Source organism: Leptodactylus fuscus, chromosome 1 (assembly GCF_031893055.1).
Source record: "Leptodactylus fuscus isolate aLepFus1 chromosome 1, aLepFus1.hap2, whole genome shotgun sequence".
NCBI classification, from domain to species: Eukaryota; Metazoa; Chordata; class Amphibia; order Anura; family Leptodactylidae; genus Leptodactylus; species Leptodactylus fuscus.
The window spans coordinates 167,981,755-168,125,933 of NC_134265.1; the positions used below are offsets into that span (position 1 = coordinate 167,981,755).

At 42.7% G+C, this 144,179-nt stretch overlaps 2 protein-coding genes across 2 annotated transcripts; one reads left to right on the forward strand and one right to left on the reverse strand.

Moving 5' to 3' along the window:
• Nucleotides 1-5,127: 5,127 nt before the first annotated feature.
• IFT74 (intraflagellar transport 74) lies at nt 5,128-112,120 on the reverse strand. Its single transcript, XM_075279479.1, has 20 exons — nt 112,085-112,120; nt 110,670-110,797; nt 107,759-107,894; nt 105,477-105,525; nt 89,440-89,538; nt 88,618-88,678; nt 85,801-85,860; nt 82,665-82,726; nt 50,979-51,117; nt 42,860-42,922; nt 38,694-38,837; nt 36,848-36,888; nt 35,799-35,878; nt 19,254-19,307; nt 16,420-16,517; nt 16,067-16,193; nt 10,603-10,766; nt 7,720-7,845; nt 6,846-6,906; nt 5,128-5,463 (listed from the first exon to the last, which is right to left on the reverse strand). Exons 2-20 carry the CDS (start codon nt 110,790-110,792, stop codon nt 5,348-5,350), a joined length of 1,803 nt encoding a protein of 600 aa, XP_075135580.1. The 5' UTR covers nt 110,793-110,797; nt 112,085-112,120; the 3' UTR covers nt 5,128-5,347.
• LRRC19 (leucine rich repeat containing 19) lies at nt 52,590-80,524 on the forward strand. The gene is made up of 5 exons (XM_075279652.1): nt 52,590-52,692; nt 58,781-58,858; nt 70,078-70,597; nt 72,764-72,967; nt 78,367-80,524. Exons 2-5 carry the CDS (start codon nt 58,790-58,792, stop codon nt 78,672-78,674), a joined length of 1,101 nt encoding a protein of 366 aa, XP_075135753.1. The 5' UTR covers nt 52,590-52,692; nt 58,781-58,789; the 3' UTR covers nt 78,675-80,524.
• Nucleotides 112,121-144,179: the final 32,059 nt, after the last annotated feature.

The window sequence follows — 144,179 nt, forward strand, 5'->3', positions numbered from 1 at the left end:
CCCGTTACTAGCATGGTGTACCTAATAAAGTGGCCGGTGAGTGTATATACTAGAGGGAGGACCCGGCTTCGCACGGGTATATTACATTTTATGTTTGTGTAGTGGCCCCATAAGAATTGTCCAATTTTGCACTGGTGTATTTTGTATGTTGTTTGTGTGTATGTCCATAAGCGTCATGTGATTATGTGTATCTCATTTTGGATGTCAGTGAAAAACCTGTGATCAGTTGTTATGGATACCTGGAGTAAAGCTGTATCTAATCCTTCCCCGTGTAGTACTGTGTTTAGATGCAAGTATCCAATCCTTGTTGGTGTGGTACTGTGTGCAGATGCACATATCTAATCCTCCCCGTGTGGTATTGTGTGAAGAGGCGCGTATCTAATCCTCCAGTAAGTGAAACTGTGTGCAGACGCGCATATCTAATGACTCTGGCGTGCGGTACTGTGTGCAGATGCGCGTATCTAATCCTCCCCTGTGTGGTATTGTGTGAAGAGGCGCGTATCTAATCCTACGGCATGTGGAACTGTGTGTAGACGTGGGTATCTAATCCTACGGCATGTGGTACTGTGTGCAGACGTGCGTATCTAATCCTACGGAATTTGGTACTGTGTGCAGACGCACTTATCTTATCCTCTGGCGTGTGGTACTGTGTGCAGACGCACGTATTTAATCCTCCCCTGTGTGGTATTGTGTGAAGAGGCGCGTATCTAATCCTATGGCGTGTGGAACTGTGTGTAGACACGTGTATCTAATCCTACGGCATGTGGTACTGTGTGTAGACGCGCGTATCTAATCCTACGGCATGTGGTACTGTGTGCAGACGCGTGTATCTAATCCTATGGCGTGTACAACTGTGTGAAGACACGTGTATCTAATCCTCCCCTGTGTGGTATTGTGTGAAGAGGCGCGTATCTAATCCTATGGCGTGTGGAACTGTGTGTAGAGGCGTGTATCCAATCCCCCGGCATGTGGTACTGTGTGCAGATGCGCATATCTAATCCTATGGCATGTGGTACTGTGTGTAGACACGCGTATCTATTCCTCCCCCGTGTGGTACCGTGTGTAAACACGCGTATCTAATCCTCCCCTGTGTGATACTGTGTGCTGAGACGCGTATCTAATTCTCTGGCTTGTGGTACTGTGTGCAGAGACACGTATCTAATCCTCCCCTGTGTGGTATTGTGTGAAGAGGCACGTATCTAATCCTACGGCGTGTGGAACTGTGTGTAGATACGTGTATCTAATGCTTCGGCATGTGGAACCGTGTGCAGGCGCACGTATCTAATCCTATGGCATGTGGTACTGTGTGTAGACGCACGTATCTAATCCTACGGCATGTGGTACTGTGTGCAGACGCGTGTATCTAATCCTATGGCGTGTACAACTGTGTGAAGACACGTGTATCTAATCCTCCCCTGTGTGGTATTGTGTGAAGAGGCGCATATCAAATCCTACGGCGTGTGGAACTGTGTGTAGAGGCGTGTATCCAATCCCCCGGCATGTGGTACTGTGTGCAGATGCGCATATCTAATCCTATGGCATGTGGTACTGTGTGTAGATGTGCATATCTAATCCTCCCCCGTGTGGTACTGTGTGTAAACACGCGTATCTAATCCTCCCGTGTGATACTGTGTGCTGAGACGTGTATCTAATTCTCTGGCTTGTGGTACTGTGTGCAGAGACACGTATCTAATCCTCCAAAGTGTGGTATTGTGTGAAGAGGCGCGTATCTAATCCTTTGGCGTGTGGAACTATGTGTAGACACGCGTATCTAATCCTACTGCATGTGGTACTGTCTGCAGACGAGTGTATCTACTCCTATGGCGTTTACAACTGTGTGCAGACGCGCGTATCTAATCCTCTGGAATGTGGAACTGTGTGTAGACGCGTGTATCTAATCCTACGGTATGTGGTACTCTGTGCAGACGCGTGTATCTAATCCTATGGCATGTACAAATGTGTGCAGACGCACGTATCTAATGCTCTGGAGTGTGGAACTGTGTGTAGACGCCTGTATCTAATCCTTCGGCATGTGGAACCGTGTGCAGACGCGTGTATCAAATCCTTCAGTGTGTGGAACTGTGTGCAGAAATGCGTATTTAATCCTCTGGTGTGTGGGATTGTGTGGAGACCCGTGTATCTAATCTTCTGGCGTGTGATACTGTGTGCTGATCTGTGTATCTAATCCTCTGGCGTGTGGAACTGTGTGTAGACGCCTGTATCTAATGCTTCGGCATGTGGAACCGTGTGCAGGCGCACGTATCTAATCCTATGGCATGTGGTACTGTGTGCAGAAGTGCGTATTTAATCCTCTGGTGTGTGGGACTGTGTGCAGACCCGTGTATCTAATCCTATGGTGTGTACAACTGTGTGAAGACACGTGTATCTAATCCTCCCTTGTATGGTATTGTGTGAAGAGGCGCGTATCTAATCCTACGGCGTGTGGAACTGTGTGTAGATGCGTGTATCTAATCCCCCGGCATGTGGTACTGCGTGCAGATGCGCGTATCTAATCCTATGGCATGTGGTACTGTGTGTAGACGCACGTATCTAATCCTCCCCCGTGTTGTACTGTGTGCAGACGTGCATATCTAATCCTTTGGCGTGTGGAACTATGTGTAGACGCGCGTATCTAATCCTACTGCATGTGGTACTGTGTGCAGACGCATGTATCTAATCCTATGGCATGTGGTACAACTGTGTACAACTGTGTGCAGATGCGCGTATCTAATCCTCTGGAATGTGGAACTGTGTGCAGACGTGCAGATCTAATCCTCTGGAATGTGGAACTGTGTGCAGACGCGTGTATCTAATCCTATGGCGTGTACAAATGTGCGCAGCTGCACGTATCTAATCCTCTGGAGTGTGGAACTGTGTGTAGACGCCTGTATCTAATCCTTTGGCATGTGAAACCGTGTGCAAATGCATGTATCAAATCCTTCAGTGTGTGGAACTGTGTGCAGAAATGCGTATTTAATCCTCTGGTGTGTGGGACTGTGTGCAGACCCGTGTATCTAATCCTCTGGCATGTGATACTGTGTGCTGATCTGTGTATCTAATCCTCTGATGCGTGTATCTCAGTTTGGATATCAGTGTTGTATTGTGCATGTGGAGTGACCGTGTGTATTGCAGTTGGAATATGAGTGAAAGACTTGCAGGTTTGTATTGGCTAAGGGGGGGGGCACTGTATTTGGAATGCTGTATCTCAGCAACGGTACGTCCGAGCGAGTTGGAGTCTCGTCTTAAACCTTCCCGGATACCTGAAGTATCTCTGTACCAAATTTGGTGAAGATCGGTCCAGTCGTTTGGTTCGCATTAGAGTACAGACAGACAGACAGACAAGAATTCATTTTTATAAGATAGGGAGATATATATATATATATATATATATATATATATATATCATCTGAATGTGCATGTAATAGACTAAAATGACAGAAGTGGGAATATCATTGTCTGTATCATTCAAAAATGGGGCATATCAGAAAGCAGTAAACAATGAAAAGGGTGCCCCTTTTAGTTGTTTATAGTTTACAATAAGTAACCCTTGATCCAAAAGTGTGTTCATATCAGAAAGCAGACATGATCACCATAACCACAATGTTCAGCTGTCACTTTTCCAGAGAAGAATATCACACACCACAAAGTGCCAAACGGATTACACCCACCCTAAATTATTGTTACATCTGTAAAAGCACGGCATTTGGCAGACATTTCGGAGATGTGGCAGGCATGTAGTTAATGTGATACCTCAACATGCTATTATCTGGCCCTCCCTTTGTATTACAGCTCCTGTTCCTGAAACACTCTGCTTCCAGCGAGGAACTATCCCTGCCTTGTCCACTCCTTTTCCTGCAATACGCCCTTTTGGTTGGAGATGAAACCCCGTCATACCTCACAACATCTACACCTAGCAAGTTTCATGCCAATTCAACCCATCCTATGACTTCTTGCTGACAACACATTATCATTACTTTATAGAACGGCACATGGTCATGTATAAAGGCGGAAGGGCTCTTCTAATACGCTGTTCATATAAAACCTTTACCTTGGGGAGTAGTTTGTGGAATCAGCATTCAGGAAGACACTTTAGCTTCAGGCATGATGTTGCAAATGGGATCAGATTTGACAAGGAATTGATCTCCTATAGCCCTGCTGTGAATATAGGTATTTTAGATACACCTCTACAGATTGAAGATTAAAAACATTTTTTGATGACTGGATGAAGTAAATATTCCTAGAATATCTTTCCAGTTCTGTTATTCCAAATGATTCTCTTCTTGTATGATAATGCCAATAACGCAACCAGCCAACCTGGTTACATTTATCATGTACATGCATCAAAACATCCTTTATTACTCTCATACTACATAAAAGCTCAGTGTTGTTCATGAGTGAGTAACAGCAAAGTGAGAACTCCTCTGGGAGCTGTAAAGACATCAGTGTATGTTGTCACCCAGCTTTCCAACAAAAAGAATGAAAAGCCGTTTATTTTAACTTGACAGCAGAAGAGAAAACAGGTACTCTTTTTTTAGCATAAAAACTGTGCTGAAAAAGTCAGCTTATACTTGAGTATATACGGTATTATAAAGGAATAAATAATATACGGTAAAACAAATGAAGGCATTAGAGATTTTATACAAGCACAAAATGCAAAAGCCTTGTAAACACTGTGTCCTTAGTAAACGAGTTGTCCAAGGCATCATATTAGTTACCTTTCCTATGAACAAGCTATCAATATTAAGTTTAGTGTACAGGTCGAACACTTGGGAACATTACCAAGGCCGGCTCCAGGTTTTTATGGGCCCTTGGGTGACAGAGCCTCAGTGGGACTCTTGTGGAGGAGGCGGGAGTCGGGACACTGCGCGCCGCTGCGGGGGAGCGGACGAAGCGAGTGACGAGCCTACTTTTATGTTGACTCCGCCCATTCTCATTCATTATTCATGTGCTCTCACTCCACTCACATAGTTGTAGGCCTGATGTGCCTACAAATGCAGAAGCCGGACCGTAGCTCTGTGGGCCCCGGCACTTGCACGACTATGCCGTGCGCTGATGCCGGCCCTGAACATTACAACTTCTACATAACAGACATGATGTTCCATAAAATCTCACACTTTCAACCAGAAATTAAAATAACTTACATTTATTTTTTTTTGGCTTACAATGATATGGTTTGTTAACTTTGCAAACATACTAATAAATCAGATAATTTGTATAAAAAGCTTTAAATACACGACAAGTGTGCATATGCTTTGTAAACTGTGAGTGTTCAATTGGATTCTTAAGGAAAAGAGACAGTAAGTATCCAGCCAATATGCTGATACTGCAGGAAGGAAAAACTAGAAGTTCAGTTCCTGGAGTTCTGCAGAGTATCTATTAGTGTTTTATTATACTCTGCTATCTGTTTAGTTACATTCTTCATCACTTGCTTGTAGTCACTCTCTTGGCTCTTTGAAGCTATGACTGCATAGATAGATCAAGGATAAATTTATACTAAATAGACCTGCTATGTGTTCAAGTCCCAAATATGCAACATTATAATAGGCATCTGCATATAGAGTACTATCCATTTATCTCGGTGTGTATATACAGTATATAAATAAATATATATATTTATTTAGAAAGAGAGAGAGAGAGGTATGATACTATTTCATTATACCTTATATAACATTCAGGAGGGGCAGTTTCCATCATATATACCTAATATAATGTTAAAATGTAGGTAGATATATTGTTTTGACATGAATTTTCTTTCTTAATTTTGTTTGTTGTATTATGACAAGATCTTGCCAGACATCCATATATTCTATAACCAGGGAAAATGAATCAGTCTGTGTTAGACAGAGGTTCCTCAGGCCAACCAAATAAAATGATTTTGAGGGCCTACCCCAACAACACCAACCTAGGAAATAGACTATAGTACCTTCCAAATGTGGGTGTCTTCTATTGATCCTATGATACAATGATGGCCCAGTCCAACACTGACTGTACTATACAGAAAAAGCTTTTGTATTATATATCACTGATTGTATAGGCAAAGGACAGCAAAACAATAAAAAAAGGCAAGAACTTATTTACTTTATTACTAAACTAGTCTACTAAACAGTCTGTAAAGTGGCTACTATCTACCCAGGGGTGCTTCTTCCATAAGGTGACCTGAAGAGATGGCCTCAGATGGCGTCTCATGGAATATACTGTGGGGGTGGCATAAGAAAGGAGTCATATACAATGGAGGAGGGGTAAAAAATGTGGGGTCATATACTGTGGGGAGGGGGAAAAAAAGGCTGTCATTTATGCTGTGAGGAGGCAAAAAGGGTGTTATATGCCATGTGTTTGTGTTGGAGGGGGAAAAAGGGGGTCATATACTGTGGGGAGCCAGAAAAGGGGGTCATGAAACATGTTGTGGGTCAAAAAAATGGTCCCATTGTAGTTGGTCAAAAAAAAAAGGAGTTGTATATCGTGTGGGGGGTAAAAAAAAAGGGGGTGTTATAATATGTTGGGGCCAAATAAAGGGATTTTTTGATCTGCCAATGGAGGGCTTGTGTTAATTAGGGGGGCCCCGTCAAAACCAAAGACAGTTTTTTTTTTATAGTTCGCCTCAGGCAGCAGAGCAACTAGGTTTGCCTCTGCTTCTACCATCCGATTTTTATATTACTTACCTCTGACGCTAAGTTCCCACTAGTGTTGGAGTTTCTGTTCTTAAAAAGCAGTTAGATTTTAATGGGGTCCGCCGGATTTCCGTACGAAATCGGCAGAGAGACAAGGACTTTTCTCTCTACATTTTTCAAGTTGGAATGGAATGGAATCACTGCCCTAGTGTTATGTTTCCAAAAGACAAAGGATACATTCTTTCATCACAAAGTTGTTTTGCTCATGTTGTTGCCATTTTCTTTCCAGGTTTGTGAGCTGTGAATACAAAACAAAAAGAAAAATCACATGTAAGGGCTCGTTCACACGTGGGCAAAGGGGCGGATTTTGACAGCGGATTTCGCTTCAAAATCCGCCCCTTTACAATGGTGGTCTATGCAGACTGCCGGGCTTCTTTTTTCCGCTAGCGGCGGGCTGCTGCTAGCGGAGAAAAGAAGCGACATGTCCTATCTTCAGGCGGAAACCGTGGCGCGCTGGGCCATCCACTGGTTTATAAGTTATCCCCTATCAAGTGCCCAGATAGGTTAAAACCCATTTAACCCTTACATGATGCAAACATTTTTCATTTTTGTTTTTTAGTTCCCACATTCCAAAAGGCATAACTTCTCATTCTTCCATTTACATAGTCATACGAGGGCTAGATTTTTGTGTGGCAAGTTGTACTTCAAAATGGTACGATATATTATTCTGTATAATGTACTGATAAGCGGGTAAAAAATCAGAATGAGGTGTAATTAAAAAAGAAATAAAAAATGCAGTACCGCCATTCTCTTAATGGTTCTTAGTGATCCTAAATTTAAGGGTGTTAGAAGCCCAAACACAATGTACTGAATGCCATACGTCATTGATCCTTGCTGTGCCCCTGGTGAATTTGCCATTTTTATTTTTAAAATCCATTCATTTGTTCAAAAGATATGGCCCTTGGAAGATTATAGTGGGCAGTAACCATATTTTAGATGACCCCCAATCCAAATCAATATCAATCCAATCCAAATCAACCTGGAATTCCATAAGTAAATGGAGTATAAAGAGTTAAACAGGGACAAGTCATCTATGTGTACGTTCACCTACTTGAGAGTGAGTCTCATTTTCTTGCAGTTGGGATTTCAGTTTTTCATTCTCTGAATTGAGCTGTGTCATTGTCTTCTTAAAAGTGTCTCTGCGTTTGGTTAAAATGATTTTATCTTCTTGGAGTTTCTGATAAAATAAGAAAAAAATCTTAATTTACAAGGTATTAAGCTTTAAGAGAAAAGCTTTAATGTATTCTATCAATGTATTGCCATCATCTTGTCACTACCTGCATTACACATTCCCTTATAATCTCACACAATCTCATTTTCCATTTTCTTCCATTGGATTAAAGAAGCACTCCAGGCACAACACTATTTCCCATCCCTTAACCCCTCGCTTGACTGTCTGTCATTCTTCAGGCTTCTGCCCTCACATCCATATAATCCAGCTTCTTCTCACTCTGGAGCAGACCATCTTGCCTTTTATTTATTTTCCCCTATCAGTATGTTTCCGGGGAGGCAGTGGAATTACCCTTTTCTTTACATATATTCCCAAATTACTCAAGAGACCAAAAATATACAGTCAGGGAAGCTGTAATGTGATCTCCATTATAGACATGTGACACACACAGTCTTATATAACCCCTGATTCCCCCCAGCGGTGTCCATAATGCTGGTCACTTAGTTGCCAGCTGAATACTCGTTCCCCTTGCAGATACACCTTCCAACCCCTCCAAACATTTGCACATACATAATGTGTTTTTTTTAGGGAGCTAGGAATAAGAGTTTGTCAGACACCTCTATCAGCAGTTTATCTTTCTTGAGAACAAAAAGACTGGGAATGTCAAACATCTGCTTTTAGGGTAGACTCTACAATATGCATTTAATCATACAATATGTAGAGCCAACTTTAAGGTGTTTCCTGGGCTTTTGATGTTGATTAATTATCATTAAGATAGTTATCAGATCAGTGGGGTCCAATGTGTAGCACACCCACCTGATGAACAGGCATTCAGCAACTGACAGAACTATACAGTGAACAGAGCTGGAAGCAGATAGCTCCATCCACTGTGTAGTGAATCAAGTGAATGAAGAGAACAGGTGACTGTGAAGGTTTAGAGTCACCTGGCAAGCTATTTTACAGGGGTTTTAAAATTGATGACCTATCCATCATATGTGATCTGTCAAGGTCTGACACCGGAGTCCCACACAGATCAGCTGTTCTAGGAGCAAGCTGACATATTTGCTTTAAAAGGATATTCCCATCTTAAAGGGGCTCTATCATTGGGAAAAGTCATGTTTATCTAAGCACATACTTCCATAGCCTTTAGAAAGGCTATTCCATATCTACCTTTTCTATGTAAATCACCTCAGTGGCTTTTTAATGAGCCCGTTTTTATTCACATGCTAATTAGCCTCCACCGTGCACTCCGGAAGTGTCTGTAAGCACCGTCTGCTATGTGTTTGAGAGCAGAGAGATGAGCCATCATCATCATCAGCCTCTCTGTTCTCACACACATAGAGAATAGCAGACGGTGCTCACAGACACTTCCGGATTGCCCGGTGGAGGCTAATTAGCATATTGATAAAAACAGCTCATTCAAAAACTACTGAGGTGATTTACATAAAAAAGGTAGGTGTGGAATGGCCTTTCTAAAGGCTATGCAAGGATGTGTTTAGCTAAAAATCACTTTTAAGAATTTATGACACACGTACAAGATATGCCATAGGTACCAGATAGGTGTCAATCCCATCCTTATGAACCTCACATATCAGGAGAACAGTGATCCATTGACCCATGTTTGCCATTTGCTGCATTCTACGTATGATTAAGTAAAGAGTACTTATGCACAGCCTTTTCTAGTCAGATCAATGGGTGTTAAAAGGTTTAGCCTAAATATTAGTAAAAATTTAGGCAAAAATATTGATGATGATTAAATGGGGCATCAGTCTGACTGGAGATATATTCACAGTCAGCTGGGGCCGAGTTTGAATCTTGATTCCCTCTGTATAGATCAAGGATCAGATTATTATTATAAAGGTTGTCTGTTTTGGACAATGATTTTTTTTTTTTGCTAGAACAGTCCTTTTCAATGGCAGATCAGATAACCCCTGTAAGGACCTCTTCCACTTTATTTGTAAAAGTATTTAAAAAAATTTGGATATAAAATATGATTTCAGTATTTCCATGCCAAATTACTGTTCTCAGATTAGTGTTATACATCAGCTGATAGACTGGTTGCAAAATACATGATGTTTGACAAACCTATATAAAGATCTCTATGCTTTTCATCCCTACCAACTAGTCTGTTAAGCAATTTCTACAGCAACCAATAATTTGGTGGAAAATTTTGACAGCTTGGATGTCAGTCTGAACTCCAAATACACACAAAGAAATAGTGTGTAGCACTGGGAATAATTCTAGCATAAAAAAATCCCCCCCAAAATAACTATGTCGCATCCGTCCTAAAATATAGAGTAGAATTTGTGCATGAAACTTCCTGGGAATCATACTGTTGCCCTCTGTCAGAGTATGCCCGGAACTCTATCAATACTAAATGCAATAGAAATTAGAAATAAATAAAGAAATCTTCTATATGTCTTCCAGGAGAGACATGTCTAATCTTCTTGTGGACCATGCGTAGACTGTAGAAGACTTCTTTTAATTCATGGTTTGTCACTTGTGCAGGGGTCACTGTGTAGTGAGGAGGAGTAGGTAAGGTGTATCCATCACATACTGAATGGTGTGACTCTCATGCTCACCAATGGCAGAAAAGTGGTGACATATCAAACTATAAGTAATTTTAGCCTTGTAATATACAAGATAGATATGTATCCCAAAGGCAAACTGGGGTGTAGGTGTAGCAGTGCAGATAAGCTTTAGCACCACATATTCTTTATCCTGATCCAACAAATCTGACGCAGAACACACATTAACAGTTACCTTTTTCTTTTCTTCTGCTGAGGCCCTGAGGGCATCCAAGTCGCTGTATGTTTTTAATCCTTCAGACATTTGTTGGATTTTTTCCTTCAGGGTTGCCATCTCGCTGTTTATCTTGGATTCCAGCTGCTCCACTTTCTGAAGATCCTGTTGTAGACGCTGGCTCTCTAAGAGAACACATACGTAATTTAAGCTTTGTAAACTGGACTTTATGTGCAATGTAGGACAATGACTGAAAAGATATTTCTCCTCTCATGAATGCCATTTTACATGTGTTTCATAGATATAAGCGTTCTTTAAGGCTAAGGCCCTACGTAGCGAGCCGCAGATTGGCACGGGACCGGGTGTTGGACCCCAACCAATCACTGTTTCGTTCACTGAAAGCCGAATACCATGCATATGGCCGGAATCCGTTCTGTTCCTATTCAAGTGAACAGGTGCAGAGCTGCAGTTCCCAGTGTCACCACTACATATGGACAGGAAACTGCAAGTAGGGTATGGAGCTCCGTACATTAAAAAAATATATAAAAAAACCCAAAAGTTCTAAACCTCCTTTCTCTAGAATACATAAAAAGGTAGACAACTACTTTGATACACAGACATTAGGTATCCCTGTGTCCGAAAATGCCTGGTCTACTTATAAAATATTTTTCCTGTACGATGAACGTCAAAATCAAAAGCGCCAAACCGCTGGGTTTTTTCACTGTTTGGCTCCCGATTTAAATAAAAGATGATGTAAGCAATAGACATTCCCCAAAATGGTGTAACTAAATCTGACCCCGCCAGATTGTCCATGCAAAACCCCCCCAAAAAAACGGTTTCCAGGCGGAGAGGCCACATACGGACACCGAAGGTTTGCTTTAAAACCCATTGGAATGAATGGGTTGTAAAGCAGACCGCCGGCAAGTCATTGCCTGTCCAGTTTCTCCAAGGTTTAGGACGGAAACCCCGGGACGGACAGCGACAGTAGTGTGAACCCTCCTTTACAGAAAAGATGGTTCGGGACTGGAAAGCCAATAAAAAGGCATTAAAGAGTATCCCAAGGAGTAAGTATGCATTAAGAAGAGGTACCCCACAGAAGATGGGTAGTTTTATACGGCAAGTATATCCCAAACTCTATACTTTAAATAGAAAAGTTGGGGGGTCATCTTATACGCCGGAAAATACGGTACATAACTATCTTTAATATGTTTTGGTAAATAGCTAAAATACCAAAACTTGTGTCACTGTCCAAATACTTCTGGATCTAACTGTATCATTTTATAGAATTATTAGATTCACCAATAAAAGTCTACTGTCAGTTTTAGGGTGTTGTCCCAGTCAAACTATAATAAAAAGCCACAAAAAAGAACAAAACTAAAGAAACAAACCAACAAGCAGACAAAATACACCAGCAAGGAATGTTGAAAAGAACTTCAGGCATCACAAGCTTGTACTCCACTCCACTCAAAATACGTTGGAACCTTGCCCTATTCTTTTATTACTACTAACAATAAGAACATGTTTTCCCTGACAAGATTTAGAAATCACTATACTGTATGTGTGTTATAATTTATTTTAATCTAACAGGGTTAGCAAAGAAGTTGCCACTAAAGAATAAAAGATAAATAATAACTGTAGTCAGGAAGAGGATACAGGCCGGTTCCTTTAGATATGCTGAGAAGTGGCAGAAGGTATGTACAAAGCAATCCAGCCTGAGACCAAACTTCTTGACCCTAGAAAAAACATCTGAGGAACAATAGCATTAGTGAAATTGTTTACTCTGGGCAGCTTCCTCTTTCTTCTGTGGGGTTGCTGATTTTTTTTTTTTTCTTTTACCGGCATGCCATTAAAAGATGTTTAGATCACATTTCATCTTGGCTACACTCTCTGGATCCCAATCTATTTGTTAGGCTGTAAGCACACTCCACTGCTATGAGTGCATGCTACAGAATGGGACACCAATTTATCTAAACTGTCCAGATTTTATAGCAAGCGAAATGATAGGTCAGCCTACAACTACTCACAATAATCTTTCCCTCGCTCAGAAAAAAGAAACACCATCTCTGTTGTATTGGAGTCTTTTGAGTTTATACTTTACATGCGTGGCAATGTTGCACACTATTACAGAGCTTTGTTGCAGCGGTTCAGGACCTCTACCTTATAAACAGGTAACATAGCAAGATATAGTAAGGGATGGAATTAGCTCACGCTACTTGGTCTTTAGCAATAATTATAAGTTACAGCTTTGGTTAGATTAACTGCTATTCCATTGTAATTTTTTTTTTTTTTTTTACAACACTACATCTTGGCATAGAAATACGGCAATTGTTGGATTTTCTGCTCTTGCTAACCATTTCATTCTGCTGCAGAGAGAATACGGTACATATTGAACTTGCTACACTGGCCTGCTTTCTACAGGAATTAAAAGAATCCGGAGATATACATCCAGGTTCAGTGCTAAGCTTAAAGGGGTTCTATCACTGGGAAAAGTCATTTTTAACTAATCACATCCTTGCATAAGCTTTAGAAAGGCTATTCCACACCTACCTTTAGTATGTAGATTGCCTAAGTGGTTTCTGAATAAGTCTGTTGTTATTCATATGCTAATGAGCTTCCAGCCAGCACAGGAAGTTCCCAGCAGCACTCGTCCCTCCTCTTATCTCCTATGTGTGTGTGCTAACAGGAATCTGAGTCATCATCATCATCAGCAGCCTCCCATAGGAAACAATAGCAAAGGGGTGCACAATGTATTGTGCACCAGTCTAATTAGCATATGAATAAAATGGACTTATTCACAAACCACTGAGGCAATCTACATGCTAAGGATTAAAGGGGTTGCCCTGGAATAACACATCCTCTGTAGAGGCCCGGGGTAGGTTTAACATAAAAAAAAAAAAAATACTCACCTGTCCCCACCATTCTAATGGCACAACAGCAAACTTGGCCGCATGCCATACCTCGAAAGCCCTGCAACTCATGTAACTCAGCGGCCTCAGCAGTCACTGGAAAGGAACCAGTGACGTATGTGATTGACTTCACCATTCCACTTCCATTGACCACAGTGGTCACGTGGGGCACAAGGCTTCCGAGTTCAAGGTGTGGCACATGACCAAACAGACTGCGATGGCGGTCACTGAAGCACCGAGGACAGGTGAGTATGTTTTTTAAATTATTTTATTTAACACCTGCCCCAACACTCCCAGAGTTTGTCCGATTTCTGGACAAACCCATGAAGAATAAAGTCCCATTGTAGACACAGTATAATGTCCCATAGTGGCCCCTCCACACAGTATAAAATCCCATAGTGTCCCCTACGGATTTCATTACAAATTTTCCAAAAATTTCAGGTTTGTCCAAACTCAAAATTTTGGGGTTTGCTGACCCCAGTGAACAATTATTATGCTCTGAGGTCTCTTCAATCTTCACATTATAATGAGCGGAGGTCTAGGAAATGTGAGCAAACTTTTAAAAAAAACAGTGTAACTCACATCTCCTGGGCTCCAGTGCCGGTCTTCTGGCCTCCTGAATGATACCAGAGACATGTGGGTTATGTCGCTGTTGTGAAGCAGAATGATGCCAAAAGAGGCCTCAGGAGTCACTGATGTCACTCAGTAGAGGCGTGTAACCAAGTTTGTTATGTTTAATCATCCCACCCTGGGCTTCCGCTTGTTATACTTTGGGATTTGAAGAGACCCTAGAAGTATAATAATAGCAGTTCCATTTCGGCCCTGGTCTTATAACATTCTACTGACATTTTTGTGGAAAGAGTTGTATAACTGATAAGGAATGTGAGTGTATTTTCATACAGAAGAAACAAATTATTCTCTTAATATATGACTTAATACAGTGTCTCTAAAGGAGGCCATATTTTATGCTGGCAGATGTTGTAGGAAATAAGGATGGCTCACTTGGATTTCTACTGCCCAATCTTTTATTCTCAGGAAAGAAAATGCTTGCAGTGGAGTATCAGGACACATGTACTGCTCAGCTGATTGAGAATGCATGTGAATGGCAAATCAGCGGAATTCAGCTGGTGGCTGATTTAGCGTTTGGCAGACAGGTATATATTTTGACGCATACATGCGCATAGGCCATTTATATAGGCTTATCATGTCTCCCCTTAAACACGTTTTCTCAAGACAAATTTATCTCCTTTAGGCTAAGGCCACACAGAAAAAAACGCGGCAGGAACATATTGCGGCTCTTCCCGCAGTGCTTTAAACTGAAAGTTCGCTGAGTTTTCCTCCGTGGACTTTCTGTTACAAATACAAATGGGGAAGCCGCTGGCATTTCCTTAGATATAATTGACATGCTGCAATTTCCAAAACCGCGCTGGTTTTGGAAATCGCAGCGTGTCTGCACTGCGGTTTTTACCACAAAGTGGGCATGGGATTTGCAAGAATCCCATCCACTTTGCAGTTACTGTAAAACTCCTCAATTTTTTCTGCAGCATTTCCGCCACAGGCAATTCGCTGCATTTCCGGCCCGTGAGGGCCCGGCCTCAATCTCCTCTTATAACTGAGGTTTTCCATGCCCCTTATCACTTTTGTGGCTCTCCGTTGAACCTTTTTGAACTCTAGGACATCCTTTGTAATGAACTTGTGCCCAGAACTGAACTGCATATTCCTGATGGGGCTGCATCAATAATTTTTAAAGTGGTAATATTACATCCCTTTTCTGCGAGTCCATACCCCTTTTTAATACATGACAATATCCTTCTAGCCTTAGAAGCAGCTGATTGACATTGCATGCTGTTTTTTTATCTATGATCTATAAGTACACCCAGGGTCTTCTCCACCAGTGACTCTCCCAGCTTTTCTACCCCTAGGATATATGTTGCATGAAGATTAATCAGATGCATAACTTTACATTTATCCACATTGAAGCTCATTTCCCATGTGGATGTCCAAACACTCAGTCTGTCCAAGTCTGCTTGTAACCTACATACATTCTCTATAAACTGCACTGTACTACTTAGCTTGCTGTTATTTACAAAAATAGAAATAATACTAATATGTTGACAGCACATACAATTTCACATATTCTTCCGAGAACCTCTTAAAATATATGGTGAAATATCACGAAAAACCAAGAAAAAACCAGAAATTTTTGTATTGGAACAGCATTCCGCAAGTAAAAGTTCGCCTTTAAATCTCTCAGAAATCTTCAATTACTTTAATAAAGGGGTTATCCCATCAGTGATAATGATCCTCTATCCTGCCTGTGGCTAAGGGACCAGTCTTGTAGCTCTCTGCCTACATGCCTAAATGAAGTGAAACAAACATACATGTTCATCATTTCATTTAAGCAGACAACCACAAGACTCTTCCTTCTCTATATCAGTGGGGATTATAGAGCTTGGACAGGGTATCAAGGTAAGTGTCAGTAGTGAGACTACCTCTTTAAGCTTGATTTAACATATTGATCATAATAAAGCACATAATATCTGAAAAAAACTTGCTGTGGATGGATGTTTGTGTCTTACCAGATGTCAAATTCTTTGCAGTGCTCTGAGATTTGTGCATTTCAGTTTCCTTAAAAGTAAGGTCCTCCTGCATAATTTTGAGGTCTTGAGAGGTAACTGACGAGATTTGTTTCATTCGGTTTATATTCTGTATAAGATTAAAACGGTGCCAACATCAATACAGTTTCATAGGGAAACAGAAACATTATATAGGAAACCATGAAAACCAAATTGATAGTACATGTCCTATTTGTAATGTCACGCACTTACTATATGAAGAAATGTCTGCATTGTGGTGCCAGAGTACAGGCATGATAAGACAGCTCTACATAACAAAGGATATCCTTGTGTCCTGACAACTGCTGAAGACTCACCCTGCTTGAATGTTCCAGTAGAGTGACAATATTTGCTTCTATCTCCGACTTCTGCTCCATCTCTTGATTCTTATTTTCTTCAAAAGTGGAAAGAAATCCTAAAAGCATAACCACAAAACTGTGAGCGGAGAATCTAAAAGCATAGTGACATTAAAACAGACATAGGAATAACATTCTATTTACTTGATCGTGCTCATAACCAGTAAAGGACAATCAAGTCAATACAGTAGAATTAATAGGGATTTCTTTACATCGATCAAGAGAAAATCGTTTCCAAGTGACCTCCGATATGGTTACTATAACACAGCAAGATCATTACAGCAAACTGGATTGAGAAGTCACAAATGGAAATTTCCTACAGAGAAGGTGTCTCAGGTGATTTTAATATACTGGGTCAAAGTACTGAGAGCTAGAAGAAGATAACACTATAAAGTACTCTAGGGCCAGGATCCTGAAAAATGCCAGACCGGGACTCAAGACATCTGCAACAACTTTCATTTGAGTTCTCCGCTAGTTACTTATAGAGTAACTACTTTATTCATAAATCCACAGCTCAGGTAAACAAAACAAACTTGCCTATTTCTTCACTTATTTGCCTCTTTCTGTCACTGATCAAATCTGTACAACCCCTTTATTGAGAGAAGTGCAATAAAGCTACTCTTTAATAAAACTCACACAACATATTACAGTAGTCCTGTGATTTCATGTGTAAATATAACAAGCAAAATATAGGAGCACACCCAAAGAAATTAATCTATTTTATTAAACCAAATATTAAAACCACTGAAGGTCAGAGGTTCCTCGGATGCCAAAATAGGGTTTAATAAAATATATGAATTTTTTGGGGTATGTTCCGATATTTAGTGTTTTGGATTGTTACATCTGAATTTGGTCTTTGTTTGACAGATATAGAGTACTTACTCATAGAACAGGAGGATACCTGTCCCAATAGGACGTCTAATAAAAATTAAAAACAATTGTATTCGTTTCCATTTAAAAACTGTTGACCTAACCTAAATATAATGTGAAACAAAAACAAAAATCCCTAAACCCCCTGCAATAATAGCGCAGCTGCCAATTAGATTCCTGAGGGAGTAGGAATAGTAACCCTATGACTGCCGATAACACTATTATGCAATCAAACTGTGTATCCTTTTAAGATGGTACGGGACGTAGAGGGTTAAAGACACTATTTAGTGCCCATGTAATAGATACTACCAGCTATTTCTAAACATTCCTCTGCTGTCAGTCTTAATCCATTTCATTTCCCCGGCGAAACCCACCACAGACACCTCTTAGGTTCCCCCTCACATATAGATTCTACCACTATACCAACTAACGCGTTTCAATGTTCCCTGTATATGGAAACATATCATCAGAGGCAGTACTAACGATCGAACCTAGCTAGCTCTTATTTGCTATAATACTAGCTGGTCTGTTCCATTCAATCGTGAACCAGGAGCTCAGTTTATCAACCTAGCAGTATCCTAGGTTCTAGGCGATATTAACATGGAGTTTCTATTATTTCCCATTTCTTAAATCGCAACTCCCCGCTGGCATTATTGTACAGCCCACAGGGAAACAAATTTTTAAATGGAAACAAATAAAATAGTTTTTAATTTTTATTAGACGTCCTATTGGGACAGGTATCCTCCTGTTCTATGAGTAAATATCGTTCATTATATAGGATTATTGGGAACAAATTTATTAACAGATATAGAGTACCCCAGATATTATTTAGCCTAGTCTGTCTTTTCACATTCTCGTTACTTTGGTGTAGGACATAAATAGAGAAATATTGACCTGTACTGTACTGTGCTGTATGTAAACCCTCAAATGTAAAGCTCCATGGAATTAATGGTGCTATATTAATTAATAATAGTCAATTGAGCCATTCACAGGTCACTGTTCTTTTACATTAAACAGCTCCTAAATTGATATTAAACTAGTGACATAGTGATAGTGTAATGAATCATACCTGTACTTTGTCATTTCATGCCCACAATACTGAGAATCCTATCTTTTATTGTTTATTTTGTCCAATACAGCAAGGGTGGGAGTGGGTGCCTTGCCTCCCCTTAGGGTGATAGATGGTGCTTGGTCCTAGGAATCCATGCCCTTAGAGCTTCGACACCTCATTTACATAAAGAATATAAAATAGGATTCTCAGAATTGCAGGAATAAAACTACAAGTCACAGGTATAAAACGTAGTTTTCCTCAGTGACTGAGAATTATAGAATACCCAATCTGAAGAACTCGGACGCCCAGACGCTATTATAAAGTTCTTGCCTTCAAACGCTTATTATTTATGGAAAAGCAAAGCCATATTTTAGCAATTCTGAACATCCCCTTCAACTTTTGTGAAGTTTTTAAAAAAAGAAGTTTTAAAATTGATAAAAACTCTTCAATAATAGAATGACAAATGATTGCAGTCCTGACTTTTGGAATAATTCTAGTGAGTGCTATTTTGCCAGTTTAAGGATTTAAGCAGATAGGAAAAGCAGCTAGTGGATGTGAAACTCTCAGGAAACAAAGAAACTTAAATTTCCTGGCAAACTATTTCTTCCTTTTGAAGGAATCTCAACTCTCAGCGGAAGACATATAGGTAAACAAGTATATTGTTAGCGAGACAAAGTTTGACATAATACTCTTATTTTCTAAAGAAGCTTCCTATTTCTAATGTAATAAATCATGTCTAATGGAAAAACAAAAAAACAAAACAAAACCCAGCATGGAAATATACTGTACAGAATTTTGTAGGCAACTATTTTATTTTATACCATGTAAGCATTAACAAATACTATATATACTTGTATCTCAAACTTTCACTTACTGTCCATGCTCTCTTCTCGCTTTTTTAGCTCTTTGTACTTTTGCTTCTTCTCACCTAGAATAAATAAAAATAAATGAATATGTGTTAATGAGTAAAAAATATGAAAGTTGGCAGAACTTACTATTTCAGTCGAAATACATTGGATGATAGGTACGCTGCAATTTCCATTAACATGGTGCTCTGCCTAGAAAACGTCCATAGAACTCCATATAGCACACAGAAACACAAGCAACAAGAAAGCTGCACTCACGAATCTGTAGTGGTTCCTTTCATCTTTATTGTAGACTCTTAGCAAGACTTACATAGTGGTATGTCAGCTACAGCCAGTGGCAACAGCAGTTTTGCATTTACACGCCTTTTCTGGCTCAAGTCATCAGTCTGTATGTTTCTGCATGTTTCCCTTAAAATTCTGCGTGCGTTGCACATAATGACGTAACGGTGATGGACGGTGAGATCATGTTATGTGTAATGTCGTGTTCATGGCAATGCATCAAGATACCCACACAATACACTTGGTGCCGCAAGCTAAAGCATAGTGGCAGAAGAGGGTCCGTGTGATGCGTGACATCATCACCATGGCAACCGATAGAAAACTTAATACAATCTTATTAAAAACAATTATAAAGTTACAACTTTTCTTATTTTTTGTAGAAACTCATATCATTGCGGTCATTAAAATCTCAGATCTTAAGGCATTAGTCTCCATAATCCATTTAGCTTCTCTCTTTTAGGTCAATCCTTCCCCATATTTCCATTTCAAGGCCCAAAAAGCAGAGAGCACTACAATGACCATTATGGACACATTCAAAAAGCCTCAGACTGCCTACACCAGTGGAAATACATCTAAAATGTTCCCTCACTCTAACATATAAGCAGAGGATAGTCTTCCCTATGCAATAACGTTTACACGAGCATAGATTAAGATTTGCAGTAACTGCTGTACTGTCCTACCCACCATCATACCAGCAACTTGGATAAGGATCCATGGATTCAAACAGTTCATACCAACTTATGCCCAACATATCAAATATCAAGACTTATCAACAAGGCAAGATTTTTCTAGTGTTCAACAAAGCAGCTTTGTTGAGCCTGTAAGAACTATAATCTTCACTTTTTGTTTGAGGTTGACAGGAGCTAAAATCCAGCTTAAGGTGCTCATACACATTAGACTAAAGTAATGCATGTAGCTTTAAGCACTTGCATATTTTAAGCCACTTACTTGTGATCACCATCTAATATTTAATGTGCATCTTGTCCTTCATGGACAGAAGCCATCCTATGCATTTTGCAACACATTTTAACCCTTGATTGTCATTATTAAAATTGAACTATTTTTATACAACTGTGCACTCAAATTGAGTTACTTTTAGGTAGAAACTCTATAAAGAGAGCATTATACATTTAAACCCCATGTTCTAGTCAGATCAATTTCCTGTCCAGTCATGTACTTGGTCTGATAAACAACTTTGCTCAGATAACTACATGCAGATGCCACCATGTGACTAGCTTATTAAATAGCTCCATTAGAAGGGTTGCCCCACTTGAACAACCCCCTTTAGATGTGCAGCTGTAGATCTGTAGGTATACTGGTGCTAGCATTCTTGCTCTTGAATGCAATGATCAACAAAGACTGTGCCAAATACTTCAGAGTGGGAGAGACACATTGCAGAACTATGAACCAAGCCTTGCAAACATCTCCACCAGGGTGAGTTTGTCAAACTTGTGTGACTTCAGGGCACTGTGTGGAGTCAACTAAAGAGGTTGGCAAGGATATATATATATACAGTTAGGGCCAGAAATATTTGGACAGTGACACAATTTTCGCGAGTTGGGCTCTGCATGCCACCACATTGGTTTTGAAATGAAACCTCTACAACAGAATTCAAGTGCAGATTGTAACGTTTAATTTGAAGGGTTGAACAAAAATATCTGATAGAAAATGTAGGAATTGTACACATTTCTTTACAAACACTCCACATTTTAGGAGCTCAAAAGTAATTGGACAAATAAACATAACCCAAACAAAATATTTTTATTTTCAATATTTTGTTGCGAATCCTGTGGAGGCAATCACTGCCTTAAGTCTGGAACCCATGGACATCACCAAACGCTGGGTTTCCTCCTTCTTAATGCTTTGCCAGGCCTTTACAGCCGCAGCCTTCAGGTCTTGCTTGTTTGTGGGTCTTTCCGCCTTAAGTCTGGATTTGTGCAAGTGAAATGCATGCTCAATTGGGTTAAGATCTGGTGATTGACTTGGCCATTGCAGAATGTTCCACTTTTTTGCACTCATGAACTCCTGGGTAGCTTTGGCTGTATGCTTGGGGTCATTGTCCATATGTACTATGAAGCGCCGTCCGATCAACTTGGCAGCATTTGGCTGAATCTGGGCTGAAAGTATATCCCGATACACTTCAGAATTCATCCGGCTACTCTTGTCTGCTGTTATGTCATCAATAAACACAAGTGACCCAGTGCCATTGAAAGCCATGCATGCCCATGCCATCACTTTGCCTCCACCATGTTTTACAGAGGATGTGGTGTGCCTTGGATCATGTGCCGTTCCCTTTCTTCTCCAAACTTTTTTCTTCCCATCATTCTGGTACAGGTTGATCTTTGTCTCATCTGTCCATAGAATACTTTTCCAGAACTGAGCTGGCTTCTTGAGGTGTTTTTCAGCAAATTTAACTCTGGCCTGTCTATTTTTGGAATTGATGAATGGTTTGCATCTAGATGTGAACCCTTTGTATTTACTTTCATGGAGTCTTCTCTTTACTGTTGACTTAGAGACAGATACACCTACTTCACTGAGAGTGTTCTGGACTTCAGTTGATGTTGTGAACGGGTTCTTCTTGACCAAAGAAAGTATGTGGCGATCATCCACCACTGTTGTCATCCGTGGATGCCCAGGCCTTTTTGAGTTCCCAAGCTCACCAGTCAATTACTTTTTTCTTAGAATGTACCCGACTGTTGATTTTGCTACTCCAAGCATGTCTGCTATCTCTCTGATGGATTTTTTCTTTTTTTTCAGCCTCAGGATGTTCTGCTTCACCTCAATTGAGAGTTCCTTTGACCGCATGTTGTCTGGTCACAGCAACAGCTTCCAAATGCAAAACCACACACCTGGAATCAACCCCAGACCTTTTAACTACTTCATTGATTACAGGTTTACGAGGGAGACGCCTTCAGAGTTAATTGCAGCCCTTAGAGTCCATTGTCCAATTACTTTTGGTCCCTTGAAAAAGAGGAGGCTATGCATTACAGAGCTATGATTCCTAAACCCTTTCTCCGATTTGGATGTGGAAACTCTCATATTGCAGCTGGGAGTGTGCACTTTCAGCCCATATTATATATATAATTGTATTTCTGAACATGTTTTAGTAAACAGCTAAAATAACAAAACTTGTGTCACTGTCCAAATATTTCTGGCCCTAACTGTATATATTTTTTATATTAGGCTGCACCGCTGTTTTCTTGTGGCTAAAGTCCTCACCGCCTGTGACATCCCAGGTCCCTTTCCTCAAGCTGTTTGGTCTCGGCAGCAAGACTGGAATGTGTTGGGAGACACCGGAGACAGGTATGTTTTTTTTCCCACCTCCCCCAGTCTAATGTGTATCTATATATATACAGTCCTATGAAAAAGTTTGGGCACCCCTATTAATCTTAATCATTTTTAGTTCTAAATATTTTGGTATTTGCAACAGCCATTTCAGTTTGATATATCTAATAACTGATGGACACAGTAATATTTCAGGATTGAAATGAGGTTTATTGTACTAACAGAAAATGCGCAATATGCATTAAACCAAAATTTGACCGGTGCAAAAGTATGGGCACCTCAACAGAAAAGTGACATTAATATTTAGTACATCCTCCTTTTGCAAAGATAACAGCCTCTAGTCGCTTCCTGTAGCTTTTAATCAGATCCTGGATCCTGGATAAAGGTATTTTGGACAAACAATTCAAGTTCAGTTAAGTTAGATGGTCGCCGAGCATGGACAGCCCGCTTCAAATCATCCCACAGATGTTCAATGATATTCAGGTCTGGGGACTGGGATGGCCATTCCAGAACATTGTAATTGTTCCTCTGCATGAATGCCTGAGGATTTGGAGCGGTGTTTTGGATCATTGTCTTGCTGAAATATTCATCCCCGGAGTAACTTCAACTTCGTCACTGATTCTTGAACATTATTCTCAAGAATCTGCTGATACTGAGTGGAATCCATGCGACCCTCAACTTTAACAAGATTCCCGATGCCGGCATTGGCCACACAGCCCCAAAGCATGATGGAACCTCCACCAAATTTTACAGTGGGTAGCATGTGTTTTTCTTGGAATGCTGTTTCTTTTTGGACGCCATGCATAACGCCTTTTTTTTTATAACCAAACAACTCAATTTTTGTTTCCAAAATGAAGCTGCCTTGTCCAAATGTGCTTTTTCATACCTCAGGCAACTCTATTTGTGGCGTACGTGCAGAAACAGCTTCTTTCTCATCACTCTCCCATACAGCTTCTATTTGTGCAAAGTGCGCTGTATAGTTGACCGATGCACAGTGACACCATCTGCAGCAAGATGATGCTGCAGCTCTTTGGAGGTGGTCTGTGGATTGTCCTTGACTGTTCTCACCATTCTTCTTCTCTGCCTTTCTGATATTTTTCTTGGCCTGCCACTTCTGGGCTTAACAAGAACTGTCCCTGTGGTCTTCCATTTCCTTACTATGTTCCTCACAGTGGAAACTGACAGGTTAAATCTCTGAGACAACGTTTTGTATCCTTCCGCTGAACAACTATGTTGAACAATCTTTGTTTTCAGATCATTTGAGAGTTATTTTGAGTAGCCCATGATGCCACTCTTCAGAGGAGATTCAAATAGTAGAACAACTTGCAATTGGCCACCTTAAATACCTTTTCTCATGATTGGATACACCTGGCTATGAAGTTCAAAGCTCACTGAGGTTACAAAACCAATTTTGTGCTTCAGTAAGTCAGTAAAAAGTAGTTAGGAGTATTCAAATCAATAAAATGATAAGGGTGCTCATACTTTTGCACCGGTCAAATTTTGGTTTAATGCATATTGCGCATTTTCTGTTAGTACAATAAACCTCATTTCAATCCTGAAATATTACTGTGTCCATCAGTTATTAGATATATCAAACTGAAATGGCTGTTGCAAACACCAAAATATTTAGAACTAAAAATGATTAAGATTAATAGGGGTGCCCAAACTTTTTCATAGGACTGTATATATATATATATATATATATATATATATATATCTACCTACTACTCCTATCCTACATATATATATATATATATATATATATATATATATATATATATATATATTATATATTATATTATTATTTATTTATTTATATTATTACTCAACAAGAAAAATGAAAAATAATAAAAACCCGGGATATCTATAGAGCGCTACTGTGTGACAATAAAACAGAAGCCAATTGCATGCAAAAATAAAACCAAATTATTGAGTCTTTATTGATTCCAATTGACAGTAGAAAAATAGGCAAAAATGTAAACTACGCGTTTCAACGCCGAACGGGCGTCTTCCTCAGGCCAAGATGTCCTGAACTGTCAGAGCATGGGAATCAGCTGATTCCCATGCTCTGACATCTGACAGTTCAGGACATCTTGGCCTAAGGAAGACGCCCGTTCGGCGTTGAAACGCGTAGCCTACATTTTTGCCTATTTTTTTTTACTGTCAATTGGAATCAATAAAGACTCAATAATTTGGTTTTATTTTTGCATGCAATTGGCTTCTGTTTTATTGTCACACAGTAGCGCTCTATAGATATCCCGGGTTTTTATTATTTTTTATTTTTCTTGTTCACTAACCTCCACCACCTCACTGGTTGGTGTCCGGGTAAGAGCTGCAACTGTTTATTTTCAGCCCCCTTCTAGGGTTTTCTATATACGGGCGCCAGGTAACTTTTTTTCTTCTTGTGGATATTATTACTCAATCACACAAAAACGGCTGAACGGATTTGGATGAAATTTGGCACATAGATAGTTTGTAACCTCGATTAACACATAGGATACTTTTTATCCAGGCTTCACGACTGTTATGAATTTATGCTCACATACTATATTACACTGCTCTTGCTGCCAGGATTATCAGTTAATTGCGCTTTGCTGATAAAGCCTGATCTCTCAATGTAAACACACAGCTAACCCTGAGTCCATTTTGTATGCACATTTGCATATTATCTGATCTGCTCCAGGCAGTGTGCTGACACACTGGATGGGAACACCGCTATAATCCAAATTGGCATTTTGCCAATTTTAAACATGCCAGGAAAAAGAAAATTAATTTGTCGCGAAATTCTAAAACAAAGAGAGCTATGAAGGCAGCCAGAAGTCAGAGTTCTCCTCAAGCGGAGCTAAGGGGGATCATCAACACCAACAACACACTCATTATATGGCGTAGCAGCGAGCTCCTGAGATACCGGAACAATCGCAGGGACGGTGCAAGGAACAAGTTCAGCGGTAGGCCAGCCTGAGAGCTGCCAAAATGCTGGACCAAGCGGATCATCGATGCTAACAACACGCTCATTATATGGAATCCCAGCAAGCTGCTGAGATACTGGAGCAAACACGGGCACAGCGCGAGGAAAGAGTTCAGCGGCAGGCCAGCTTGACAGGTGCTGAAACGCAGGAGTCGGCGGATCATCAATGCCAACAACACGCTGATTATACGGTGTCCCAGCCAGTTGCTGAGGTGCTGGAACAATCACAGGCACAACGTGAGGAACAAGTTCAGCAGCAGGACAGCTTGAGTGTTGCTGAAAGGCTGGAGCAGGCAAACCATCAACAGCAGCAATTTGTTGAATACAGGCGGAACAACAACGCCAACAACGCGCAGACGAAGTTGCGGGCAGAGGCCTGTATATATATATATATATATATATATATATATATATATATATATATATATACAGTACAGACCAAAAGTTTGGACACACCTTCTCATTCAAAGAGTTTTCTGTATTTTCATGACTATGACAATTGTAGATTCACACTGAAGGCATCAAAACTATGAATTAACACATGTGGAATTATATACTTAACAAAAAAGTGAGAAACAACTGAAAATCTGTCTTACATTCTAGGTTCTTCAAAGTAGCCACCTTTTGCTTTGATTACTGCTTTGCACACTCTTGGCATTCTCTTGATGAAGTTCAAGAGATAGTCACCTGAAATGGTCTTCCAACAGTCTTGAAGGAGTTCCCAGAGATGCTTAGCACTTGTTAGCCCTTTTGCCTTCACTCTGTGGTCCATCTCACCCCAAACCATCTCGATTGGGTTCAGGTCTGGTGACTGTGGAGGCCAGGTCATCTGGCATAGCACCCCATCACTCTCCTTCTTGGTCAAATAGCCCTTACACCGCCTAGAGGTGTGTTTGGGGCCATTGTCCTGTTGAAAAATAAATGATGGTCCAACTAAACGCAAACCGGATGGAATAGCATGCCGCTGTAAGATCCTGGGGTAGCCATGCTGGTTCAGTATGCCTTCAATTTTGAATAAATCCCCAACAGTGTCACCAGCAAAGCACCCCCACACCTCCTCCATGCTTCATGGTGGGAACCAGGCATGTAGAGTCCATCCGTTCACCTTTTCTGCGTTGCACAAAGAGACGGTGATTGGAACCAAAGATCTCAAATTTGGACTCATCAGACCAAAGCACACATTTCCACTTGTCTAATGTCCATTCCTTGTATTCTTTAGCCCAAACAAGTCTCTTCTGCTTGTTGCCTGTCCTTAGCAGTGGTTTTCTAGCAGCTATTTTACCATGAAGGCTGCACAAAGTCTCCTCTTAATAGTTGTTGTAGAGATGTGTCTGCTGCTAGAACTCTGTGTGGCATTGACCTGGTCTCTAATCTGAACTGCTGTTAATCTGCGATTTCTGAGGCTGGTGACTCGAATTAACTTATCCTCCGCAGCAGAGGTGACTCTTGGTCTTCCTTTCCTGTGGCGGTCCTCATGTGAGCCAGTTTCTTTGTATCTTTCAAAGTTTTCCCAATTTTTGGACTGACTGACCTTCATTTCTTTTTTTTTTGAACTGTAATTTTTATTGAAAATTTTTGTATATAGAACAAACAAAAGAATCAAATAAAACTCAAACATCTAACAATCAGGCAGAAGAAACATATACAAAAAAGTATAAGAAATGGGGGAGAGGGGAGGAGAGGGGAGGAGGAGGAGGGAGGAAGGAGTCAAAAGCCTTGAAGGATACAATAAGAATCCCAGGAGGACCAAACAGCCTGAAAGGCGTCCAGAGTAAGATTCAAGGATGCAGTGAGGAATTCCATGCTACGCACGGACTTCATCCTAGCTATAAAATCAGAGTCTAGGGGGGGGGGGGGGCAGCGCGGCTTCCAGTGGAGGGCTATAAGAGTTTTAGCGGCTGTGCAAAGATAAAGGAACAACTTTGATGTATTTTTGCCCAAGTGCATAGGGGGGAGGTCAAGCAAATATACTAGGGGATCTAATGGAACACCCTGAAGGAAAAGGGTGTCAGTAATGGACTGTACAGCAGACCAAAAGGGGCGGATACACGAACAATCACAAAAGATATGATACAATGACCCAACCTCCGTCTGGCATCGCCACCAGTGAGGAGAGATGTTAGGGTTCAAGGAGTGCAGCAGGGCCGGGGTATGGTACCAGTGCATCAGGAGTTTGTACTGGGTTTTACGATAAGAAATACAGGTGGAAGAGCTAGCTGCACGGGACCAAATAATCTGCCACTGACCGGGTGAGATCTGCCTATCCAGGGCCCCAGACCACTTATCCATATACCTGTGGGAGACAAAAAGACGCCCCTCCGGGGAGGAAAGTAGCCTGTATATAAACTAAAGCCCCCACAATGCTCTGAAAGCTTCAGGCTGTTAGGACATGCTAGTGGTGTCCTAACCAATGGAGAGCCACAGGTTAGATACCAAAGCTATGCAGAATGGGAAGGTCTATTTTATGTACTGCAATGGCTCTCAGTGTAACAATGGAAGTGATTTCACAACTACCCAATGGTCTGCTGATAAGCCACATCTGAATGTGCCAGCAGGTAACCAACTGTGATGCACAGCTACATTATAGTGGATGGAATTTAGATAAGTTACATTTAGATTTTGGGTAAAAAACAAACAAACAAAAAAAAAAACAGCACTAATTGACTTTTTTCTGTAGGTTTCAATCCTGTAGCAATGCAGCGAAATTTACCTGCAGATTTCAACCAAAGGGTAAAAGCCATGTGGGGCCCACATAGAAATATGCAAAAAGAACTGACAACAAATACTGTTGAATTTTTCTGCAGACATTTAGCAGCATTTTCGTGGTATTGGGTCTTAGCCTTATATGGATTGACACCTGGCAGTAAAAAGCACCCATCAAGGATATAGCAAGTCAATTGGTGCTCCTTTAATGGGCCAGAATGTCCCTTAGAAACTCTGCATCAATGAATAAGATCTGCTTACATGTATGGCATTATTATTAGTAAAATGCGCTGTCATTAAACAAGCCATTACACATTTATTCCACTAGTATGTTTCCACTGTAAATATTACACTGATCTCTCTTTGCCTACCAAGGTATTCCACCCATTTCTTTTGTATGTCTGGTGCTTGTTATCTGAATGTGATTAGAGACAAGTCTGAAGCTCCATAAAATGAGACTGTTTACCTTCCTCTTAGTTTCGGTCAGGAAGTACAAGCTGTCAATTTGCTCCCACTTTGACTAAACCTTTCCTAGTTTATCACAAAACAACTTCCTTTCACAGAGGATGATTCTGATTGATTATTTCCATCTCATACCATCAGTACATTGGAAAAAATAAAAAAAATTAAAAAAGACAACGAAAATTGGCCGTTTAATAGATATGCTTTAAAATTACTGGAATAGATACCAGCAAAAATATGTGCTTAAGATTACCAAACAACTAATCTAAGGATTAAAAGGATGAATAAGGGTTAACACAAGTGGTGGAAAGAACATGAATATTAATAAATTAGTCTAGTTATTTATTTTGGCTCTAAATATACGTAACCGATTAAAGTTAATTTAGCAATATTCAGGTCATCCACTTCTTTTCTATCTGCGATCCCTCCTTATTGTGCTTGGATCAGGCGGTCTAGCTCTCCGTGTATCATCATCACAGCAACATTTTTGCCTTTCACCAATGTCAGCTGAGTAGCTAAAGACGACTTTCCCAAGCTTCTAATGTTGGCAAGACCCCTAGTCAAGATACCGTGACAGCCTCCAGGTGCTGTAAGCTGGTAAAGTGGGTCGGGAACACATGCAGACTGCACCTATTCAACTAAAAGCAGCGGAGTTGCAATTCTCTATTACTGCTATGTAAACATGGCTACAGAGTCCAGACTCCATACATTGCCCATCTACTTCCCCAGCTTTCAGTGCACGGAGGCTGTTGAAACAACTAAACAGCGCACAGACAGAGGAAGGTTGTGTATATTACACGCAATAAAAAGAACGCATGCAAAATATGTGCTGGAACTATGTTTCCTGGTGTGGAGGAAATAATACATAGTACACGGTTTTCTCATATATCATGGACTTTTATCAAACAATCTAAACTGATGTCAACATCATATAGTCAGAAATAAGTTTCATTTAAAGGAATAAAGTTAGACTTTCATCAAGATCTCTCAGGAATCCTACAGTTAGGCTATGATCACTGGCTGCCTTAGAGAATCCATGACAGATTCTGACAAAATAGAACACAGCCTGCTGTAATCTTGTTGGTAAAATACTGGCTTCCTTGACAGACCCTATTAAAATGAATGGACTGGGCCATATGCAACACATCAGGGATCCTATAATGGAACAGGATAAAGGAAATAACCAACACAGATGCAAACAGATGTTGCTGTACCCTAATATGTTTCCTTATTATTTATTACTTCATAAGGTTTCTGATTTTCAGTAAAGTAATACTACTAGAACAAGAACATGCTGAAAAGGCACTTTAAAGATATAGGACTGCATCCGCATCCTCTTTCCTTAATTTTGTGAATAAAACAATAAGATATTCCAGTGGGACACACAGAATTGATTTCCTTGCAGCTGTAGGATGTCTTACTGGCTTCCCTTCTAGCCATGTAGAAATTAAGCAATCTCCCTTTTCCTCGTTTTATGAAAAAAAAAAATAAAAAAAAAATTCTACTACATTTTTCTACTGATGTCTTGTCTGGCACACGCTTCCTATTGTTTACTAGGAATACTTCTATTATGAAGGAAATCAGTAAAACTGTATGTACTTTTCTGATTTCTTTTCTAACATAAGTATTCACAGTAATTCAAGGTATATTGGTGTGTACACTGCAAACATGCTGTATCATGGTGACATGAGAATATACACTGCCACTTAGTTGGTGAACAGCAAAATAAGAGTTGTTCATTTGGGGTTTAAGCAATAATTTTCAATCTTTTATAGGGCTAACATCATTTTTATTCAGGCCAGTTTCATTAGTTTGTTTTTTAGCAGTTTTCTTTGGCACCACAATTCAAAAGCAATGGCTGATTTTAGGGAAAACTTGAAATTTCTTAATAATTTTGTCAGTTTCAAGTTATTTCAGTGACCATTGTGGGTTTTCTCTCTTTCATGGACAGGTACCAACAAAATTGTTCATGTGCACAAATACGCCGTTCATTCTTTACAGATTAAAGAAAGCGTGCCTGTGTCTAAATACACTTAGAGAGAATGACTACCTAGAGTCGGAGTCAGCAACCTTTTTTGTCTATAGTGCCGATTTTGAAAAGAAAATCAAATATAATTCTAAGGGTGTCGGCCCACTATATGAAAGTCATATAACACACACCATAACTTTAGTTAGGCGATTATACTTCAATTAGAATGTGATCCTTGTCCCTAACCTTTTTTTTTTTTCTCTTAAGCAAAATTATTCCTTTTTAGTAGATATGAATTTTGGATGAACATGGGGTTAAGAGTAGTGTAGCTTCAAAATAGAAAATTAGGGTCCGCACTCTGTGAGTTCTTCATTTAAAACATAGATTTTAATCTATTAATTTAAGAACAGTAGACAAAAAAACATACAAAAAGTGAAAAAAGTCAGAAGAAAAAACAACAAAAAAGTGATTTAAAATCGCTCATAGCTGACGCGTTTCAGGACTTCTCCTGTCCCTTCCTCATAGCAAATAGGATTAAGAGTAGTGTGTGGAAAACCTGCTTTATGGGGGCCTGAGGATGCCCCTCAAACAGCCTAGTATTTTTCTTGAAGAAATCTAAGCAAATCTTTCCAGCCTTATTAAAATGAATGAAGGCAAGTTTAGCTGCCATATCATACTTTGCACAGACAGTTGCTATCCTCTGACTATGGTACTGGCCTGGACACTAGGGTATCATGGCATATGCTCACCCCCAGTGCATCCTCCCATCTAACTGTATTTCCATGGTCTATTAGAAAGAGTGCCACCTGGAGCAGCAGAAAGTCCTGTAGCAGGTAGATATGCCTTGGGTAACAGTTCCTAGGGTTGCTTATCCCTGGGCTAGTGACATAAACTACCGTTCAAAAGTTTAGCATCACTTAGAAATGTCCTTATTTTTTAAAGAAAAGCAGTTTTTTTCAATGAAGATAACATTAAATGAATCAGAAATACACTCTATACATTGTTAATGTGGTAAATGACTTTTCTAGCTCCAAACGTCTGGTTTTTAATGCAATATCTACATAGGTGTATAGAGGCCCATTTCCAGCAACCATCACGCCAGTGTTCTAAGGTACATTGTGTTTGCTAACTGTGTAAGAAGGCTAATGGATGTTTAGAAGACCCTTGTGCAAGTATGTTAGCACAGCTGAAAACAGTTTTGCTGGTTAGAGAAGCTATAAAACTGACCTTCCTTTGAGCTAGTTGAGAATCTGGAGCATTACATTTGTTGGTTCAATGAAACTCTCAAAATGGCCAGAAAAAGAGAATTTTCATGTGAAACTCCACAGTCTATTCTTGTTCTTAGGGGGCGTTCACACTACCGTCGGTGTCCGACAGGTAGTGTCCGCTCAAAATCTGGCACGGACATTAGGAGCGGACACTAGCTGTGCCCGTGACACCTGTCATTCATTTAAATGGCGATCGGGTGCGTTCTTTTGCACTCCGTGCCCTTCCTTCCCTGTCCGCATGTAAAGATGTCCGACTTCTCAAGTGGACAGAAAAACCCGACATGTAGGGTTTTTCTGTCCGCTTGAGAAGTTGGACATCTTTACATCCATTACCTGACCATCCAACGGCTTACATTTCATACAAAACTCCAGGAAAGGAAAAAAACATGTGTATAACAAAACATGTGTAGTTGGAATAATACGGCCATGACTGTATATTAGCAATCACAGACTGCAGGCTGTCATACTCAGCACACCATAGTCCAGTAATAACTAGAAGCTGCCATGAAGTGAGCCGAGTCTTTGATGCAGGAAGGGCAGGTGTTTCATAAATGACACTTTCAGCTTCACTTTTTTTTTTGTACTACTGTGTAGAGAGGTGCGTTGTGAACATTTTTGAAATATACTTTATTAACCTATTTTACTTAGTATAAAACAGGCTCTAAAATTCTCCCTACCATCTCTCTATCTACGAATTGCCTCCTCCTCCAACTGCACCCCAGTGATCAGCTGTAGCTTGTGTAGAAACTTGCAGCACTACCAATGGGGAAACTAAGAATTACACAATGCCCATTCACATCAATTTGTTGCCTGTGTAATGGAAGACAAGTCAAGTGCTCCAGATCAAGTGATACTCTTTGTAACCATTCTCCACTCTGAACAAGATGAGGATCAAGGACTCTAATTCCCTAAAAGGATACATGAATATGGACATTGTAAATCTAGTCAACCTCTTTCCTGCTGAAAACAGAACAGTGTATATATTTTTAACGTCATGCGTTCTAGGGATAAGCAACCTCATTCTACTCTAGAAAAGTAGCTTCATTTTGTGGTCAATGTTTTTGTGACTGAGATTTTAACACAAAATAGAGTCTTACCTTCTATAATATAATCCAGACAGAAAACAGAAGCAATAGAAACAAAAAACATAAAGAAATAGGAGGGAGAAATAAGAAAAAAAAAATCATAAATAATGTATGCAAAAAGAATTGGAACAGAGGGAGCTAAAAGATCAAGGGAGATTTAGCCAAAAGAATCTCATGAGTTATCCTAGGTACATTCATTCTGGACCACCATGGATTTCTGCAATGTATGGGCTCTATAGCCAGATTTCCTATAGATATCCATATATACTCTTGTTTAAAGCTTTCTGAGATAACGCAAAGCCCAGACGAGGTAAAGTTTCTTTAAGGAGACAAATTAATGAAATATTTATTGGAAAGTTACAAATAACACAGCTTACTAAACTTCCTGTGTATATCACAAGGGCCACAGATGAATAAGTATGATTAACTCAGTAAAATGTCTGCAGGCAAATTTCAATTTCTCTTTGAGGGGTTAAAAAAAGCACTCTGGCAATTTTCTATGGATACGTACTGCTAACTCATCAGCAATATTGTTTGGGATTTTTTTTCATTCATTTTGATACTTTTCCTTAAGGGTGGCTGCCCAATAATCATTAATCTTACTACTAGTGTAGAACTTGCTCTCCCTGGAACAGGATTCTAGTCGTCCCTGGGTGGCTGGCTACTTGTGAACTACAGGATTACATTCACATCTATTTAGTCCCCTTCAAAAACTCGCAGGCACCTCTCCTCAAAGTTGCCGAAAGTGCTCCTGAAGATATAATCCAAGCACTTATCAAGAGGGAACAGTCAGTAATTTAGTAGATAAGCTTATTTGTGGATTCCTACAGCTGTCATAGCAGGCAGTTGGATGAAGATGAAGGCACAGACAGCATTGGAATAAGGAATTAAGACTAGTGAGTAGTAGGGTGTATCCAGGTGTTAGAGCCAATAAGCCAAACACAAGGGCCACATGAGGTATTCAAAGCAGAGGAATAGTGAGAAACAGGCCCAGGTCAAGATCCTTTAGAACAACTGGAGTCAGAAAATTAATCCAAAGTGCTAAGCAATAGGCAGGTCCAGGAACACAAAATATCAAACACTTACTGAACAGAAAAGCTAGGTAATATAATAAACCTGATGGCCACATGACTGGAAATAGCCAATGGGAAGGCTAGCTGCAACAGCGCACAGAAGACATCACTGACTGAAGCAGGAGAGTGTTGTCACAAATCTAAGGCTAACAGGAAAACACACTTAAGATGCTTGCAGGATCATGACAGTCAATACATAGAAAATGTATAGCTACAATGCAATGCAGCAAGAAAACCTATGAATCACATGTAGAAGGCAGAGGAAAGCAGTGGGAATACACTGGAATCTCAGCATACAGCACTGATGGGTAACAGGGAAAGGCAGTGTGAAGCAGGAGAAATTCATAACTTTCTTATCATCCTTGGAAGCATTTCATGGGAATACACAGAAGATTATGGTATTAGGGGATTTTAATAACTAACAGGACACAAGTCACGTATTACTGAGCTTTTTTTTACAGGCTGACTTTAGACAGGACTCAGAGTAGTGCATGTGCATTGTGATAAGACCCTGTCCCTCCCCTTCTGAAGAGCCAGAATACATAAGTTTGGTGCCACACAATATATGGGGATGTAGCTATAGCCACATCCACTCCTTAGACCGGTGATGCTTTGACTTCTCATTAAGTGAAACACCAATTAATTTCAGCTTTACATCATTACTGGCCATGCGGTAACAGAAGAACTCTGTGGCCAGTAATAATATACAGCTGAAATAGATATATGTTTTACTTACTGGAAGTGAAAGCACTGGAAGCTGGGGACTGGATACATCTACAACCGCATCAAGGTAAAGTGTATGGCACAACCCCAATAGAAAATTAAAACCGAAGGGCTGCACATGAGACTGCAACTGGGAATTCAAGACCGCTCATATTGGTCACATGAACTAAAACAGGCATAAACAAAAGACTTACATTATTCTTTAATAACATATGCTGCAAAAAATGCAAGCGCACTCCATGTATCATGCACACGATAGTGAGAAACGGACGTCACATGGCCATTTTTTTTCCGACACGTTCCTTTCAGTGGGGCTATTCACATGTTTAACAGAGCCTCTAAAAATAGGGCATGTCCTATTCTTCTTTAGTTTGACTTGAGAAGCATCAGAGAAGCATCAGATCTCCCTTTATATGAAGACATTTACATGGCATACGACTGCTTTCATTCTAATGGCACCCATGTAATTACGATACAATATTTTATGATAATACAATATAGGGCTGTTATATTTATTATTTCATACATTCATTCACAATTCAAATAATGTTAAGCTTATTTATTTATTAATTTCCCCTGGTATCCATCCTCAGACAATTACCCCAACTGCTTTGTCAGCGGTCCATATGGTCAAAAAGGGCCATTTTTTTACCATATGGACCGCTGACAGAGCAGTTTAGTACTTCTACAAGATACGTAGTAGCTATATTTCTAGAAGATAACCTCAAATAAAAGTACCTTGGTGCTCTTCCAAATCCATATCCAGCCTTCCAAGTTCCTCATTGAGTTGCTTAGTCTTTTCTTTTATATCAGTTAACCTGTTGATAAGCAAAAATCAGATTGTAGCCTAATATTATTTTAGCAGTATGGAGGTCTTTAATCCTGTCACACTGCCGCACTGCTGGTGTGATGATCTGGGGAGCTAACGCATACAACAGCACACCACTAGCAATGATATGAGGGATACTAACAGCTCAGCAATATGTGCCAGATATCCTGCAGCCACATGCATTACCTCTCATGGCAGGGCTTCCAACTGAAATTTGTAAGCAAGATCATGCTCGCCCACACTGCAAGGATTTCTAAGATTGCAACACTTCCTTGGCCTGCCTGCTTGCCAGATTTATCAGAAATCAAGCATTCATGGGACCAGCTTGGAAGCCAACTTTGAAAATTTAGAAGTGTGATGGATCTTCAGACCCAGCTGCAACTGCTAAGGGCGAATATGCTGAAGGATACCATAAGGAACCAGTATGACTCCTTACCCAACTATATCCAATTTTGTATCCAGGCTTGCGATGGCCTAACAGGGTAGTATAACCTCCTTCAGTTGTACCGTTTTTCCTAATAAACGTATTGTATGGTAGCTTTGCAGCCTGGGCTCACGGACATCGGTGAATGGGGCAGAGAAGGTATGAGCAGCAAATTGTAGTCATCCATGCCATTTAATCATGGCCCCGCTACTTGCTCACAGTCGTGGGCATGTACCCTAAATGACTGCAACTGATTACTACCTAAAGCTATATAAAATTAATTCATCAGCTAAAACATTTGCTCTATATAAACATAAAGCCATAATCTCATGTAATTGGATCTATTCTTATCTGGAAATTGAGATCATGGTACATCCCATTACAATAAGGTTACAAGCAGTCTGGGAGTCTCTCCAGATCTGTCACTGCAGCGACATCATTCACAGCGATCTGCACTGTTCAGTTGTTTCACGGAGACATTACTTATTGTCCTGAAACAATTCCAATCTAACATAATACTAAAAACATACTTACTGTCGCTCCATACTAGCAATTTCTTGATTATCTTCTTTCACCTATTAAAATATTCAGAATAAATTGTTACATTAAGTCACACTAACATACATTAAGCCATAATGCATTAGTGCAGCTGATTAATGCGCCCGTGTGACTTCTTTTTTCAGATCACACTCAGTCAGCACTGGCAATAACAAGATAGCTGCAAAAAGCCTTGTTGGAATATTTAGAAACCCAGGAATGTGATATTCCCCCACTACACAGCATAGAGAATCCTTAGTAGTCAATATACCTGCCTTTAACATGATAGCAGAAATGTGGCCCATATCTCTAAGGCTCTGTTCACATCTTATCAATTCAACAGATCTAGCAATAACCCTCCATTGGGGTGTCAGCATGGTCTTTTACTTTATTTTTTATTTTAACATTGTGGACAACAGACTGTATGGTTATATAGTGGCATGGATCAGATACTTCTGTCAGAGGTGTATGTTGGGGAATACTAACATCCTCCAAAGTAAGGCTTTCTTCATATCTCATTAGAGTCTACTGTACCAGAGAGAGTTAAAAAGTGTTTTTTTCTCTACCCCAGTCTAATGGCTGGGAGTAGAAGAATGGAACCACTACATCATACTCAAATTTACTTTTATGCATTATGTTTTGTGTCACACTTCCGCTATGACGACTGAGAAATTGCTCTGAACAGACACTGTATCAGCAGAAGCTTGCAATTACATGTGATGTCCTGCAATCTGTAATCTAAGAAAACAGGCAGAACAATCACTTGATGGCTCAGCTAAGTATATTATAGCAATGTATATTTAGACAAGTAATGTTATACACTACACACTGATTTTAGCAAGTTAGAGTTAGATCTCACAAACAGCAAGGCTTAAAGAAACACTCCAGCAAAATGTGTATTCTCTGGCCTCTTAGAAAGGTACAGGATGTCAATTTTGGTGAAGGTAATCTTCTTACTAATAATGGTATTTAAGAGTAATCCACTCCCTTCTGGTCCTAACTATGTCATGTGACCAACTGACACATAGTATGTGCTTCATGTGAGTCTCACAAGAGTAAATGGTGAACATGACTTCCTGTCCACACATAAGTGTGGCTTCCTGGGAAAAGGTTGTGGCTTCACAGAGAATAGACAGGGCTTAAGTTGCAACACCGTGAGCCACAAAATGCGACAGGGTTTGGTGCATTTCCTGGGATACGCGAAGGAAACTATTAGGAGGTGTTCAAATAGATTAGACAGTCTAATAATGTGAGAGAGTCTAACATTCAGCATTAGACACTTTAATAAATGGCATACTTTAAGACTATCTAGTTTGTTTAAACTGTTTAACTTTTAGGCTAAGGCTCCTCAAAGCGTCCCAAAGCAAAAAAAGTGCTGTGGGAAAAACCACAGTGGTAATGCATCGCGGTTCTTCCTGCAGCGCTTGCATAGAAAAGATACCTATAGGGAAACCGCCAGCATTTCCGCTGTGCATATTTGACTGCAAAGTGGGAATGGGATTCACTAGAATCCCATCCACTTTGCAGTGACTGTAAAACACTGCGGTTTACACCATGTGGGACCCTGACCTTAGACAGTTTTATCTGCCCCACTAGTTGGACAGCCAGCCTGTTGGTCATACGATACAGCTGTGGTCCAGAAGGAAGTGGATAACTTATGATACAGCCACCAAAAAGAATACCTGTACTACAATTTACATCATATACCTTTCAGATAATCCTTAAGATTTGTGGGAGTGTTACTTTACCAATACTTAGATTTTTACGGTAAGTGGTTAAGAAGGATCCTGTTATGCATCTTGTTGTACTTCCCAGTACCAGCAATGTATTTTCTTTCTAATACCTGTCTCAGTAACTTTTCTCTTTCCTCCTGTGGAGAGCCCATACTCTTATCTTCTGCAATGGCTTGGTCTCGACGACTCTCTAGTTCATGAAGCTTCTCGTAGAGCAATACAGCTTCTTGTTTAACCTGAGAATGTGTAATTTCCTGATGGAAAATGAAATCAATAAATAGTGGACAAACAATAAAGTGTATTATATGAACGAATTTCATGTAATTTCAGTACTGGCCGGTAAATAAAAGAGACAAGACTGCACTCTATTGTTCTTCAAGTGAAACACATCCTCTGTTTTAAGGAACGGCAAAGTGATGTCAAGAACAATATATGCAGTAATAGAGCAAGCCTGTACTATCTCTATGTAATGAAAAAAGCATCTGTGATGTCAATATTGGGATAATGCAAGGCTGTAACATCAATGTAGTGAGGGAATACAAGGAGCTAAAAACAGTAGTTTGCACACAAATGACCTCTGTGGAGTATCTCGGGAAATATGAAATTTCTATCAGAAAGAATGCAAAAATATAGAATATGGGTATATTACTTTATGCATAACGTTAAAGGGATTTTGCTTGCCTGATATAGCAAGAGTCATTAATTTCACAACTGTATAACTAATGTTTACCTTCTTGCAGAAGTTTACAAAAACTTACAATTAACAACCTGAAGAAGTGGATGACATTAGGTGTGAGCTCCCTATGCCCTCCCACCACTGGCTGACAGAGTTTCACTTGTAATGTACATAGTAATGCATGTTTCCTGTTACCTTTAAATTAAATTCTGGATTTGGCTCAAAAAACTACATCAAAAATAATGTTGTTTTTCTAAAAAGTTAGACTAGACAGTTTTAAAATGTCTAGTCTAACTTTATCAAAAAATCACTATATATATATATATATATATATATATATATATATATATATATATATATATATATATATATACATACAGTCCTATGAAAAAGTTTGGGCACCCCTCTTAATCATTTTTAGTTCTAAATATTTTGGTGTTTGCAGCAGCCATTTCATTTTGATATATCTAATAACTGATGGACACAGTAATATTTCAGGATTGAAATGAGGTTTATTGTACTAACAGAGAATGTGCAATATGCATTAAACCAAAATTTGACCAGTGCAAAAGTATGGGCACCTCAACAGAAAAGTGACATTAATATTTAGTAGATCCTCCTTTTGCAAAGATAACAGCCTCTAGTCGCTTCCTGTAGCTTTTAATCAGTTCCTGGATCCTGGATAAAGGGATTTTGGACAAACAATTCAAGTTCAGTTAAGTTAGATGGTCGCCGAGCATGGACAGCCTGCTTCAAATCATCCCACAGATGTTCAATGATATTCAGGTCTGAGGACTGGGATGGCCATTCCAGAACATTGTAATTGTTCCTCTGCATGAATGGGGCCACACAGCCCCAAAGCATGATGGAACCTCCACCAAATTTTACAGTGGGTAGCAAGTGTTTTTCTTGGAATGCTGTTTCTTTTTGGACGCCATGCATAACGCCTTTTTTTTTATAACCAAACAACTCAATCTTTGTTTCCAAAATGAAGTTGGCTTCTCCAAATGTGCTTTTGCATCCCTCAGGCAACTCTATTTGTGGCGTACGTGCAGAAACGGCTTCTTTCTCATCACTCTCCCATACAGCTTCTCCTTGTGTAAAGTGCGCTGTATTGCTGACTGATGCACAGTGACACCATCTGCAGCAAGATGATGCTGCAGCTCTTTGGAAGTGGTCTGTGGATTGTCCTTAACTCTTCTCACCATTCTTCTTCTCTGCCTTTCTGATATTTTTCTTGGCCTGCCACTTCTGGGCTTAACAAGAACTGTCCCTGTGCTCTTCCATTTCCTTACTATGTTCCTCACAGTGGAAACTGACAGGTTAAATCTCTGAGACAACGTTTTGTATCCTTCCCCTGAACAACTATGTTGAACAATCTTTGTTTTCAGATCATTTGAGAGCGGGCTGTCCATGCTCGGCGACCATCAAACTTAACTGAACTTGAATTGTTTTGTAGAAAGAAATGGTTCAAAATACCTTCATCCAGGATCCAGGAACTGATTAAAAGCTACTGGAAGCGACTAGAGGCCGTTATCTTTGCAAAAGGAGGATGTACTAAATATTAATGTCACTTTTCTGTTGAGGTGCCCATACTTTTGCACCGGTCAAATTTTGGTTTAATGCATATTGCGCATTTTCTGTTAGTACAATAAACCTCATTACAATCCTGAAATATTACTGTGTCCATCAGTTATTAGATATATCAAACTGAAATGGCTGTTGCAAACACCAAAATATTTAGAACTAAAAATGATTAAGATTAATAGGGGTGCCCAAACTTTTTCATAGGACTGTATATATATATATATATATATATATTTTTTTTTTTTTTTTGCTGACCAGACATTATTTTACCATCCCAGTTTCTTATTGCTGGATTATTATAATCCATTTTGTCCCATTTGATATGTAGGCGCCTGAGTGTGTTGTTGGGTTGTCCAGGCAAAAATGGACAACCCTTTTAAAGTTTAAATAAGCCGGGGCAGTGAAAAAAAATGTAAAAATGCATACTCAGCTGTCCCCATTGCTTGGGTGTCCTTCCAAGCTGACCGTTTCATCTGTTCCGGCGGCAACTTATAGCATTCTGCTGAAGCCGGTAATTGGCCTCAACGGTCACATGACCACTGTGGCAATCAGCGAAGAGCCTGAATGTCACTACCTGTGACATCATGGGTCCTCTTCCTGAGGCCACTGATTGGCCTCAGCAGTCATGTGATCGCTGAGGCCAATCACAGGCTTCAGGATAATGACCAAAGAGAGCAGACGAACCAGGAGGCTTGGAACAACAATGGAGCAATGGGGACAGGTGAGTATTCATTTAAAAAAAATGTCACTGTCCCCAGCAGATTTAAACTTTAAAAGTTTTGCCTGGATAACCCTTTTAAAAGAGTTAATAAAGGTGGTGTAAGGCATGTTTGCCAAATTGACCCAGAATTCTGGACCATGTTCAATAGTAAATCTGTCCTACAGTGTGTGGAAACACATTAAGGCCCCGTTCACATGGTGGTCTCTTGATTTTGTGGTGGATTCCGCCCACATTCTTTTCAATTGGATACAGAGATCGAAGAAGGACGCTGAAAAAATTAGCACTGTACGATCTTGCCACAGATACAGGGGGCTCGAGAATCCCTGCTGATTAGGCCCATCCATTTGAACCTAGTTGATACTGGACAATATTCTGTGTTGGCATTCTGACATCGGGAGCCGGGAGAGTGGAAATTGAAGAGGAAACCGAAGTAGATCTTCAGTACGTATTTCACCCCTTTCAATAACAGGGGTAATAGATTACAGAAATCGATGCAAAAAAATCTGCAGCAAACACTTATATTGTGCATGTGACTTAGGCATTGCAACAACTGATTACCTTAAGAGGGGAGTTGAGAGAAAAAAAAAAAACCTCAATTCAAGACCTTAAAGCGATTGTCCAGGATAAAATAATATTTCTAAACTAAGTTTAACACCCTCCCCCGCCTAACTTCTAACAGTCACTTACATAAAATCTATATTTACCTAGATTGCCCCAGGTACATTTTCAGATTTTTCAGTGTAGCGGAATGTCCTCAATAACTAACACCCCTCCCCCTCTATTCATACTTAACGGTCTTCCTGTCCAGATCTTCTGGGCAGGGGAGATCCAGATAGGCAAGTATGATGGAGTGGGGGAGGTGGGTTCAGTTAGTTAGTTAGGAAGGGCTAGTAGTTTGTAGGCAAGCTAGGGAAACAGGGAGGGGGTGTGAGGGAGTTAGAGAGGGAGGGAGTGAGAGGTGGATACAGTGTTAGTCAGTTCTGAGTGAAGAGCAATGCATCATGGTAGTTGTAGGATAAAAGAACAGGAGGCTTCACCAAATAAACAAATGCAGAGGATGCAAGGAGCTCCCAGAGAAACCAAGAAATCACTCAGCATACTGCTAAAGGCATTTGGGTGCACTTATTAACCCATTAATAGCACTAACAGACCTCAGAGTGGAAAATAGTAGCTCATTTACTCCGGTGGAGTTGAATCTTGTTACTAACCACTGTATTATTTGGATCACTGGGTATTGAATAATATCTCCTGCACAAGAAGTGCACAGATTTTTATATTAGTTTATTATTTACCATTTCCAGGACTTCTTTCTTCTCATTGAGTGAATCAAGTTCTTTCTGCTGTATCTCCAGGTCCTACAAGTTTTAGATATAAGGAAAAACATAAATATTTCATGTACTGTGATGACATAAGCTATGTATTACACACCTTAAGTCAGGGGTGGGCAATTAATTTTCTAATGGGGCCACATGAAAAATTGTAACGGTTCTAGAGGGACATGAGCATCATGGCAAATGTAGCTCCACCCACTTCTCTGATGACTCCGCCCATTCTCAACCATTTTTCCATTTGCCCCACAAAGTAAAATCCTCCTACAGTCATCCTAACATTATACACCCCCACATTATAATGTTTTCCTCCAAATGTCCCACAGTATTAAGTCCCTCTCCTGGTGCCCCAGTATAAACCAGCAGAAACTAGAGGGGACATTAAACTGGGGAAGCTGGAGGGGGACATTAAACTGGGGGCAACTAGAGGCAGACATGTCCCCCTCCAGCTATCCCCCATGGTTTAATATCCTCCTCCATCTGCCCCCTAGTTTAATGTCCCCCCTACATGTGCATTAAGTTTAACTGCCCCCCAACATCTGCCCCTAATCCTCCCTCTTGCTCACACATGCTGTCTCTTCTCTCTTTATCATTCAGCAGCCCCCATTGCCGGCAGCTTGCAGAGAGCACACAGTCCCGTGTGGCTCCGCCCACTAACGAGCCATAGCCTATCTTGGTGATAGGCTGTGATGACATCATCACAGGTCCTTGAAAAACCTTACACAAGCTATGCGGGCCGGATAGAAGCAGTCAGAGTGCCGGATGTGGCCCGCGGGCCGCACATTGCCCAGGTCTGCCTTAAGTGGTTATTACAAATTCGAAATCTAGTAAAGTTAAAGGCAATAGGTTGCGAGAAAATTACCTATTTTTTAACCCTTACTGTCTAAGAAATAATTTAAATTTTTATTTTTGACTCCCCGCCTTTCAAACTCCATAACTTTTTTATTTTTCTGTTCACAGAGCCATATGAGGGCTTAATGTTTGAGGGACAAATTATTCTTTCTAATGGAACCATTTATTATTCTGTACAATAAACTGGGAAGCTGGAAAAAAATTCAAAGTGGGGTGGAAATGGAGAAAGTACATCTGTGCAACTTTCTTATGGGCTTTTTTTTTTTACAGCGTTCATTATGCAGCTAAAATAACATCTCATCTGCATTATATGTTTCGGTATGATTTTGGGGATACCAAATTGATAATAATAATAATAATACTTTTTATTTATACAAACTAACAAGGATCAAGGGCGACCAAGATTAGACATTATAAACAGTAGGGGTGCCCCCCCCATAGAAAAGAGATAAAATATAACTTTTATTGATTACTTTTAAAAGGTGTCTATAAATCTCAGGGCTATGTACAACCCCTATCTGTGTTAGGAAAGTGAGCACCTAACTACCTTCCCAACCACTGAAAAGCTGTAGGGCAAAGGTGACTTATGTCCCTTAACCAATGAGCCCGGGTATCCTATGATAGGTGTTTAGAGATGATACCATGGAGTCCACTCAAGATTTGATGACAAATAGAACTCAATCCATCATTTGCTGATCTCTAACGGTATTCAACATTGAGGGCTCCTACCAATACCCCCCGGGACAAATGAAACAGCTACGGTGGTATAGAAATGTAACAATAGCTGGCTATGATAACAGGCAGCTAAACAGCAACTGTTGGTATAACACGCTCACTGCTGTCACGGAATAAAAATACTCTAATCATCCCAATTAGCAGCTATACATTCAGCAGCGTGCACCCAACTAGATGCTGTAGTGGGTACCTCACCATGGTACCACTGAGCTTTTCAGTGGTTGGGAAGGTAGTTAGGTGCTCACTTTCCTAACACAGATAGGGGTTGTGCATAGCCCTGAGATTTATAGACAGCTTTTAAAAGTAATCAATAAAAGTTATATTTTATCTTTTTTCTATGGGGGGGCACCCCTACTGTTTATAATTTTTATTTATACAGTGCCAACATATTCCACAGTACTTTACAAATTGTATTGTTTTATTTACAATTTAACCCCTTAACAAAAATGAAAGCTTTGAAAAAAAAAAAAAAAAAAAAATTTTTTTTTTTTTATCTTAAAGCTGTTATATTCTGACATCTGTAACTTTTTAATATTTCCATGTACAGGGATGCATAGGCATACTCTTTTTGCGGGGCCAGGTGTACTTTTAAGTTAATACTTCATTATTAGACCCCAAAGAGGTTTTCAAATTGAGGAGGTCTGATCACTAATGCAATTCATTACAATGCTAATTAGAGACGAGCGAATACTGTTCGATCGAATATTATGGTATTTGAGATATTCGATTCCGATCGAATACCACGCGGTAAACGCAGTAAAAATTCGAATCCCCTCCCACCTTACCTGGCGCTTTTTTGCACCAATAACTGTGCAGGAAAGGTGGGAGAGGAAGCAGGAAAACGTAGGCATCGAAAAAAATAGGAAAAAGTCATTGGCTGGTGAAATCAGGTGACCTCCGATTTATAAGAATAGTGTCAGCCATATTCGTGTCAGATGCGGTTTGGAGTTAGATAGGGAGAGACGTTGTGCTGAGGGCTAGAGAGAATTGGTTAGGCAGGAAAAATTAAAAACAACAGCTCTTTTCAGAGCTAAACTACTTCAAGAGTGTATATATACGTCCAGTATACACACTCATCTCCAGAAATTTCACAAAAGCTCAAATTCTATACCAGTGGTATACAGTACATACCTGTCCCATTGGGGTGAGAAGAAAGCTGTATACTGTCATCCAGTATATACGGCAGTATACACGCTCAATATATCTACCCTCTGTGTATACAAAAAATTTTTGTAAACAATCAATCAGTTTGTGAACTCACTCACTCATTCCTGTATACTGTCATCCGGTATATACTGTACAGCAGTATATACACTCAATATATCTACCCTCTGTGTATACAAAAAAAACATTTGTATACATCTCAAAATGCGTAAGGCTAGCGCAAAGGGATGTGGACGAGGACGGGGGCGTGGAAATGCAGCTGGGGAGCCAGGTTGCTGTCAAGCTACAGTGCATCCAATGGCTACTGGTGAGGGGCAGCCAGCATCGCACTTCTCAACAATCCCTGGCTTGATGGCTACATTAAGCAGGGTGCAGGGTACAAGATTGACCAGGCCCGAGCACCAGGAACAGGTGTTGCAGTGGTTAGCGGATAACTCTTCCAGCAGCTTTTCCACCAGCCAGTCAGCCACTACCTCCAGTCGTCTTTCTAGCCAAGGGTCTACCCCTCCTTCCTCCCAACATGCCCAATCTTCCCAGCAGAGTCATCCCACCTTTGCCCCCTCCCAGGATCTGTTTTCGGGTCCTTTTACGGTCTCTCCCTCTGTTGAACCACTTCCAGAATCCCAGGAGCTAACAGACAACTTTCTGTGTCCTGATGCCCAAACACTGGAGCATCCGCCATCTCCTGGCGATTTTGTGGACCTGCAACCTGTCATCAGTGATGATGACGAGACACATTTGCCATAATGGCAGGCTATTGTCATGTGCAGTGTGCAGGAGGAGCAGATTGAGGAGTTGGAAGAGGAGGTGGTGGACGACGAGGCGACTGACCCGACCTGGGCAGGGGTGATGTCTAGCGGGGAAAGCAGCGCAGATCTGGAGGCAAGCGCAGAACCAAAAAAGGTGGCTACAAGCAGAGGCATGTCCAGAGGCAGAGGACAGCTGCTTCACAGAAGCCAGGCCAGACCCAGCAAGGCCCAAGATGTTTCCTGTCCTAGCCACTCTAGTAAAACTCTCCCATCCAGGCCACGTTCCTCCATGGTGTGGAGATTTTTCAATGTATGCGCGGAGGACAAATATAGTGCGGTTTGCACACTGTGCAACTCCAAACCGAGTAGGGGCTTTGAAAAGAGCAACCTTACCACCTCAGGCATGTGCCGTCATTTGGAAGGCAAGTCCTGGGATTAGCAGGAGAGAGCAAACGCAGGACAATTGTTGTCCAGCGTTGCCGCCACTGCCTCTTCCACTATGTCCAGTGCTGTCGCTGCAGTCCAGACCACCAGCCAGGACACCTCTACATCTGCCTCTGTCACTTTGGGGACTTCACCCTCATCTTCCTCTTTTCCTGCCTTCGCTCCTTCTCCTACACCATCATGCGCCTCTTCCCAGCAACCCACCATCTCCCAGGCGTTTGAGCGCAGGCAAAAATATAGCACAACCCACCCACATGCCCAAGCCTTAAACGGGCACATCTCCAAACTGCTGGCCCGGGAGATGTTGCCGTTCAGGCTTGTGGAGACTCAGGTCTTCCGTGACCTGATGGCAGCTGCGGCACCTCGCTATGCCGTCCCTAGCCGTCACTACTTTTCCCAGTGTGCCGTCCTTGCCTTGCACCAGCACATGGCGCGTAAGATCAGGTGTGCCCTTAGTTCCACACTTTGCACTAAGGTCCACTTGACCACGGACGCGTGGACAAGTGCATGCGGACAGGGACGCTACATATCACTCACGGCACATTGGGTGAATGTAGTTGAGGCTGGGACCGGGTCGCAAAGTGGTGTGGCCTACCTCCTCTCCCCGCCCAAGATACCTGGCAGAAGTTCTGAACCACCCTCCCCCTCCTCAGCTGTAACATCAACCCCAGCTGCGAGCTGGAAACGCTGCAGCACTGGCATCGGGAGACGTCAGCAGGCCGTGCTAAAGCTCATCAGCTTGGGGGACAGACAACACACTGCCTCCGAGGTGAGGGATGCCATCCTCGATGAGACGGCAATGTGGTTTGCGCCGCTGCACCTGGGCCCAGGCATGGTCGTGTGCGATAATGGCCGGAACCTGGTAGCGACTCTGGAGCTTGCCAGCCTCCAACACGTTCCATGCCTGGCCCACGTTTTCAACTACGTTTAAAAATGTACCTCAACGTTCATGAGCTACTGGTGAAAGTGTGGCGCTTGTGCGCCCACTTTCATAAGTCGACAGTAGCCGCTGCTAGCCTCCGAACCCATCAGCAATGCCTACATCTGCCCGAACACCGGCTGTTGTGCGACGTGCCCACATGCTGGAACTCGACGTACCACATGTTGAGCAGAGTGTGTGAGCAGCAGAGACCCTTGATGGAGTACCATCTCCAAAACCTAAGGGTTCCTCAAAGTCAACTCCCGCAGTTTCTGCACCATGAGTGGCCATGGATGGCAGACTTATGCGAGATACTACGCATCTTTGAGGAGTCCACCAAGAGGGTCAGCTGTGACGACGCACTAGTGAGTGTAACCATCCCGCTCCTGTGTGTGATGCGAGAATCCCTCATCGCCATCAGGGATAACACATTGCACGCTGTGGAGTCGAGGATAGGAGCAGACCCATCCCAGCAGGATAGTCACTTCACACTCCTGTCAGCTTCTCAGCCTATAATGACGGAGGAAGAGGAGGAGAAGGATGAAGTGGCAGATGAGATCATTGTCACACATGAGGCTAGCGGGGAAGTTCAGTGCATCCCATTGCTTCAGCGTGGATGGGGCGAAGGGGAGGAGAAAATGGAGAGTGACCCTTCCGGTGGGGGCGGCGAAGTCATGCCAAGTAACACTCTGGCACACATGGCTGACTTCATGTTGGGCTGCTTTTCCAGTGACAAATGCATTGTCAAAATCCTGGAGAGCAACCAATACTGGATTTTTGCAATCCTCGACCCCCCGGTATAAAAATAATATATCGTCTTTCATTCCGGTAGAGGGGAGGGCCAATAGCATTCATGATTGCCACAAGCAACTTGTGCAAAATATGATGGAAATCTTTCCATCAACTCTCGTTGGCGGCAGAGAGGACAGTTCCTCCAAGAGGCTAACAACTGCCATCCGGTCCACACCTAGCAGGGGAACACTCTCCAAGGTCTGGGACACCTTAATGGCACCCCCTCACCAAACTACCACCACTGAGGGGCCTCGTGTCACCAGGAGGAACAAGTATAGGCGCATACTGCATGAATACCTGGCCGACCACAGCCCTGTCCTCTCCGATCCCTCTGGGTGTCAAAGTTGGACTTGTGGCTGGAACTTGCGCTTTATGCCTTCGAGGTGCTGTCCTGCCCTTCTGCCAGCGTTCTATCGGAAAGGGTCTTCAGCACAGCCGGTGGCATCATCACCGTTAAGCGCAGTCGTCTGTCAGCTGACAATGCTGATTGGCTGACGCTGATCAAAATAAACTTCCACTGGAATGACCCATCATTTGCATGTCCACTAGTGTCAAGCACCCCAACATGAAGTTCCGTGTGTGCTCCAGTTCTCCAGTTCCTCCTCCTCCTCCTCCACCATCACAGTTGAAAAAAACCCCTTTAAAATCACCCCATTAAGGCTCACCTCAAGGGCCTAATATTATGCTCCAAAAAGGCTCTATTCATCCATAGAGCATAATATTAGGCTCCTACAAGACTCAATTCATACCAAGAGCATAATATTATGCTCCTAAAAGGCTCAATTCATCCCAAGAGTCAAAAACTAAAACTCTGCTGCTTAGAGCCTCAATTCACCCAAAGGGTCAATAACTAAAACTCTGCTGGTTAAAGGCTCAATTCACCCAAAGGGCCAAAAACTCTGCTGCTTAAAGGTTCAATTCACCCAAAGGGCCAATAACTAAAACTCTGTTGGTTAAAAGCTCAATTCACCCAAAGGGCCAAAAACTCTGCTGGCTAAAGGCTCAACTCACCCAAAGGGCCTAATACTCTGCTGGTTAAAGGCTCAACTCACCCAAAGGGCCAATAACTAAAACTCTGCTGGTTAAGGCTCAATTCTCCCAAAGGGCCTAATACTCTGCTGGTAATGTTTCTTTAGCTTAAAATGCGTGTTTCTGTCCATACTAATGTAGAAGAAAGAAGGTTTCCAAGTATTTTTCCACTTTCATAGAGGTTCTATTGAGTTTGGAGTGTGTAGTTCATAGGCTGTGATAGTGGAGTAATACTGGGACTTGGGTGTGTTAGATGCCCCCAGGCATGCTTCCCCTGCTGTCCCAGTTGCATTTCAGAGGTTTTGGCATCATTTCCTGGGGTGTCATTGTGGGCTTGGTGACTCTCCTTAGTCGAATAGAGGTTACCCTGAAACGAGCCTTTTTTCCCCATAGACTATAATGGGATTCGATATTCGGTCGAATAGTCAAATATTGAGGGCCTATTTGAAACGAATATCGAATATATCACTACTCGCTCATCTCTAATGCTAATGCATTGCAAAATACTAACATTTGTATGAAAGGCTTCATAAAGCAGCCTATCATACAAATGAATACCACACAAGCCTGGAAGCTCCAGCTTAGGATAGGTCACCAATATCTGCCTGGTGGGTGTCAAAAGCCAGAACCCCAACAAATTAGTACATGGAGAGGCAGCAGCACTGGAGTGAATGCTACTTTTTGCTTCACAGACCAATGACATCACATTAAGTTGTCATGTGGCCTGTTCTGATATGCTTATCCTAAGATCAGAATAAGTTAATATGTAACTCTCAGAAAACCCCTTTAATGACTGTAAGGGCTCGTTCACACACAGGGCAAGAGGCGGCGGATTTTGGCACTGAATCCATGTCATAATCCGCCCCCTCACAATAGAGGTCTATGTTGCTGCTCATGGAAAAAAGAAGCAAGCTGCCCTTTCTTCAGGCGGATTCTGCGGTTTAATAAGCCGCAGCGTCTGCCTCACGGCAGCACGTTCTGGACTACGCCCATTCATTTGGGCCTACTCTGGAGCGGGAAGCCGCGACAGGCTTCCTGTGTCAAAATCAGGACCAAAATACGCCCCCCTTGCCCCGTGTGAACAAGGCCTTACAAAAGTTGTATCTGCAATTAATATTAAAGTGGTTGCCTGATTTTGAAAAAAAAATTCAAATATTCTATTAAGAAATTCTGAGTTAATAGAAGAGGGTCCTCTATTCAGAATCTTCATCTCCTTATAAAGGACATGTCTAGGCGCAGATGTGAACTGGGCCTAACTACTACAAAGGAGATGTGTGACAAGATTCAGATGGCTATTTCTATTGCATAATATTTGCTAACTACTATGTACACACCAGAAGATATAGGATTTTTAAAATAATGTATTTATTTTATAGTCAAGTCTCCTTAGGAGTGGCACCTTTAAAAGTTGCTCATTCTTCCCTTTCATAGTGAAGTATACAGCTTGCTTCTCTTCTGGCATATTTTTAATAATGTCTTCAGCTGCTCGTTTCTCATGGTCGATGTCCTCCTCCACAGCTCGAATCTGATCTTCTTTTCTGTAACAATAAAACAACCAAGAAGTTTACATACTGATAAAAAGATGAAAAATATATCAGTGAGTGTACTAGCAAGATAAAATCCTCAAAGCCTTTTATCAATTACAGATACAAACTTTTGACTAGCAAGCTGTGATTGTATTAGATAGTGGCGAGACTGAGCGACTGTACAGCACTCAATTAATGGACCACTAAAGTGTAAATGGACTGGAATAGCACAACTGGGATCCAGATCATATCATATTATATCATCTTCACTCCAAGAAGCAGACAAACCTTGCATAAATCCCCTCACTAGAACAGTCATATTACGCTTCCCATCATTTTTAGCCAATTTTCAAAGTTTAGCAAGGAAGAATGCTCTCAGAATTACCAACGTGCTTCATTCTCAAAGTTAGACTTGCTGCAATGAATGAATCCCATGTGCTTTCAAAGAAAAGGTCCTCTTAAAAAGAGGGCTTATCGCTAAGTTTGGGGCATCTATATCAGCAGAATATCCTTAGACTCTGGGGTTTAGGGCCAAAAACGTGGTAGCCTCAGTCCTATCCATTGTTTAATTAAACTGTTAATCTGTTCATACACCCCAGATCAGAAGATCAGAATGGCAAAATCGTGCTCAAAGGTCAGAGACAGGCCAAGGTCATTCTTAAACAGTACAAAGCTTGCCGGTTAAGATCTAATCCTTCTAACCGCAGGTAATGCTCAACAGCAGAATATGTTACACTCATAAAATATGGTATAAATTACAAATGAATCAGCATAAAGGTGAGGAATAGGATATAAATTGATATGCATATTTATTAAATAAGCTGGCATTACTAACAATGAAGGCATTCACCCAGACACCTGTATAATGTAAAACAAATAAATAAAAATACCAATCAAGCTTTGGAACTCATTAGTATAATTACTTCTTGACATGCCTGACATATGCCAATGTCTACTCTCCATAACCTGGGCTAGACAAATTTTAAACGCTAAATTTGGAACTTTTAAATATGGCCCCAGCAAGCTCATTGGTTGGTTGAGTTTCTTCTTTTCATTTGGAATATACATTGATACTACAGCAAGGAAATGATTTCTAGGGAACTGGTGCCTTTAATCATATGAGGTCTGATACAAGTGTAACTAAAATCAAATGTAAGGAGCGACAAGGATTTCTATTTCTGGCACTAAATACACCTATCTTGATATAGCACACCCATCAACACACACCTATACTTAGATGTATACTTCCAGCCAAACACTGACGAAATATCCATCATTAACCTCACAGATTAAGCACTGTAATAGACCTTGCTACCACTGACCTGTTTATTGCACATAGGTCAGGAAGTGAAAGATCTAATCAGGCTGTTCTTTTACTTCCTTATTGGCTGAAGATTGGATTATGTTTTATAAAGGACAAGAAGTAACTAGTCAATCTTTTGCTAAAGAAGAGTTAACACCTGATGCTGAGTACAAAGGTTAGTGCGGAAAAGGAGTTGCCATGCTGCTGCTTTCCTCCTTGCCCATGTAAACGCCAGTGCTGCAATCTACACAAGCGCTTTTAGAGGAAGGCTGAATTCCCCAAAGGTAAGAGAATCTCTTATGCATTTATGAAATGATTTCAATCCTTATTAATGTTGTACTAGTGTGAAACATAACGTACACGTTTTACTAAAAGCCATCTTCGATCCCTTTATCTTATAATACACGTCACACGTATTTCTTCTAGATGTGTGATACCCTTCACCACCACTTTTCCCTTTTAAGACAGTGTAATAAACCAAGGCATTGTCTTTCGGAAGGATATGTAAACATATCACAGTGCTAGGCCTAAAGTGGCACATAAATAAAATAGTCTCATTAGGCATGGGATGCCAATGAATATCGCAAATTTATGGTCACAAAATAAAGACTCACATACCTAGATCACTTTAACAAACAAAATAAGACATTTGTTACAAAGGCTCTGAAGCAAGTGGAAATGGAACGTTCATCTCAATGCTGTCAAACTAAATTCTCCATAGACTGCACCCTCCCCCATTAAACTAGTCCAGGCCTAGTGCTACATCCTTTACGTACGTACACTAATGTGTAGTCCCAATGAAATGGATAGATCCAGTGAAGGTTCACAGTGATCACTGGGAGGGGAGCTCTAACTAGTACTTTTCCATGTGTCTATATCTGTGTGACTTATTGGCTATAGCTTTCTTTAGAGGGAGCTTTTTGGTTGCTTTTCCACCAGTCGCCGTACATATGCTTTTAAGTGAACATATATATATGATATTGTTTGCTCATCCTAATTGACCCAACATGCAATGGGTTAGTGAGACATAAACATGATAATTAAATATAATATATAAATAGATGTACATGTGAATGAATAATATGTAGACCATTTTTGATGCCCTAATCACAACCCACTTATAAGTCTCCTGAAGTACCTATCAGAGGGCTGTAATATAACCTTCCACCTTGTCTATGTCCTCTCAGTCATTTTGTAGGGCCAGAGTAGGAGTCATCCATGAAAGGAATCATTTCTTATTTTCATCTGAGGCAGAGGCCACACATTGTGGAAAGCAGCAGAATACTGCTGTGGAAACAAGACAGTAAAACACAATGCCGAAAGTCTGTGGCTGGCCACAAGCACGCAAGGTCTTAACAAGCAAAAGATCAGGATGGGAATATCAGGTTCATAGGTCAGAGACAGGCCAGGGTCATTCTTAAAAAGTACAAAACTCGCCAGTCAAGATCTAATCCTTCAAACCACAGGTAATGCTCATACAATATGGTATAAATCACAAATAAATCAGTATAAAGGTAAGGAATATGACATAGGTTGATATGCATATGTGTACAATAACTTGGCATTACTAACAATGAAGGCATTCACCCAGACACATTTATAATGTAAAACAAATAAATAAAAATACCAATCAAGCTTTGGAACTCATTAGTATAATCAGCTCCAGACATGCCTGACATTTATTTTGCAGTAATTTCAAGAATGGAATATTCCTTGTTTTGCCAGATTGAACTGGTCACCCAAAGAGTCAGTAAAATCACGGCCACAAAATAACACGGCATATACGATCCAGTCTCCCATTGAAATCAATGGGAGCTTTTACGGCGCTCAAAATCTCACACGCCGTATACGTGCCAGGTCACACGGCACGTTACTCCGTGTGAATGGACCCAAAGACTGTGTTTTCAACCAGTGATATCTCTGGAAATAATACAGGTAGAAACTTGATGTTGATGTCAGAAAAGCTAAGAATTTGTCAGGAGAATCACTGTTCTATTTTTTTTTTTTAAACAAAAAAAATTCTCAAGATATAACTGTAAGTCCAGTTGCAAGCAGTGTACAGATCTGAACTAGTAATAAAGTGAAATAACGTGGATTGCAGTGCAGGATTTCACAGAAAGGAGCCAAAATTTGTTAATAAAGTATGATATAATATGATATGATATAATATTTAGCTACACTACACTACTCCCTTTAAATAAATTAAATGGTATTGTATATAGGCATATACACCCATACCCAATGTATATACGACTTCTTCAGTCTCAAAAAGCTCTTTACCAGCCTCCTTATACAAGGAAACAAAGAATCTGACAAACACTCTATAGTACAACTATACAGTACAATGAACTTTTTGAATACACATAAAACTGAGCATCAATAAACACATTTTCGAATCTTGCATCAATTTGCATGGCACCACGTTTTTCTTCTAAAGCAACATTACAACATCTTACTACATTGTAACAAGCTAGGACTTTAGCAAAACAAAACGGTGCAAAGAAGAATGGATGTCTGAAGGTAAATTTGTCAGGGCCAGCACATGGATAAATCAGCTTATTGGCCAGACAGCTGCTTTTTCAAATGTCTTGTGACTCCATTAGTCCATTAGAAAGCCTCAGAGATTACCTGGCCCACTTAGCCAATTTCAGTCCACCAATTTTTAACAAATATTGCACGGTGACAATTGTCATTGACAGGATAACGACAATGCATATTAAAGTGGATATCCAGCTTCCAAAGATTATCTGAAAATGCATTCACAGCAGTGTTAAACACTCAATGTTCCCCTGTGCACCCTTTGCTTGGCTTTATTTTACTTGCTGTTCCTTTTATCACTGTTTTTTACATGCCGTGAATATGCGGACAAAGTACATTTCCCATGAGTCATCTGCCTGCTCTCACTCTCTGTGTACCCCTTCCTTCTCCACTCTTACATACAATGATGCATCACAGTATCACGTGATCTCAGATGTAGGAGTGATTTATTAGCTGTGATTTTATTGCATGTGAGAATGGGGAAGAGAGAAAGTACACAGAAGGTGAGAGCAAGGAGAGGAATCACGGTAAATGTAGTTTGTTCACAGATTCGATGCATGTAAATAGCAGTGATATAAGGAGCCTCAAGTAACAAAGTCAAGGGGAGTATTTAGCACTGGTGTAGATGTATTTTCAGATAATTTTTGGAAGCTAGATAACCCTTTAACTGTAGCAGAATAACAGACAAACACAGCCCTTGAGGGCTCAGGAGACTTGAGTAAAATAATACTAAAAGTAAAATAACAGTTATACTAACAGCTCTTGGGCATCTGGCAAGGTTCCATCATTATTTTCAGGCCTCTTGTGAGGTCACACGCATCACAAGACAAATGGGGTCATAACAGTGGCATAATCAAAAGCCTCAGCAGTGACGCTTGAGGTATGTGAAGTCACATGAGGCCCTAAGAGGCTGTGAGGTAAATGCAGGATGCCACCGAATGCCCAGGAGAGGTGAGGTAATATGAATATACACTCACCGGCCACTTTATTAGGTACACCTGTCCAACTGCTCGTTAACACTTAATTTCTAATCAGCCAATCACATGGCGGCAACTCAGTGCATTTAGGCATGTAGACATGGTCAAGACAATCTCCTGCAGTTCAAACCGAGCATCAGTATGGGGAAGAAAGGTGATTTGAGTGCCTTTGAACGTGGCATGGTTGTTGGTGCCAGAAGGGCTGGTCTGAGTATTTCAGAAACGGCTGATCTACTGGGATTTTCACGCACAACCATCTCTAGGGTTTAAAGAGAATGGTCCGAAAAAGAAAAAACATCCAGTGAGCGGCAGTTCTGTGGGCGGAAATGCGTTGTTGATGCCAGAGGTCAGAGGAGAATGGCCAGACTGGTTCGAGCTGATAGAAAGGCAACAGTGACTCAAATAGCCACCCGTTACAACCAAGGTAGCCAGAAGAGCATCTCTGAACGCACAGTACATCGAACTTTGAGGCAGATGGGCTACAGCAGCAGAAGACCACACCGGGTGCCACTCCTTTCAGCTAAGAACAGGAAACTGAGGCTACAATTTGCACAAGCTCATCGAAATTGGACAATTGAAGATTGGAAAAACGTTGCCTGGTCTGATGAGTCTCGATTTCTGCTGCGACACTCGGATGGTAGGGTCAGAATTTGGCGTCAACAACATGAAAGCATGGATCCATCCTGCCTTGTATCAACGGTTCAGGCTGGTGGTGGTGGTGTCATGGTGTGGGGAATATTTTCTTGGCACTCTTTGGGCCCCTTGGTACCAATTGAGCATCGTTGCAACGCCAAAGCCTACCTGAGTATTGTTGCTGACCATGTCCATCCCTTTATGACCACAATGTACCCAACATCTGATGGCTACTTTCAGCAGGATAATGCGCCATGTCATAAAGCTGGAATCATGTCAGACTGGTTTCTTGAACATGACAATGAGTTCACTGTACTCCAATGGCCTCCACAGTCACCAGATCTCAATCCAATAGAGCATCTTTGGGATGTGGTGGAACGGGAGATTCGCATCATGGATGTGCAGCCGACAAATCTGCGGCAACTGTGTGATGCCATCATGTCAATATGGACCAAAATCTCTGAGGAATGCTTCCAGCACCTTGTTGAATCTATGCCACGAAGAATTGAGGCAGTTCTGAAGGCAAAAGGGGGTCCAACCCGTTACTAGCATGGTGTACCTAATAAAGTGGCCGGTGAGTGTAAGTGTATTATAGGGTTGAGCTGATCTTGAGATTTCTGATCATTTTCCATTCGAACCCGATCGCAATTCCGATCCTAATGTAAGTCAATGGGATTTTTTTTAATGATCAAAGATCGGATTATAAAAACGATCCTATTCACTACACAGCATGGAGACCAAAAATTGAACGCTTTAATTTTTGGACTCCACGCTGTGTAGTGATTAAAAAAAAAATCCACCGGCTACCTAATCCACCTTGGTGTCCGCTTACCTGCACAGATCCGCTGCCGCTCCCTGTTCTTCTCGCTCCTCTTCTCTCTCATTCACATGCCTTCAGAGCGCCGTGCGCACCCTGCCTCCCTAGGCTACTGTTAGAGATGCTGGCCATAGGTGGGGCTTGTTGTGGCTTAGGAGAGTGTGGGTTGGTACAGGGCGGGGAGACGTGAGTGCCAGTAGCGTAACTAAGAATGGCGGGGCCCCTTGGCGAACTTTTGACATACCCCCCCCCCCCCAACCGACCCCCTCCTCCGCATTTCTGTGGCCACTGCACACAGTATTATGTCCCTTAGTGGCCCCTGCACTCAGTATTATGCTCCACTGTGGACACCCATAAACAATTATTATACTCTGGGGTCTTTTCAGACCCCAGAGTATAATAATCGGAGACCCAGGGGGAATAAAACATCAAAAAACCACTGTTACTTAGCTGTCCCCTGTTCCGCTGCAGTCCTCCGCTATCGTCCTTCTTCAATTACGTCAAACATCACATGACCCGGGACGTAGGCCGGGTTCATGTGACGTCAGAGACGTCAGACAACTAGGCCTGAAGCCTGCCCTGAACGTGGAGAGGTAAGTAACAGTGATTTTTATGTTTCTTACCTCTCTCCTGCCTCCGATCATTATACTCGGGGGTCTGCAAAGACCCCCGAGTATAATAATAGTCTTTGTGGGGCCCGCGGTGTCACTTACCGATCCCGGCCCAGCCAGGATCGGTAAGTAAATAGGGCCCGTTACTGGCTGGAGTTACGGCCTATTAAGAAAAAAGAAAAAAAAAAAAGCAGCAGTAGCGGCTGCCACAGGGCCTGGGACATTAGGGGGCTTCTCCCAGCATTTCTAACACTAGCCTAGGGAGGCAGGGGCGCGCACAGCGCTCTGAAGACATGTGAATGAGAGAGAAGAGGAGCAAAAAGAACGGGGAGCGGCAGCAGCAGTGAATCTGTTCAGGTAACTTGAGCGATCGGGATCAGAATTCCGTTCCCGATTTTTTTTTTTAGGTGGGATCAGAACCCGATCGCGAAATTTACTCGATCGCTGATCGGGATCCGATCTTTTCCCATCCCGATTTCTCAACCCTAGTGTTGTATTATACTCTGGAAGCATTATACTGTGTGTAACCACTGTGCAGCATTATATTGTGTGTAGCCACTGTGAAGCATTATACTGTACAAGGCTGCTGTGGAGCAAAGTATTGTGTGGAGACAGTGTTGGTTCTTCACAGATTCACTACATGTAAATAACAGTGATACAAGCAAAGCAAGTAAAATAAAGCCAAGAAAAGGGCACTGCTGTAGATGTATTTTCAGCTAATTTTTGGAAGCTGGATAACCCCTTTATTGAATATGGGACTGGATTGTAAAAATGCACTTCAACTTGTTCTTTTCAGGAAAGAAAGATGAAAACAATTCTTCTTATAATTTGCATGGGAAGCCTCTACAAACAGATTCAATGCCAAGATTCACAGGTAAGCCCTACAGAGACAGTTATCCTTTGATAGGTAGATGACCAATAAAGTAAACCTATTACACACATTAAATTTAATGGAAAAATCAGAATCTCCTCTTCTAATCTAATATTTTATAAAGGTCATAACAATTTAAGATCTCTCCACATCAATGATTTCATTGACAGGTGGGGCCCAAAGTAAAATTTGCAAAATGAAGTGTAGTAGGGTAAAGACTAAATTAACAATCCTTTATCTGACAGATATTGGTCCTCCTTCATTCAGTAAGAATTTTATGTGTTTCTTAAAAACCCATAAATACCCCACAGCTACCAGAGATGGGGTCCCAACTAGAGGACTGCCTCTTCTACAGTTATAGCCGTAAGTGTTGGCAGCCCTCAAATTATTCCAGAAAATGAAGTATTTCTCATAGAAAATTATTGCAGTTACACGTTTGTTATACACATGCTTATTTCCTTTGTGTGTATTCGAACACAAAAAATACAAAGAAAAAGGGAAAATGGCCACAAAACTCCAAAAATCACACCTGAAACCAGATAAGAAGGAGAGAGAATGACTTGATCTTTGTATTGTGTGTCTGTGTGCCACACTAAGCACAAGAACAGAACAAGGAGAAAAGAGGACTGAGGACCTCAGGATGTCTGAGGACTTGAGAACAAAAATGTGAAAATTGTGAAAAATATCAACAATCTGAAGGTTACAAGTCCATGTCCAGAGATCTTGATGTTCCTTTGTCCACAGTGTGCAACATAGTCAAGAAGTTTACAACCCATGGCACTGTAGCTAATCTCCCTGGATGTGGACCAAAGAGAAAAATTAATGAAAGGTTGCAATGCAGGATGGTCCGGATGGTGGATAAGCAGTCCAATTCAAGTTCCAAAGAAATTCAAGCTGTCCTTTAGGCTCAGGGTGCATCAGTGTCAGAGCAAACTATCTGTCAAAACTTGAATGAAATGAAACGCTATGGCAGGAGACTCAGTGGGACATAAAAAAGCTAGACTGCAGTTTGCCAAAATGTACGTGAGTAAGCAAAAATCCTTCTTGGAAAACGTTTTGTGAACAGATGAGACTAAGAGAGAGTTTTTTGGTAAAGCACATTATTCTACTGCTTACCGACAATGGAATGAGGTCCATAAAGGTAGAACACAGTACCAATAGGCAACTATGGTGGAGGTTCAAAGGTGTTTGGGGATTGGTTTGCTGCCTCTGGCACTGAGTGCATTAACTGCAAGGCATCATGAAATCTGAAGATTACCAAAGGATTTTGGGTCTCAATGTAGGGCCCAGTGTCAGAAAGCTGGGTTTGTGTCATAGGTCTTGGGTCTTCCAACAGGAAAATGACCCCAAACATACTTCAGAAAGCACCTAGAAATTAATGGAAACAAAGCCCTGGAGAGCTCTGAAGTGGCCAGCAATGAGTCCAGCTCTACATCCCATTGAACACCCCTGGAGAGAACTTAAAATTTGTGTTGGAAGAAGGCACCCCTCAAATAAGGGAGACATGGAGCAGCTTGCACAAGAACAGTAATCCAAAATTTCAGTTGAGAGGTGTAAGAAGCTTGTTGATGGTTCTAGGAAGAGATTGATTTCAGTTTTTTTTTTTTTTGTTTTTTTTTTTACAAAGGGTGTGCAACTACAGTATATATTAAGTTTGGGGTGCTGATAATTTTGACTGGCCTATTTGTGGAACTTTGCATGAAATAATATCATTTTTGGCTTTTTATTCTCAGTTATTTGTGTTCCAATACACACAAAGGAAATAGTAGTAGAAAAATATTCCAGTCCGCACTCCTGAGATTCACTTAAAAATTAGTCTTTAATTGTCCATATAAAAATGGGTAAATCCAATGTAAAAATTATATGTGACAGTGATAAACACAAAAGTGCATTTAAAAACCCAAGAACTGGCTGACGCGTTTCTGGGTATGCTGTACCCCTTAGTCATAGCCTAATACTACACTGGTATCCTAGGTTTTAAATACCCTTCACACTTGCAAGAAAACACCTGAACTGAATAACTTTGTTGTTGCCTGCTATCTCAATATCGTATAGTACAACGTACAAATCGGACTAATAATCTATCAACATCCAATAGTATTAAACATCTTAATCATTAAACTTTGAACAGTACATTATTATAACACATACCTTTACAATATTTCAAAAAACCGGAACTTTATAGACTCACAAGAGTGCCGTAGTTCTGTAACCCTCTACTAGGATGTAACCAAACCTTCTTTTTCTGAATGAGATAGTCACGTGACCTAAAACCACCAATGAACAGCACCCGCCGCTCATAGGCTGTCTGAATCACGTGACCAGCATTAACCAATGAAAAAGTCCTGCCTATATGCAAGTTAAATAAACGATCCTACCGTGTCTGACGAATCCTAAACAGGAAACCTACAGCATGTCAGTATGGTAGATTGTTGATATAGTATATAGTGGAAAGGTTTAATAAATGTACATAAGATCCGATCTTAAATTGAGCCCATATGGACTCCGACTATTAAATTTGAAAATATAAAACGCTTCTCTTTCCAAGAGGAGTTTTCTACAATTACCCCCCCTTGCTGGTTCTTTGATTTCCTCTAATGCAAAAAAACGCAGCGACTCAAGCTGACCCTTGTGTACAGACGCAAAGTGTTGTGCTGCTCCCGATATGTTTTCCGTGCCAACTTTAGTACAATCCCTTAGATGTTCTGATATGCGAATTTTTAGTTTGCGTGTAGTACATCCAAAACAGATCGGAACAGCAGATACAACACGCGCTCGAGATTCCAAAGTTAGCTGCAGTCCATGAAGATAGTTTTGAATCTAGCTCTGTAAAGGACATTTCATCTGTGGTTAATTTGTCAGACAAAACACTTACTAAGGGACAAATAGCGGTATTAAGTAAGGGGTTAAATTTTGCACCTACTAAACATTTCAATACATTTCGCACATTATTGGACACCAACAGGTTCATTCGAACATTAACGGTTAAGAAACATTTTTATTATGAGAGAAACATCTCCTGTAACATTAGTAGTAAAGAAATAAATGCAGTCTTGCCCTCCACTTTTTCATTACCTTTGAATAACACAGTTAGGGAACACACGATTACACAAAATCTAATCGATGCGGATTATTATCGTGAGAATGCCATTAAGACCATTGATTCTTTCCCTGTAACCAGAACAAATGCTGATTTCTACCCCATTAATTCCAGGGGTTGCAATTATATATTATACCAACAGAAAGTTGAAGAAGAGTTAATTAGATTAGAAAAAGAATGCAATTTTAAAAAAATCAAGCACAATCTAAACAATAAAGAATTCAAGGCATTACAAGAACTTAAGAGAGATAAAAACTTAGTCATCAAAAAGGCGGACAAAGGGGGCAAAATCGCAGTGCTTAATAGAACGGACTATGTGAACGGCTGTTTAAAAATTATTCAGGATGAAAAAATATACAAACTCCTTACCTTCAATCCCACCAATAAATTTAATGAAGAACTCAAGACCTTAATCCAGGAAGGGGAATCGCTAGGTATCTTTGATAAAAGAGAGAGTGAATATCTTTATATTAGCAAACCCCAAATTCCGATCCTATATGGCCTTCCTAAACTCCACAAAAACCTAAATCCACCACCTTTGCGCCCTATTATCTCCAGTCGCAATTCTATCTTTGAAAGGATTTCTAGTTGGCTTGATTCCATTCTCCAGCCTTTAGTTAAAAGAACAGGAGGCTATATAAAGGACAGCAAGGAAATTCTTAAATGTTTTTCTAATTTTCCCTGGAGACATGATTTTAGTTGGTTATCATGCGATATTTGCGCATTGTACCCCAGTATACCACATCAGGAAGCGTTGGAGACTCTTGGCTTCCACTTATATAAATACAGCACCTTCACCGCACCCGTGTGTGAATATATCATTTCGGTAGCTTCTTTTTTGTTAAGTCACAATTATTTTTTATTTGAATATAAGTTTTATTTGCAAATTTGTGGGGCACCTATGGGTGCCCCATTTTCACCTTCTTTATCTAATTTAGTGCTAGCTCATTGGGAAGAGGTATCTATTTTTAATTTGTCTAATCCGTTTTCTTCATTTCTGTTCTGGTATGGGCGCTACATTGACTATATCCTTATCGTCTGGATGGGTGATGTAGCGCCCATACCAGAATTTATTTCTTACTTAAATAATAATTATTTGGGTTTAGAATTTACGTTTATTCATGATTTACACAGCATTTGCTTTTTAGATGTCAAACTCACGGGTGTGGTGAAGGATAATGCAGTGAGTACAACACTTTATAGAAAGCCCTCTTCGGGAAATACCATTCTAAGAGGTAATAGCTGCCATCCTAATCATACTCTCAATAGTATTCCAGTTGGTGAATTAATCAGATGCAAACGAGCATGCAGTGGAGAAGTAACATATAAAGAACTAAGCTTGGAAACGATCAATAGACTAAAAGACAGAAGTTATTCAGACAGAATACTTAATGAAGCAGTAAAAAAAGTTGATCTAAAGGAAAGAATTTATTTATTAGATGACAACAAAAAAGATATACAGGACAAATTAGAGGACAAAAGAATTGTATTTTCCACTCCATATAGCTTGGAATACAATAAAATTGTTAACATAATAAAAAAGAATTTACCCATATTACAAACTGATCCAATTACTAACAAAATATTGGATGGAGGAATACGCTGTGTAGCTAAAAGATGTAGAACTCTAGGTGATGATCTGTCCCCTAGCTACTTACCTGCCGAAGTAGAGGTTAGTTCACATCGCATAGGATTTAGGGGCTGCGGTTTTCCAAAATGTATTGTCTGCAAATACGCTATATTTTCCAACGAATTCAATAGCCTTGCATCTAATTTTACTGTTAAGTTAAGAGCACATCTTAACTGTCAAAGTTTTAATGTAGTTTATTGCATTAGATGTATTATATGCGATAAAGATTATATTGGATGTACTACACGCAAACTAAAAATTCGCATATCAGAACATCTAAGGGATTGTACTAAAGTTGGCACGGAAAACATATCGGGAGCAGCACAACACTTTGCGTCTGTACACAAGGGTCAGCTTGAGTCGCTGCGTTTTTTTGCATTAGAGGAAATCAAAGAACCAGCAAGGGGGGGTAATTGTAGAAAACTCCTCTTGGAAAGAGAAGCGTTTTATATTTTCAAATTTAATAGTCGGAGTCCATATGGGCTCAATTTAAGATCGGATCTTATGTACATTTATTAAACCTTTCCACTATATACTATATCAACAATCTACCATACTGACATGCTGTAGGTTTCCTGTTTAGGATTCGTCAGACACGGTAGGATCGTTTATTTAACTTGCATATAGGCAGGACTTTTTCATTGGTTAATGCTGGTCACGTGATTCAGACAGCCTATGAGCGGCGGGTGCTGTTCATTGGTGGTTTTAGGTCACGTGACTATCTCATTCAGAAAAAGAAGGTTTGGTTACATCCTAGTAGAGGGTTACAGAACTACGGCACTCTTGTGAGTCTATAAAGTTCCGGTTTTTTGAAATATTGTAAAGGTATGTGTTATAATAATGTACTGTTCAAAGTTTAATGATTAAGATGTTTAATACTATTGGATGTTGATAGATTATTAGTCCGATTTGTACGTTGTACTATACGATATTGAGATAGCAGGCAACAACAAAGTTATTCAGTTCAGGTGTTTTCTTGCAAGTGTGAAGGGTATTTAAAACCTAGGATACCAGTGTAGTATTAGGCTATGACTAAGGGGTACAGCATACCCAGAAACGCGTCAGCCAGTTCTTGGGTTTTTAAATGCACTTTTGTGTTTATCACTGTCACATATAATTTTTACATTGGATTTACCCATTTTTATATGGACAATTAAAGACTAATTTTTAAGTGAATCTCAGGAGTGCGGACTGGAATATTTTTCTACTACTCGACCTTTTGTCTTTCCTTGGAGTCCGGGATTATTCAGCCGTGCACCCTGAAGATTGGTGAGCCTATGTTTTAAACTTTTTCTTTTTGCTTCACACACAAAGGAAATAACCATGTGTATAATACAATAAGTCTAATTGCAACAATTTTATGGGAGAAATACTTCATTATCTGGAAAAATTTCAGGGATGCCAACACTTACAGCCATAACTGAATATGTAATGATATGGTTATCTAAAAGAAAACAACAGTTTTGTTTTCATTTGCTGTTGCTTAGGTGAAATAGAGATTCTTTAAAATGTAGACAAAGTCAATACTTCTCATTTCGTGTTTTAGGGCTAGTTCACACGGGGACATGGACGCTGATTTTGACAGCAGATTTTGCGGCCAAATCAGCGTCCATACAATGTCCACACTATGTGAACTGCTCCCGCCGCGACCATTGCGGTCGCGGCTTTCACCTCCGCTGTCGGCTCAAATGAATGAGCCGACATGGAGGGCGCTGCGGCTGGGCGGAAGCCGCGGCTCATCGCGAGCGGCTTCCGCCCAAAAGATAGGTCATGTCGCTTCTTTTTCTGCTAGCTCGCTAGCAGAAAAAAAAAAGCGAGCAGTTCACATAGGGATACATTGTATGGACGCTGATTTGGCCGCGAAATCCGCTGTCAAAATCAGCGTCCATGTCCCCGTGTGAACTAGCCCTTAAGTAACTTTGCAAAACTCATAGACAATAGTATTTGGGTATAATGTAATGTGCATGCTATTTATTAACTAGGTACCTGCTGTTTGATGAATAGAGTGCTGCAATCCCAGGAAGTACCTTGAGGATCTTACTACCTCCAACTTTCTGTGTGAAGATAGTCCATCTTGTTTAACCCCTTCCCGACATTCGCCGTAATAGTACGGCGCTGCTGGGAAGGGCTTCCCGCAAACCGCCGTACTATTACTGCGGATGCATGGTGCGCACACAGAAACTGTGTGCGCACCATGCACAGCGGGTGTCAGCCGTAATACACGGCTGACAATGCCCCGTAACACCCGCGGTCGGAACCGGGTCCGATCGCGGGTGTTAACCCCTGAGATGCCGGTGATCAACATGACCACCGGCACCTCCGGGGTTACAGTGTCATATGGTGCCCCCGCGCCGGTTTCGGGGGGTGCCGGTGTTCGTAGGGGGCAGCCCGGGGTCTGATCAGTGACCCCGGGTCTGCCCCTTCACTTACCCCGTCCTCGCGCCTGGCCGATCCTGCCGTAAATGAAGCTCTCAGCCTGTGCGTCTACACAGGCTGACAGCTTCCTATACAATGCAATACACGTGTAACACGTGTATTGCAACGTATCTCTATTGAAGCAGTGATCAGCCGATCACTGCTTCAATCCCCCATGGGAACAGAAAAAAAAAGTTTGAAAAAAGTAAAAATAAAAAAGTTTAAATAAGTTTAAAATAAATTATAAATAAATAAAGCCCCAAAAATCCCTTTTTCCCCATATAAAATGTTTTATTATGTAAAATAAAGAAAAATAGAAAAAAACATTACATATTTGGTATCGCCGCGTCCGTAATAACCTGAACAATAAAATTAAAACATTATTTAACCCGAACGGCGAATGTCGTAAAAAAAAAAAAAACGTAGAAAACCGCACAAAATAATGATTATTCACCACCTTTCCCTTACAAAATGTTCAATAAAAAGTAATCAAATAGTCAGATGAAAACCAAAATGGTACCAATAAAAAGAAGAGGTCTTCCCGCAAAAAATAAGCCCTCAACCAGCTCTGTCTAGCGAAAAATAAAAACGTTATGCCTTTCAGAAGATGACGATGCAAAAACAATAGATTTTTTTCCCTGAATTGAATTCTATTCTGCACAAATAGCAACGCATTAAAAAATCATATAAATGAGGTATCGCCGTAACCGTACCGACCCACAGAATAAAGGTAACATGTTACTTATGCTGTACGCTGCACGGGAAAAAAAAAAAAAATGCTAAAAAGCAATGCCAGAATTGATGTTTCCTTTTACATCCCACCCAGAAAGAGTTAATAAAATGTAGTCAATAAGTTACAGGCCCCAAAATGGTGGCATTGAAAAGTACATCTAATACCGCAAACACCAAGCCCTCATATGGCCACATTGCCAGAAAATAAAAATAAAAATCTATCTTGTACAATGTGAAGACAAAAACCCCAAAAGTCGCCAAATCATTAGGACATAAGTTGGGTGCGACTAGAAGGAAATGTGTAAGCTGTGCGAGCGGTTTCAGGGGACCCCCCATATTTAGAGCTTATGAGAGAGAAGACACCAGCGCTGATCCCCCAGAATGTCCCTCTTCCCCGTCCGTGTCATAGGACCTAGTGGGAAAATAGAATGGGATTTGGTGTGCCCAATTTACTCCGCACAGCTTACACATTCACTTCGGGGTTACTAATGCTCACTACATCACTTGATGAATTCTTTGAGGGGTGCGGTTTTCAAAATGGGGTCACTTTCTAGAGGTTTCCACTGTTTTGACTCCTCAAGGGCTTTGTAAATGCGACATGGTTCCTGAAACTGATCACAGCCAGATCTGCCCTCTAAAAGCTCTTTGGCGCGCCTTCCCTCCTGCGTCTCGCTGTGCGTCCATATATTAGTTTACACCCACAAGTGGGGTACTATGGTAGTCGGGAGAACTTGCCTAACAAATTGTGGGATGTGTTTTCTCCTTTAACCCCTTGTGAATGTGCAAATTCTAGGGCTAAATGAAAATATTAGTAAAATAAATTCAAATTTGAAAATTTCACCTCCATTTTGTATTAATTCCTGTTAAGCACTTATATGGTTAAATTACTAGGTATATGTTGTTTTGGCTTATTTAAGGGGTGCAGTTTTGAAAATGGGGTGATTTATGGGGGGCTTTAATACAAGGGTCTTTCAAAACCCCTTCATAACTGGATTAGGCCCTTTAAAAAATGGGTTTTGGAAATTTCTTGAAAATTTTGAATATTGTTGTTTCACTTGTAAATCTTATAATGTCCGTAAAGTTTGATGCCGACATAAAGCAGAGATCTGGGACATGAGATTTATGATATAATTTTGGCGGTCTGACTATCTGTATGCAATGCACATCATTTCAAACTTTATAAAATGCATATTTTTCAAAATTTCCACCAAATTTCCAATTTTTTCATAATTAAACACAAAACATATCAACCAAAATTTACCACTAACATGAAGTACAATGTGTTACGAAAAAACAATCTTAAAATCACTTTGGTAAGTTAAAGCGTTCCAAAGTTATTGCCACATAAAGTGACACATGTCAGTTTTGAAAAATCGAGCTTGGTCAGGAAGTCAAAAAGTGCCATCGGCGGGAAGGGGTTAAAAATAAGTTAAAATGCAACTGGACTGCAAGTCACATGTCCTTGTTTTCCTTTGCAAGTGTCACAAAATAGTGGTTCTGGGCCTTGATAAATATGCTGTTCAGTCTAAGCTGTCCAGAAAACATGCACAATATTAATAATAATATATCCATATTATCAGGGTCTGGGGTTGCTAGTTGGGGTGGCATAGACACACAAGTTCCAGCTTCTTTTAGTCCAAAACAAAGGTAGAGTTTATTTTCACTCAAAAAGGTAGTGCAGCAACAAAAGGAAACAATACAAAAATAAATCCCTGCCCGGCTAGGCTCTAACTAAACATAGAATAGGTTACCTCACCTAGAATAACAGAAATCCAAAAGCCAGTTGAGTCATTCAGGACACAGCTCCAAAAATATGACCTCTCTGTTTGCTCTCCAGCCAAGCTCTGCCACAGTATTGCTGCTGGAGATGGCTTCTTAAGCCTCCTTGACGAGGAGACTCTCTGCAGCTGAGTCGCTGCCGGAACATCCCCAAAGTGTGGACTGAAGGGTGGTGGAATGACAGGTCACACTACCAATCCTACCTGTCATTCTTAAAAATCCAGCCCAGTACTGAGCATTTACTAAAATGCTCAGCAGACGAAAGTTGTCTGCTGAGAACAAACATTCCTGGAGTTTTCTCATCTCACCCACCTGAGTAGTCTGGGTGAGATGTACACCCCCTCCATTACCTGACCAGCCATCGGCTTACAATGTTATAAAGGACAGTGTTGAGCTCAAACTTGACTGTTTTAAGCTAGGCCCCATGTATCGAGCCACAGCCAAAAAGCGCTGTGGGAAAAACTGCAGCAGAAAAGCTGAAAGTCCAGAGAAAGTCCGCAGAATTTTCCTCTACAGATTTTCTGCGTCAATTATAGCTATATAAAATCTGCCAGCATTTCTGTAAGTATAATTGACATGTTGCGATTTACAAAAAAAAAAATTAGGCAGATTTTGAAATTGCAGCATTGCTGTGGATATTTTTCTGCAATGTGTGGATTGGATAAGCCAGAATACCTTCCACTATGGAGTGACTTGAAATGATGGCCAAATCGCTCCATTTACATTATGTGGGGCCCTGGCCTTGACAAGGTTTTCCAGGATATTGGAATAATATCAATGACCTAGGCCATCAATGTCTTTTGATCAACTGTTTGAAGAGACTTCACCATTGAGATGAGTGCTGCAGCCTCTTCACCAAGCACAGTGCCAAACATTGCACAGCATCTCTTCCTTGATATTGCAATTTAGCCCCACTCATTTAAACTGAACTAACCTTGCAAACAGGCCACATCATATATCACTGATATCACTGTCAGAACTCAAGTGTGTGCACTGCCTCCTCGAGCAGCTGATCTGCGAGGGTCCTGAGTATCTGCCCTAATGATAGCTCATCAATATTTAACTGCCAGAAAACACCTTTAAGACCATGATTCATTCTTGGTCCATCACAGTTCTCATCTTGTGAACTCCACATATTGACGACACAGTATCTACACAAGAAGTATGCGGCACTGTGGTAAATGTGATACAATAACAGATCTTTGTGCATTCTTAGACTGGTCATACACATTACATAACTGGACAGCTGCATTTTCTGTCTTCGCTATAAACCTGAACACTGAGGTCAGCCGAATAAAAAGACTATTTCACTGAGAATAAAAGAATCAGGCAGATGAAATTCAACATGCACTATCCTTAGTTGCCCTGATATGTACAAAAATTGGCTAATGCATGGCCATCTTATATTCTAAAAGCAATAAAATAACTGTAGCATGTAAATGTGCAGAATATATTTAGGTCTACAACAACCATGTAAATGCATTTATTTTTTGTGAGGGGAAGGATTAATGCTTTCTTCCGTGTAGAGAATGACTTACATATTTCTTGCCTAATTTGTTTCTACAGGAACGTGACTTGTCTGGGACAAATCTCACACAGATCCCTAGAAGTGATGTAACAAACATAACAAAACTGAACTTGAGTCACAACACCATTGCCTTAACTCCAGAAGATGATACAGCCCTAGCGAGTTATCCTAGCTTGATAGAGCTGAATCTCTCCCAGAATAACATTACTGAGCTTATAAACAGTTCCTTCAGAGAACAAGCTAAGCTTGAGGTGTTAATCCTCAGTAATAACTACATTACATCTATAGGAGAACTGGCATTTATTAATCTGAAAAATCTGAAGGTTTTGGACCTTAGCTTCAATGTTATTACTCATCTACCTGCAAACATTCAGATACCGTCACCCCAACTGCAAGCTTTAAACCTGCAAAACAACAGCTTGACTAACCTGGATATTAAAGAGGCCCTAAAGGAACTGAAAACGCCTCTGAACATAACACTTAGTGGGAATCCATGGAACTGTAACTGCGACCTTATCAGTCTGTCCTTGTGGTTAAATAACAGCACAGTTGTTCTCGGTAAGCTACATACTGTAACATCTATAGCATAAAAATCTTTCAGTCAATTGTCAGACACCAAACAGTCAGAAACCAAACAATTTGTATGCAATGCCAATCAAAAAAGAATCATATGCTTATCCTCAAGTCACATCCTTGGTTACATCCACATCACACCATCTGATACAGCTTTGAACGTGAGACTACCATCATTTTATAGACAATTATCTTGGCTCATACATACATCTAATGCATAAATTTGACTAGCAATGATTAGTAATGCAGATTCTTGCCATATAACTGTATTGTTACTGTTTTGCTCCTAGTGGTAAAAAAAAAATCTTTTTCTTCTTGTATACTACACATTACAACCTGTTCTTACATTCCCTAATAGCTCAGTGTGTTATTAGGTTGATTCCCAAGCAGAGAGGTCACTGGTTAAAATCGAGGATCAGCCATGAAGAAGATTCAGCATAGAAACAGCATTATCCAGATCATCGTGATCTCTCGTCCAAAAAATATGCCAAACTGCAACATATGAGTGCCATGACAGTTGGAAGAATAAGTCTGTCCATTGATTCAAAAGCCAAGAGGTGGACACCCAGGCAAAATATGGGTGTCAACAAGTCGGATTATCACAAGGTCTATCAGTTCTGGTACGAAAAAAAACGACACTAGAGGTGGCTTGTAAGCTTCGTAATAGTGAGATCACAGATGTCCATGCAAGCACCATGCGACATGTGTTAAACAAGTCTGCAATTGTTGCCCAATAAAGGTGAAAAAGCCTCAACTTCAAAATCGTCATTAGAAGCATTGGCTCGAGTTTGCAAAAAAGTACAAAAAGTGGACTGTAGAAGATTGAAAACCGGTGATTTAGAGCTATGAGATGAAAGTCAATAGACTGGGCTCTGATAGGTGCACAGCAGTCTGGAAGAATCAAGGTCTTAACAAATTGAGAAATTAAAGGAACTGTCAAATTTGGTGGAAGAAGCCTGATGATATGGGGTTATTCCACAACCAAAGGCTTTGGATACTTGACTAGGATCGATGGTGGTCTCACTGCTGAGCTATATGTGAGTATCCTACTCATCTACAAGACGAGTTACTTCAGACTAAGGGGTCTGAAAAGGATGACTTGAAGCATATGTCAAGATTAGCAATGAAATGATTCAATGACAATGAAATAAAGGTGATGGATTGGCTCCCAAAGTCCACAGATCTCAATCCACTCAAACACGTATGGGTAAAGTTGAAGAAAAAACTGTATTTGTACCCAAGTGAGACCAGCAAGCACCAACACTGGAAATGTGTAGAAGAGATCTGGGATCAGATTTTAGTCAAGACATGCTTGAATCTGATTGAGGGCAAGTCCAGAAGGATTCAGGCAGTGTTAAACCAAAGATGGAGTAACAAAATATTAAAAATTTAAATTTATATTTTTAGGAGCCAAACAGTAACAATGCAGTTACAAGAGAAGAATCTGCTTAACTAATCATATGCTAAATAGTTGAAAGTCAAATTTATGTATAAAATAGCAAGGAAGATTATATTTAGACAGTTTTTGGACCTTAGTGACAAAGAGGGAAGCATAAAGGGGAGGCCAGTTTTTTTTTTGGTTTTTTAAATTAGCGATGGCTAGTTCATGAACTATTAGTATAAAATATATTGATCTTCAAAGTGAACTGGAAAAAATTGTTCATCACCAGTCACATGACACATTCCCTATCAACCTCTTTAGTATGCAGAGCTTATTACAGTATGGCATGTTATACGTTACACTATGCATCTGTTTATGCCACCAGATGTTTTCTCCTTATTCTTATTAAAAGTTAATAGTCCACTACAATATATATCACCAAACTGCTAGACAATAATTCCAAATTATAAGGTTGTCAAAAAAGGTTATTCACTTTGCAAAGTTCAACATGGCGTTGTTAGTTTGTGATAATAGTTCTTATAAAAATTAATAAATATCAGAGATATTAAATCTATCTGATCATATCAACAAAACTATAACTCATTCAAGGAGCCAGTAGTGGCTTTATAATAGGCAAGATCTATGTACCATGTAATATCTAGATCAGGGACTACTCTACTCATTTTCTTCTTCCATGGGTGATGCTGTATAAAGTTCCTACATATTTTCCCAGTCCAATGTTATACTGATATATGTTACCTTTCTTGCAGAAAATGAGAACATCACTTTGTGTGCCACACCACAAAAAATGACAAACTATAAGATAAAAGAAATCAATACAGCACAAGCAGATGTATTAAGTTGTAATGGCACTGGTGACACTTCAGCAATCACAGTATCAATCCCCTCCTATAACAATTTCACATCTCTTGTGACAATGCCCCTTAATGGAACCAACGCTACATCTGCCAAAGGTATGTGCTTTTACATTGTTTTATTTATTTAAAAACAAGTATTGTACTGTACTGTAATTAGGAAATTTGTCTGAAATTTTGACAGTGCAATCTGTCCTGGAGAACTGTTAGAACATATCTGGCGTAAGGTGTTAAGAATAGCATAACTATGAAAACCCTTTAAGTAGACATAGTCATTACGAAAACTTTGCATAACTGTACAGGCGATTAGAAGAAATTTTGTAATATACCTTATAAGATAAAACTGCCTCCATGTCTACAGAAGTCTATGGAAAGGAAGGGGAAGGGAAGAGCAGGAAGTGCAGGAGATAGGAGATAAAAGACAGGTTTCAGCTGGCCACAGCCACATCAAATTTTCATTTGCTAAAACGGAAAATTTTGCCTCATGATAGTCAATTTAAATGAAGTGAACTTCAGTTTGCCAAAAGCAGATCAGTCATGCAAGATATTGGGACAGTATTTGCCTGAATATATTAATGTTTGGTACAATTAGTTGCTTATCGGTGATCATCAGCCAATTTTTACTCATAATTTTTTAAAAACGTGTTGGTTAATGTTGAGGGTGGTCATATGACAATTCATCATTGTTCAGGAAGCTGTATGTATGCCATCTGTAATGGATGTGTATGGCTGACACTGGAACTAAACAGAGCAAACTACAAATAGAGCCTGTAAGGCCTAAAAATTTTTAGATGAAGGTACTCTAATCACACATCCAAGTGCCTTACGTGATTCATTCCTCTCTATGGAGTGTTCTGTACCGTTCTGTACCAATATCATGGAGCATGACCGAATCTGCTCTATAATTATCGCATCGGAGCCCTGTTCGGACGGCACACTTGATTGTGTGCATCAGGCTTTACTCTTTATGTATACAGATTAAGATTATAGCTTATCCTGAAAAAGATAAAAGAAACAACTGGAATGCTATAAAGTAGCAATCCACTTGTTTTATTTTTTTTTTAAAATTTCCCCCCTTCTCCCCTGCCTCGTTTCTACATTGGTGGTTCAGTCTGGTGGTGGTATAAGGATTAAACTTACTAGTGACCTACTTCTGATCTGCTGGAGATCACCGTCTTATTCGCTAGCTTTCACTGTCTTCTTATGGAAATCAGAACAAGGCTCTCATGAATGGATTGATTCAGTCAATAAGACCCTGACCTCTGGCAGCTCTGAGGGTCCATTCACACGGAGGAAAATGGTGAGGAATTTGGTGTGGAATTTCAGCGCTGAAAAAAAGCCTCCCATTGACTTCAATGGGTTCCTTCATCTGCTAACAGAAAAAGGAACCCATTGAAGTCAATGGGAGGCTTTTTTTTCTGCACTAAAATTCCACACCAAATTCCTCAATGTTTATCTCTGTGTGAATGGACCCTTAAGCAGATCACTTGGGGCAGTGAGGGGGCAATATATTAGCTGAATAACACTGCATTCCACTGAACCACCAATGCAGAAATGAGTGGAAAAGAAAACTGCACTGCTGCTTTACATTTCTTTGAAAAATGTTTGTTTGCTTTATATATTAATTCTTCTATTCTACTACGGTTCCAGCATAGACTGATTGTTTTCTGCCTTCTTGACATTAAAAAGCACAAAGATCTGTAAAAGTGTAAGATTCAGAATTCAAACACAAGATTGAGATTTGTCCCTATGGTTAATATGCAGTATGTTTCTGGTTATACGTCTTTTACTGCCTATCTGATAATTATCCAGCAATCTGAGGAATAGTCCACAAAACCTGTTGTACATCTGCATGCCTTCCATTTTGTCGCTTCATATCCTCACTTAGTGTCAACTTGTTTGTCAAGTGAACACAACCTCTGCTTTACATAGCTGCAATAAAGATAAGGAAAAGCAGGGAGCAGTTCACAGGTTTATTGATTCTCCTCTGACACTCCACAAAGGGGAGGGAAAAGAAACCACACAAACCTAGTTGCTTTTCCAGCCAGATAAAAATATTTTGAAAAGGGTAAGAATGGGATAAAAAAAAAAAAAAAAACACAAAACAAGAATTACTGCTCATTTCCCACTTGTTTACCAAGTCCCACTCTTCCTCCGATGTCCTCGGGTCCCGTCCTCCTCCGGCGCTCACGAACTGACATTGATATAAAAAAATGGCCTGGGCGCATACGCAGTAGCATGCGGCTTCTACTATGGCTACTGCGCATGTGCCCAGACCATTTTTTTTTATCAATGTCAGTTCGCGAGCGCCGGAGGAGGACGGGACCCGAGGACATCGGAGAAAGAAGAGGCGTGGATGAAGAAGACGGCGCACCCTGAATGCCCGCCCACCGTGCACGATGCGTAAGTAGATCACATTCTTTTTTAGGGTATTATTTTAAAACGGGGGGTAGTTTAATATAACATTTACGATGCCTGAATAGCCTTTTTAACCCCTTCCCGACATGCGCCGTAATAGTACGGCGCATGTCAGGTCTGTAACTATGGCGACCGCCCGGAAGCCGGGCGGCCTCCATAGCCGCCGGGTGTATACTGCTTTAAGCAGTAGACAACCGGCTCTAATGCCTCCGATCGGTCCCCGGACCAATCGGAGGCATTAACCCCTCTGGCGCCGCGGACAAAGGCGCCATTTTCCCGGCGGCACATGGGCGCCGCCATTTTGCCCGGGATCGCTGGCTCCTGGAGCATGCTCCAGGGTCGACGTCACGTTGCCATGACAGCCGGGAGCCTTTACAAGGCTCCCAGGCTTGTCTGCAAATTCTCTCTTTTGCAGGCTGGTCTATGCAGCCTGCAAAAGAGAGGATGATTTTTTGCAATGCATTAGCATTGTAATGCATTGCATTAGTGATCAGACCCCCTGGGGTTCAACACCCCTAGGGAGTCTAATAAATGCAAAAAAAAAAAAAAAAAGTAAAAAAAAAATATAAAAAAATTATAAAAAGTATTAAAAGTTCAAATCACCCCCCTTTCCCTAGAACACATATAAAAGTAGTTAAAAACTGTGAAACATATACATGTTAGGTATCCCCGCATCCGAAATCGCCCGCTCTACAAATCTATAAAAATATTTTTCCTGTTCGGTAAACGCCGTAGCGGGAAAAATAGTCAAAAGTGCCAAACCGCCATTTTTTCACAGTTTCAAAAATTTGAATAAAAAGTGATCAAAGCAATAACATTTCCCAAAAATGGTAGAACTAAAAAGTACACCCGGCCCCGCAAAAAAAGACGCCCTATGCATCCCCGTACACTTACGTATAAAAAAGTTACAGCCGTCGGAATATGGCGACTTTTAGAAAAAAAATTTAACACAGTTTTGGATTTTTTTTAAGGGGTCAAAACGTAAATAAAACCATATAAATTTGGTATCCCTGGAGCCGTACCGAAACACAGAATATAGGGGACATGTCATTTTGGCTGCACAGTGAACGCCTTAAAACCAAAGCCCGTAAGAAAGTCGCAGAAATGCATTTTTTCTTCAAATCCACCCCATTCTTAAATTTTTTCCTGCTTCCCAGTACATTATATAGAATAATTAATGGTGGCATCATGAAGAAAAATTTGTCCCGCAAAAATTAAGACCTCATATGGCTCTGGGAGCGGAGAAATAAAAAAGTTATGGGGTTTAGAAGGAGGGGCGTCAAAAACGAAAAATGAAAATCAAAAAATGCCATCAGCGGGAAGGTGTTAAAGGCTATTCACGCATATGTGGGGCATGATTTTGTTGATAGAGCCCCTTTAAGATGGGACCAGGAAATAGAGATGTAGAATGCAGCGGCAGTGGGGATTGGTAAGGCGTGTTTTGTTGTTAACCGATTCTGCCCCTTTGCCATAAAAAAATATATAAAATTATTGTTCTTTAAATCCTCTTAAAGCTGAGGCACGTTATGGAAAAGTTGCTTTTTCTGTTGCAGAATTTTTTGCATTTTTTTAAGCCAAACTCAGGAGTGGCTACAAAAACAGTGGGAAATAGAAAGGAAGATAAGAGATAAGATAATCCTTTAATAATGTCACTCTGGGGAAATTCAGAGTGTTACAGCAGCGTAGATAATACAATAATAATACAAAATACAAATACAACACTTATACTTCTCCCTTTTGCTCAACCACATCTGGTTTGGGCTCAAAAAAAAAAAAAAAAAATCACAGCAAAATCTGAAAAAACCCCCCAGCTTTATGGCGATGTTGGGCCTTATCGTAAAGGAGCAATAAAGGTGCCCATAAACCTTCCTACATAGTGTTGGGTGAACCTTGCAAGATTTGTCTAGCGGATATTCGCAAGGGTCAGCCGGCAGTTTAGTTTCAGGTGGAAAATCAGAATTGTTATCATTATACGCTAGGGCAGCGGTTCTCAACCTGTGGGTCGCGACCCCTGTCACAGCCAGCTCCTGCTTTAACGCTGCGGCTTCTGTCATACAACTATATGAGTAAGTGAGACTGCTGAGAGAGCGGCGGGGGAGTGTTGGAAAGTGAGTATAAGAGGTTTTTTTTGTTTTAAACATTACGGTGGAGCATAATGAAGGGGCAGATGAAGGGGGAGATGGCATGACACTGGGGACAGAGATGGAGGGAAATGAAACTGTGGGCAGATGAAGGGGGAGACGGCATGACACTAGGGGCAGAGATGGAGGGACATGAAGCTCTGGGCAGAGATGGGGGAACATGAAACTGGGGAACAGATGGGGACATGAAACTGGGGAAGAGATAGGGGGACATGAAACTGTGGGCAGATAAAGGGGGGTACGGCATGACACTAGGGGCAGAGATGGAGGGACATGAAACTGGGGGCAGAGATGGAGGGGGGGACATGAAACTGGGGGCAGATGAAGGGGTTATATGAAACTGGGGAGAGATGGCGAGGAGACATATAATGTACAGGTGACTGTAGGAGGATTATACTGTGTGGGAGCACATGAAGAATGAATGAGAATGGGTGGAGTCAACATAAAAGTGGGCGGAGCTAAATTTGTCCCATTTTCTAATCTTCAAAAGTTGGGAGGTATGCCTAAAGCCATCAGAAAATACATATTTCCAATGGCTTTAGCCACTCAGAAGCCGCGCTACGGTCTGCAACAACGCTATTCAGCTGGAAAGCACGCCATTATGGACGCACATTCCAAACTGAATTCGGTCACCGCAACATGAGGAACTGTATTGCGGGGTCACGGCATTAGAAAGGTTGAGAACCACTGCTCTAGGGTCTCTTCAAAACTCACGTTATAATAACTGAAGGGATAACGTGCATAAACATAACAGTCATACTCAGCCCCCTTGGCATCAATGAGGCATCTGGTGCAGGTTCTCAAAGTCTTCATAACTGAATGATGTCAGCGGCGCTGGGGGTCATGTTGGGAGTGTTGACATCATGATTTTATTTGGCTTTGTTTGTATTTCCAAGGAATTTCATTCAGATCTCAGATTTATCAATTTTCCTTCTACAGGGAACAGCTGGACATTTCTGGTTGGAGTAGTTGTTGTTGGGATTGTTACCTCATTACTGATATTAATTGCTGTCAAGTTCCCAAGATGGTACAACTTCATCCTCAGCTACAATCATCATCGTCTCAAAGAAGAAGAACCATACATGTTCGAGGAGGAGTTTAATGTAGACTTTAGCATGGGTGCCAATGACAAAAATCAAGAAGATGACACTGTTGTGGTCTTTGAGCAAACACACTCATTTGTGGTTGAAGAAGATGGATTTATAGAGGATAAGTACATAGATGAACGCGATATAACAGACAGTTAAGATTAAACGCAGATTTTCTTTTTCATGAACTATAAATAATGTATAAAGTAAAACCTTTAATACATGATATATAAGTTATCTTACGTCTGGAAACTGTGGAAAGTGAAATAGTACCTGACTGGTGTGCTTCATTTATGATGTCATACATCAGAGTCAAAAATAACAGAGGTTGGTCCTTGTGTAATGAAAATGCACAGTGATGCATCGTTTCCTATAGGATCTCTCATAACCTTTGTTGAAATATTTTAATTTGGCATTGAATCTATTATTACCAGCCGCAGTTTGTAATATACCGCTACTTGAGAATGTACAGAAAGGAGAGATCTGCATACTTGTATATTGTGCACAAGGCTCCTTCTCATATGAGTCGTTACCCCCTACTTGTTCAGAAGTGTGCCATCCAGAAGGAGTGCTTCCTCCAACGCGCGCACGCACGCACGCACTCTCTCTCTCTCTCTCTCTCTAGCAAAATGGTAAGGAGAGTGACAGCATTAAGACAGGACCTATTTTCCAGGCTAACATAAATAATTTTAACAGGATTTCAGCTATGGAAAAATATTTTTACCAATTTTTAGAATGGAAGAATAAGGGTATATTCATACAGAATTACAGAATCTTCCTCAAAATCAGCTCCAAACGCTTTTTGAAATTTGCCTCCCATTCATTTCAATGGCAGATTTATTTGTGACAGCTGATTTTTTTCAATTGAATTTCAATTTGAATTTATCAAATATCATTACAAACTGGAGTAATGTGACATCCATGGAGTGGTGTGGAGTTATATGGCCAAATAATGGCTAAGAAACTGACCCTTAAATAAGCTTGGTGCATGCACAGACCAAAAATTATTACTCTGCCCACGCAAATGCAAGAAAGTTGAGCATGTGTCGCTTTTCAGCTCTGCCCTGCGAGCATAGGACACTGCCGCAGATGAATGGCACTGCCGCATCATCTGCATCAGCACCATTCAAAGGACCAGAAGAGGGTCTGAGCAGGGCAAGGTACTACATCTGTATGTATATATCTATATATATATATCTATATATATATATATATATATATATATATATGATATGAAGTGTATATATTGCATATGTGTATAGATATATACACACACAAAGCCAGCAGAGAGTAAATACTTACTGTGCCAAAATGTAGCCCTCACACAGTAGTCTGGGGATAATGTTACATGAGTGCTCTACCCATTAAAGTAATTCTACCCAACAGAGCCTCCCCACGATGCCTTTATTCTCGTACGTTTTCTTGGATAAGATGGTGGTGGGGGAACGTATACTAAAAATGGCAAATTATTTGTCAGACAGAAGGGCATATTGCCATGAAAAAAGTGTGTGTGCAAGTGTCAACAGATTTACTATAATTTGCACCAGAACAGTGGCATCTACTGTCTATTAGAATGTGGATAAATGCCTATACTAATGATATGGCTAAGTACTCATGGATTGTTGGAGAGATGCAAGGATGGTGCTCTTTGTTGAGTTACTAGAAAACCAGGGGTCCAGAACCGCTTCTACACAAGGGCTTTCAGCTGTCTAGCCACCCCTAAACCATAAAGCTGGAGGGTTATAACTGAAATCTATGCCAGTCCCTAGATGACGTAGGTACTTAAAGTGGTTGTCTACTTTATAAGATTGATGGTCTATCACACGGGTCAGCAACCTTCGGCTCTCCAAATGCTGTGAAACTACAACTCCCAACATGCTCCATTCACTTCCACGGGAGTTCCTAGAACAGCAGAGGAAGAATGCATGCTGGGAGTTCGTAGGTTTACAACTGCCAAAGTTTGCCTACCCCTGGTCTATTATTATGATAGACAATCAATATTAGATTTCTGTGTTGGACCCCCGCAGAGCTTCATTATTGAGGCAGTGTGGCATTGAAGTGTATGGGATAGCACTGCTTTACCTGCACTCGCTGCTACAGTTTGAATGGCAAGCACGCTACCTTGGTACCAGAGTATTGCAAGGACTCCAGGCGTCAGAACCCCGCAGATCTAATATTAATGAGGTATCTTAAAGATAGGCCATCAATTTGCGATAGTTGATAACCTGTTTAATTATGCCACATGGCACCTGCTGAGATGCACCAGAATTATTAATGGCCGGTGCCTCTTAATAACATTCTGACGCACCTCATGCCAGGAATTAATTACGATTGGTGGGAAAAGACAGCCATAACAAAATTCCCACACTGTGTTTTAAAACTGCACTTAAAGTCCATTTGTAAAGCTTTACTTTATAAATTATCGCAGCTAATCTTTCAATCACTTCGAGGTATTCCTGACAGATCCCCAACTAAGACTTGTCAGACAGATATAAAATGTCTATTGTCTGCAGTACTCGTATATAATACTTCAATGCTGTCTTTTAACTGGAAAAAAGTAAATTACTTTTCTAACTAATTTAATAGTTAATAAACCTACGACGGAAATGTACTTATGCAAAAAAAAGGTGTTTCGAATTTTTGTGGCAATGCATTTTAAAAACAGCTGCTCACATATTTACACATTATAGTAAAACTAAAGTAGTCACTAGAGATGAGCGAACGGTGAAATATTCAAGATTCGTTTTGAATAGCCCCTCAATATTCGACCATTCGAACGAATATCGAACCCCATTATAGTATATGGGGAAAAATGCTTTGTTTCAGGGGAAGCTACACTTCGACTCAGGAGAGTCACCAAGTCCACTATGACACCCCAGCATATGATGCCAGCACCTCTGCAATGCAACTGGGACAGCAGGGGAAGCATGCCTGGGGGCATCTAACATGCCCAAGTACCTGTATTATGCCACTATCTCGTCGGGATCCCTGTCAGCTTGCGATATGCGGGAGCTGACTTTTTCCCATAGAAATGCATTGCCCAGCGTTGATTGGCCGAATGCCATACAGAGTACAGCATTTGGCCAATCAACGCTGGTTCTGCTGGAGGAGGCGGAGTCTAAGATCGGTCCACAGTAGTCTCCATTCTGGTCCGATCTCAGATGTAGCAGTGTTGAGTGCACAGCTCTGCTACACGGGAGATGTAGCAGAGCTGGCCGTGCCATTTTTACAAAAAAAAAAAAACAGTGCCTATTTAAGATGCAGTATCTGGTGGAAAAGAATGTGTCAAAAGTTTAACACATTTTTGGCATAAACTAACAAATAGTTGGTGTAAAATTAGACAAACTAAAGATCCACCATATTTGTCAAGTAGTATCAGCCACTGTAATAAATCAATTTTAAAACTTTCTGGTCTAAGTTGACAATCTCTAACTATCAGACAGTATTAGTAAATCTCCCCTTTAGATTTTTTGCTAAATACAGTGTATAAATATAAACATTTGCATAGACACTTATGAAAGAACTGATTGCATAGACACTTATGAAAGAACTGATCATATTCCCAGATATTCCAGACATGATGTTAGTATATGGCTAACTGCCTTTTTTTCTATGAGTAGCCTTCGCTATGTCCATGTATGCTCTCTTTTGCTTCTCTCTCTACTCCTTTGAGCATACAGAGGGTTCCTTGTCATGGGGAGCTGCCTGTTTCTAAACAGTTTATTGTGCTTGTCAGAGGAGATAGGAAGTCAGACAGCATTTTTTTAAATTGTAGAGAAGACACTGCAGCTTTCAAAGCATGTGGCCCTCGAAACCAAGGATCCCTCTGCAATTCATTGGAAAAGCTACAGTGAGCATGTGTCCACATTGGCACTTTAACTGAGATGGACACAGTAAAGGATATTCATAGAAAGAACAGGTGACACTCTTCAACTTTATCCCAGGAATTTCTGGTAATGTCTTAAATAAGTGCAAATACAAAAACATATTTATAATGAAGCCAGAATAATTATAAACACAATTCCTTGTGTGACAATCCCTTTAAAAGGGGTCATCTATATTCAGAAAAGAAACTAGAATACAACACTAGCATTGGTTAAACTATACAAGTCTTTTAATTCAGTCTTCTGTTTTCAAGTTTTTACTTACGCTTGTCGCTCTGTAAAAATCACATCTATGCTCTGGGCTTCCCGATCATTCTGCGCTTTTAACTATCAAAACAAGAAAATATTCCCATGAAGAACAAGAAAACAACACATTCCTGTTAACAATTAATTAAAAAGTTAGGAAAATGTACTAAATTTAAAATCTAAAGATGTGTGTAACGCTGCCACACTGCACTAACCACTACTATTGTACTACTACTCCTAGCAGGCACCCTCCCTGGTTACCTTGGCTTCTTGCCAAGCAGTCCATGCTCCCGCATGTAGCCTGTTCTCCAGTTGCTGATGCACCTGGGATTGCTCATAGGGTGAGCACACCCTCTTTCAGTAACTTGAGGATTAACATTTACAATTGTGTACCTCCCGGCCAATTCCAGAATGGTTTGGTCTTATGCTTGCTCAGTCGTGAGCAATATAGGCCTCTAGCCTGGCATTCTTAAGTTTATTTGGATATGACCTCTAGCTTGTTGGTTGAGTCTGAAATGGAGTGGTTTAAAGAGGACCTTTCACCATATCCGGGCACAGGCAGTTCTATATACTGCCGGAAAGCTGACAGTGCGCTGAATTCAGCGCACTGTCGGCTTTCCCGATCTGTGCCCGGTGTGAAGAGCTTACGGCCCGGTACCGTAGCTCTTCTATGGTCAGAAGGGCGTTTCTGACCATTAGCCAGAGACGTCCTTCTGCCTCGCGGCACCAATCGCGCTGTGCTGTGGAGCGGGGAGGAACGCCCCCTCCCTCTGCTCACACAGCTTGTCCGTAGACTAGCATTATCAGGAGCAGGAGGGGGGAGTTCCTCCCGGCTCCACAGTACAGCGCGATTGGCGCCGCGAGGCAGAAGGACGTCTCTGGCTAATGGTCAGAAACGCCCTTCTGACTGTAAAGCGCTACGGTACCGGGACCGATAGCGCTTTACACCGGGCACGGATCAGGAAAGCCGACAGTGCGCTGAATTCAGCGCACTGTCAGCTTTCTGGCAGTATATAACACTGCCTGTGCCCAGATATGGTGAAAGGTCCTCTTTAAATTCAGGTGTGTCATGCATCCAGTAGGTGGAGTTAATAATATAATAATAATAATAAATTTTATTTATATAGCACCAACATATTCCGCAGCGCTGTACAATTTGTAGGGTTCAAATACAGACAGAAAGATACATTACAAAGAAAGTCATTTCACACAATGGGACTGAGGGCCCTGCTCGCAAGAGCTTACAATCTATGAGGTAGAGGGGGTGACACAAGAGGTAGCAGGGGCAGCATTGCTTATACAGAGGTCAGACACTTTCGTAATAGAGGTGACTGTCATACACAAACATAAAACTTTATGAGCCGTCAACAGTCGTGTCCTTTAACATGTGGATGGAGCTTGGACCTATAAAGTTAGCATGAGATGACATCATATCATGTGGGGAAATGTGGGAGCAGGGACAGAGGAGGGTTAAGGGTTTACATTAGAAATTGATAGGCTTGTCTGAAAAGATGGGTTGCCTCAGTTCTGGGAGTGTTCGCTGTACGGTCTGGTGGGCTCTGCTCGCCAGGCAGTCACAGCTAACACACCCGGATCAAAGTCATTTACCGATGTTGCATTTTTGATGTAGAGGGGTCTCCTCTCCTACATGCAACCCTAACCGACCTGGTATGATGTTGATATAGCAGGTGATGCCTCATACTAAATCACAGAAGCCAGCGCCACCTACTGGATCCACAGCATACCAGGCAGCATCAAAATTTACCCACTCCATTCTAGTATCTAACCTGGCTTGCTTTTTGATTCTGTTCCTGCTTGTTTGTCCTGATTGGTCTCATTTATGTGTAGGACTTCTGCCTGGCCCCAACCTGTGAACCTGAGCTGCCTGCTCTGACCTTTTGGCTTCACAACACTGCTATACTGTTGCCTGCAACAGATTTTTGTACTGGACTCGACCACTCTTTAGCCTGAACTTTTGGATCTTCACACTGGTGTCTCTCTGAACTCTGGGGAGATGCCACCTACCGTGGAACCACTTCAAAAGGTAGCAACCTGTTAGTCTCAAAGTGACCAGTTCTTCATACATGATTTGAGGGGTGAAGACAAGGGATGCTACTTAGATAATGTCCTTGGGAATAGCCTAAAGTGAAACCAGTAGTGTCGCAAAGCAGGTCCACATCCACTGTCCTTTACAATGTGCTTGGTAATATAAATAACTAGGCACAGTGATACATCTATGCTTTTACACAGTGTAACACACATTTAGATCTAAAATAACCTACCTGACTAGGGTTGGATATCACTTGTCTGTCTGGTCCACAATAAGATGAAAATACTCCTGTAATTTCATTTCTATAACATATATCCTTAAGGTTGGGTTTATACAGGGTTTCTTTTTTAATGAAGAACTGCGTGCTGATATTGTAGCAATTACTAGCTCATGTTGCTCTGACTCTGACCTATATATTGACGGCCAACAAATTCTAAACATCTTTTAGGTTTACTAGTCATTGGCATAGAGGTGAAATGCAGAGTAACGTGACAGACTTTAATGCAATTAAAAAATGTACACAGTTCTGCAAAAAAAACACTGTGTAAACCCAGCCTCAGGGTGCCCTTACATGATGCAGCTCGACCACTGCTATTTGCTAATTGCTGGGTGACATCTGTACTTCCCATTTGAAGCAATGGAATTTATGCAACAGCTCTACCATGTGTGAATATACCCTGAACCACCTCTGCATTGACATAATTAAACTTAAATGTGCTTATGTATTATATTCTGTCATTTAAATCTTACAACAGGTTTTTAAAATCGATTGTATAAAGCTTTACATAACAGGAAAGTCAATACATGGTAATATATAAAAATGGTCTGATCTTGTGGACCAATATTGTGGGAATCAGGCCAAGCTTGCTTATACTTACATACACAAACACTTTCCTAAATTATAGAAGGGGCAGAGATAAGCTTCTGAATTCAACTAAGAGCCTGTTCACATTATGTTTTTGCTGCAAGCCAAGTGTATGGGTCTGAATGTGAAAAAGGAGTTTACAAACATATTCCTCCATTCATAGACTTTAATGGATCAGAAAAGAACCTGTACGACAGCTGCAGGGTAACTGACTCAGTTTATGTAACAGGGGCCACTTACTATATTATAGTCATTTAATACTTCTTCCATGTCTGTGTTAGTATTCAACTTGTCCACCAACTGAAAAATAAACAAAAGATCTATTATAGTCAATGACACAAAATTACTGGTAGTTTTTCACCTCCATTTTATATAAAGCTTGTTTCTACAACTGATCAGACGGCTGCCCCGTCCCAACAGCCTGTGTGTATGCTCCAAGGGGCACAGGATCACTATTTGCTGTGTTAGCCTTGCATAACAAGGCCGTATGAAGTTTACGGATCAGTAAAAACAGCACAGATGACACACGAACTAGTATCCTTTTTACATCTGTGGTTTCCACTAAGGCCGGGTTCACATCTGCGCTCTGGCCTCCACTTTCAGGTTTCCGTCTTCTGCCAATAGAAGACGGAAACCTGGCAGACAGTGTCCAGCCGTGAGTGCCTGTGAGCGTTTTGTGCTCTCCGAGGCGAAACCGTTTTTTTTTTAACCCGACACGAAGTCCTGCATATCCGACTTTGTGTCCAGTTAAAAAAAAAACGGTTTCGTCACGGAGAACACAAAACGCTCACAGGTGCTCACGGCTGGACATTTTCCAAGCCCATTCAAACAAATGGGTTTGAAAAGTGACTGCAGGTTTCCGTCTCCTGACCAGTTTCTCGGGCAGGAAACGGAAACCTGCAAAACGGAGATCAGGCGCTGATGTGAACCCGCTCTAACCCATATATTGAATTGAATGGACCAAGCTGCAATTACATACAGGTGTAGGATGTGTAGGGGACCATAGAAATGAATGGGTCCATAATTTTATCCGCAATTGCAGAAGAATAGATTTGTGGAGGCTTAAATGGGTATTTCCAATTCAAGGATACTATCTATACTCCTAGCTTATGTAAATTCAAAAGTTTTCCTATATACATTGCTTTAGAAATGGAAGGTTATACCTTATGTTCTTCTGTGAGAAAATAAAAGTTTCCTGCTCACATGGAGAATCAGAGCTAGTTCACATATAATCTTCCAGGGGCCATATGATTTGAATGGGTGAATGGATTTTAAAAAGAAAAACAATATTTTGTTCAGGGGAACAGCAAGAATCAAATGGTGCATAATACTTAACATTTTGTATGTGGTGACAGGTTCTCTTTAACTTCTTAATTACTACCATATGACCATTTTTATACATAGAGAGTAAATCCTCTTTAATCCCTTCCCGACATCCATCGTATTATTATGGTGGATGGCAGGTCTTTAAAGATGGCGGCCACTCTGCTTGGAGTTTGGACTTCTATTGATCAACTGCAGGTTCAAGCCCCCTAAGGGGGCTTATAAAATAGTAAAAAAAAAAAGTTTTAAAAATAAAATAAATGATCAAATTCCCCCCTTTCTCTAGAATACATATAAAACTAAAAAATTTACTGTGAAGCACATACAAATTAGGTATCCCTGTGTCTGAAAACGGTGAACAGTGTAATGGAAAAAAAAATTAAAAGTCCTGAGCCACCGTTTTTTCAGTGTTTCGTCTCTGGTAAAAATTTAAATAAAAAGTGAATAAAACAACAGACATTCCCCAAAATAGTGTAACTAAAAGTACACCTTAGTCAACCCTGTACACAGAAATATAAAAAGTTACATGTGTCAGAATAGGTGACTTTAAAGGGATTCTACCATTGAAATGAATTTTTTTGGCGATCACACGTAGGAATAGCCTTTAGAAAGGGTATTCGTCTCTTACCTTTAGATGTGGTCTCCGCCGCGCTGTTCCTTAGAAATACCGGTTTTTACCGGTATGCAAATTAGTTCTCTTGCAGCAATGGGGGCGGGCCCCAGCGCTGAAAATGCGATGGGGGCGTCCCCACTGCTGCTCCACCGACGCCTCTATCTTTGGCTGGATCCTCCCCTTCTTTCGTCGTCTTCCTTCTGCGTCACCTCCGACGCCTGCACAGTTGGCTCTGCCAGTGAGACACCAGCAGAGCCGAGTGCGCATGCCGGCCGGCGGCCATTTTTGGGAGGCCGCTCCTGTATTGAACTACAAGAGAAAGAGCGGCCTCCCAAAAATGGCCGCCGGCATGCGCAGTCGACTCTACTAGTGTCTCACTGGCAGAGCCAACTGCGCAGGCGTCGGAGATGATGCAGAAGGAAGACGACGAAAGAAGGGGAGGATCCAGCCGAAGATAGAAGCGTTGGTGGAGCGTTTTCTCGAGCAGCAGTGGGGATGCCCCATCGCATTTTCAGCGCTGGGGCCCGCCCCCATCGCTGCGAGAGAACTAATTTGCATACCGGTAAAAACCAGTATTTCTAAGAAACGGCGCAGTGGAGACCACGTCTAAAGGTAAGAGACGAATAGCCTTTCTAAAGGCTATTCCGATGTGTGATCGCCAAACAAAATCATTTCAATGGTAGAATCCCTTTAAGAAAATTTTTGACATTTCTGTTAAAGGTGTATAAACTTAAATAAAACCATGTAAATTTGGTATGCCCGGAATCGTTCCCGAAACATAGAATATAGATGTCATATAGTCATTTTGGCTGAACAGTGAACAGCGTAAAAGCGAAGCCTCTAAGAAAGTCGCACGTATGCAGTTTTTCTCCAGTTCCACCCTATTCTGAATTATTTTCTCCAACTTCCCAGTACACTGTACAGAATAATAAATGGTAATATTGTGAAGAACAATTTGTCCCGCAAACATTAAGCCCTCATATGGCTTTGTGAACGGAAAACTAAAAAACGTAACATCGAAAAATGCCACCAATGGAATGGGGTTAATCAGAAATTTACAATAGTACCATTCAGTATATCCTGGAAATATAGATTAGCAAAATAAAAAACGTATCATGTACCATGTTGTAGTCGGCAAGCTGCCCCTGTTGTTCTTTAATTTCATGAGCAAGCACTTCAGCTCTGAGAAAAGATTAGAATAAATTAATTACCTTTTTTCCATTGTCCAAATAACAGAACAGAACAAGTAGGTTTTATCCATACAGTTACACAAGAATTATGGTATATACTAATGGGCCTGATAGAGCGGTTTCTATTCAACCATGTCACTATGTTCTAAATATTCTGAAAACTGCTTTTACAGCAGTTTTGCAATTTTATTGTAGTTTTGTTTCACCTATCGATTACTGACATACAGGTACATTAAAGTAGTACTCCTATCACTGACATACATGACTTACATACTAGGACAAAGATGTGAATACAGATAGCAGAGCCCACCTTTATTGAGGATACGTCAGAAGTTTCCCAAATAGGATATACACCTTTAATAAATCAACTTCAATCTTTTTGTCTCCTATTTTATTTCACATAACAGTATTAGTATGTCTAAAATAAAATCACAATCTAAAAACATTTACAGGTCACTGTAGCAATGACATTTCTTTCAATTTTCATTGTAATATTCACTGTCATCAATTCTATCAATTTTCAACAGGTTCTCAAAGAGGTTTTAAAGCATTAAGAATCTGTGCTCAATGAAATAAATACCAAGCGTGATGTTATCTTATATACATAATACGGCAGTGGTCTCCAAAATCGAAGCTTGATATATTAAAACTGATCTCGCACTTAACATTCACAATATGCTTTATACCTTTATTCAATAGAAATTAAGACTTTAAACAATTTTCCACAAAGCAACAGCTCAAGACATGACTTGCCTTTTCTCATAGGACAGATACACAGAATTCTCCTGATTATATGTATCAATATCTTTTTTCAGCTTCGTCATTTCTGCAGTAAGTTCATTGATTTTGCTTCTAAAGATAAAATGAATTTATATATGATAAATTATATTATACATGTATAAGAAAATAAATCCAAATGTCTCCCTTAAAAGGTAACCAAAGCTCAAGCAATTTTTTAAAGATATATAACAATATTCTCTTATTCATAATCTTAAAGTGGCGGGGTGATGTATCCCAAAAAGACACGGGGTACCAGTGTGTCTGATCTCAATAAAAGTACTTAACTGGACCAGCGCTGGTACCCCTGTGTTTTTTTGGGGGGTACATCACCCTGCCACTTCTGGATCTTTGCAACATGGGATTTGTACCATGTGAAGGAGGTGCCCAGCTGCTCTAAGAGTCCGGCATCCAGTTGGAAATCATCTGATATGAGCTCATCCCAACTGCACAAGGTGAGAACCTTTACATCTTATCAACCATATCTGATTGCCTTAAAAATATTACACTATTGGCACTGAGTTTTATATTTTTTCGTTATTCACAATCTTGACCAGTAACATATAAGCAGTGACCAGACCAGTGTACTTAAAAAGATCAAAAAAGTTAAAGAGGTTCTAGAGACATAGTCTCTTTCCCAGTCTGACACTGAGCAAAGGTCCTTAATTCTCAGCGCTGACATGTCGTCGGTTCAGGAAATCAGCTGGCGCCATAAGCAGTGGGTAACTTACAGCTGTGTATTATTGGGGTCACCCTTATCTGATCTCCTGTGCCATGATCAGAGAAACTAATATGCTGCCGTGGCAACCTGAGGCCTGATAAAGGCTCCCTAGTCCACCATCTCTACTTGTCTATCAGATTACACTTCAATACATTAGTACTGGGATCAGATAATCCTATGACCTATTCCTTAATGGAACGTAAAAATTGAAACATTTTTTTAAAAAAAAGTTGAAAAATTTTTTTTAAAATAAACAAAGAAATTAATTATAAATATGTCCACATTTTTATTATATGGACATTTATGTACAAATAATAAATGAAAAAAAATACAGGTTTAATATTGCCATTTTCGTAACAAGCTGAACTATAACAATAATGCATATTTTTTCCAACATAGTGAATGCTGTGAAACCTAAAGCTAAAAAACTGAAAGCAAAGTGAAAACGTTGTATGTACTCTAAAATGCTATTAACAAAAAGTACATCTTGTCTTGCAAAATACAAACCTTCAACCAGCTCCATTACTAGTAGAAAAATAAAAAAAAGTAATGGTTCTCAAAACATGAGGACACAAAACAAATTATTTTTTTAAAGAAAAGTGTTTATATTGCGCAAAATGAGAAAAATACCAAATAAAAAACTATGGTTTTAGGTATCTCTGTAATTGTATTGACGCATAGAACTAGAATGTCAATTATTCTCAATGGTAAATAGCACAAAATTGATCATGTAAAAAACAGCGAGATAACTGGCCTTTTTTCCCAATGCTCTCTCTCTCTCATATATATATATATATATATATATATATATATATATATATATATATATATATATATATATATACACACACACACAGTACAGACCAAAAGTTTGGACACACCTTCTCATTCTAAGAGTTTTCTGTATTTTCATGACTATGACAATAATAGATTCGCACTGAAGGCATCAAAACTATGAATTAACACGTGTGGAATTATATACTTAACAAAAAAGTGTGAAACAACTGAAAATATGTCTTATATAGAGATGAGCGAACACTAAAATGTTCGAGGTTCGAAATTCGATTCGAACAGCCGCTCAATGTTCGTGTGTTCGAATGGGTTTCGAACCCCATTATAGTCTATGGGGAACAGATACTCGTTAAGGGGGAAACCCAAATCCGTGTCTGGAGGGTCACCAAGTCCACTATGACACCCCAGGAAATGATGCCAACACCTCTGGAATGACACTGGGACAGCAGGGGAAGCATGTCTGGGGGCATCTAACACACCAAAGACCCTCTATTACCCCAACATCACAGCCTAACAACTACACACTTTACACACTCAATACCACCTCTCTGACAGTAGGAAAACACCTTGAAACATGTGTATTTGGCACTTGCAGTGAGGAGAGCTTGTCACCAGCAGTGAATTTGGCCCTTGTAGTAAGTTGAGGTTGGCACCAACATTTGTTTTGAAAATCAGGGTGGATTGAGCCTCTAACCAGCAGAGTTTGGGCAAATTCATGGTGGAGGGAGCCTCTAAACACCCCAGTTTGGGCAAATTCATGGTGGAGGGAGCCTCTAAAAACCCCAGTTTGGACCAATTCATGGTGGAGGGAGCCTCTAACCAGCCCAGTGTGGGCAAATTCATGGTGGAGGGAGCCTCTAAAAAACCCAGTTTGGACCAATTCATGGTGGAGGGAGCCTCTAACCAGCCCAGTTTGGGCAAATTCATGGTGGAGGGAGCCTCTAAAAAACCCAGTTTGGACCAATTCATGGTGGAGGGAGCCTCTAACCAGCCCAGTTTGGGCAAATTCATGGTGGAGGGAGCCTCTAACCAGCCCAGTTTGGACCAATTAATGGTGGAGGGAGCCTCTAACCAGCCCAGTTTGGACCAATTAATGGTGGAGGGAGCCTCTAACCAGCCCAGTTTGGACCAATTAATGGTGGAGGGAGCCTCTAACCACCCCAGTTTGGACCAATTCATGGTGGAGGGAGCCTCTAAACAGCCAAGTTTGGACCAATTCATGGTGGAGGGAGCCTCTAAAAACCCCAGTTTGGACCAATTCATGGTGGAGGGAGCCTCTAACCAGCCCAGTTTGGGCAAATTCATGGTGGAGGGAGCCTCTAAACAGCCCAGTTTGGGCAAATTCATGGTGGAGGGAGCCTCTAACCAGCCCAGTTTGGACCAATTAATGGTGGAGGGAGCCGCTAAACAGCCCAGTTTGGACCAATTCATGGTGGAGGGAGCCTCTAAAAAACCCAGTTTGGACCAATTCATGGTGGAGGGAGCCTCTAAACAGCCCAGTTTGGGCAAATTCATGGTGGAGGGAGCCTCTAACCAGCCCAGTTTGGACCAATTAATGGTGGAGGGAGCCTCTAAACAGCCAAGTTTTGGGAAATTCATGGTGGAGGGAGCCTCTAACCAGCCCAGTTTGGACCAATTCATGGTGGAGGGAGCCTCTAAACAGCCCAGTTTGGGCAAATTCATGGTGGAGGGAGACTCTAAAAAACCCAGTTTGGACCAATTCATGGTGGAGGGAGCCTCTAAACAGCCCAGTTTGGGCAAATTCATGGTGGAGGGAGCCTCTAACCAGCCCAGTTTGGACCAATTAATGGTGGAGGGAGCCTCTAAACAGCCAAGTTTTGGGAAATTCATGGTGGAGGGAGCCTCTAACCAGCCCAGTTTGGACCAATTCATGGTGGAGGGAGCCTCTAAACAGCCCAGTTTGGGCAAATTCATGGTGGAGGGAGCCTCTAAAAATCCCAGTTTGGACCAATTCATGGTGGAGGGAGCCTCTAACCAGCCCAGTTTGGACCAATTAATGGTGGAGGGAGCCTCTAAACAGCCAAGTTTGGACCAATTCATGGTGGAGGGAGCCTCTAAAAACCCCAGTTTGGACCAATTCATGGTGGAGGGAGCCTCTAACCAGCCCAGTTTGGGCAAATTCATGGTGGAGGGAGCCTCTAACCAGCCCAGTTTGGACCAATTAATGGTGGAGGGAGCCGCTAAACAGCCCAGTTTGGACCAATTAATGGTGGAGGGAGCCTCTAAAAACCCCAGTTTGGACCAATTCATGGTGGAGGGAGCCTCTAAAAAACCCAGTTTGGACCAATTCATGGTGGAGGGAGCCTCTAACCAGCCCAGTTTGGACCAATTAATGGTGGAGGGAGCCTCTAAACAGCCAAGTTTGGACCAATTCATGGTGGAGGGAGCCTCTAAAAACCCCAGTTTGGACCAATTCATGGTGGAGGGAGCCTCTAACCAGCCCAGTTTGGACCAATTAATGGTGGAGGGAGCCTCTAACCAGCCCAGTTTGGACCAATTAATGGTGGAGGGAGCCTCTAACCAGCCCAGTGGACCAATTAATGGTGGAGGGAGCCTCTAACCACCCCAGTTTGGACCAATTCATGGTGGAGAGAGCCTCTAAACAGCCAAGTTTGGGCAAATTCATGGTGGAGGGAGCCTCTAAACAGCCCAGTTTGGGCAAATTCATGGTGGAGGGAGCCTCTAACCAGCCCAGTTTGGACCAATTAATGGTGGAGGGAGCCGCTAAACAGCCCAGATTGGGCAAATTCATGGTGGAGGGAGCCTCTAAACAGCCCAGTTTGGACCAATTCATGGTGGAGGGAGCCTCTAAAAAACCCAGTTTGGACCAATTCATGGTGGAGGGAGCCTCTAAACAGCCCAGTTTGGGCAAATTCATGGTGGAGGGAGCCTCTAACCAGCCCAGTTTGGACCAATTAATGGTGGAGGGAGCCTCTAAACAGCCAAGTTTTGGGAAATTCATGGTGGAGGGAGCCTCTAACTAGCCCAGTTTGGGCAAATTCATGGTGGAGGGAGCCTCTAAAAAACCCAGTTTGGACCAATTCATGGTGGAGGGAGCCTCTAACCAGCCCAGTTTGGACCAATTAATGGTGGAGGGAGCCTCTAAACAGCCCAGTTTGGGCAAATTCATGGTGGAGGGAGCCTCTAAAAATCCCAGTTTGGACCAATTCATGGTGGAGGGAGCCTCTAACCAGCCCAGTTTGGACCAATTAATGGTGGAGGGAGCCTCTAAACAGCCAAGTTTGGACCAATTCATGGTGGAGGGAGCCTCTAAAAACCCCAGTTTGGACCAATTCATGGTGGAGGGAGCCTCTAACCAGCCCAGTTTGGGCAAATTCATGGTGGAGGGAGCCTCTAACCAGCCCAGTTTGGACCAATTAATGGTGGAGGGAGCCGCTAAACAGCCCAGTTTGGACCAATTAATGGTGGAGGGAGCCTCTAAAAACCCCAGTTTGGACCAATTCATGGTGGAGGGAGCCTCTAAAAAACCCAGTTTGGACCAATTCATGGTGGAGGGAGCCTCTAACCAGCCCAGTTTGGACCAATTAATGGTGGAGGGAGCCTCTAAACAGCCAAGTTTGGACCAATTCATGGTGGAGGGAGCCTCTAAAAACCCCAGTTTGGACCAATTCATGGTGGAGGGAGCCTCTAACCAGCCCAGTTTGGACCAATTAATGGTGGAGGGAGCCTCTAACCAGCCCAGTTTGGACCAATTAATGGTGGAGGGAGCCTCTAACCAGCCCAGTTTGGACCAATTAATGGTGGAGGGAGCCTCTAACCACCCCAGTTTGGACCAATTCATGGTGGAGAGAGCCTCTAAACAGCCAAGTTTGGGCAAATTCATGGTGGAGGGAGCCTCTAAACAGCCCAGTTTGGGCAAATTCATGGTGGAGGGAGCCTCTAACCAGCCCAGTTTGGACCAATTAATGGTGGAGGGAGCCGCTAAACAGCCCAGATTGGGCAAATTCATGGTGGAGGGAGCCTCTAAACAGCCCAGTTTGGACCAATTCATGGTGGAGGGAGCCTCTAAAAAACCCAGTTTGGACCAATTCATGGTGGAGGGAGCCTCTAAACAGCCCAGTTTGGGCAAATTCATGGTGGAGGGAGCCTCTAACCAGCCCAGTTTGGACCAATTAATGGTGGAGGGAGCCTCTAAACAGCCAAGTTTTGGGAAATTCATGGTGGAGGGAGCCTCTAACTAGCCCAGTTTGGGCAAATTCATGGTGGAGGGAGCCTCTAAAAAACCCAGTTTGGACCAATTCATGGTGGAGGGAGCCTCTAACCAGCCCAGTTTGGACCAATTAATGGTGGAGGGAGCCTCTAAACAGCCAAGTTTGGACCAATTCATGGTGGAGGGAGCCTCTAAAAACCCCAGTTTGGACCAATTCATGGTGGAGGGAGCCTCTAACCAGCCCAGTTTGGGCAAATTCATGGTGGAGGGAGCCTCTAAACAGCCCAGTTTGGGCAAATTCATGGTGGAGGGAGCCTCTAACCAGCCCAGTTTGGACCAATTAATGGTGGAGGGAGCCGCTAAACAGCCCAGTTTGGACCAATTCATGGTGGAGGGAGCCTCTAAAAACCCCAGTTTGGACCAATTCATGGTGGAGGGAGCCTCTAAAAAACCCAGTTTGGACCAATTCATGGTGGAGGGAGCCTCTAACCAGCCCAGTTTGGACCAATTAATGGTGGAGGGAGCCTCTAAACAGCCAAGTTTGGACCAATTCATGGTGGAGGGAGCCTCTAAAAACCCCAGATTGGACCAATTCATGGTGGAGGGAGCCTCTAACCAGCCCAGTTTGGGCAAATTCATGGTGGAGGGAGCCTCTAAACAGCCCAGTTTGGGCAAATTCATGGTGGAGGGAGCCTCTAAACAGCCCAGTTTGGGCAAATTCATGGTGGAGGGAGCCTCTAAAAACCCCAGTTTGGACCAATTCATGGTGGAGGGAGCCTCTAAAAACCCCAGTTTGGACCAATTCATGGTGGAGGGAGCCTCTAAAAAACCCAGTTTGGACCAATTCATGGTGGAGGGAGCCTCTAAACAGCCCAGTTTGGACCAATTCATGGTGGAGGGAGCCTCTAAAAACCCCAGTTTGGACCAATTCATGGTGGAGGGAGCCTCTAAACAGCCCAGTTTGGACCAATTCATGGTGGAGAGAGCCTCTAAAAACCCCAGTTTGGACCAATTCATGGTGGAGGGAGCCTCTAAACAGCCCAGTTTGGACCAATTCATGGTGGAGGGAGCCTCTAAAAACCCCAGTTTGGACCAATTCATGGTGGAGGGAGCCGCTAAACAGCCCAGTTTGGACCAATTCATGGTGGAGGGAGCCTCTAACCAGCAGAGTTGGTGGAAATCAGGGTGGAGGGAGCCTCTAACCAGCAGAGTTGTGGGAAAGCAGGGTGGAGGGAGCCTCTAACCAGCAGAGTTGGGGGAAATCAGGGTGGAGGGAGCCTAGTATTAGCAGAATTGTGCAACGCTTATGGTGGATGAGTATGAGGATGCGGAGGAATTGGAGAGGTTGAGTACAGACATGGAGTTTCATGTTGGGGTGCTTTACACAGGTGGGCACAAAAATGAAGGCTCTATCCAGTGGTGGTTCATTTTTATCAAAGTGAGCCGGTCGGCACTCTCAGCTGACAGACGGGTGCGCTTGTCAGTGATGATGCCACCGGCTGCACTGAACACCCTCTCAGATAGGACGCTGGCGGCAGGACAGGACAGCACCTCCAAGGCATATAGGGCAAGTTCAAGCCACAGGTCCAACTTCGACACCCAATACGTGTAGGGCGCAGAGGGGTCGGAGAGGACAGGGCTGTGGTCGGAAAGGTATTCCCGCAACATGCGCCTATACTTCTCACACCTGGTGACACTAGGACCCTCCGTGGCGGCACTTTGGCGAGGGGGTGCCATCAAGGTGTCCCAGACCTTAGACAGTGTGCCCCTCGTTTGTGTGGACCGGTGAGAACTTGGTTGCCTACTGGAGGAACTGCCCTCCCTGCCGCCAACGTCACATGCTGGAAACATCTCCATCATATTCTGCACCAATTGCCTGTGGCAAGCATTGATGCGATTGGCCCTCCCCTCTACCGGAATAAAAGACGAGATGTTGTTTTTATACCGGGGGTCAAGGATAGCAAAGATCCAGTACTGGTTGTCCTCCATGATTTTGACAATACGCTTGTCGGTTGTAAAGCACCCCAACATGAACTCAGCCATGTCTGCCACAGTGTTAGTTGGCATGACTCCTCTGGCCCCACCGGAAAGTTCAATCTCCATTTCCTCCTCATCCTCCATGTCTACCCATCCGCGCTGCAACAATGGGACGATTCGAAGTTGCCCGGAAGCCTCCTGTATCACCATCACATCATTGGACAACTCTTCTTCCTCCTCCTCCTCCATTAAACGCAGTGAAGCGGACAGATGTGTGGACCTACTCTCCAGCTGTGACGGATCGGATGCTATCCCTAACTCCTCTGTGTGATCTGAGTTATCCCTGATGTCAATCAGGGATTCTCTCAGAACACACAAGAGCGGGATTGTAAGGCTCACCATCGCATCCTCAGAGCTCACCCTCCTTGTGGACTCCTCAAAGACCCGTAGGATGTCACAAAGGTCTCTCATCCATGGCCACTCATGGATGTGAAACTGAGGCAGCTGACTTTGTGGCACCCTAGGGTTTTGTAGCTGGTATTCCATCAAAGGTCTCTGCTGCTCAACCACTCTATTCAACATCTGAAACGTTGAGTTCCAGCGTGTGGGGACGTCGCACAAAAGCCGGTGTTGTGGCACATGCAGGCGTTGCTGGAGAGATTTTAAGCTAGCAGCGGCTACTGTCGACTTGCGAAAGTGGGCGCACATGCGCCGCACTTTCACCAGTAGCTCTGGAACATTGGGGTAGCTCTTTAGGAAACGTTGCACCACTAGGTTGAAGACGTGGGCCAGGCATGGAACATGTTGGAGTCCGGCAAGCTCCAGAGCTGCTACCAGGTTCCGGCCGTTATCACAAACGACCATGCCTGGGCCCAGGTGCAGCGGCTCAAACCATATTGCCGTCTCATCGAGGAGGGCATCCCTCACCTCGGAGGCAGTGTGCTGTCTGTCCCCCAAGCTGATCAGCTTCAGCACAGCCTGCTGACGTCTACCAACGCCAGTGCTGCAACGTTTCCAACTCGTAGCTGGGGTCAATCTAACAGCGGAGGAGGAGGCGGTGGCGGAGGAGGAGGCGGTGGCGGAGGAGGAGGCGGTAGAGGAGGAGGAGGAGGGGGGTGTTCTTCTCGTGTCCCTGCCAGGAATGTTAGGCGGGGAGACGAGGTACACCGGGCCAGTTTGGGAAGCAGTCCCAGCCTCAACTACATTCACCCAGTGTGCCGTCAGTGAAATGTAGCGTCCCTGTCCGCATGCACTTGTCCACGCGTCGGTGGTCAAGTGGACCTTTGTGCAAAGCGCGGAACTAAGGGCCCGCCTGATGTTGAGTGACACGTGCTGGTGCAAGGCGGGGACGGCACACCGGGAGAAGTAGTGACGGCTAGGGACGGCATAGCGAGGTGCCGCAGTTGCCATCAGGTCCAGGAAGGCGGGAGTTTCAACAAGCCGGAACGCCAACATCTCCTGGGCCAGCAGTTTAGCGATGTTGGCGTTCAAGGCTTGCGCGTGTGGGTGGTTAGCAGTGTATTTCTGCCACCGCTCCAATGTCTGAGAGATGGTGGGTTGTTGTAAAGAAACGCCTGATGGTGCCTTTGATGGTGCAGGAGAAGGAGATAAGACAGGACCAGGGGAGGATGAGGTAGAAGTCAACAAAGTGGCGGAGGCAGATGAAGTGGTGTCCTGGCTCGTCCTCTGGAGTGCATCGCCAGCACAGTCAGCAGTGGCAGTGGCAGAGGCAGTGGCAGAGGCAGTGGTAGTGGCGTGAACGGCAGGCGGCCTTTGTCCTGCCGTTGCTGCCTGCCACTGATTCCAGTGCTAGGATTCCAAATGACGGCGCATTGAAGTGGTGGACAGGTTGCTCTTCTCAGAGCCCCTAATCAATTTCGAGAGGCAAATTGTGCAGACAACACTATATCTGTCCTCGGCGCATTCCTTGAAAAAACTCCACACCTTCGAGAAACGTGCCCTCGAGGTGGGAGTTTTTCGGGGCTGGGTACGAACTGGAACATCTTGGGAGATTCCGGGTGTGGCCTGGCTTCGCCTAAGCTGCTGACCTCTGCCTCTGCCTCTAGCTACCCTTTTTGGTGCTGCACCTGCCTCAACATGCACACTACTTTCCCCGCTTGACATCCCCCCTGTCCAGGTCGGGTCAGTGTCCTCATCATCCACCACTTCCTCTTCCAACTCCTGTCTCATCTCCTCCTCCCGCACAATGCGCCGGTCAACTGGATGCCCTGACGGCAACTGCGTCACATCATCGTCGATGAGGGTGGGTTGCTGGTCATCCACCACCAAATCGAATGGAGATGGAGGAGACTCTAGTGTTTGAGCATCTGGACACAGATGCTCCTCTGTTAGGTTCGTGGAATCGTGACGTGGAGAGGCAGGTTGAGGGACAATGAAAGGAGCGGAGAACAGCTCTGGGGAGCAGGGACAGTTTGGGTTATTGTTCTGTAAAGCTTCGGAATTTTGGGAGGAAGGAAGACAAGACTGTTGGGTAATAGGAGGAGAGGAGGCAGAGTCTGACTGGCTGCTGGACAATGTGCTGTAAGCGTTCTCTGACAGCCATTGCAAGACCTGTTCCTGGTTCTCGGGCCTACTAAGGTTTGTACCCTGCAGTTTAGTTAATGTGGCAAGCAACCCTGGCACTGTGGAGTGGCGCAATGCTTGCTGCCCCACAGGAGTAGGCACGGGACGCCCTGTGGCTTCACTGCTACCTTGCTCCCCAGAACCATTCCCCCGACCTCGCCCACGGCCTCGTCCACGTCCCTTTCCGGGAGCCTTGCGCATTTTGAATTCCTAGTTAGAAATTGGCACTGTATACCAGTAGTAAAAATTGTGGGTGCACGTAACCCCAATATATTCTTTGAATTACCAGTCAGAAACTGGCACTATATGGCAGTAGCAAGAAATGAGGGTATTTGTATTCCCAATATATTCTTTGAATTCCCAGTCAGACACTGGCACTATATGGCAGTAGCAAGAAATGAGGGTATTTGTATTCCCAATATATTCTTTGAATTCCCAGTCAGACAATGGCACTGTATACCAGTAGTAAAAATTGTGGGTGCACGTAACCCCAATATATTCTTTGAATTCCCAGTCAGACACTGGCACTATATGGCAGTAGCAAGAAATGAGGGTATTTGTATTCCCAATATATTCTTTGAATTCCCAGTCAGACAATGGCACTGTATACCAGTAGTAAAAATTGTGGGTGCACGTAACCACAATATATTCTTTGAATTACCAGTCAGAAACTGGCACTATATGGCAGTAGCAAGAAATGAGGGTATTTGTATTCCCAATATATTCTTTGAATTCCCAGTCAGACAATGGCACTGTATACCAGTAGTAAAAATTGTGGGTGCACGTAACCCCAATATATTCTTTGAATTCCCAGTCAGACACTGGCACTATATGGCAGTAGCAAGAAATGAGGGTATTTGTATTCCCAATATATTCTTTGAATTCCCAGTCAGACAATGGCACTGTATACCAGTAGTAAAAATTGTGGGTGCACGTAACCCCAATATATTCTTTGAATTACCAGTCAGACACTGGCACTATATGGCAGTAGCAAGAAATGAGGGTATTTATAACCCCAATATATTCTTTGAATTCCCAGTCAGACAATGGCACTGTATACCAGTAGTAAAAATTGTGGGTGCACGTAACCCCAATATATTCTTTGAATTACCAGTCAGAAACTGGCACTATATGGCAGTAGCAAGAAATGAGGGTATTTGTATTCCCAATATATTCTTTGAATTCCCAGTCAGACAATGGCACTGTATACCAGTAGTAAAAATTGTGGGTGCACGTAACCCCAATATATTCTTTGAATTCCCAGTCAGACACTGGCACTATATGGCAGTAGCAAGAAATGAGGGTATTTGTATTCCCAATATATTCTTTGAATTCCCAGTCAGACAATGGCACTGTATACCAGTAGTAAAAATTGTGGGTGCACGTAACCCCAATATATTCTTTGAATTCCCAGTCAGACACTGGCACTATATGGCAGTAGCAAGAAATGAGGGTATTTGTATTCCCAATATATTCTTTGAATTCCCAGTCAGACAATGGCACTGTATACCAGTAGTAAAAATTGTGGGTGCACGTAACCCCAATATATTCTTTGAATTCCCAGTCAGACACTGGCACTATATGGCAGTAGCAAGAAATGAGGGTATTTGTATTCCCAATATATTCTTTGAATTCCCAGTCAGACAATGGCACTGTATACCAGTAGTAAAAATTGTGGGTGCACGTAACCCCAATATATTCTTTGAATTCCCAGTCAGACACTGGCACTATATGGCAGTAGCAAGAAATGAGGGTATTTGTATTCCCAATATATTCTTTGAATTCCCAGTCAGACAATGGCACTGTATACCAGTAGTAAAAATTGTGGGTGCACGTAACCCCAATATATTCTTTGAATTCCCAGTCAGACACTGGCACTATATGGCAGTAGCAAGAAATGAGGGTATTTGTATTCCCAATATATTCTTTGAATTCCCAGTCAGACAATGGCACTGTATACCAGTAGTAAAAATTGTGGGTGCACGTAACCCCAATATATTCTTTGAATTCCCAGTCAGACACTGGCACTATATGGCAGTAGCAAGAAATGAGGGTATTTGTATTCCCAATATATTCTTTGAATTCCCAGTCAGACAATGGCACTGTATACCAGTAGTAAAAATTGTGGGTGCACGTAACCCCAATATATTCTTTGAATTCCCAGTCAGACACTGGCACTATATGGCAGTAGCAAGAAATGAGGGTATTTGTATTCCCAATATATTCTTTGAATTCCCAGTCAGACAATGGCACTGTATACCAGTAGTAAAAATTGTGGGTGTATATAGCCCCAATTCTATTGCTAGGGGACTTGCAGGGTATTTCTGGGGTGAAGGTGGGGGGGCACACCGTTGGAACGGGTATCGGGGTATATATCGGGTATACGGGAATACACTGACAGTGTATTCCATTCAGGATCCTGGGAAAGCTGGGTTGCGGCGATTGAGCCCGTCAGTTCCACGTTACACTGACAAGCTTCTCCCTGGAATTTAGCTCTTACAAGAGCTGTTGTGGTTGTCTTCTCCTTCCTATCCTAGCCTGTCCCTGCCTACCCAGAATCTAAGCCCTAGCTAGCTGGACGGAAACCTCCGTCCTCGGTGAATTGCAAGCTCAGAATGACGCGAACCTGGGCGGCGCTGTTCTTTTAAATTAGAGGTCACATGTTTTCGGCAGCCAATGGGTTTTGCCTACTTTTCTCAACGTCACCGGTGTCGTAGTTCCTGTCCCACCTACCCTGCGCTGTTATTGGAGCAAAAAAGGCGCCAGGGAAGGTGGGAGGGGAATCGAGTAATGGCGCACTTTACCACGCGGTGTTCGATTCGATTCGAACATGCCGAACAGCCTAATATCCGATCGAACATGAGTTCGATAGAACACTGTTCGCTCATCTCTAGTCTTATATTCTAAGTTCTTCAAAGTAGCCACCTTTTGCTTTGATTCCTGCTTTGAACACTCTTGGCATTCTCTTGATGAGCTTCAAGAGGTAGTCACCGGAAATGGTTTTCACTTCACAGGTGTGCCCTGTCAGGTTTAATAAGTGGTTTCTTGCCTTATAAATGGGGTTGGGACCATCAGTTGTGTTGTGCAGAAGTGGATACACAGTTGATAGTCCTACTGAATAGACTGTTAGAATTTGTATTATGGCAAGAAAAAAAGCAGCTAAGTAAAGAAGAACGAGTGGCCATCATTACTTTAAGAAATGAAGGTCAGTCAGACCGAAAAATTGGGAAAACTGTGAAAGTGTCCCCAAGTGCAGTTGCAAAAACCATCAAGCGCTACAAAGAAACTGGCTCCCGTGAGGACCGCCCCAGGAAAGGAAGACCAAGAGTCACCTCTGCTACGGAGGATAAGTTCATCCAAGTCACCAGCCTCAGAAATCGCAGGTTAACAGCAGCTCAGATTAGAGACCAGGTCAATGCCACACAGAGTTCTAGCAGCAGACACATCTCTACAACAGCTGTTAAGAGGAGACTTTGTGCAGCAGGCCTTTATGGTAAAATAGCTGCTAGAAAACCACAGCTAAGGACAGGCAACAAGCAGAAGAGACTTGTTTGGGCTAAAGAACACAAGGAATGGACATTAGACCAGTGGAAATCTGTACTTTGGTCTGATGAGTCCAAATTTGAGATCTTTGGTTCCAACCACCGTGTCTTTGTGCGATGCAGAAAGGGTGAACGGATGGACTCTACATGCCTGGTTTCCACCATGAAGCATGGAGGAGGAGGTGTGATGGTGTGGGGGTGCTTTGCTGGTGACACTGTTGGGGATTTATTCAAAATTGAAGGCATAGTGAACCAGCATGGCTACCACAGCATCTTGCAGCAGCATGCTATTCCATCCAGTTTGCATTTAGTTGGACCATCATTTATTTTTCAACAGGACAATGACCCCAAACACACCTCCAGGCTGTGTAAGGGCTATTTGACCAAGAAGGAGAGTGATGGGGTGCTACGCCAGATGACCTGGCCTCCACAGTCACCAGACCTGAACCTGATCGAGATGGTTTGGGGTGAGCTGGACTGCGGAGTGAAGGCAAAAGGGCCAACAAGTGCTAAGCATCTCTGGGAATTCCTTCAAGACTGTTGGAAGACCATTTCAGGTGACTACCTCTTGAAGCTCATCAAGAGAACGCCAAGAGTGTGCAAAGCAGGAATCAAAGCAAAAGGTGGCTACTTTGAAGAACCTAGAATATAAGACATATTTTCAGTTTCACACTTTTTTGTTAAGTATATAATTCCACATGTGATATTTCATAGTTTTGATGCCTTCAGTGTGAATCTGCAATTGTCATAGTCATGAAAATACAGAAAACTCTTTGGATGAGAAGGTGTGTCCAAACTTTTGGTCTGTACTGTATATTATATAACTAGCTATCTATGCTTCCCAAAAAGCTGCTATTATAATATATAATGTATCCCAGAAAATACAAACTCACAAACAGCTACATTGTCAACAAAAGAAAAAAGTTTAGGCCTTCTGAATTTTTCAAAGAAAATTGCGACTCTTTAAGACCAAAGCTCGCTGAAACGTTGTGGGGTTTATAGATTCAGTAACTCTCTAGGACAGGGGTGGGCAATTAATTTTCCCATGGGGCCACATAAGAAATTGAAACTATGCTAGAGGGCCGCGCCATGGCAAATTTAGCTCCACCCACTTCTACGTTGACTCCGCCCATTCCCAATCATCTTTCGAAGTTCCCCCACAAAGTATTATCCTCCTATAGTTACCTGTGCATTATATGTCCCCACACTATAATGTTCCCTTCCAACTGCCCCACAGTATTAGGTCCCTCTCCTGGTGCCCCAGTATAAACTGGTGGAAACTAGAGGGGACACAAAACTGGAGCAGCTGGAGGGGGACATTAAACAGTGGGGTAGTTTGAGGGGGGCAATAAATTGACAGCTAGAGTGGGACATGAAACTGGGGGCAACTAGAGGAAGACAAGTCCCCCTACAGCTACATCCACGGTTTAATGTCCCCCCAGTTTCATGTCCCCCCCTCCATTTCTCCCTCAGTTTCATATCCTCCTTTATTTGCCCCATTTCATGTCCCCCCCTCCATCTGCCATCTCTGCCCTAGTATAACATTCCCCTTCCATCTCTGCCCTAGTATAACATTCCCCTTCCATCTCTGCCCTAGTATAACATTCCCCTTCCATCTCTGCCCTAGTATAACATTCCCCTTCCATCTCTGCCCTAGTATAACATTCCCCTTCCATCTCTGCCCTAGTATAACGACACACAGACAGACACATATACACACACACTCTCTCCCCCCTGCATCTCACCTTACATCTCAGTACCTTATGACACTCTCCACATGTCTTCATCTTCCTGCCGGCACTAAGACACGCCCCCTAGACACCCCCCCCAGACACGCCTCCCTAGACACGCCGTGCAGGCCGGACTGAATCAGTCAGAGGGCCGGATACGGCCCGGGGGCCGGACTTTGCCCAGGTATGCTCTAGGAGCACTGTCTTCAGTGGTTCTAGGGAAACAACTAAGTTCGACACATACGGCATTTGAAGGAACATCATGCATTCTGAACTATCGGAATCCATGAGAGAGTACACAATTGTAAGTACAAGAAAATTTAAACAACCCCATTGATTAACACTGTCTATGAATGTGAAGGTAAGATTTAACAATCTGTCCACAAAATTGCTTACGGATATGAGACCTAAAACCTCAAAACAATCCCTTGTGACCTTTAAAAAATTAAAATTAATCATATAAACCATTGACATACCTAAGGAGCCCAAGAAAGTAAGATTTGTCCATAATTTGTCTTTGCGGACCTGAAAAAGTGAAATCGCACAAACATTTATATAGTATACAATACAATGCTAAAAAAACAACAACAACAACAACAAAAAAAAACTCACTTAACACGCCCATCCTGCACTTAGCTCTTCCCCCTGGGCAGGTCACACTGCCCAGGAGGAGGAGCTGAATGCATGATGGGTGTGTTTAGCGATGATGCAGCAGTGCTCAGTAATAAAAGAAAACTCCCTCTATAGTCCGGGATCCTCATTTGAATAAAGAATAAAAGTGCTTATTCTACACATCCCTGGGGCTATGAAACATAAGAAAGGTATCATTTTTTTTGCCATCAGTATCTACAGCACTATGGGAGCAGTTTAAAGTAGCTGGGACAGTTATAGGCTCCCTTTAAATTCCTCGATCCAGCACCAACTGTATTTGCTTACCATATTGGAGAGATAACATGCCATACAGGTAAGAGGACCACTGAAGTCAATTACCCTCAGTTGTGATACCATTAAGTACAGCATGTGACTGCTGAGTCCAAGGATTGGCTCAAGAGAGGTAAACAAAGAGTGTTGAGCCACTGTCAGAATATTGGTGCTGCAGCTATTTTGCAGTATCATAAATATTTGCCTCTCTCTCTCTCTCTCTCTCTCTCTCTCTCTCTCTACACGTATAATTTTTAACCCTTTGGAACTTCAAAACGTGTAACCCAATTACAAGGTTTTTTTTTTTTTTTTAAATCAATATAGGAACATTTTATATCAAGAAATAAAAAGGCTCTGTTAAATATTGCACTGACATTACACCTTCACCTAAGAAACATTCATCAAATCCAATCCTTCCTCGCACCTAAAACTACAAAATCACTACTCCATGCCTTCATAATCTCCGTCTTAGGGCTAGTTCACACGTAAAAACCGCCTGGCTCATTTTGGTCTCGAAAAAAAACGCTTTCTAATTAGAAAGCGGTTTTTTGACCTTGAGGCATTTTTTGGAGTGGTTTTTGGTAAAAACTGCTTCAGAAAACGCCAGGTGGTTTTCCCCTCCCCTAAAGTGAATGGACTGTAAAAAAAACGCTAGGCATTTTCGGTTGCGGTTTTTGCAAAAAAACATTTGCCGTTTCTCGCCTCCCATTCACTTCTATTGCTTTCCTCAGGCGGAATCCGCCTGAAAAAAGGTCATGTCGCTTCTTTTTTCTGCTAGCAGCAAAAAACTGCTAGCAGAAAAATGAAAGCTAGCAGTTTCCGTAGACCACCATTGTAAGTAGGCAGATTTTGAGGCAAAATCTGCTGTCAAAATCTGCCTCATTGCCCCATGTGAACTAGCCCTTAGACTATTGTAGCACCCTTATCCACAGCCTTCCATAAATGCTCTTGCCCAATGATAGAGCCCCTTTAAATTAACCCCTTCTCCCCTCTTTCCACCCATTTTTCATCAGCTGCTCTCCTCTGCCAATCCCTTCACTGGCTACCCATCGGCCAGCAAACAGAGCTTAAAATGTTAACACTGACATACAAAGCCATCCATAACCTGTCCCCCTCCATACATCTCTGGCCTAATCTCTCGTTACCTGCCCACATGTAACCTCCGACCCTCTCATGACCACCTACTCTGCTCTGCTCTTATCAGCTCTTCACATGACGGCGTCCAAGATTTGTCCTGTGCATCGCCCATACTCTGGAAGTCCTTACTAAGCCACATAAGACTGACCCCCACAATCACAAGCTTCAAAAACACCTTGAAGACTCACCTATTCAGTAAAGCCTACAACCTCCAATAACACTACTGCCTCCACACCATCATCAGAACAGCCTATACCCTCACTTACTGTCTCTATCCCTTTTTCCCTTCATTCCAGTGGTCACTGTTAGTATTGTACTTGTTTTGTGTATTGAATGTAAACCCTAAAATGTAAAGCACAATGAAATTAATGATGCTCTATAAATAAATAATAATGATAAAGTGCCTGTTATCAGTAATTGGTCTTACTTCCCAGACTGCAAAAAGAAGAGTGGCACACAATGGCAAATATTGCCATGTTCCAATTTTTTTTTAGATTTGTTGCGATTTTGAGTTCATTTTTTTTTTTTACATAAAATGGAAAAATGTCTCATTTTCAGCTTTCAATATGTATTCTATGTTCTATTGTGAATAAACTATGAGATATCATTGCATGTTTGCTTTCTTTGCATTTTACACAGTGTGTCAATGCTTATTGAATTGGGGTTGTATATTTTGAGGCAATTATTGGGAGATTTTTACCTTTCATTCCAGTTTTCATTCCACTAAGGCCCTGCTGAGTGACAGGCCGATCAGCTACTTTGATTTGAGCAGAAAGGACTCCACCAGTTGTAGAAGGTCCCCCACGTGTCCCAGGTCTTGCAGTACCCGGTGGCATCTGTCATGAGAGAAAAAGATAATGGAAACTTATTTTCATAAAAATATTTATTTTTAAAATTTAAGAGCCCTGTAACAATGACAAATAGGCACTGTCTACATCTAGAGGAAAGACATTTTCATCATCATCACATAACTGTAAGAATAGTGAGACTAAGGAATTGTTTGGCCCATTGTGAACTTGAAAAGGAGTCTGTTTGCCTTTCTTAAAATAAATGTATCACAAGGTATGTGTAATAATTGTTTTGTGATGGGATGTAGATCCAGGGATTTATTCTGATTGCTATATTTGGAGTTGGGAAGGATATTTTTCCTCTAATAAGAGACATTTGGCATCTTTCGCATGGGAGTTTTTGTTTTTCTATCTCCTCTGGATCAACATGGTGGGTTTATGTGTAGGCCTGTGGAGTCGGAAGGCAAAACCAACGGATATTTATCTACAGCCCGACTATGAATTCATAAATGGCTGACAACCATGGTCAGTCAAAAGGAGTAAAAGATCCTTCAATTCATTAAATATTAGTGATTGACCTCCAATGTCTGATAGCCTCAAGGCTGTGGAGTCAGCAGTCCAAGCCATTGACTTTGACTCCTCTATTTTTCCAGAGGAACTGGAATTGGTGAAAGGTACTCTCAAACCAATAAGGGTAAGAACCTGCCACATGAAGATTAATAGTAAACATAAAATCAACAGAAACTATAGGAAAAAATAATAATAATGTAATATTGACATGATATTATTATTATTGTTTATTTATATAGCACCATTAATTCCATGGTGCATTACATTTGGGGGTTTACATACAATACACAAAATATACAGGTAGGTATAATACTAACAATGACTGACTGGCCCAGTGGGGTAGAGGGCTCTGCCCGCGAGGGCTTACAATCTATGGGGGAAGGGGGGGAGAGACAGAAGGAGAGGGGGAGACTGTACAGATGGTAGTGCGGTGATAATGTTATTGGAGGTTGTAGGCCTTCCTGAATAGGTGAGTCTTCAGGGCCTTCTTGAAGCCTGCGATTGTGGGGGTCAGTCTTATGTGTCTTGGTAAGGAGTTCCAGACTATGGGGGATGCACGGGAGAAATCTTGGAGATGGTTGTGTGAGGAGCGGATGAGAGCAGAGTAGGAGGTCATTGGAGGATCTGAGGTTACGTGTGGGCAGGTAACGGGGGGTTAGGTCAGAGATATATGGAGGGGACAGGTTGTGGATGGCTTTGAATGTTAACATTAGTAGTTTGAATTCAATTCGCTGGGCTATGGGTAACCAGTGGAGGGACTGGCAGAGGGGAGCAGCCGATGAAGATCGGGGGGTGAGGTGAATTAAACGAGCAGCACAGTTTAAGTTGGATTGGAGGGGGGCGAGGGTGTTTGCTGGGAGTCCATGGAGGAGGGTGTTGCAGTAGTCTAGGTGGGAGATTATGAGGGCCTGGACGACCAACTTAGTGGTTTCAGGGGTGAGGAAGGAGTGGATTCAGTGGATGTTCTTGAGTTGGAGGCGGCAGGAAATGTTGAGGGTCTGAACATGTGACTTGAAGGATAGGTCGGAGTCCAGGGTTACCCCAAGGCATCGGGCCTCAGGGACAGGGTTAATTGTGGTTCCATTAACTTTGATAGATGGGTCAGGAGGAGGGGCTATATGGTGTGGGGTGAAGATTATGAACTCCGTTTTCTCCATGTTGAGTTTGAGAAAGCAAGAGGAAAGGAAGGAGGCTACAGCTGCTAAACAATCTGGAACTCTGGCCAGCAGGGAGGTCATGTCTGGTCCAGAGAGGTATATTTGGGTGTCATCGGCATAGCAATGATATTGAAAACCATGAGATTCTATGAGTTGGCCCAGGCCAAGGGTGTAGATGGAGAACAGGAGGGTTCCTAGGACGGAGCCCTGGGGGACACCTACAGAGAGAGGGCGAGGCGAGGAGGTGGTGTGGGAGTGGGAGACGCTGAATGTGCGGTCGGTGAGGTATGAGGAGATCCAGGAATGGGCCAGGTCTGAGATGCCAAGGGATGAGAGAGTTTCTAACAGGAGAGAGCGGTCAACTGTGTCAAAGGCAGAGGAGAGGTCAAGAAGGAGGACAGAGTAATGGCGCTTGGCTTTGACGGTGAGAAGGTCGTTAGTGACTTTTGTTAGGGCAGTTTCAGTGGAGTGACAGGGTCTGAAGCCTGACTGAAGTCTGTCAAAGAGCAGATTGGATGAGAGATAGGAGGAGAGTTCTGAGTGGACGTGTTGCTCAAGCAGTTTTGAGGCGTACGGGAGCAGAGAGATGGGACGATAGTTGGCTGGAGAGGACGGGTTGAGGGACGGTTTCTTAAGTATAGATGTGACTGTGGCGTGTTTGAAGGCAGAGGGGAAGGATCTATTGGTTAGGGATAGGTTGAAGAGATGGGTTAGGGCTGGAGTAATGACTTCAGTGAGCTTGGGGATGAGATGTGACTGAATCGGGTCGAGCGCGCAGGAGGTGAGGTGGGATTTAGAGATTAGGGAGGAGAGTTTTTCATCAGTGATGGAGGAGAAACAGGTCAAGGATGAGGAGCAGTGGGCAGTTGGGTGGAGGGGTAGACAAAGCATAGACAAAGTATAATTGGTGGCATCTGTATAAGAATAACTTAATTTGCTCATGTCACTCACAGCCTAATATCCATAAGCAGTCCCAGAATGTAGATATAAAAGAGGGGAATTGACTGAGACAAACAACCCCATGCTGCATAATAGGAGCTATGTGAGCTGACAATCCCTTCCCTCCATATTTAGCTGTTTCACAATATGGACTCACCGATGTGGAAAGCCTACTTGCTGTAGGTGGAACTCGGATTCCACTTGGAGGTCTGTTAGAAATGGAGCCAATGCCTGCCCTTGAAATGGGCCGTGCTGATGGAGGCCTCTGGTTGCTTGCCATAGTAACTAACAGTGGAAATAATTAAAATTAGATGTAGACAGTGATATATAGGAGTACAATTGGACCGCAGCACCGTGCAGCTAATACAGAACATTAAAGCATAACTAAACTTTCGGACAACTTTTGATTTTCTGTCAGTATTTGAGTCATAAATAAATGTTATAATATACCGTACTTTATTAGCTAATTTTAAATCCTTTCTGTGAAGTCCTGCATTTTTTCACTCCTTCCCTTGCTTCTGTATTGAGAGCTGTTCCTGACTCTCACTGAATGTTATTGTGTACGTGAGTATGAGCTGTATAACGGGTTGTTGTATCTTCTAACGTGTATTAACATGGACTTTTCACTTTATTAAAGTGTACCTCCTATTAAAAAACAAAATATTAGAAACTTTGAACTATATCTTATTTAAATAGGTTTTCCCAATATACAACATCTTTTTTTTTTAAAACTTGTGCAGCCATGCAAATAAACCATCTGCATAATATCTGTGACTTCAACCAGCCCCGATGTTCCCTCTCTTTTAAGATCTGCACCCCACGATCACATTTTCAGCTTGCAATAGCCAAAGTGGTGAGTCCTTACTCCGTACTAGTCTATGTACGAGTACAGTCAGGTGGGGGGGCATTCCTCACAGCTTAGTGTCATGGCCGAGCAGTAATGGTTTTCTGTTTTTCAGGTCTCCAAAAAGACCCACAAAACAGAGACCCGAGTACAGGTGTGAACCTAGCATAATGCAGGAAGGATTGCAGAAACTTCTGCAAAAAACCACCCGCCTTTGACAGCCCTTTTTCAGTAATACATACTGATAACGCATAAGTATAATCTCTGTTCCCTTATCTGTACTATGGGTTTATGAAATGACTAAAAGTTCAGCCCTGCTTTAGATGTGCTTGTAGATATCCAGCTGTTTCTCTAGGTGAAAGAGATGGCAGTGGTTTAGATACCACAAAGTGACTGGCGGTACTACCCTGCTGCCACCTCATCTGTAGTGACAAGTGACGGGTGCTGGGGCTAAACCTGCCACAACTCAATGGTTGCAGCTTTCACCCATATTGTCTAACCTTTTCAATGCGACACACATAAGGTCAGCAAATGTACCAGTCTTTTTCCTCCGAATGTCAGCGCCGTTGTAATGGCTACTACTCTCTGAGGAGAAGATATGGACAGAAGCCTTCACACAAGCAATGCTCAGCATAGATTATATAAGACCTATCACTGGCACAACGGCCCCCACTAATGACAAAGACCAGGCCACACGACCACCGGGCACTAACACGAACGCAACTCACCAGGACTCCCTCGGCTTCTCGCAGTCTTATGGTCTCCTAGCAACCAAATCACGTGTAACCACACAGCCAACCACAGACCGATCAGCAGACGACGATATGTACTTTGTCTCGCGAGACGAGCGCGGTCATGTGACTTCTTCCCAACGACCAGCAGTAATGGTCCTCTCTCCAGCAACTCCAATCTAGTCACCTCACTAGTGAACGGGCTAGAATGGAGTTACTGTAGGGAGGACCTACCAGGAGCAACTCCAATCTAGACAACTCACTAGTGAGGTGCTGGAGGCAGGAACTACTAGAATCAACTCCAATGTAGACTGTTCAGTACTGAAGTGACTAGAATGGAGTTGCTAATAGGAGCTGCTGCCAGAAACTCCAATCTAGTCACCTCACTACAGGAGCAGCTGCGGTAGAGTGGAGTGTCTATAGGAAGGAGCCATAACTGGCCAAGAGAGACATTGTATATGTATATGATTATCAATAAGAATACAGGAAATACACATTCCTGGACATAGATACATCCTGTGAAAGTTTGTGAGTTTGGATGTTTGTGGGTTTGTGTGTTTGGATGTTTGAATGTTTGTTACTCAATCACGCAAAACCCGCTCGACCGATTTGGCTGAAAGTTTCCACAAACAAAGTTAATACACCCGATTGCGCAATAGGCTACTTTTCGTCACAATAGCGCACATACGTTTGTGCCAGGACCCCCACAAAACCCAAACTCACACCACCATCTCTGCAATCTCACACACTTTGGACAATAGCAAGCCACACAATTCATATTACCTTCTACAGCCTAGCTCCTAACCCCACACAATCACATATACATATACTTTACCACTTTGCCCCTCACCTTAACGATACTCCAGGAGGTTCTCTTTAACGCTCCGGAGCAGCCATGTTTGCCGACCCCCACCGCTCTGACAATCCGCGACACCGCCCACCCATGTCATTACCCCTAGGAGGTCTAATAAATGCAAAAAAAAGTAAAAAAAAATATAAAAACAAATAAAAAGGATTAAAAATTCAAATCACCCCCCTTTCCCTAGAACACATATAAAAGTAGTTAAAAACTGTGAAACACATACATGTTAGGTATCTCCGCGTCCGAAATCGCCCACTCTACAAAGCTATACAAATATTTTTCCTGTTCGGTAAACGCCGTAGCGGGAAAAATGGTCAAAAGTGCCAAACCGCCGTTTTTTCACTGTTTTGATTCTGATAAAAATTTGAATAAAAAATGATTAAAGCAATAACATTTCCCGAAAATGGTAGAACTAAAAAGTACACCCGACCCCGCAAAAAAAGATGCCCTATGCATCCCCGTACACAGATGTATAAAAAAGTTACGGCTGTCGGAATATGACGACTTTTCAAAAAAAAAATTTTTAACACAGTTTTGGATTTTTTTAAAGGGTCAAAAAGTAAATAAAACCATATAAATTTGGTATCCCCAGCATCGTAACGAAACACAGAATACAGGGGACATGTCATTTTCTTTGCACAGTGAACGCCGTAAAACCAAAGCCCGTAAGAAAGTCGCAGAAATGCATTTTTTCGTCAAATCCACCCCATTCAGAATTTTTTCCCTGCTTCCCAGTACATTATATGGAATAAACAATGGAGGCATCATGAAGAAAAATTTGTCCCAGGAAAAATTAAGACCTCATATGACTCTGGGAGCGGAGAAATAAAAAAGTTATGGGGTTTAGAAGGAGGGGAGTCAAAAACGAAAAACGAAAATCAAAAAATGCGATTGGCGGGAAAGGGTTAACTTCAAATACTTCTGTCCAAAAGTCACTATGTAAAGTTTCTCACAACACCGTATAGCAGCTCAAATACAAATTAACTTCAACACAAAAGTCTCACGTTGTTATGACCCGGTCTCAGCAGTCTCGGCCTGTTAGGTTTAGGCACAGAGTGTCCGGACGGCATTCAGCGCGTGAACCACCTGATGCACGGCAGGGGAATGTTCACACCAGACATGCTGTTTCTGCTCTGGCACTCAGGCGTGGATCACGTGGTGAGTTGCCTGGTGGATCAGTGCCTGGTGTGTCTTGGCCTCTGGAGGGGTTAAGTTCTCTGCAGTGCTGAATACTTTACAGGCCATGGGCGAGGCCTTCTCTTTACTATATAAGGCTGTTGCACTTGCTCTCTGATGCCGGTCTTAAACTTCTGTTACTGTGCTCCAGGAATGGTCTGTTGTCTGAAGCTGCTACCATCTGCATCCCGGCCCATCCAGTTTCTTGCTCCTGTTCACACAGGACTGGTTCGTTAAGTATTGACCTCCTATCCAGACATAGTGTTCCGGGCGCAGCGAGCCCTAGGTATTTTTTCTGTTTGGAGGTTTGGAATTTTTTTTGGTAGGGGTTTTTATAGTGTGTGATACTCAGTTCTGTTTTTTCCTATCCCTTGCTTAGTTCAGTTATTCTGTGTTTCACGTTTATTTTCTCCCTATGCTTTGCGTTACTCATGTTCACCGTTAGTCCACGTCTGGACATCCGTGGGGGGCTTGTTCTGTATCTGCCTCTCCTTCGTAAACGTGAAGCTAGACAGGGGCTCTATTTCCCTTTGTAGGTTAGCTACTTCTCCGGCTGTGCTCGTGCCCATTCAGGCAAGCTAGTCGGGCCCACGGCTATTTCTAGTTGTGCGAGGCAGGGTGTAGGAGTATCCACACTAGAAGTCCAAACTGCTCATACTTATTATTGTTTGTTTTTATATATGTTTTAACTTTACTAGACTGAGAAGTTATCAGTCAGGGGCCAGTCCGTGGTCAGGGATCCACAGACCATAACACACGTATTCTCTGAATTACAGCAAAAACAAGATACAAACTTACATTTCATATCCCATCCCTTATACACACTACGAAAACCTTACCTGCGCCTGTATCTACCCACTTCTACAATCACCGCAGATGAAGTCGCGGGTACCAGCTAGTATATTATAATTGTGAAATGTTTGTGGGTTTGGATGTTTGGCGGTCAATCACGCAAAACCCGCTCCACCGATTTGGCTGAAATTTTCCACAAACATAGTTACTACACAGGATTGCACAATAGGCTACTTTTCCTCACAATAGCGCACATACGTTTTTCCCAGGACCCCCATAAAACCCAAACTCACATCACTATCTCTGCAATCTCACACACTTTGGACCATAGCAAGCCACTAAATTCATATTACCCTCTACAGCAGAGGTCAGCAACCCCTGGCACACATGCCAAAAGTGGCACTCCTGCCATATTTCTCTGGCACACCAGCAGCACAGGACCTGCAAGAGTTAAATGAAGTCGGAGCGTCCCTTCAGTGCTCTGCTAGAGCTGAGGCATAAGGACACTCCCCTTCTCTCACTGCCCTCCAATGAGAGAGGTGCAGGAAACCCAGGGGGTGGAGCTTAATCGCATAGGTCTCTGCCTGCTATAGTGATAGCTCCTGCCGTCTGCATCCTGCAAACGTTCCCGAGGAGGAGAGGAAGCTGCTAGCAACGTGAAGAAACACACAGGTCCCTTCCTGTAGTTCCTATTCTCATTAATGTCAGGCATTTGGGGTTATTAGTTTAATGTTAGTAACTCCATGTGCCTCACATTAATAGGAATAAACTAAATCATGTCCCTCATATTAACCCCTGTGTGCCCCATATAAAGGTTACTAATATGTGAGACATATGGAGGTACTAATAAAAGACCTCAATAATGAAGATACTTAATTATTATCTCCAAGTCTCTCACATATCAGTAACTCTTACACAGGAGTTAATGTGAAGGACATGATGGGTTACTAAACTGTCATGCACAGGGCCAGACTTTATGTGGCTTGCTCAAGAGTATCCTGTGCCCAAAACTTACATGTACTGGCGGAAAATAACAAAACATACAATGTCGTATATCGAAGTATATTAACCTGAAATACCTCTGTCCCAAACACACTATGTACAGTTTCTCAGAACACCGTATAGCAGCTGAAACACAAATTACATTCAACACAAAAGTCTCACGTATTCTCAGAATTACAAAAAACAAGATACAAAGTTACATTTTATATCCCACACCTTATACAAACTACTAAAACCTTACCCGCGCCTGTATTTACCCAGTTCTACAATCACCGCAGACGAAGTCGCGGGTACCAGCTTATATATATATATATATATATATATATATATATATGTGTGTGTGTGCGCGCGCATATATATGTGTTTGTGTGTGTATATATAGATGTGCGCGCATATATATATATATATATATATATGTGTGTGTGTGTGCACACATATATATGCGCGTACATATATATGCGCCCCACCCTGTATATGCGTGCACATATACAGGATGTCCAAAAAATGTATACACATTTTAAGAGCTGATAACTCAATTATATTCTTTCTTTACAGACTGAACCCATTAAACCGAGTGATGGCATACAGACTTGACTTTGAAGAAAGGAAATTTATTCTAAAATGCTACTGAAAGTATGAAAACGCAGAACCACCTACACGAGTTACCATCACTCGAATTAGAGATAAGTTTGAAGCTGATGGAAATGTTCAGGATATCCATAAGAAGCGTTCCGGAAGACCACGCACCTCGACAAGCCCCATAAAAGAAGAAAGATGGGGCACCTCCACACTACCATGTGTTATTCTCAGGTCCCCAGTAGGTGCAATTGTGTCTGTTAATCGAACCATTTAATTTGAATGTGGCCTCATCACTCCACACAATCTTTGTGGGAAAGTGTGCATCTTCGTTACATCGTTCCAAGTACCATTCGCAATACTGTTCGGTCTGGATCATCGTCATTAAGAGCATGGACTAATCTTGGAATGTAACTTCTCCACTGACTACGTTTCATGATGCGATGGACTGATGAGTTTGAAATCCCTACCTCACGACTAGCTTGCCGCAAAGAGTTTCTTGGACTTCGTTGAAACGTTTCCAGTAATCTTTCTTCTTTTATGGACGTCCTGAACATTTCCATCAGCTTCAAACTTATCTCTAATTTGAGTGATGGTAACTCGTGTAGGTGGTTCTTTGTTAAACTCCCTCCTAAATTGTCTTTGCACTTCTGCTGCGTTTTCATACTTCCAGCATTTTAGAATAAATTTCCTTTTTTCAAAGTCAAGTCTGTATGCCATCACTCGGTTTAATGGGTTCAGTCTGTAAAGAAAGAATAAATAATTGAGATATCAGCTGCTAAAATGTGTATAAATTTTTTTAGGAACCCTGTATATGCGTATATATATATATATATATATATATATATATATATATATATATATATATATATATACAGGGTGTCCCAAAAAAATGCGCGCGCACATGTGCGTGGGTGTCGCATATATATATGCGAGCGCATATATATATATATATATATATATATATATATATATATATGGGACACACACGCACATGTGCGCGTGCATTTTTTTGGGACACCCAGTACATATATGCGAGCACCCTGTATATACTGTATGGTATGTATATATATATATACATGCATACATATACACGAGCACATATATATGGGAAACCCGCGCGAGCGCATATATATGCGATGTCAGAGCCATAAATATGCGCTCGCATAAATATTTATGCATAAATATAAATATATATGCGAGCGCATATATATGCGAGCGCATATATATGGGACACCCGCGCATATTTATATATATAAATATATGCATATATATAGACGGTGTATATGCGCTCGAATGTATATGCGCTCGCATATATATTTATGCATAAATATAAATATATATGCGCTCGCATAAATATGCGCTCGCATATATATTTATGCATAAATATAAATATATATGCGAGCGCATATTTATGCGAGCGCATATTTATGCGAGCGCATATTTATGCGAGCGCATATAAATGGAACACCCGCGCATATTTATATATATAAATATATGCATATATATAGAGGGTGTCACAAAAAAATGCGCGCACACATGTGCGCAGGTGTCCCATATATATGCGCTCGCAAAAATATGCGCTCGTATATATATGCGCTCACATATATATTTATGCATAAATATAAATATATATGCGAGCGCATATTTATGCGAGCGCATATAAATGGGACACCCACGCATATTTATATATATATGCATATATATAGAGGATGTCCCAAAAAAATGCGCACGCACATGTGCGCAGGTGTCCCATATATATGCGCTTGCAAAAATATGCGCTCGCATATATATGCGCTCGCATATATATTTATGCATAAATATCAATATATATGCGCTCGCATAAATATGCGCTCGCATAAATATTTATGCATAAATATAAATAAATATGCGCTCGCATATATATTTATGCATAAATATAAATATTTATGCGAGCGCATATTTATGCGAGCGCATATATATGGGACACCCGCAAATATTTAAATATATAAATATATGCATGTATATAGAGGGTGCCCCAAAAAAATGTGCGCGCACATGTGCGCAGGTGTCCCATATATATGTGCTCGCATAAATATGCTCTCGCATAATGCGAGCGCATATTTATGCGAGCGCATATATATTTATATTTATGCATGAATATATATGCGAGCGCATATTTATGTGAGCGCATATTTATGTGCGCGCGCGCATTTTTTTGGGACACCCAGTATATATATGCGAGCACCCTGTGTGTATATATATATATATATATATATATATATATATATGTGTGTGTGTATATATATATATATATGTGTGTGTGTGTGTGTGTGTGTGTATATATATATATACACTCACCGGTCACTTTATTAGGTACACCTGTCCAACTGATCGTTAAAAAACTTAATTTCTAATCAGCCAATCACATGGCGGCAACTCAGTGCATTTAGGCATGTAGACATGGTCAAGACAATCTCCTGCAGTTCAAACCGAGCATCAGTATGGGGAAGAAAGGTGATTTGAGTGCATTTGAACGTGGCATGGTTGTTGGTGCCAGAAGGGCTGGTCTGAGTATTTCAGAAACTGCTGATCTACTGGGATTTTCACGCACAACCATCTCTAGAGTTTACAGAGAATGGTCCGAAAAAGAAAAAACATCCAGTGAGCGGCAGTTCTGTGGGCGGAAATGCGTTGTTGATGCCAGAGGTCAGAGTAGAATGGCCAGACTGGTTCGAGCTGATAGAAAGGCAACAGTGACTCAAATTGCCACCCGTTACAACCAAGGTAGCCAGAAGAGCATCTCTGAACGCACAGTACGTCGAACTTTGAGGCAGATGGGCTACAGCAGCAGAAGACCACACTGGGTGCCACTCCTTTCAGCTAAGAACAGGAAACTGAGGCTACAATTTGCACAAGCTCATCGAAATTGGACAATTGAAGATTGGAAAAACGTTGCCTGGTCTGATGAGTCTCGATTTCTGCTGCGACATTCGGATGGTAGGGTCAGAATTTGGCGTCAACAACATGAAAGCATGGATCCATCCTGCCTTGTATCAACGGTTCAGGCTGGTGGTGGTGGTGTCATGGTGTGGGGAATATTTTATTGGCACTCTTTGGGCCCCTTGGTACCAATTGAGCATCGTTGCAACGCCAAAGCCTACCTGAGTATTGTTGCTGACCATGTCCATCCCTTTATGACCACAATGTACCCAACATCTGATGGCTACTTTCAGCAGGATAATGCGCCATGTCATAAAGCTGGAATCATCTCAGACTGGTTTCTTGAACATGACAATGAGTTCACTGTACTCCAGTGGCCTCCACAGTCACCAGATCTCAATCCAATAGAGCATCTTTGGGATGTGGTGGAACGGGAAATTCGCATCATGGATGTGCAGCCGACAAATCTGCGGCAACTGTGTGATGCCATCATGTCAATATGGACCAAAATCTCTGAGGAATGCTTCCAGCACCTTGTTGAATCTATGCCACGAAGAATTGAGGCAGTTCTGAAGGCAAAAGGGGGTCCAACCCGTTACTAGCATGGTGTACCTAATAAAGTGGCCAGTGAGTGTATGTGTATATATATATATATATATATATATATATATATATATATATACATATACATACATGAGCACATATATATATATGGGACACCCGCATGAGCGCATATATATGCGATGTCAGAGCCAGAATCAGTATGAGAGGTCAGAGCAAGAATCAGTCTGAGAGATCAGTGCCAGAATCAGTCTGAGAGATCAGTGCCAGAATCAGTCTGAGAGGTCAGAGCCAGAATCAGTCTGAGAGGTCAGAGCCAGAATCAGTCTGAGAGGTCAGAGCCAGAATCAGTCTGAGAGGTCAGAGCCAGAATCAGTCTGAGAGGTCAGAGCCAGAATCAGTCTGAGAGGTCAGAGCCAGAATCAGTCTGAGAGGTCAGAGCCAGAATCAGTCTGAGAGGTCAGAGCCAGAATCAGACTGAGAGGTCAGAGCCAGAATCAGTCTGAGTGGTCAGAGCCAAAATCAGACTGAGAGGTCAGAGCCAGAATTAGTATGAGAGGTCAGAAGCAGAATTAGTATGAGAGGTCAGAGCCAGAATCAGTCTGAGAGGTCAGAGCCAGAATCAGTCTGAGAGGTCAGAGCCAGAATCAGTCTGAAAGGTCAGAGCCAGAATCAGTCTGTGAGGTCAGAGCCAGAATCAGTCTGAGAGGTCAGAGCAAGAATCGGTATGAGAGGTCAGAGCCAGAAGCAGTATGAAAGGTCAGAACTGGAATCAGTCTGAGAGGTCAGAATCAGTATGAGAGGTCAGAGCCAGAATCGGTCTGAGAGGTCAGAGCCAGAATCGGTCTGAGAGGTCAGAGCCAGAATCAGTAAGAGAGGTAAGACCCAGAATCAGTATGAGAGGTCAGAGCCAGAAACAGTAAAAAAGGTCAGAGCCAAAATCAGTCTGAGAGGTCAGAGCCAGAAGCAGTATGAAAGGTCAGAACCAGAATCAGTATGAGAGGTCAGAGCCAGAAGCAGTATTAGACGTCAGAGCCAGAAGCAGTCTGAGAGGTTAGAGCCAGAATCAGTATGAAAGATCAGAGCCAGAATCAGTATGAGAGATCAGAGCCAGAATCTGTGTGAGAGGTCAGAGCCAGAAACAGTATAAGAGGTCAGAGTCAGAATCAGTATGAGAGGTCAGAGCCAGAATCAGTATGAGAGGTAAGAGCCAGAATTAGTATGAGAGGTCAGAGCCAGAATCAGACTGAGAGGTCAGAGCCAGAATTAATATGAGAGGTCAGAGCCAGAATCAGTATTAGAGATCAGAGCCAGAATCAGTATGAGAGGTCAGGCCCAGAAGCAGTATGAGACGTCAGAGCCAGAATCAGTCTGAGAGGTCAGAGCCAGAATCAATATGAGAGATCAGAGCCAGAATCAGTCTAAGAGGTCAGAGCAGGAATAAGACTGAGAGGTCAGAGCAAGAAGCAGTATGAGACGTCAGAATCAGTATGAGAGGTCAGAGCCAGAATCAGTCTGAGAGGTCAGAGCCAGAATAAGTCTGAGTCCTCAGAGCCAAAATCAGTATGAGAGGTCAGAGCCAGAATCAGTCTGAGAGGTCAGAGCCAGAATCAGTTTGAGAGGTCAGAGCCAGAATTAGTATGAGAGGTCAGAGCCAGAATCAGTTTGAGAGGTCACAGCCAGAATCAGTCTGAGAGGACAGAGCCAGAATCAGTATGAGTGGTGAGAGCCAGAATCAGTATGAGAGGTCAGAGCCAGAATCAGACTGAGAGGTCAGAGCCAGAATCAGACTGAAAGGTCAGAGCCAGAATTAGTATGAGAGGTCAGAGCCAGAATCAGTATGAGAGGTCAGAGCCAGAATCAGACTGAGAGATCAGAGCCAGAATTAATATGAGAGGTCAGAGCCAGAATCAGTATTAGAGATCAGAGCCAGAATCATTCTGAGAGGTCAGAGCCAGAATCAGTCTGAGAGGTCAGAGCCAGAATCAATATGAGAGATCAGAGCCAGAATCAGTCTGAGAGGTCAGAGCAGGAAGAAGACTGAGGGGTCAGAGCCAGAATCAGTATGAGAGGTCAGAGCAAGAAGCAGTATGAGATGTCAGAGTCAGAATCAGTATAAGAGGTCAGAGCCAGAATCAGTCTGAGAGGTCAGAGCCAGAATAAATCTGAGTCCTCAGAGCAAGAATTAGTATGAGAGGTCAGAGACAGAATCAGTATGAGAGGTCAGAGCCAGAATCACTCTGAGAGGTCAGGGCCACAAGCAGTATGAGACGTAAGAGTCAGAATCAGTCTGAGAGGTCAGAGCCAGAATTAGCATGAGAGGTTACAGCGAGGATCAGTCTGAGAGGTCAGAGCCAGAATCAGTATGAGAGGTCAGAGCAAGAATCAGTCTGAGAGGTCAGAGCCGGAATCAGTCTGAGAGGTCAGAGCCAGAATCAGTAAGAGAGGTAAGACCCAGAATCAGTATGAGAGGTCAGAGCCAGAAACAGTAAAAAAAGGTCAGAGCCAAAATCAGTCTGAGAGGTCAGAGCCAGAAGCAGTATGAAAGGTCAGAACCAGAATCAGTATGAGAGGTCAGAGCCAGAAGCAGTATTAGACGTCAGAGCCAGAAGCAGTCTGAGAGGTTAGAGCCAGAATCAGTCTGAAAGATCAGAGCCAGAATCAGTATGAGAGATCAGAGCCAGAATCTGTATTAGACGTCAGAGCCAGAATCTGTATTAGACGTCAGAGCCAGAAGCAGTCTGAGAGGTTAGAGCCAGAATCAGTCTGAAAGATCAGAGCCAGAATCAGTATGAGAGATCAGAGCCAGAATCAGTATGAGAGGTCAGAGCTAGAATTAGTATGAGAGGTCAGAGTCAGAATCAGTATGAGAGGTCAGAGCCAGAATTAGTATGAAAGGTCAGTGCCAGAATTAGTAAGAGAGGTCAGAGCCAGAAATCAGTCTGAGAGGTCAGAGCCAGAATAAGTCTTAGAGGTCAGAGCCAGAATCAGTATGAGATGTCAGAGCCAGAATCAATCTGAGAGGTCAGAGGCAGAATTAGTATGAGAGGTCAGAGCCAGAATAAGTCTGAGAGGCCAGAGCCAGAATCAGTATGAGAGGCCAGAGCCAGAATCAGTATGAGAAGTCAGAGCCAGAATCAGTCTGAGAGGTCAGAACCAGAATCAGTATGAGAGATCAGAGCCAGAATCAGTATGAGAGGTCAGAGCCGGAATCAGTATGAGAGGTCAGAGCTAGAATCAGTATGAGAGGTCAGAGCCAGAATCAGTATGAGAGGTCAGAGCCAGAATCAGTATGAGAGATCAGAGCCAGAATCAGTCTGAGAGTTCAGAGACAGAATCAGTATGAGAGGTCAGAGCCAGAATCAGTATGAGACGTCAGAGCCAGAATCAGTCTGATAGTTCAGAGCCAGAATCAATATGAGAGATCAGAACCAGAATCAGTCTGAGAGGTTAGAGCCAGAATCAGTATGAGAGGTCAGAGCAGGAATCAGACTGAGAGGTCAGAGTCGGAATCAGTCTGAGAGGTCAGAGCAAGAAGCAGTATGAGACGTCAGATTCAGAATCAATATGATAGGTCAGAGCCAGAATCAGTCCGAAAGGTCAGAACCAGAATCAGTATGAGAGGTCAGAGCCAGAATAAGTCTGAGCCGTCAGAGTCAGAATCAGTCTGAGAGGTCAGAGCCGGAATCAGTCAGAGAGGTCAGAGCCAGAATTAGTATGAAAGGTCAGAGCCAGAACTAGTAAGAGAGGTCAGAGCCAGAAATAAGTCTGAGAGGTCAGAGTCAGAATAAGCCTGAGAGGTCAGAGACAGAAGATGTATGAGATGTCAGAGCCAGAATAAGTATTAGAGATCAGAGCCAGAATCAGTATGAGAGGTCAGAGCCGGAATCAGTATGAAAGGTCAGAGACAGAATCAGTCTGAGAGGTCAGAGCTAAAATCAGTCTGAGAGGTCAGAGTAAGAAGCAGTATGAGATGTCTGAGCCAGATGCAGTCTGAGAGGTCAGAGCCAAAATCAGTTTAAGAGGTCAGAGCCAGAAGAAGTATGAGATGTCAGAGCCAGAAGCAGTCTGAGAGATCAGAGCCAGAATCAGTATGAGAGGTCAGAGCCGGAATAAGTATGAGAGGTCAGCCAGAATCAGTATGAGGGGTCAGAGCCAGAATCAGTCTGAGAGGTCAGAGCCAGAATCAGTATGAGAGGTCAGAGCAAGTATCAGTATGAGAGATCAGAGCCAGAATCAGTCTGAGAGGTCAGAGCCAGAATCAGTATGAGAGGTCAGAGGCAGAATAAGTCTGAGTCCTCAGAGCCAGAATCAGTATGAGAGATCAGAGCCAGAATTAGTATGAGAGGTCAGAGCAAGAAGCAGTATGAGAGGTCAGAGTCAGAATCAGTATGAGAGGTCAGAGCCAGAATCAGTCTGAGAGGTCAGAGCCAGAATTAGTATGAGAGGTCAGAGCCAGAATCAGTATGAGAGATCAAAGCCAGAATCAGTCTGACAGTTCCGAGCCAGAATCAGTATGAGAGGTCAGAGCCGGAATCAGACTGAGAGGTCAGAGCCAGAATCAGTCTGAGAGGTCAGAGCAAGAAGCAGTATGAGACGTCGAAGCCAGAAGCAGTCTGAGAGGTCAGAGCCAGAAGCAGTATAAGAGGTCAGAGCAAAAATCAACATGAGAGATCAGAACCAGACTCAGTCTGAGAGGTCAGAGTCAGAATCAGTCTGAGAGGTCAGAGCCAGAATCAATATGAGAGATCAGAGCCAGAATCAGTATGAGAGATCAGAGCCAGAATCAGTATGAGAGGTCAGAGCCGGAATCAGACTGAGAGGTCAGAGCCGGAATCAGACTGAGAGGTCAGAGCAGGAATCAGACTGAGAGGTCAGAGCCGGAATCAGTCTGAGAGGTCAGAGCAAGAAGCAGTATGAGACGGAGCCAGAATCAGTCTGAGAGGTCAGAGCCAGAATCAATATAAGAGATCAGAGCCAGAACCAGTATGAGAGGTCAGAGCCGGAATCAGACTGAGAGGTCAGAGCCGGAATCAGACTGAGAGGTCAAAGCCGGAATCAGACTGAGAGGTCAGAGCAGGAATCAGACTGATAGGTCAGAGCAAGAATCAGTCTGAGAGGTCAGAGCCAGAATCAGTTTGAGAGGTAAGAGCCAGAATTAGTATGAGAGATCAAAGCCAGAAGAAGTATGAGAAGTCAGAGCCAGAAGTAGTCTGAGAGGTCAGAGCCAGAAGCAGTCTGAGAGGTCAGAGCCAAAATCAGTATGAGAGGTCAGAGCCGGAATCAGACTGAGAGGTTAGAGCCAGAATCAGTTTGAGAGGTCAGAGCCAGAATCGGTATGAGAGGTCAGAGCCAGAATCAGCCTGAGAGGTCAGAGCCAGAAGAAGTATGAGATGTCAGAGCCAGAAGCAGTCTGAGAGGTCAGAGCCAGAATCAGTTTGAGAGGTCAGAGCTGGAATCAGACTGAGAGGTCAGAGCCGGAATTAAAATAAGAGGTCAGAGCCAGAATCAGTCTGAGTGGTCAGAGCCAGAAGCAGTATGATTCATCAGATCCAGAATCAGTCTGAGAGGTCAGAGCCAGAATTAGTATGAGAGGTTAGAGCCAGGATGAGTCATAGAGGTCAGAGCCAGAATCAGCCTGAGAGGTCAGAGCCAGAATCAGTCTGATAGTTCAGAGCCAGAATCAATATGAGAGATCAGAACCAGAATCAGTCTGAGAGGTTAGAGCCAGAATCAGTATGAGAGGTCAGAGCAGGAATCAGACTGAGAGGTCAGAGTCGGAATCAGTCTGAGAGGTCAGAGCAAGAAGCAGTATGAGACGTCAGATTCAGAATCAATATGATAGGTCAGAGCCAGAATCAGTCTGAAAGGTCAGAACCAGAATCAGTATGAGAGGTCAGAGCCAGAATAAGTCTGAGCCGTCAGAGTCAGAATCAGTCTGAGAGGTCAGAGCCGGAATCAGTCAGAGAGGTCAGAGCCAGATTTAGTATGAAAGGTCAGAGCCAGAACTAGTAAGAGAGGTCAGAGCCAGAAATAAGTCTGAGAGGTCAGAGTCAGAATAAGCCTGAGAGGTCAGAGACAGAAGACGTATGAGATGTCAGAGCCAGAATAAGTATTAGAGATCAGAGCCAGAATCAGTATGAGAGGTCAGAGCCGGAATCAGTATGAAAGGTCAGAGACAGAATCAGTCTGAGAGGTCAGAGCTAAAATCAGTCTGAGAGGTCAGAGTAAGAAGCAGTATGAGATGTCTGAGCCAGATGCAGTCTGAGAGGTCAGAGCCAAAATCAGTTTAAGAGGTCAGAGCCAGAAGAAGTATGAGATGTCAGAGCCAGAAGCAGTCTGAGAGATCAGAGCCAGAATCAGTATGAGAGGTCAGAGCCGGAATAAGTATGAGAGGTCAGCCAGAATCATTATGAGGGGTCAGAGCCAGAATCAGTCTGAGAGGTCAGAGCCAGAATCAGTATGAGAAGTCAGAGCAAGTATCAGTATGAGAGATCAGAGCCAGAATCAGTCTGAGAGGTCAGAGCCAGAATCAGTATGAGAGGTCAGAGGCAGAATAAGTCTGAGTCCTCAGAGCCAGAATCAGTATGAGAGATCAGAGCCAGAATCAGTATGAGAGGTTAGAGCAAGAAGCAGTATGAGAGGTCAGAGTCAGAATCAGTATGAGAGGTCAGAGCCAGAATCAGTCTGAGAGGTCAGAGCCAGAATAAGTCTGAGTCCTCAGAGCCAGAATCAGTATGAGAGGTAAGAGCCAGAATCAGTTTGAGAGGTCAGAGCTAGAATCAGTATGAGAGGTAAGAGCCAGAATCAGTATGAGAGGTCAGAGCCAGAATCAGTATGAGAGATCAAAGCCAGAATCAGTCTGACAGTTCCGAGCCAGAATCAGTATGAGAGGTCAGAGCCGGAATCAGACTGAGAGGTCAGAGCCAGAATCAGTCTGAGAGGTCAGAGCAAGAAGCAGTATGAGACGTCGAAGCCAGAAGCAGTTTGAGAGGTCAGAGCCAGAAGCAGTATAAGAGGTCAGAGCAAAAATCAACATGAGAGATCAGAACCAGACTCAGTCTGAGAGGTCAGAGTCAGAATCAGTCTGAGAGGTCAGAGCCAGAATCAATATGAGAGATCAGAGCCAGAATCAGTATGAGAGATCAGAGCCAGAATCAGTATGAGAGGTCAGAGCCGGAGTCAGACTGATAGGTCAGAGCCGGAATCAGACTGAGAGGTCAGAGCCGGAATAAGACTGAGAGGTCAGAGCAGGAATCGGACTGAGAGGTCAGAGCCGGAATCAGTCTGAGAGGTCAGAGCAAGAAGCAGTATGAGACGGAGCCAGAATCAGTCTGAGAGGTCAGAGCCAGAATCAATATAAGAGATCAGAGCCAGAACCAGTATGAGAGGTCAGAGCCGGAATCAGACTGAGAGGTCAGAGCCGGAATCAGACTGAGAGGTCAGAGCCGGAATCAGACTGAGAGGTCAGAGCAGGAATCAGACTGATAGGTCAGAGCAAGAATCAGTCTGAGAGGTCAGAGCCAGAATCAGTTTGAGAGGTAAGAGCCAGAATTAGTATGAGAGATCAAAGCCAGAAGTATGAGAAGTCAGAGCCAGAAGCAGTCTGAGAGGTCAGAGCCAGAAGCAGTCTGAGAGGTCAGAGCCAGAATCAGTATGAGAGGTCAGAGCAAGAAGCAGTATGAGAGGTCAGAGTCAGAATCAGTATGAGAGGTCAGAGCCAGAATCAGTCTGAGAGGTCAGAGCCAGAATAAGTCTGAGTCCTCAGAGCCAGAATCAGTATGAGAGGTAAGAGCCAGAATCAGTTTGAGAGGTCAGAGCTAGAATTAGTATGAGAGGTAAGAGCCAGAATCAGTATGAGAGGTCAGAGCCAGAATCAGTATGAGAGATTAAAGCCAGAATCAGTCTGACAATTCCGAGCCAGAATCAGTATGAGAGGTCAGAGCCGGAATCAGACTGAGAGGTCAGAGCCAGAATCAGTCTGAGAGGTCAGAGCAAGAAGCAGTATGAGACGTCGAAGCCAGAAGCAGTCTGAGAGGTCAGAGCCAGAAGCAGTATAAGAGGTCAGAGCAAAAATCAACATGAGAGATCAGAACCAGACTCAGTCTGAGAGGTCAGAGTCAGAATCAGTCTGAGAGGTCAGAGCCAGAATCAATATGAGAGATCAGAGCCAGAATCAGTATGAGAGATCAGAGCCAGAATCAGTATGAGAGGTCAGAGCCGGAATCAGACTGAGAGGTCAGAGCCGGAATCAGACTGAGAGGTCAGAGCAGGAATCAGACTGAGAGGTCAGAGCCGGAATCAGTCTGAGAGGTCAGAGCAAGAAGCAGTATGAGACGGAGCCAGAATCAGTCTAAGAGGTCAGAGCCAGAATCAATATAAGAGATCAGAGTCAGAACCAGTATGAGAGGTCAGAGCCGGAATCAGACTGAGAGGTCAGAGCCGGAATCAGACTGAGAGGTCAGAGCCGGAATCAGACTGAGAGGTCAGAGCAGGAATCAGACTGATAGGTCAGAGCAAGAATCAGTCTGAGAGGTCAGAGCCAGAATCAGTTTGAGAGGTAAGAGCCAGAATTAGTATGAGAGATCAAAGCCAGAAGAAGTATGAGAAGTCAGAGCCAGAAGCAGTCTGAGAGGTCAGAGCCAGAAGCAGTCTGAGAGGTCAGAGCCAGAATCAGTATGAGAGGTCAGAGCCGGAATCAGACTGAGAGGTTAGAGCCAGAATCAGTTTGAGAGGTCAGAGCCAGAATCGGTATGAGAGGTCAGAGCCAGAATCAGCCTGAGAGGTCAGAGCCAGAAGAAGTATGAGATGTCAGAGCCAGAAGCAATCTGAGAGGTCAGAGCCAGAATCAGTTTGAGAGGTCAGAGCTGGAATCAGACTGAGAGGTCAGAGCCGGAATTAAAATAAGAGGTCAGAGCCAGAATCAGTCTGAGTGGTCAGAGCCAGAAGCAGTATGATTCATCAGATCCAGAATCAGTCTGAGAGGTCAGAGCCAGAATTAGTATGAGAGGTTAGAGCCAGGATGAGTCATAGAGGTCAGAGCCAGAATCAGTCTGAGAGGTCAGAGCCAGAATCAGTCTGAGAGGTCAGAGCCAGAATCAGTCTGAGAGGTCAGAGCCAGAAATAGTATGAGAGGTCAGAGCCAGAATAAGTCTGAGAGGCCAGAGCCAGAATCAGTATGAGAGGCCAGAGCCAGAATCAGTATGAGAAGTCAGAGCCAGAATCAGTCTGAGAGGTCAGAGCCAGAATCAGTATGAGAGATCAGAGCCAGAATCAGTCTGAGAGGTCAGAGCCAGAATCAGTATGAGAGATCAGAGCCAGAATCAGTATGAGAGGTCAGAGCTGGAATCAGTATGAGAGGTCAGAGCTAGAATCAGTATGAGAGGTCAGAGCCAGAATCAGTATGAGAGGTCAGAGCCAGAATCAGTATGAGAGATCAGAGCAAGAATCAGTCTGAGAGTTCAGAGACAGAATCAGTATGAGAGGTCAGAGCCAGAATCAGTCTGAGAGGTCAGAGCCAAAAGCAGTGTGAGACGTCAGAGCCAGAAGCAGTCTGAGAGGTCAGAGCCAGAAGCAGTATAAGAGGTCAGAGCAAAATTCAGCATGAGAGATCAGAACCAGAATCAGACTGAGAGGTCAGAGCCAGAATCAGTATGAGACGTCAGAGCCAGAATCAGTCTGATAGTTCAGAGCCAGAATCAATATGAGAGATCAGAACCAGAATCATGCTGAGAGGTTAGAGCCAGAATCAGTCTGAGAGGTCAGAGCAAGAAGCAGTATGAGACGTCAGATTCAGAATCAATATGATAGGTCAGAGCCAGAATCAGTCTGAAAGGTCAGAACCATAATCAGTATGAGAGGTCAGAGCCAGAATAAGTCTGAGCCGTCAGAGTCAGAATCAGTCTGAGAGGTCAGAGCCGGAATCAGTCAAAGAGGTCAGAGCCAGAATTAGTATGAAAGGTCAGAGCCAGAACTAGTAAGAGAGGTCAGAGCCAGAAATAAGTCTGAGAGGTCAGAGCCAGAATAAGCCTGAGAGGTCAGAGACAGAAGACGTATGAGATGTCAGAGCTACAATAAGTATTAGAGATCAGAGCCAGAATCAGTATGAGAGTTTAGAGCCGAAATCAGTATGAGAGGTCAGAGACAGAATCAGTCTGAGAGATCAGAGCTAAAATCAATCTGAGAGGTCAGAGTAAGAAGCAGTATGAGATGTCTGAGCCAGATGCAGTCTGAGAGGTCAGAGCCAAAATCAGTTTAAGAGGTCAGAGCCAGAAGAAGTATGAGATGTCAGAGCCAGAAGCAGTCTGAGAGATCAGAGCCAGAATCAGTATGAGAGGTCAGAGCCAGAATCAGTATGAGGGGTTAGAGCCAGAATCATTTTGAGAGGTCAGAGCCAGAATCAGTATGAGAGGTCAGAGCAAGTATCAGTATGAGAGATCAGAGCCAGAATCAGTCTGAGAGGTCAGAGCCAGAATCAGTATGAGAAGTCAGAGGCGGAATAAGTCTGAGTCCTCAGAGCCAGAATCAGTATGAGAGGTAAGAGCCAGAATCAGTTTGAGAGGTCAGAGCTAGAATCAGTATGAGAGGTCAGAGCCGGAATCAGACTGAGAGGTCAGAGCCGGAATCAGTCTGAGTGGTCAGAGCCAGAAGCAGTATGAGACATTAGATCCAGAATCAGTCTGAGAAGTAAGAGACAGAATTAGTATGAGAGGTTAGAGCCAGGATCAGTCTGAGAGGTCAGAACAGGAATAAGACTGAGAGGTCAGAGCCAGAATCAGACTGAGAGGTCAGAGCAAGAAGCAGTATGAGACGTCAGAGTCAGAATCAGTATGAGAGGTCAGAGCCAGAATCAGTCTGAGAGGTCAGAGCCAGAATAAATCTGAGTCCTCAGAGCAAGAATTAGTATGAGAGGTCAGAGACAGAATCAGTATGAGAGGTCAGAGCCAGAATCACTCTGAGAGGTCAGGGCCACAAGCAGTATGAGACGTAAGAGTCAGAATCAGTCTGAGAGGTCAGAGCCAGAATTAGCATGAGAGGTTACAGCGAGGATCAGTCTGAGAGATCAGAGCCAGAATCAGTATGAGAGGTCAGAGCAAGAATCAGTCTGAGAGGTCAGAGCCGGAATCAGTCTGAGAGGTCAGAGCCAGAATCAGTAAGAGAGGTAAGACCCAGAATCAGTATGAGAGGTCAGAGCCAGAAACAGTAAAAAAGGTCAGAGCCAAAATCAGTCTGAGAGGTCAGAGCCAGAAGCAGTATGAAAGGTCAGAACCAGAATCAGTATGAGAGGTCATAGCCAGAAGCAGTATTAGACGTCAGAGCCAGAAGCAGTCTGAGAGGTTAGAGCCAGAATCAGTCTGAAAGATCTGAGCCAGAATCAGTATGAGAGATCAGAGCCAGAATCTGTATTAGACGTCAGAGCCAGAAGCAGTCTGAGAGGTTAGAGCCAGAATCAGTCTGAAAGATCAGAGCCAGAATCAGTATGAGAGATCAGAGCCAGAATCAGTATGAGAGGTCAGAGCTAGAATTAGTATGAGAGTTCAGAGTCAGAATCAGTATGAGAGGTCAGAGCCGGAATCAGTCTGAGAGGTCAGAGCCAGAATTCGTATGAAAGGTCAGTGCCAGAATTAGTAAGAGAGGTCAGAGCCAGAAATCAGTCTAAAAGGTCAGAGCCAGAATAAGTCTTAGAGGTCAGAGCCAGAATTAGTATGAGATGTCAGAGCCAGAATCAGTCTGAGAGGTCAGAGCCAGAATTAGTATGAGAGGTTAGAGCCAGAATCAGTATGAGAGGCCAGAGCCAGAATCAGTATGAGAGATAAGAGCCAGAATCAGCCTGAGAGGTCAGAGCCAGAAGAAGTATGAAATGTCAGAGCCAGAAGCAGTCTGAGAGGTCAGAGCCAGAATCAGACTGAGAGGTTAGAACCGGAATCAGACTGAGAGGTCAGAGCCAGAATCAGTCTGAGTGGTCAGAGTCAGAAGCAGTATGAGACATCAGATCCAGAATCAGTCTGAGAGGTCAGAGCCAGAATCAGTATGAGAGGTCAGAGCAAGAATCAGTCTGAGAGGTCAGAGCAATAATTAGTTTGAGAGGTCAGAGCCAAAATCTGTCTGAGAGGTCAGAGCCAGAATCAGTATGAGAGGTCAGAGCAAGAAGCAGTATGAGAGGTCAGAGCCAGAATCAGTCTGAGAGGTCAGAGCCAGAATCAGTCTGAGAGATCAGAGCCAGAATCAGTATTAAAAGGTCAGAGCCAGAATCAGTATGAGAGGTTAGAGCTAGAATCAGTATGAGAGGTCAGAGCCAGAATCAGTATGAGAGGTCAGAGCCAGAATCAGTATGAGAGATCAGAGCCAGAATCAGTCTGAGAGGTCAGAGCCAGAATCAGTATGAGACGTCAGAGCCAGAATAAGTCTGAGAGGTCAGAGCCAAAATCAATATGAGAGATCAGAACCAGAATCAGTCTGAGAGGTCAGAGCCAGAATCAGTATGAGAGGTCAGAGCAGGAATCAAACTGAGAGGTCAGAGCCGGAATCAGTCTGAGAGGTAAGAGCAAGAAGCAGTATGAGACGTCAGAGTCAGAATCAGTCTGAGAGGTCAGAACCAGAATCAGTATGAGAGGTCAGAGCGAGAATAAGTCTGAGCAATCAGTGTCAGAACCAGAATGAGAGGTCAGCGCCGGAATCAGTCTGAGAGGTCAGAGCCAGAATTAGTATGAAAGGTCAGAACCAGAATTAGAAAGAGAGGTCAGAGCCAGAAATAAGTCTGAGAGGTCAGAGCCAGAATAAGTCTGAGAGGTCAGAGCCAGAAGAAGTATGAGATGTCAGAGCCAGAATCAGTATGAGAGATCAGAGCCAGAATCAGTATGAGAGGTCAGAGCCGGAATCAGACTGAGAGGTCAGAGCTGGAATCAGTCTGAGAGGTCAGAGCCAGAAGGAGTATGAGACGTCAGAGCCAGAATCAGTCTGAGAGGTCAGAGCCAGAATTAGTATGAGAGGTCAGAGCCAAGATCAGTCTGAGAGGTCAGAGCCAGAATCAGTATGAGAGGTCAGAGCAAGTATCAGTATGAGAGGTCAGAGCAAGAAGCAGTATGAGAGGTCAGAGTCAGAATCAGTATGAGAGTTCAGAGCCAGAATCAGTCTGAGAGGTCAGAGCCAGAATCAGTCTGAGAGGTCAGAGCCAGAATCAGTCAGAGAGTCAGAGCCAGAATCAGTATGAGAGGTCAGAGCCAGAATTAGTATGAGAGGTCAGAGCCAAGATCAGTCTGAGAGGTCAGAGCCAGAATCAGTATGAGAGGTCAGAGCAAGTATCAGTATGAGAGATGAGAGCCAGAATCAGTCTGAGAGGTCAGAGCCAGAATCAGTTTGAGAGGTCAGAGGCAAAATAAGTCTGAGTCCTCAGAGCCAGAATCAGTATAAAAAGGTCAGAGCCAGAATCAGTATGAGAGGTCAGAGCCAGAATCAGTCTGAGAGGTCAGAATCCGAATAAGTCTGAGTCCTCAGAGCCAGAATCAGTATGAGAGGTCAGAGCCAGAATCAGTCTGAGAAGTCAGAGCCAGAATCAGTTTGAGAGGTTAGAGCCAGAATTAGTATGAGAGGAAAGAGCCAGAATCAGTTTGAGAGGTCAGAGCTAGAATCAGTATGAGAGGTCAGAGCTAGAATCAGTATGAGAGGTCAGAGCCAGAATCAGTATGAGAGATCAAAGCCAGAATCAGTCTGAGAGTTCCGAGCCAGAATCAGTATGAGAGGTCAGAGCAAGAAGCAGTATGAGACTTCGGAGCCAGAATCAGTATGAAAGATCAGAGCCAGAATCAGTATGAGAGGTCAGAGCAGGAATCAGACTGAGAGGTCAGAGCAAGAATCAGTCTGAGAGGTCAGAGCCAGACTCAGTTTGAGAGGTAAGAGCCAGAATTATTATGAGAGGTCAGAGCCAGAATCAGTTTGAGAGGTCAGAGCCAGAATCAGTCTGTGAGGTCAGAGCCAGAAGCAGTCTGAGAGGTCAAAGCCAAAAGAAGTATGAGAAGTCAGAGCCAGAAGCAGTCTGAGAGGTCACAGCCAGAATCAGTTTGAGAGGTCAGAGCCAGAATCGGTATGAGAGGTCAGAGCCAGAATCAGCCTGAAAGGTCAGAGCCAGAAGAAGTATGAGATGTCAGAGCCAGAAGCAGTCTGAGAGGTCATAGCCAGAATTAGTATGAGAGGTCAGAGCCGGAATCAGACTGAGAGGTCAGAGCCGGAATCAGACTGAGAGGTCAGAGCCAGAATCAGTCTGAGTGGTCAGAGCCAGAAGCAGTATGAGACATCAGATCCAGAATCAGTCTGAGAGGTCAGAGCCAGAATTAGTATGAGAGGTTAGAGACAGGATCAGTCTGAGAGGTCAGAGCCAGAATCAGTATGAGAGGTCAGAGCAAGAATCAGTCTGAGAGGTCAGAGCCAGAATCAGTTTGAGAGGTAAGAGCCAGAATTAGTATGAGAGATCAAAGCCAGAAGAAGTATGAGAAGTCAGAGCCAGAAGCAGTCTGAGAGGTCAGAGCCAGAAGCAGTCTGAGAGGTCAGAGCCAGAATCAGTATGAGAGGTCAGAGCAAGAAGCAGTATGAGAGGTCAGAGTCAGAATCAGTATGAGAGGTCAGAGCCAGAATCAGTCTGAGAGGTCAGAGCCAGAATAAGTCTGAGTCCTCAGAGCCAGAATCAGTATGAGAGGTAAGAGCCAGAATCAGTTTGAGAGGTCATAGCTAGAATCAGTATGAGAGGTAAGAGCCAGAATCAGTATGAGAGGTCAGAGCCAGAATCAGTATGAGAGATCAAAGCCAGAATCAGTCTGACAGTTCCGAGCAAGAATCAGTATGAGAGGTCAGAGCCGGAATCAGACTGAGAGGTCAGAGCCAGAATCAGTCTGAGAGGTCAGAGCAAGAAGCAGTATGAGACGTCGAAGCCAGAAGCAGTCTGAGAGGTCAGAGCCAGAAGCAGTATAAGAGGTCAGAGCAAAAATCAACATGAGAGATCAGAACCAGACTCAGTCTGAGAGGTCAGAGTCAGAATCAGTCTGAGAGGTCAGAGCCAGAATCAATATGAGAGATCAGAGCCAGAATCAGTATGAGAGATCAGAGCCAGAATCAGTATGAGAGGTCAGAGCCGGAATCAGACTGAGAGGTCAGAGCCGGAATCAGACTGAGAGGTCAGAGCAGGAATCAGACTGAGAGGTCAGAGCCGGAATCAGTCTGAGAGGTCAGAGCAAGAAGCAGTATGAGACGGAGCCAGAATCAGTCTAAGAGGTCAGAGCCAGAATCAATATAAGAGATCAGAGTCAGAACCAGTATGAGAGGTCAGAGCCGGAATCAGACTGAGAGGTCAGAGCCGGAATCAGACTGAGATGTCAGAGCCGGAATCAGACTGAGAAGTCAGAGCAGGAATCAGACTGATAGGTCAGAGCAAGAATCAGTCTGAGAGGTCAGAGCCAGAATCAGTTTGAGAGGTAAGAGCCAGAATTAGTATGAGAGATCAAAGCCAGAAGAAGTATGAGAAGTCAGAGCCAGAAGCAGTCTGAGAGGTCAGAGCCAGAAGCAGTCTGAGAGGTCAAAGCCAGAATCAGTATGAGAGGTCAGAGCCGGAATCAGACTGAGAGGTTAGAGCCAGAATCAGTTTAAGAGGTCAGAGCCAGAATCGGTATGAGAGGTCAGAGCCAGAATCAGCCTGAGAGGTCAGAGCCAGAAGAAGTATGAGATGTCAGAGCCAGAAGCAGTCTGAGAGGTCAGAGCCAGAATGAGTTTGAGAGGTCAGAGCTGGAATCAGACTGAGAGGTCAGAGCCGGAATTAAAATAAGAGGTCAGAGCCAGAATCAGTCTGAGTGGTCAGAGCCAGAAGCAGTATGATTCATCAGATCCAGAATCAGTCTGAGAGGTCAGAGCCAGAATTAGTATGAGAGGTTAGAGCCAGGATGAGTCATAGAGGTCAGAGCCAGAATCAGTCTGAGAGGTCAGAGCCAGAATCAGTCTGAGAGGTCAGAGCCAGAATCAGTCTGAGAGGTCAGAGCCAGAAATAGTATGAGAGGTCAGAGCCAGAATAAGTCTGAGAGGCCAGAGCCAGAATCAGTATGAGAGGCCAGAGCCAGAATCAGTATGAGAAGTCAGAGCCAGAATCAGTCTGAGAGGTCAGAGCTGGAATCAGTATGAGAGGTCAGAGCTAGAATCAGTATGAGAGGTCAGAGCCAGAATCAGTATGAGAGGTCAGAGCCAGAATCAGTATGAGAGATCAGAGCAAGAATCAGTCTGAGAGTTCAGAGACAGAATCAGTATGAGAGGTCAGAGCCAGAATCAGTCTGAGAGGTCAGAGCCAAAAGCAGTGTGAGACGTCAGAGCCAGAAGCAGTCTGAGAGGTCAGAGCCAGAAGCAGTATAAGAGGTCAGAGCAAAATTCAGCATGAGAGATCAGAACCAGAATCAGACTGAGAGGTCAGAGCCAGAATCAGTATGAGAGGTCAGAGCAGGAATCAGACTGAGAGGTCAGAGTCGGAATCAGTCTGAGAGGTCAGAGCAAGAAGCAGTATGAGACGTCAGATTCAGAATCAATATGATAGGTCAGAGCCAGAATCAGTCTGAAAGGTCAGAACCATAATCAGTATGAGAGGTCAGAGCCAGAATAAGTCTGAGCCGTCAGAGTCAGAATCAGTCTGAGAGGTCAGAGCCGGAATCAGTCAAAGAGGTCAGAGCCAGAATTAGTATGAAAGGTCAGAGCCAGAACTAGTAAGAGAGGTCAGAGCCAGAAATAAGTCTGAGAGGTCAGAGCCAGAATAAGCCTGAGAGGTCAGAGACAGAAGACGTATGAGATGTCAGAGCTACAATAAGTATTAGAGATCAGAGCCAGAATCAGTATGAGAGGTAAGAGCCGAAATCAGTATGAGAGGTCAGAGACAGAATCAGTCTGAGAGATCAGAGCTAAAATCAATCTGAGAGGTCAGAGTAAGAAGCAGTATGAGATGTCTGAGCCAGATGCAGTCTGAGAGGTCAGAGCCAAAATCAGTTTAAGAGGTCAGAGCCAGAAGAAGTATGAGATGTCAGAGCCAGAAGCAGTCTGAGAGATCAGAGCCAGAATCAGTATGAGAGGTCAGAGCCAGAATCAGTATGAGGGGTTAGAGCCAGAATCATTTTGAGAGGTCAGAGCCAGAATCAGTATGGGAGGTCAGAGCAAGTATCAGTATGAGAGATCAGAGCCAGAATCAGTCTGAGAGGTCAGAGCCAGAATCAGTATGAGAGGTCAGAGGCGGAATAAGTCTGAGTCCTCAGAGCCAGAATCAGTATGAGAGGTAAGAGCCAGAATCAGTTTGAGAGGTCAGAGCTAGAATCAGTATGAGAGGTCAGAGCCGGAATCAGACTGAGAGGTCAGAGCCGGAATCAGTCTGAGTGGTCAGAGCCAGAAGCAGTATGAGACATTAGATCCAGAATCAGTCTGAGAAGTAAGAGACAGAATTAGTATGAGAGGTTAGAGCCAGGATCAGTCTGAGAGGTCAGAACAGGAATAAGACTGAGAGGTCAGAGCCAGAATCAGACTGAGAGGTCAGAGCAAGAAGCAGTATGAGACGTCAGAGTCAGAATCAGTATGAGAGGTCAGAGCCAGAATCAGTCTGAGAGGTCAGAGCCAGAATAAATCTGAGTCCTCAGAGCAAGAATTAGTATGAGAGGTCAGAGACAGAATCAGTATGAGAGGTCAGAGCCAGAATCACTCTGAGAGGTCAGGGCCACAAGCAGTATGAGACGTAAGAGTCAGAATCAGTCTGAGAGGTCAGAGCCAGAATTAGCATGAGAGGTTACAGCGAGGATCAGTCTGAGAGATCAGAGCCAGAATCAGTATGAGAGGTCAGAGCAAGAATCAGTCTGAGAGGTCAGAGCCGGAATCAGTCTGAGAGGTCAGAGCCAGAATCAGTAAGAGAGGTAAGACCCAGAATCAGTATGAGAGGTCAGAGCCAGAAACAGTAAAAAAGGTCAGAGCCAAAATCAGTCTGAGAGGTCAGAGCCAGAAGCAGTATGAAAGGTCAGAACCAGAATCAGTATGAGAGGTCATAGCCAGAAGCAGTATTAGACGTCAGAGCCAAAAGCAGTCTGAGAGGTTAGAGCCAGAATCAGTCTGAAAGATCTGAGCCAGAATCAGTATGAGAGATCAGAGCCAGAATCTGTATTAGACGTCAGAGCCAGAAGCAGTCTGAGAGGTTAGAGCCAGAATCAGTCTGAAAGATCAGAGCCAGAATCAGTATGAGAGATCAGAGCCAGAATCAGTATGAGAGGTCAGAGCTAGAATTAGTATGAGAGTTCAGAGTCAGAATCAGTATGAGAGGTCAGAGCCGGAATCAGTCTGAGAGGTCAGAGCCAGAATTAGTATGAAAGGTCAGTGCCAGAATTAGTAAGAGAGGTCAGAGCCAGAAATCAGTCTAAAAGGTCAGAGCCAGAATAAGTCTTAGAGGTCAGAGCCAGAATTAGTATGAGATGTCAGAGCCAGAATCAGTCTGAGAGGTCAGAGCCAGAATTAGTATGAGAGGTTAGAGCCAGAATCAGTATGAGAGGCCAGAGCCAGAATCAGTATGAGAGATAAGAGCCAGAATCAGCCTGAGAGGTCAGAGCCAGAAGAAGTATGAAATGTCAGAGCCAGAAGCAGTCTGAGAGGTCAGAGCCAGAATTAGTATGAGAGGTCAGAGCCGGAATCAGACTGAGAGGTTAGAACCGGAATCAGACTGAGAGGTCAGAGCCAGAATCAGTCTGAGTGGTCAGAGTCAGAAGCAGTATGAGACATCAGATCCAGAATCAGTCTGAGAGGTCAGAGCCAGAATCAGTATGAGAGGTCAGAGCAAGAATCAGTCTGAGAGGTCAGAGCAATAATTAGTTTGAGAGGTCAGAGCCAAAATCTGTCTGAGAGGTCAGAGCCAGAATCAGTATGAGAGGTCAGAGCAAGAAGCAGTATGAGAGGTCAGAGCCAGAATCAGTCTGAGAGGTCAGAGCCAGAATCAGTCTGAGAGATCAGAGCCAGAATCAGTATTAAAAGGTCAGAGCCAGAATCAGTATGAGAGGTTAGAGCGAGAATCAGTATGAGAGGTCAGAGCCAGAATCAGTATGAGAGGTCAGAGCCAGAATCAGTATGAGAGATCAGAGCCAGAATCAGTCTGAGAGGTCAGAGCCAGAATCAGTATGAGACGTCAGAGCCAGAATAAGTCTGAGAGGTCAGAGCCAAAATCAATATGAGAGATCAGAACCAGAATCAGTCTGAGAGGTCAGAGCCAGAATCAGTATGAGAGGTCAGAGCAGGAATCAAACTGAGAGGTCAGAGCCGGAATCAGTCTGAGAGGTAAGAGCAAGAAGCAGTATGAGACGTCAGAGTCAGAATCAGTATTATAGGTCAGAGCCAGAATCAGTCTGAGAGGTCAGAACCAGAATCAGTATGAGAGGTCAGAGCGAGAATAAGTCTGAGCAATCAGTGTCAGAACCAGAATGAGAGGTCAGCGCCGGAATCAGTCTGAGAGGTCAGAGCCAGAATTAGTATGAAAGGTCAGAACCAGAATTAGAAAGAGAGGTCAGAGCCAGAAATAAGTCTGAGAGGTCAGAGCCAGAATAAGTCTGAGAGGTCAGAGCCAGAAGAAGTATGAGATGTCAGAGCAAGAATCGGTATGAGAGATCAGAGCCAGAATCAGTATGAGAGGTCAGAGCCGGAATCAGACTGAGAGGTCAGAGCTGGAATCAGTCTGAGAGGTCAGAGCCAGAAGGAGTATGAGACGTCAGAGCCAGAATCAGTCTGAGAGGTCAGAGCCAGAATTAGTATGAGAGGTCAGAGCCAAGATCAGTCTGAGAGGTCAGAGCCAGAATCAGTATGAGAGGTCAGAGCAAGTATCAGTATGAGAGGTCAGAGCAAGAAGCAGTATGAGAGGTCAGAGTCAGAATCAGTATGAGAGTTCAGAGCCAGAATCAGTCTGAGAGGTCAGAGCCAGAATCAGTCTGAGAGGTCAGAGCCAGAATCAGTCAGAGAGTCAGAGCCAGAATCAGTATGAGAGGTCAGAGCCAGAATTAGTATGAGAGGTCAGAGCCAAGATCAGTCTGAGAGGTCAGAGCCAGAATCAGTATGAGAGGTCAGAGCAAGTATCAGTATGAGAGATGAGAGCCAGAATCAGTCTGAGAGGTCAGAGCCAGAATCAGTTTGAGAGGTCAGAGGCAAAATAAGTCTGAGTCCTCAGAGCCAGAATCAGTATAAAAAGGTCAGAGCCAGAATCAGTATGAGAGGTCAGAGCCAGAATCAGTCTGAGAGGTCAGAATCCGAATAAGTCTGAGTCCTCAGAGCCAGAATCAGTATGAGAGGTCAGAGCCAGAATCAGTCTGAGAAGTCAGAGCCAGAATCAGTTTGAGAGGTTAGAGCCAGAATTAGTATGAGAGGAAAGAGCCAGAATCAGTTTGAGAGGTCAGAGCTAGAATCAGTATGAGAGGTCAGAGCCAGAATCAGTCTGAGAGGTCAGAATCCGAATAAGTCTGAGTCCTCAGAGCCAGAATCAGTATGAGAGGTCAGAGCCAGAATCAGTCTGAGAAGTCAGAGCCAGAATCAGTTTGAGAGGTTAGAGCCAGAATTAGTATGAGAGGAAAGAGCCAGGATCAGTTTGAGAGGTCAGAGCTAGAATCAGTATGAGAGGTCAGAGCTAGAATCAGTATGAGAGGTCAGAGCCAGAATCAGTATGAGAGATCAAAGCCAGAATCAGTCTGAGAGTTCCGAGCCAGAATCAGTATGAGAGGTCAGAGCAAGAAGCAGTATGAGACGTCGGAGCCAGAATCAGTATGAAAGATCAGAGCCAGAATCAGTATGAGAGGTCAGAGCAGGAATCAGACTGAGAGGTCAGAGCAAGAATCAGTCTGAGAGGTCAGAGCCAGACTCAGTTTGAGAGGTAAGAGCCAGAATTATTATGAGAGGTCAGAGCCAGAATCAGTTTGAGAGGTCAGAGCCAGAATCAGTCTGTGAGGTCAGAGCCAGAAGCAGTCTGAGAGGTCAAAGCCAAAAGAAGTATGAGAAGTCAGAGCCAGAAGCAGTCTGAGAGGTCACAGCCAGAATCAGTTTGAGAGGTCAGAGCCAGAATCAGCCTGAAAGGTCAGAGCCAGAAGAAGTATGAGATGTCAGAGCCAGAAGCAGTCTGAGAGGTCATAGCCAGAATTAGTATGAGAGGTCAGAGCCGGAATCAGACTGAGAGGTCAGAGCCGGAATCAGACTGAGAGGTCAGAGCCAGAATCAGTCTGAGTGGTCAGAGCCAGAAGCAGTATGAGACATCAGATCCAGAATCAGTCTGAGAGGTCAGAGCCAGAATTAGTATGAGAGGTTAGAGACAGGATCAGTCTGAGAGGTCAGAGCCAGAATCAGTATGAGAGGTCAGAGCAAGAATCAGTCTGAGAGGTCAGAGCCAGAATCAGTTTGAGAGGTAAGAGCCAGAATTAGTATGAGAGATCAAAGCCAGAAGAAGTATGAGAAGTCAGAGCCAGAAGCAGTCTGAGAGGTCAGAGCCAGAAGCAGTCTGAGAGGTCAGAGCCAGAATCAGTATGAGAGGTCAGAGCAAGAAGCAGTATGAGAGGTCAGAGTCAGAATCAGTATGAGAGGTCAGAGCCAGAATCAGTCTGAGAGGTCAGAGCCAGAATAAGTCTGAGTCCTCAGAGCCAGAATCAGTATGAGAGGTAAGAGCCAGAATCAGTTTGAGAGGTCATAGCTAGAATCAGTATGAGAGGTAAGAGCCAGAATCAGTATGAGAGGTCAGAGCCAGAATCAGTATGAGAGATCAAAGCCAGAATCAGTCTGACAGTTCCGAGCCAGAATCAGTATGAGAGGTCAGAGCCGGAATCAGACTGAGAGGTCAGAGCCAGAATCAGTCTGAGAGGTCAGAGCAAGAAGCAGTATGAGACGTCGAAGCCAGAAGCAGTCTGAGAGGTCAGAGCCAGAAGCAGTATAAGAGGTCAGAGCAAAAATCAACATGAGAGATCAGAACCAGACTCAGTCTGAGAGGTCAGAGTCAGAATCAGTCTGAGAGGTCAGAGCCAGAATCAATATGAGAGATCAGAGCCAGAATTAGTATGAGAGATCAGAGCCAGAATCAGTATGAGAGGTCAGAGCCGGAATCAGACTGAGAGGTCAGAGCCGGAATCAGACTGAGAGGTCAGAGCCGGAATCAGTCTGAGAGGTCAGAGCAAGAAGCAGTATGAGACGGAGCCAGAATCAGTCTAAGAGGTCAGAGCCAGAATCAATATAAGAGATCAGAGTCAGAACCAGTATGAGAGGTCAGAGCCGGAATCAGACTGAGAGGTCAGAGCCGGAATCAGACTGAGATGTCAGAGCCGGAATCAGACTGAGAAGTCAGAGCAGGAATCAGACTGATAGGTCAGAGCAAGAATCAGTCTGAGAGGTCAGAGCCAGAATCAGTTTGAGAGGTAAGAGCCAGAATTAGTATGAGAGATCAAAGCCAGAAGAAGTATGAGAAGTCAGAGCCAGAAGCAGTCTGAGAGGTCAGAGCCAGAAGCAGTCTGAGAGGTCAAAGCCAGAATCAGTATGAGAGGTCAGAGCCGGAATCAGACTGAGAGGTTAGAGCCAGAATCAGTTTAAGAGGTCAGAGCCAGAATCGGTATGAGAGGTCAGAGCCAGAATCAGCCTGAGAGGTCAGAGCCAGAAGAAGTATGAGATGTCAGAGCCAGAAGCAGTCTGAGAGGTCAGAGCCAGAATCAGTTTGAGAGGTCAGAGCTGGAATCAGACTGAGAGGTCAGAGCCGGAATTAAAATAAGAGGTCAGAGCCAGAATCAGTCTGAGTGGTCAGAGCCAGAAGCAGTATGATTCATCAGATCCAGAATCAGTCTGAGAGGTCAGAGCCAGAATTAGTATGAGAGGTTAGAGCCAGGATGAGTCATAGAGGTCAGAGCCAGAATCAGTCTGAGAGGTCAGAGCCAGAATCAGTCTGAGAGGTCAGAGCCAGAATCAGTCTGAGAGGTCAGAGCCAGAAATAGTATGAGAGGTCAGAGCCAGAATAAGTCTGAGAGGACAGAGCCAGAATCAGTATGAGAGGCCAGAGCCAGAATCAGTATGAGAAGTCAGAGCCAGAATCAGTCTGAGAGGTCAGAGCTGGAATCAGTATGAGAGGTCAGAGCTAGAATCAGTATGAGAGGTCAGAGCCAGAATCAGTATGAGAGGTCAGAGCCAGAATCAGTATGAGAGATCAGAGCAAGAATCAGTCTGAGAGTTCAGAGACAGAATCAGTATGAGAGGTCAGAGCCAGAATCAGTCTGAGAGGTCAGAGCCAAAAGCAGTGTGAGACGTCAGAGCCAGAAGCAGTCTGAGAGGTCAGAGCCAGAAGCAGTATAAGAGGTCAGAGCAAAATTCAGCATGAGAGATCAGAACCAGAATCAGACTGAGAGGTCAGAGCCAGAATCAGTATGAGAGGTCAGAGCAGGAATCAGACTGAGAGGTCAGAGTCGGAATCAGTCTGAGAGGTCAGAGCAAGAAGCAGTATGAGACGTCAGATTCAGAATCAATATGATAGGTCAGAGCCAGAATCAGTCTGAAAGGTCAGAACCATAATCAGTATGAGAGGTCAGAGCCAGAATAAGTCTGAGCCGTCAGAGTCAGAATCAGTCTGAGAGGTCAGAGCCGGAATCAGTCAAAGAGGTCAGAGCCAGAATTAGTATGAAAGGTCAGAGCCAGAACTAGTAAGAGAGGTCAGAGACAGAAATAAATCTGAGAGGTCAGAGCCAGAATAAGCCTGAGAGGTCAGAGACAGAAGACGTATGAGATGTCAGAGCTACAATAAGTATTAGAGATCAGAGCCAGAATCAGTATGAGAGGTAAGAGCCGAAATCAGTATGAGAGGTCAGAGACAGAATCAGTCTGAGAGATCAGAGCTAAAATCAATCTGAGAGGTCAGAGTAAGAAGCAGTATGAGATGTCTGAGCCAGATGCAGTCTGAGAGGTCAGAGCCAAAATCAGTTTAAGAGGTCAGAGCCAGAAGAAGTATGAGATGTCAGAGCCAGAAGCAGTCTGAGAGATCAGAGCCAGAATCAGTATGAGAGGTCAGAGCCAGAATCAGTATGAGGGATCAGAGCCAGAATCAGTCTGAGAGGTCAGAGCCAGAATCAGTATGAGAGGTCAGAGCAAGTATCAGTATGAGAGATCAGAGCCAGAATCAGTCTGAGAGGTCAGAGCCAGAATCAGTATGAGAGGTCAGAGGCGGAA

What these genes read in the sequence shown, in the direction of transcription:
- LRRC19 (XM_075279652.1), top strand. Translation starts at nt 58,790, where the DNA reads ATGAAAACAATTCTTCTTATAATTTGCATGGGAAGCCTCTACAAACAG. An exon ending in TTCAATGCCAAGATTCACAG is followed by an intron (nt 58,859 to 70,077) that starts GTAAGCCCTACA and finishes TTGTTTCTACAG; the next exon opens with GAACGTGACTTGTCTGGGAC. An exon ending in CAACGCTACATCTGCCAAAG is followed by an intron (nt 72,968 to 78,366) that starts GTATGTGCTTTT and finishes TTCCTTCTACAG; the next exon opens with GGAACAGCTGGACATTTCTG.
- IFT74 (XM_075279479.1), bottom strand. Translation starts at nt 110,792, where the DNA reads ATGGCAAGCAACCAGAGGCCTCCATCAGCACGGCCCATTTCAAGGGCA. An exon ending in TGCAAAGAATTTGACATCTG is followed by an intron (nt 10,767 to 16,066) that starts GTAAGACACAAA and finishes GTGTTCTCTTAG; the next exon opens with AGAGCCAGCGTCTACAACAG. An exon ending in AAAATGAGACTCACTCTCAA is followed by an intron (nt 6,907 to 7,719) that starts GTAGGTGAACGT and finishes TTGTATTCACAG; the next exon opens with CTCACAAACCTGGAAAGAAA.